General features: G+C 39.5%; 9 protein-coding genes across 13 annotated transcripts in view; 1 reads left to right on the top strand and 8 right to left on the bottom strand.

Annotated features, from left to right (window-relative positions):
- Nucleotides 1–6503, bottom strand: part of creb3l3l (cAMP responsive element binding protein 3-like 3 like) — a 7710-nt gene extending 1207 nt beyond the window's left edge. Inside the window, exons 1-10 of the mRNA XM_042488844.1 lie at nucleotides 6392–6503; nucleotides 4494–4634; nucleotides 3428–3821; nucleotides 3071–3180; nucleotides 2775–2867; nucleotides 2362–2468; nucleotides 1684–1752; nucleotides 1486–1570; nucleotides 1275–1368; nucleotides 1–404 (exon numbers count right to left, since the gene is read on the bottom strand). The exon at nucleotides 1–404 is cut by the window's left edge and continues 1207 nt beyond it. Of these exons, the coding sequence (XP_042344778.1) occupies nucleotides 10–404; nucleotides 1275–1368; nucleotides 1486–1570; nucleotides 1684–1752; nucleotides 2362–2468; nucleotides 2775–2867; nucleotides 3071–3180; nucleotides 3428–3821; nucleotides 4494–4634 (1488 nt within the window). The 5' untranslated portion in view covers nucleotides 6392–6503 and the 3' untranslated portion in view covers nucleotides 1–9. The remainder of the gene's footprint in view (nucleotides 405–1274; nucleotides 1369–1485; nucleotides 1571–1683; nucleotides 1753–2361; nucleotides 2469–2774; nucleotides 2868–3070; nucleotides 3181–3427; nucleotides 3822–4493; nucleotides 4635–6391) is intronic.
- A 1531-nt stretch (nucleotides 6504–8034) lies between these two features.
- nim1ka (NIM1 serine/threonine protein kinase a) lies at nucleotides 8035–13768 on the bottom strand. The gene is made up of 5 exons (XM_042488585.1): nucleotides 13434–13768; nucleotides 13140–13252; nucleotides 10592–10713; nucleotides 10295–10441; nucleotides 8035–9604 (listed from the first exon to the last, which is right to left on the bottom strand). Exons 1-5 carry the CDS (start codon nucleotides 13742–13744, stop codon nucleotides 8846–8848), a joined length of 1452 nt encoding a protein of 483 aa, XP_042344519.1. The 5' UTR covers nucleotides 13745–13768; the 3' UTR covers nucleotides 8035–8845.
- Nucleotides 13769–25939: 12171 nt separating this feature from the next.
- znf131 (zinc finger protein 131) lies at nucleotides 25940–32727 on the bottom strand. Of its 3 annotated transcripts, none has more exons than XM_042489039.1 (9): nucleotides 32636–32727; nucleotides 31242–31389; nucleotides 31049–31150; nucleotides 30709–30853; nucleotides 30421–30529; nucleotides 29536–29724; nucleotides 28744–29119; nucleotides 28474–28604; nucleotides 25940–26930 (listed from the first exon to the last, which is right to left on the bottom strand). In XM_042489039.1, exons 2-9 carry the CDS (start codon nucleotides 31369–31371, stop codon nucleotides 26406–26408), a joined length of 1707 nt encoding a protein of 568 aa, XP_042344973.1. In that variant the 5' UTR covers nucleotides 31372–31389; nucleotides 32636–32727; the 3' UTR covers nucleotides 25940–26405. The 3 variants fall into 3 exon arrangements, with proteins under 3 accessions (XP_042344973.1, XP_042344975.1, XP_042344974.1); XM_042489041.1 differs by lacking the exon at nucleotides 32636–32727 and adding an exon at nucleotides 32403–32592; XM_042489040.1 differs by lacking the exon at nucleotides 32636–32727 and adding an exon at nucleotides 31603–32378.
- A 3194-nt stretch (nucleotides 32728–35921) lies between these two features.
- Nucleotides 35922–40283, top strand: LOC121944592 (selenoprotein P). Of its 2 annotated transcripts, none has more exons than XM_042488432.1 (5): nucleotides 35922–36027; nucleotides 36636–36866; nucleotides 37728–37940; nucleotides 38035–38152; nucleotides 38300–40283. In XM_042488432.1, exons 2-5 carry the CDS (start codon nucleotides 36664–36666, stop codon nucleotides 38894–38896), a joined length of 1131 nt encoding a protein of 376 aa, XP_042344366.1. In that variant the 5' UTR covers nucleotides 35922–36027; nucleotides 36636–36663; the 3' UTR covers nucleotides 38897–40283. The 2 variants fall into 2 exon arrangements, with proteins under 2 accessions (XP_042344366.1, XP_042344367.1); XM_042488433.1 differs by having other exon boundaries at nucleotides 35973–36027; nucleotides 36633–36866.
- Nucleotides 40284–50072: 9789 nt separating this feature from the next.
- ghra (growth hormone receptor a) lies at nucleotides 50073–86725 on the bottom strand. Its single transcript, XM_042488406.1, has 10 exons — nucleotides 86421–86725; nucleotides 72122–72237; nucleotides 58505–58634; nucleotides 57195–57364; nucleotides 55911–56089; nucleotides 55011–55164; nucleotides 54773–54863; nucleotides 54372–54441; nucleotides 52479–52714; nucleotides 50073–51618 (listed from the first exon to the last, which is right to left on the bottom strand). The coding sequence occupies exons 2-10, from the start codon at nucleotides 72231–72233 to the stop codon at nucleotides 50856–50858; spliced, it is 1905 nt and encodes a 634-aa protein (XP_042344340.1). The 5' UTR covers nucleotides 72234–72237; nucleotides 86421–86725; the 3' UTR covers nucleotides 50073–50855.
- An 8369-nt stretch (nucleotides 86726–95094) lies between these two features.
- On the bottom strand, nucleotides 95095–102074 carry fbxo4 (F-box protein 4). Of its 2 annotated transcripts, XM_042488362.1 has the most exons (8): nucleotides 101774–102074; nucleotides 100273–100547; nucleotides 99969–100189; nucleotides 99342–99417; nucleotides 99068–99240; nucleotides 98393–98619; nucleotides 98197–98281; nucleotides 95095–95637 (listed from the first exon to the last, which is right to left on the bottom strand). In XM_042488362.1, the coding sequence occupies exons 1-8, from the start codon at nucleotides 101936–101938 to the stop codon at nucleotides 95531–95533; spliced, it is 1329 nt and encodes a 442-aa protein (XP_042344296.1). In that variant the 5' UTR covers nucleotides 101939–102074; the 3' UTR covers nucleotides 95095–95530. The 2 variants fall into 2 exon arrangements, with proteins under 2 accessions (XP_042344296.1, XP_042344297.1); XM_042488363.1 differs by lacking the exon at nucleotides 95095–95637 and having other exon boundaries at nucleotides 97481–98281.
- A 74-nt stretch (nucleotides 102075–102148) lies between these two features.
- Nucleotides 102149–105842, bottom strand: c6h5orf51 (chromosome 6 C5orf51 homolog). The gene is made up of 6 exons (XM_042488365.1): nucleotides 105724–105842; nucleotides 104969–105078; nucleotides 103972–104118; nucleotides 103646–103777; nucleotides 103362–103476; nucleotides 102149–103241 (listed from the first exon to the last, which is right to left on the bottom strand). Exons 1-6 carry the CDS (start codon nucleotides 105815–105817, stop codon nucleotides 103006–103008), a joined length of 834 nt encoding a protein of 277 aa, XP_042344299.1. The 5' UTR covers nucleotides 105818–105842; the 3' UTR covers nucleotides 102149–103005.
- A 500-nt stretch (nucleotides 105843–106342) lies between these two features.
- c7a (complement component 7a) lies at nucleotides 106343–110742 on the bottom strand. Its single transcript, XM_042487830.1, has 12 exons — nucleotides 110647–110742; nucleotides 110458–110519; nucleotides 110278–110356; nucleotides 110036–110195; nucleotides 109435–109579; nucleotides 109369–109390; nucleotides 109192–109327; nucleotides 109068–109072; nucleotides 108212–108461; nucleotides 107941–108110; nucleotides 107587–107815; nucleotides 106343–106973 (listed from the first exon to the last, which is right to left on the bottom strand). Exons 1-12 carry the CDS (start codon nucleotides 110650–110652, stop codon nucleotides 106780–106782), a joined length of 1458 nt encoding a protein of 485 aa, XP_042343764.1. The 5' UTR covers nucleotides 110653–110742; the 3' UTR covers nucleotides 106343–106779.
- Nucleotides 110743–117754: 7012 nt separating this feature from the next.
- plcxd3 (phosphatidylinositol-specific phospholipase C, X domain containing 3) lies at nucleotides 117755–141528 on the bottom strand. The gene is made up of 6 exons (XM_042488302.1): nucleotides 141339–141528; nucleotides 126608–126864; nucleotides 126185–126358; nucleotides 122696–122871; nucleotides 121288–121389; nucleotides 117755–120306 (listed from the first exon to the last, which is right to left on the bottom strand). Exons 1-6 carry the CDS (start codon nucleotides 141439–141441, stop codon nucleotides 120150–120152), a joined length of 969 nt encoding a protein of 322 aa, XP_042344236.1. The 5' UTR covers nucleotides 141442–141528; the 3' UTR covers nucleotides 117755–120149.
- Between the last annotated feature and the right edge of the window lie 2651 nt (nucleotides 141529–144179).

Here is a 144179-nt window from a genome sequence, read left to right as displayed (position 1 = left end):
AGCTCCCTACTACATCTCATCTGAGCGACGCTGCTGTAATATGACAGACGGCGGGTTCCGGTCTATCCAGTTATCCTTGGATCCTGCGACCTCATACGCTACTGCAGCTTCAATGGTTCCTTCCTGTAAAGCGCCTACTCCGCCCGCCGGCCCCGGCTTCATCTCTGCAGCCTGCGCGGGGCTGGGGAAGTCTGCCGAGGAGTTGCTGTTGACACCTGTCTCTGAGTCAGGCTGCTCCACTCTCTGGTAGTCGGGGGTGTGATTCTTCTGACCGCCGGCGAAGATGGCTTTGGTGTTCTCCACCTCTGCTTGGGGCACGAGGAGAAGCTCCTCCTCCTCAGGCTCAAGGTAGGCTATGGCATCTGTGCTTTCTAGTGGCAGGGAGCGCAAAGTCCGGGAGATGACTGCAAAAATGAACAATAAATGGTTACCAGAGATTCACTAACATAAAAGTAAAAAAAAAAGAAAATCAATAGAAATCTCAACAAAACTCAACAAAGTCTCTTCATCACGCCGGATTTGCAATTATACACTTTAGAACTGAGCGCACATGATGCCCCCGTGTGTGATTTATTTTCATTTATTTAACCTATATTTGAGAGCAAACTCTCCTTTACAAGGACGCCCTGATTACATCAAAACAAAATGCACTGATAAAACGTGACAAGTGAGGTAGACATTAAAGTGTGCATTAAAAGCAAAGATATACATTAGGCATGTGTTTTCTACATCAACACATACTCCAAAAACATCAGCACAGTTTGAGATAGCGTGCCGGCGTTCTGGCAGCCAAAGACGGGCGACAGGTATAGTTTTCTGTCCATTATATGGCAGTTTGTCTCCTCCTCTGCTCGGAGGGTACTGACCTCACTGACATTTTCAGCTGCTGACTGTTTTTCTTTGAGTTAGCTGCTAACTAGCTAGCTGCTTTTAAAATCTCCCAGCGGTGAGTCACACACATAACATGTCAAAACATCATGTTCATTTTGGGTAAGGTCTCATCCTGCTGGCTGTGCCTTTTTTACACAGACGTTGATACACCACTGTTACTATCTGTTGAGAACTTAAACGCGAGACAACTCTGTCCCCCAATCCCACAATCACACCTTTAATACAGGCTGGCGAGGTGGAATAACAGCACGACATTACCGCCTTCAACAGGCAGAGTAACAGGAGCTATTGTCTACCCGACCGTACTATCTTGATGATGAATCCAACAAAATCTGGGTACCAAAAACACGTCTACAGAGGTATTTTATTTGAGGGTAACTCACTGGAGGAGGGTGTGTAGATTTCCTTCTGTTCTCTGTTCCCACCAAACGGATTGACTGACGGGAAGATGATGAGACAGAAAGAGAGCAGGAACACCTGAAGGACAAACCCAAGACGAGAGTGAGCAAAGGACAATAACTGCCGCATGACAAGGAAAGACTCGCTTAATACAGGAAAAATAATCAGAGGAGAAAAAGAAGACAATTAATTTACCATAACACAAGTGCTGGTTGTGCTGGCCTTCATAGTCGACATCTTCACCATCGCCTGGAGCTTTCTCAGCTGCTCTATCAAGGAGCTGTAACAACCAAGAGGACACATTTTATGTAACAGCTGTCAGCAGATTCGAGAACACTTTCTAGATACTTTATTTTAATTACTAATGCAGAAGTAATATCTTAGTGTTCTTACACGTTCTGTTTCTGGAGCATCTGGACTTTCTTCTGTAGTTCCAGGTTGTGCGCAGTACAGATGGCAACCCTGTGATAATTCAGTAATAAGTATATTTATCCAAACAAACAATTCTGATAATTTTCAAAAATCAAAGACAAACAATAAATCACTGCCAAAATAACAAGTGACATGGAGCTGTGCAGGCAAAACGGTTTCTCAGTTCTTGAAGTCGTCCCTGCAATGTGTGTTCATGAGCTTAACAGAGCCGCTACAACTCCTTATTTATAAAAAAAAACTTTAAAACGATTAAATTCATCAATTAGTTGACTACAGAAAATGATCTGAAAACAACTTTGATAAGACCATCATTATTATATTTCGTGCTACAGCTAACTATGATGCCATGCTATCTGATCATGAATGTATTTGAATGCTGATCAAATGAATTACAGGTGGAACTTGAGGAACACTATGAATATAAGATATTCTTAAAAAACTGCCATTATATTGGTCAAGTGAATAAAAAATGTGCAAGGAATTGGTCCCTAGATTAAGTGCCAATACAGAGTAGCGTAGAGAAAGCTCTGTGGACAGATGGCTGCTATCCTAAAAACAGATGCAGAAGCATTTTTATCTGTGTTAAAGAATTTAATAAAGAGAATTCAATTTTCATTTATAGTCGCCTCATCATCTCACCTGTTTTCCAGTCCGTCAACATAAACCTTCTTCTTCTTGCGGCTCTCCTGAGCAGACTGCTTGTTGCGGATCTTCCTCCTGACCCTCTTCAAGGTCCTTTCCTCGGCCTAATACACAGAGAGGAGGCGTTCACCACAATGCTGACATGACAGATGACGATATTTATATAACAGCCTTGAGCAGCTGTGCCGCAGACAGACAGAAAATCCATGTTGAATTAAAAAAGCTATCATACCAAGATACAAAACAAAAACATCCATTTCTTGCCAATAAAAATAACAATGTTCAGTTTTTAATCTAAAAAAATTGCAACAAAATGAACATTTGATGTACCAGCAGCAGATGTTCTTATTCAGAGAAGTTTACAAGCTGCCGATCAGCTCAAGTAAATACATTTTTTTGGCATAAATTACCTTTGTGAGAGGCATGTGTGTGGGAATAGTTACTCCCTCTTTTCCCAAAAGCCGCTTCTCCTCCTCAGTAAGGACAATTTCTTTAAACTGGAACTAAAGAGAGATACAATTTTACTCACTTGTATTAGATAGTACCACATTTGCAGCGTGCAACATGCAAAGAACAGGTAAAGAAAAATCTTTCCAATCATGTTACAAACATAAATGAGTCATATCAAATGAAAACTTTCACACAAACTCTACAGTTTGACAAAAAAAAGAAAGAAAAAAAAATCAGGAAAACTGGGAAAACTGACCTGGTCTGTTTTGTTGGCTTGAGTTGAATCCTGTGTTGAGTCCTCTATGGCTAAAGTGCACGGCAGCTCGTCTGTGATGTCCTCCTCCATGGCTTCACTCACCAAGTCATCTGATACAAGACAAACAGATTTAAAATGAACTTAATCTGCCACACCGATCTGCTCGGCAAGTAAGTGCGTCATCGTTGATTATGTATGCAGCAGCTCTCACACAAAATGTTCTCTAAATCTGGTGTTTTTGTAGGGATTTAAGTGGATATCACACAGCTGAGTGGATAAGCTTTAAATATTCCAGTTTCTCAGTCTATAGAACTCACAAATGACATCTGAATCAGAGAGTTTTCGGATGTAACATACCCAGATCAATGAAGACGTCTGTATCTGGCTTCTCTGCCCTCACACTCTGCAGGGCATCCATGTCCCTGCCTCCGCTCTGCAGCAGAGAATAGCTATGATCCGCCTGGACTGTCAGGACATCCAGGCTCTCTGTGTGCAGCTCTCCTGGGGCCATGGCAGGGTCCGAGTGCACCGGGCTGGGCTCGGAGTAGCTGGGACTGGGCACAACGTCACTGTCGCTGCCCTGGGGACTCGGGCATCCTGGGAGGTTGTTATTTCCAACTCCAGTGCTGCTGTCGTCTGAAATGCCGCTGTCGCTGCCCAAGGGAGAATGAGAGGGACAGAAAGTCTCCATGTTGTCCTCTCCCTCTAACAGGCTGGACAGAAAGTCTTCAGTGTCCATCCCTGTCAGCATCTGGGAGAAAATAAAGCTGTGTTAGCTACACAGAGTTTGAAAATACACAGAAGAAGAATTTTGAGTAATCCAAAAATAAAAAGAAAAGATGAGGGTACATCCTGTCTTACATGGCAATTTATCCAACTTCATTAGTTTATTCATGTTCCCTACATGCTACGGACAAGTGGGATTTAAGACTTTTACAGATTCTTCTTTTTTTTAAAAAAGATTATTATTATAATTATTTAATCTATTATCATTTAATTAACCTTTTTTCAGTAGCCAATATTGAAGGAAAAAAACATGAACTGATATCAATTACTTAAGGTTGGGGAGAATTTTATTTTAAAAGTAAATAGCTGAAACATATAACATGACTTTTTGGTGATGTGAATGCAAGAGAAACTCAGTACTGCTATTATTATTATTTCTTTAAAGTTACCCATTATTGTGAGCTTTTGCAATGCAATGTCAGAAAAGACACACTTTAATAAGCAGTTTTACAGTTTAATAAACTGTAATCCTACTTCCCATGTCTGAGCATTTTTAAGACTTCTGAAAGATTGATTCAATACATTTCAATTCAAGTTAAGGCCTTATATTTAGATTAATGGATTAAATGCCTTTTAAGACTTTTTAAGCATCCGCAGGAAACCTGTTTATATTTCTTTTCTGTGAATGAAGTCTTACATCTTGCTCAGACAGCCAGGATTCAATGAGCCCGTTCTCATCAGGAAATAGTGGCTCAGTACATCCGTCCTGTCCACTGTGGAACAGCAGCCCCAACAGCTCTGTCCCATCCATGTCTGGGAGGTCGTCAGTGCTTGACATCTGTAAAAACAGCATGTGGATCACTGTCAGCTGTTTGCAAACACGGTCACCAGCAAAAGTGAAAGTAGAAGCCACCCCTGATTCACTTTCATGTGGTGTTTCACCTTGCTATATTTGTGTTTTTCAGCATCATTTCTCCTAAATGCATGCTACAGGGCTAACAATCGTACCTTTTAATAAAGCCTTACCTCACCTGAGTACTGTGGGTGTACACGCTCATACACGCTAGTGGGTCATAAGGTAACTGAGAAGGATAACTTCTGCATGAGTCTATACTTTGATTTTTAAAATCGTGCATAGTATACCTTTAACCAAGGCATTTATGTTTATATAATTTTAGTACAATAACACAAGTATTATACCAGACAAGACACTGTCTGGGATGTTGGGTCATTTATTTTTCTCATAGGCTGCATAACAGATTTGTAGGGCTGCAACTAATGATTTATTTCAGTGAACTATTGGGTTGATAAAAAAACAACAATTCCATTTCTATTTAAGAGGCTGGAATCTGAGAATTTTGACTTTTTTCACTTTTATTTTCTTTTTTCGCTATTATTTATTTTCTAAGACACTTACCTGGCAAAATGCCCTCTCATTGTAAATTTACAGAAATATCTTTGAACTAACATAACATAACATTTTAGTCAATCTGTAATAGAATCTGGACAGTATTACAGTTATACGTTTATTTATTCGTGTCAAAGGACAACAGAAAAATAGATTAAAAAAGAGTGATTGTCAGTCTAATTGAGAGAACTTGGACACCTTTCTAAATGAATCTGCCTTTTTTAATATAGATGGTTGGATTTTTTGTTGATGTTTCTTTCTTTCTTCCCTTTATTTTTCCTATTTTAATTATTGTCATCATCATCTTATCATCACTATTATTATTGCTATTATTATTATTATTTATTTGTATGCTTGTTTTAATCTGGGATGTATTTGAGTATGTGGAGAGCACTGTAATGTCATTTCTTTTTTTTAATAGAGTGATGGTCTACAAACAGTAAGTGACTGATTTTCTGGGCTCTGCTCTGCAGCTCGCCCCTCCATGTGCAGGCTTCAGGTGCATGTGGATGTTGTTTAGACTGTAAGGAGTGTAATGGCCTCTGCAGCCACAATATTTAGTATCTTAAGTATGACAGATTAAACTTCCACGTTACTGAGTCAATAACACGTATCCTTAAGTGCCATGTTGACAGTTGCATGTTGCATCATTGCTCCGCTCCCATCATGACCTCATCTCATATGGAGCCCCGCCCCCCACACACGCCTTTGTCACGAGATGTGAATACAATATCAAGTGTCAAAACAAATAAGACACATAGTTAAACCCAGGAAAAGACTAGTTCTGTGCAGGAGTGCATGTACAGGTAAAAGAGCAAAAAAACAAACCCAACAACAACAAAAAAACGAATGCAGTCCGGATGTAGGTGGCCTTTGTTGTCTGGCAAAATAAAAGCATGGTGTTGCAGCATTTCACACAAGTCACAACCAAGCTGACCTAGTTAACGTGGCACTGAGAACACGAGCCATATAGAAATCCCGAGCTCGTTGTTTTAAAGAGCAGAAAAAAACGACTGCATTATATACTCCAATGGCAGAAACAAGGAAATGCCTCCACATCGACGAGCCGGCTGGTGTTAGCTTAATAAACCAGTCATGATCTTTATCACTACGAGGGCGTGGTCCCTCGTGACATTAAACACACAGAGAAAAAACAGTAAATACAGTTAATGCCGACGTTTTCTTACCGTTAGATGACAGCAGATAAAATATCTTTCGAGTGAGTGTGTCCCGGTGTCTCTTGGTTTCTCCACTCAGCGTTTCTTCACCGCTACAGTCGACCGTCACAGCTCTTCCTCCCGAAACCACCTTCCAACGAGGCAAAAATTGCGTCATCACGTAAAGGCGGACATGAGTACGTGCAATGGTACGTAATCTTAAGAAAAATGGTCTTGGTGCTTCTGGGAATTGTAGTATGGTATCCAACCATGTACGGTACTCATGATTTTTCTGTTTTCCACATACACATAAGTGACTGCAGCAAAATACAGCAAATTAAAATACAAAATGCATATCCAAAATTATAATAATTATTAGAGGTAGTATAAGTTTTGTCCTTTTGTCTTTTAAACTGATTTTCATGTGTCTACTAGGTTGTTTATAGGCTATTGTTTGTGCTTTTACTGTGCTATTTGTATTTATTTATAATCTGTGCTGTAATGTAAAAGTACTAATACTTTGTTACAGTGCTTAAGTATTTTTTGGAAGTTTATGTACTTTATTTGGCTTTTTATTTTTCTGTCAAACTTCGCTTTTACTCTTACTCCAATATATTTCCTCTAAACATTTACTCACTACAAAAGAGGAAAGGAACGGAGGATGGGATGGACAGACAAATGATAAAATTAATATTATTATTATTTCATTACCAGTGTGGCCTTTCTTTATTATGCTTTTGTCTTTGTTTATTATTTATCATGTGTTTTCCTGTGTTATCTTTATAGTTTTTGTTTTTTTTTTTAAAAAATGTTTTTAATTGTACAGCACTTGAGTCAATTGTCATTTTTCAATGCGTTTTATGAATAAATGAATGACTCCTTCAAATTTATGTAGTTATATTCACCAGTTACATGCACCAGTACTTTTTTCTTCCTAATTCCAAACAAATGGGCTTGAAAACCAAACAAAGTGGTGACAAATGCTGTTCCTTTCCAATAACCACAAAAAATATGCCAAAGTAACCAAACAATAACAAAAATCTTTATGTGATGCTCCCAAAAATCTTCAAAATTCAAACAATTTATTTATGTAAATAATTTATTCAATGTATAAAACTAAGTCACTTAAATGAACAACAAAGTGTTGAAATCAGCAAATTGTGCTGTGGAGGAGTTGAAGATAAAAAAGCAAAAGGCAAAGATGTAGAGTGGATGTCGGTTGAAGGAAGGAGAGAGCAATTTAAACATCTTTCCCAGCTTTTAAACCCTGCACGGCCCAGGTGAGCATAATCAAGGCAACGACGCTCCCACATCAGCACACTGCCTGACAAGGTCAGCCAGGACATGGGTGTCACAGATTACTATAAAAATAACATACTGAAGAGTCTGCATGAACTGCATTATGTTGTGATATTTTTCTGTTAAATTAAACAAAATATTTGCAAAAAATATGGTAGCAAAGTACCAGAATACACCTCTAGAGCATACTTTTAAAATGATAAAATGTACACACAAGCAGCTTTCATAAATATTTCATTAAAAAAGACTGATGCATTCGGATTTTAAATGTATTTTAATGAAGACATGAGCATCAACATGGCATCAGATAATTTTAAAAAACTAATTACTGAAAGTCATACTGAAATTGTCAAACTGAAAATTGATTTTGCCACATGAACAACCAAAAACGTTGGTGTTTTAAATGGATGTATTTGTAGAGTAATGACATTTATTTTCATTTCAGGAAAAACAGAGTGAGGTCATTCATGTCAGTCAGTCAAACAGCAGGAACATCTCACAGAGATACATCACATAAGAAGGTTAGATCTCTATTCATGTCATCACAAACATTAAGGAGTATAATGAAACCAGTCTGGCTGATTCTGTAACATGATTAAAAAAAACTAAGGCGTGGAAGAAAAGTGCATTTAAACATTAAAGACACTGTTTTTCATGTACTGACTGCATGTTTATTGTTTCAGCATAATGCTGTAAATTTCTAACTCTTTTCTTTAGGCTTATGCTACATTGATTTCTCAAGGTGTTTATTGGTGTCCCAGCACAACAGAGCATAGAATGTGTATTGGCTATAAATATCCGGCTGCCTGCATGATGCAAATTAAAAAAAGTTTGCCATCTCATCATCATTATGTTTACTCAAATAATTTATATCATAACATTTCCAAATCTCATGAGTATTGCAGTATCAGAGCATTACAGGTCCATGTCCCAGTCAAAAAGGGAGACAATAATGTTTCACCGGCAACAACATTCTCACAGAGACTAATATCACTTACTAGAAGAAAGATACTAAAGTAAGAAATCCCAGATTTCAGAAGCGGAGTGGGGTCACATACCATGATTTCAATTTAAACTGCTGGACTGAAAAGCACTTTTTTGAAATTTTTATTCCTAATGAAATCCATGCAATCTCATCCCAGGCGATAAAGTCAATTAATTTCCAGAGCGAAGCGGAGCATTTTGTCACAGAATCACACAGAGTTTAGATGTGTGCCTTAAACTACGATACACTTTTAGCCTTTCCTTTTTACTGCTTGTAGCTGGTCCGGCTACCTTTGTGACCACAGGAATGCTCTCAACAGCCCGTTTCTTGTGAGCACGGTGCAGCAGGATCCTGTAGACCCCTGTGATGGAGCTCCTGCAGTCTTTCCCCTGGTTGTTGAGGATGTGTTCTAAGGTGATCCCAAGTGTCTCCAGCGCTGTTTTTACCTCCACCTCTTCCTCCAAAAGCTCAGACGGATCACTCTCTGCTAGGTAGGATGGGTCTAGTTTAAAGGGCTCCATGGCACGTGGGAAGTCCACAGGGAGCAGCCACTCGCAGCTCATCATCTGCTCCACTGTAAAGCGGTCAGTCGGTATGGGCTGGAGGATTCCCCTGATCAGCCTCTGGCATGCCTCTGGCACCCATGAGGGCATGACATAGGCCCCCTCCAGGATGCATCGCTTCAGTTTGGCCACAGTGTCAGCCCTGAACGGCATGGTGCATGTCACCATGAAGAACAGCATCACCCCCAGGGCCCAGATGTCCACGAAGACGCCAACATAGTGCTCATCCCGAAAGAGCTCGGGCGCAGCGTAAGGAGGAGAGCCGCAGAATGTGTTGAGTGTCTCGCTGCGTCTGCTCAGCGTGCTGAAGCCAAAGTCTCCCACCTTGACACAAGAGCTGCTGGTGTAGAAGACGTTTTCTGCCTTCAGGTCACGGTGGATGATGTTGTTTTCATGCTGTGGGAGAACAAGGAGAATTATGAAAGAGCCAAATACTTTCACCAGTGTGATGTGGAAATTTGAAGCCGCCAGTGCACAGACACTGAGAGTTGACTTTTTAGTGAAGGAACAGACATCTTGAGTCCAGCAGTCACACTTTTGAAATGAACACTATTTGCATTTTCGTACTATCTGGGTTTTCAATAAGGTTTAAGAATTTAAGAATTCTTAACCTGGTAATCAAGCTTTAGATCAGACACAAATAGTTAAGAATTAAAAGAATATTTTGTTTAATCGGTCACCAAGTTTTGATATTTCAGGATCCTCTCCTACTCACAGATGATTTTTTAATATGTTGGTGAGTTTGAAGTCCAAGTAATCTTTTCTTTTACTCATTGTTAGTTGGTCCTGTGATGCATCAAATCCAGCAGTGTTTAAGAAGTCTGTACTAACAGAAAATGTCATAGGAGATTAATTAAATAAGGAGAGTAGACAAAATTTTAATGACCTTCCCTCGCTAAATCAGGTCATTGTAGCAGCAAAGAATATAGATAAACATACATATCATTACCATTATGTAGCAGACAGCATAGGTTGTCATCGTAATGGTTCATATTGCAGTTATTTGACTAATCTCATATAAATTACATTCATATTGTTTTCTGTTACTTAAACATACCACATCAATACAAACATGTATGCACTGACCATGTGTTTAACAGCAGACAGGATCTGAGCAAAGACAATCTTGCTGTCAGTGTCAGAAAGTTTCCCCTCTGTTGTAATCTTGGTGTAGAGCTCCCCTCCCCCTGCGTACTCCATTACCAGGTGTAGACGTGACAACGTCTCCACCACCTTAAGAAGAGAAAGGATGAGCAGAAGGTCAGAGTGCATTAGCAAGACGTATATCCAATGTCAGGGGCCGAATATAGAGATCATTGTGGAGGCCCCATGGGATCACATGAAGTTCATTTAAATCAATGTGAGTGTGTGTATGAGCCGGACCTCATAGAGGCGTATGATGTTGGGATGGTGTAGCTTCTCCATGCTGGAGATCTCTCTGGACAGCAGTCTCTGGGTCTTCTGATCCAGCTTAGTTTTGTCAAGGATCTTTATGGCCACTTTGTCTAATGATGGAAAGGGAGGAAATTAACCCTTTAAAACCTGAATTAGCATTTCTCACCTCTAAAATGCGATTTCTTTCAAAAACATGGAGAAAAAAAAGGCAATCAGCAACTTGGTATGACGTTTGATGCAAATTGCAAAAAAATAAAAAGTAAAATGAAAAAAAAATAAATGGTGACCAGAAAATGACCACTACAAACTACTACTACCCTAACCCAAATGAATAAAGGAAAAATACAGACAAAACTATATTTGTAATGATATTAACAAAAATTTTTAAATTAGATTGCAAAAATATTACTATATAATATTAGTATTATTATTATTTTTCTTTATTATTTTTATTTTTTTGCCAGGTCATTTTCTGTGTTTATTCCATTACTTTTCTTTCTTTTTCTTTTTTTTCTTTTGCTAATTTTTGGTCATATTCCTACAGCATTTTACAAATAAAATTCAATTACAGTTTTTGTTAAGTTACTCATTACCTTCTTTCCATGTTTTTAAAAGAAATCAAGCCAATCTGCTCAGGTTTCAAAGGGTTAAGGTAAGAGATTATTGGAAAGAGTCAGTTGTAATTCATTTAAAAGCATGCAGAGAAATTCTTTAAAGGGGCATTTAATTTGAACAGAAATTTGCTCATGAAACCGAAATAAAAAACTCAACTTTGACTTTTTAAAATCAGAGTATAAGTGCTCCCATTGCATTCATCATCATTAAAAAGTCCCACTTTTATGAGAAATTATGCATGACATGTGTTACACAAATCATATGTAGCTAGGATAGAAAATGTGAGCCTGGTCACACCCAGCAAACGCAGAATTGCCCCTGAAGTCACCGAGCCTGATGCTCTCCTCTACATAATTTGATGGAGGATTAGCTGCCCTCAGAAAACCAATTTTCTTGATTATGTTCTCCCAGGGGGTCAATTCTCACTTTAAGCCTCATCTGTAAAGGCTAGTCGCTTTCGTAAATGAATAAAAATTGCTCCTTTTTTCCATAATACTGCAGTGACTGCAGGTCTGAGCAGATATGGAGGGTGGTGATTAAATATGACAGGAGCACAGAGTGCTGAGGCAGCTACATTATCCTGGTATCAAATTTAACCCTCTGAAACCTGAGCATATAGGTTTGAATTTGTTTAAAAACATGGGGAGAAGGCAATAAGCAACTTAACAAGCCATGGCCCAAAATAAAAAATAAATAAGAATAAGAAAATTACCTGAGACATATGTGCACCAAAAAGATAAAAATAAATAACACAAATATGTATTTATTTGATATCCTTTATTATTTCTTTCTGTAACATAATTTTAAATATAAAATTATTAGAATTATAAATAATGTTTTCATGACATTTTCCCAATATTTTGGATAGTTTTTTAACAATCTTCTCCTTAAAAAACAAAACAAAACAACATTTTTTTTTCTTGTCACCAATATCTTGCAATTTATGGGACATTTATGGGACATGCCAAGTTGGTCATTTGCTGAAGGTTCAAAGGGTTAACTTACCACCTTCAAAAGTGTGTTAAGAGGAGATTATAGTGCACATTTTAAGACTTACAGTCAATAAAGATTAAAATACTTTACATATATCAAATTCAAACAGCTGATATCTTTACTGTATTCTGTTAAATCTTTCATAAGGAGACGCTAAATAGACCTCAGGTAACTGAATACAGAAAAGTTCTTAAGAGGCAAAATGGTGTTGAGATATCTAATTGTGCGTCAGTATGCATTATTCAGGCTGGTATTAGGCTCCCTTTCAGCTGTGACATAGCTTTCAATAGGAGCATTCAAAATGCATCGCAGCTCATATTGTTTTTGAAGGGCTAAATGATACCACTTACACCCCCCCCCCCCCCCACACCCACCCCCCACACACACACACAGCATAGCACTCACATGCAGTAAAGAGAAGATAACACTAAAAACATAAAGCACTCACACACGCACACAAACGCAAATATACACACTCGATTTCATCCCTCTCTGTTGCCTTTGATGAGGCACGCAGCAATTTTAGCCGTCGCTAAGGAAACTGGAGATCTCTAATCAATCCATCTGTTCAAGGGCAGCAGACAGTCTGTCTCTGTGCGGCTGAATCAGCCCCCTGGCCAGGCACACATCGCCTTGTTAGTGAATTGCTACATAAGGACACACTTGTTGGTGCTGCAGCCCATTGATGGAAACAGCTCATCGGCCAAATTATCACTTAAATCCAATAAAAAAAACGGAGCAGAGAGCGAATAGGAGCTTACTTAAGATTCTTGACTTTACATGGATGTGTTTTGGCTTTTAGCAATGACTTTTATCACTATAATATGTTAATATTAACTCAGTATGATTGTCAGTCTTCAATGTTTTCCTGTACTTGAGTGCACATGTTTTAACGGTTATATTTCACTCATGTCCTGCACTTTCTTACCTTTGGTGAGCGCATGAATTCCTAGCTTGACATGGGAGAAATTTCCACAGCCAATCTCTCCGCGAATTTTGTAGAAGCCGATTCTTCTGCCCACTGTTAACTCACGGACCACCCTGAGAGCAGATTATATGAGAAAAGATGTCAAACTAGATATTCTTTATAGTGGAGCCACCACTGTAAAACTTAAACCACCTGGTGAGTAAAAAAAAATAAATACGAAAAAACCCTGATTTTAATATAACTTTCAGTGATCCTATTAAAAAGATGATTATTACTTCATCTTAGGATCCCTACCTTTCATCCTGGCACATATCCAGATTCAACCTTTCCAGTGGAGTGAGGCGGCGGATAGCGGCTCCCTCATCATCTGTGTTGATGTCCGAGCTGTCCTGACGGCTCCAGCGGGCGTACCTATGGCCACCAGTGACCACGGCTGTGCCTCCAACTGAACCGCAGACAGAGTCTCCATTAGACTCTCCGGTCTCGGTACCAGAAACTGAGATGCTCCCAGCAGTGCCAACTGCCCCCGGCACCCGGGAGACTGCTGTCCTGGCCCCGGCTTCAGCCCCTTCTGGGCTGCTCTCGGAGGGGCAGACAGCAGTCATCCTCCAAGGGACACCCAGGGTGGCGTGGGCTTAGCTCATGACTGGGGGTGGTGGAGGACTGGATGAGAAAAAATAAATTATTTTTTTGTGGCTTATTGCACAGGAACTGACATTATGCCAGTGCCTTTTAGACTCTCTCCCCTTCAAACTGAAACTGAACGGCATGATAAAAGAAATAAAACTGCTGTAAATATATGTTTGTTGCTGCTTTTATTTATCCCCTTGAAACCTGAATCAATATCAGTTTTCTTTTCTTCTACTGCCTGAAAAACAGGCAATGAGCAATTGCCTGGGGGGGGGGGTGACCAATCTTCAGGTAATTTGTTCTATTACCTGAAGATTGTTCTTGTTCTATATATTTATTTTAAGCCCACTCCTATATGTTCTATTTCCCTTCTCCAATCATATCATTTTATACATGGACAAGTTAAATATCCCGCAGCAGCTCAAAATACATTTTTTACACTATCATCATTTAATATCTTCTAATATAGAGCACATTCAAATGGGACAAAAACCTTAACTTACCTTCGGATGTGTGAGCCATTTAGACGGTGAATCATTTGAGTCCTTGTTCAAATCTCATAGCTATTCACACAACTGCGTCAATAAACAAAAGTTATCTTTTTTCCCCTGTGAATCAGCGAAATTGGACCGAACCTCCAGCATGTGGACCTGAGCACATCCTGCATCCAGAATTTCCCCAAACTGCTGCAGCTGCAAATGTCCTCTCCACAGTGCAATATCAGCTTCTCATCTGAAGCGGGAAGCAGTTGTAGTCTTGTTGAATTTTAAGAATTTCCTGTGGTTGCAGCTTTGATTCTCCTTATTTGTAGCTTTCAGAGATGATGAGGCTGAAGATCAGATTGGTCATGTGGACTCATGCTCACTGTTGTCTCTTGCTGGAGCGGTCTGCGGAGCTTTAAAGGGCTCTTTTGAGTCTCTAGGGTATTAATAGGCCACAGGTTGAGGAGGAGGGAAGAGGATCTGGATGGGGGGGTTGGAGGAGAGAGGTTGGACGGCTGATAGTGGGGGTCGCTTGGTGAGACACCTGAATGAAGCACAAGAGAGACACAAACAATGTGAATAATGGTGACTTTGGTGCTCATGGTAGCTCTCCCTTTCCTTTTTTCTTGTCTCATTACTATGTTTAAATCTGTTTTGTTTTATAGGTTCTTACCTACTAATGCCTTTGTGACAATATTTATAATTTTGCAATGTTGTAGATTTTCATCCCCTTCATGTGAAAGAGTTTGTGTGTGTAACAACACAAGTGTGCCTGTTCAGTATCTGCTTGAGTGTCCGTTATGGAGTATTGCAATCCTAACTCCATTCAGTGCTTGAGTCCTGCTTCAAGGGCGATGCAGGCTTAGGTTGCTATGAGAGCCGAAGTAAACAAATCAGAGATCCTCATCCCTTTATACCTCCAAGAAGATACCTACAACCTGACAGACTTATTCCATTTCTAATGGAGAGTATGAGTGATGACAGTCACTCCCTTGTGTGTGTGGTACAGTACGTACAGTACGTTTAATAGTTTGTAAATAGGCGATAATTGCATGCTGCTCAGAAAACAAAGCTCTAACAATGTCCCATGGGAGGAAAAAACAAGGTGAATCTGAGGTTAAGGTGATCCCTGATTTTGCAGACATATATATTTTCTATGATGAAAATTTAAAACAGCCAAATAAAATACGATGCATACGAAACACCTTTCATTGCTACAATATGTTGTCTAGCTGAACTTAACTTAAATTTAATGGTTTTGTCTCCAGTGCTGATTTATATCAGTGTAAGCCACGTGATCAGAGCACAACTGGACTGAACTTATTCGAGGTGAGCTGATTCTTAGTGTTTTACAGAATAATTGTTGGCATACTTTTTACTTTCAATCAGGCTACCAGGCTAATGTGGCAACAATCTGTCAATATTTATCACAATACAGGGGTTACAATTCAATATATTACAATATATTATATGTTGGAGTAAGTCTAGAAATCCTACTTTGGACTGCATTCTTTGATGAAAAAAAATGAAATTACTCTTTTTCTTTAAAAGCTGCAAATGGTAACCAAGATGGATATTAGTTATAGTTGCTGTGGGGAAAATCCCCTTCAGTATAACACAAAATTATGCAGCAAAATGCAAGTTTTACAGTTTCTGAATAAGGCGTTATTAAGACATAACACGGTGTGTGTCAGTCGGGAAGAGAAATGGTTAACTCAGTGTAACATAGTGCTTTGGAAGGTTTTCTCTCTCATCCGTCTCTGTATGAGGATGAATGAATCTATGTTAAAGCCTCGCTGGTAAATCAAAGCAGTTCTCTTTTGTGAGGCGTACAGTCTCCCAGCCTTCAAACACCTTCCTGCCATCGCGCCATGAATATCTAGGCATTGATCTCAGACAGCCTAAAAAGACTTGCTAAGAGAGGAGAGGCCTCCACTTTACAACACAAAGCAACAAGCCCTGAATACCAGCCTTTTATATATGCAAATAAAAAGACCAGGACAACCATACATGAGATAAAATGAGAGCAGAGCAATAACAGTTTGAGGACAAATTCACCATCAGACAAATGTATTTTTCAACTTTAGATGTATATCTATCGTGTACTTAATTTACTGAATAAGGATCAGTTAACCCTTTGAAACCTGACCGAATTGGCTTAATTTCTTTCAAACACGTTTTAAAAGTTACTAAAGAATTACGTGAAAATTGGCCGCAAAAAAAAGGAGAATGGTCAAATAAATAAATAAATAACAAAAAATCAAAACAACAACAACAAACAAATGACTTGGAAAACATGCAAAAAATGTCTTTCTACTTAATTGTGAATATGAAATAAAAATGAATTTTGTGTTTTATTTATTCCTAATAATTTTCTGCCCCTGTGTCATTTCTGTCTCATTTTTTCAGTTCATTTTCTTGTAAGCTTTTTTAAAATTTCTTTAAATTTGTTGGGCATTTCTTGACAATATGCGTGTTGCATTTTTTCCCATGTTATCAAAAGAAATCAAAACAATTTGCTCAGGTTTCGCAGATTTAAATGCCTGTGAAAACTGATGTTGATCCAGGTTTTCAAGGGTTAACATATCTTAGTGGAGTGCACAGCTTTTGTATGTTAGCTATTTCACACCCTACAATTATTGTCTTTTCTTAATTCAAAATACTTCCAACCTTTATAAATATAACTAACTGGACCTACAGATAATCACTTGGAGAGTATCTCCACAGAGGGTCTAGACGAGTTACCCAGATTGCTTTGTGCTTTGCTTCCACTGGATGACAGAACTACCTGGTTGCTTGGCGACACTGACCGAGCGTGTTTGTTTGTCTCTTTTCATGCTGAGGATTAAGCATTAACTGGCACTGAGTATCGAGAAAGAGAGCACACAGTTCCCTGTTTACAGATACAGAGTGCTGCGTTGAGCCTCAGAGTACCCATGTTAATTATGTGTGCGAGCAGACTAATGGATTTACAGGCACACAAAGTGAGAGCACGAGAGAGCACCAGTGGAAGAATTAGAAATCTTAACAAATATATACAGTATGTTGTGGGATCATGAATTAAAGCTAAAAATCGACTGCTGAAGCACTTTAGGTCATTTTAATCATACTGCATGTCAAGTAAAATACCTAATATCAACTGATTCAGCTTTACAAAATAGCTTTATTTGCTTTTTTCTGTTTGAAATAATTTTAAATGGATTTTTGGCTCCTGGTCAGACTAAGTAAGTGATCTTAATCTACAATTATCTTTTATGTTCATTGTATTTATTACAAACAACAAGAGCTAATGAAAAAAATCAACACAAATAAACTAGAAAAACAAAAAAGGTGGCTGCCTATATCCCCTATCAGAAGATCCATTACTGCAAGCAAGGGGGTGTTTATGGTGGGGTTGGGAAATTTTGAAAATGCATGTATGGTGGCATGGTGAAGCAGTGGTTAGCAGTGCAGTTGCCTCACAGCAAGAGGGCCCCAGGTTTCTGGGTTCAAAGACATGCAGGTTTGGTTGATTGGTGACCTCAAAGTGCCTTCAGGTGTGAATGTGACCTTGAATGTTTGTCTGTCTATGTGTCAGCCCTGAACAGGATAAGCATGTATCGATAATGCATATAAAGGATGAATCTACGGTCATTAGGTTTTGGGTATGGTGCCACGAAGAATAACATTAACAGGATACAAGTGGGCTAAATGAGTTTCCTCTATTGGGTGGTTGGGCTCACCCTCAGGCTTCCTTTGGAGGTTTCCTGGGCAAATCCAACTTGTAGGAGACCCTGGGGTATACCTTTAACATGTTGGAGAGATTGTATATGTCATCTGGCTTGGGAACGCCTCAGGATCCCTAAGGAAGAGCTGGAAAACGTTGCTGGGGAGAGGGAGCCTGCTGTTACGGGAGCTTGGCCCCGGTGGCAGAAAATGCATGGATGTATCCAGCCTTCCTAACTTGCTCTCTGAAGATTGAATCAGAAAAATGTACCATTCAAAAACTCCTTCAATTAACAGTACATTACAGTACACTCCTTACCGCAAACAGGTTTATGAGTGTGCACACAGTCAGCCCTTCATCAGCAAACACTATAGCTTTGCCAAGTATGGGTCCCTGTTCACCAGACAGTCAATCATTTGTCTGAGGATCCCTAAAGAGATGAGGAGGACTCGCCCAGTGCGCTTTGCTGCTGAGCACACTGCTAGCATCAGCAGCCTCTTCACACAATAAAACAACCGAAAACACGAGTCCACCCACAGAAGCTGTGGACCAAGAACAGATTTCCTGTCTGGGCCTACTGAGAACTGAGTACCTGTTACTCATCACAAGCTACCGAACATCTACATCATGAGATCTGAAAAGATGATTTTACTTGCCTTTAAAAATTTAACTAAATATATCTATTAGTCTAAATTTATGAAAACTTTATACCTAATTGTTAAGTTTACTTAAAATTGAATTATATCAAATTGATTTTGTTGCAGCTTAAAAATGACTTTGGTTAAATCAATCTTTCTGAGTTTTAACAACTTCAGTAAACCAAGTACACTATGCTACATATCTGTATTCTGCTCTTTGCAAACTAGTCAGTCATCTTTGTATTTTCTCAAATATGTCAACAAAACAGAACTCACAGATCTCCCAACTTTATCACTGGCAAAATCCTCTTTTTGATGATGAAGTTAGGTCAGACTCACTGGGTTTACTGAAATAGCTAACACTTAGAGAGAAGGAGGTAATTGCACTTGTCATTGTTACATTGCAACAACCTCACAAAATTAAGTAAATACAACTGAATTTTGAGCACGTTTAACAACTCAATAAAAAGTAAACATATATGAAGATGAATAGTTATATTTACTTTTCTTTTTCTTTGGCTTCCAAGATTATTTTAAAGTAAGATCAACTTGTCAGATTTTACAGTGCATCTGTAAAAAGGGGTTCCTTTGCCTCCCAGTCATTTTAACACACAGTCCCTCATCCGGACTGTGCTTGTATCACATTCTCTCGTTTTCACTGCCGTTATGCATTCAAGTACAAAGACAACTCATGCACAAACACACACACACATTCACACACCCTCTGCACAAGCGTGCTCATGTAAATGCATACACACAACTGCACGCACACTGACAGCAAGCTCCCTCCACACAAAGCTCCCCAGCGTGTTAATTGAGACGCACGGCTGACAGGAATAAAGAGCTAAACAGTGAAAGAGCTGCAACGATGAAGACTGCAGGCCCTGGGAATAGAGAGCCAGGCCTCTCTGGAATCTATGTGGCAAATATCTCACATTTCCCAAAAAACAAATTGACCTTTGTGGCCTCAATGGATGCACTAAAAGTAAATTTTACACCTGGCTTTACATGTGGGGGACACCATGCAACGGTTTTAACCACTGTTTTTATACCGTATACTTGCATCTTTTGGTGCAAAAAAAACCCAAAAACTTTAGTTCACATTGTAAATGCCTGACAACACAGAATAGTTCTCAGCACATCTCGTAGAGAGAGCAGGAGAGAGTTGGAGATGTCTCTGAGGCGTTAACAAAGTTACCATGCCACTGTATGCACTGAGCACAATAACATGGTGTAGTAGACACTGTAAATCCTGCATGTGGTGGTTCAAATCCAAATCTGTTTGGTCAGTTGCTTCTTCCTGCTTTAAAAGAGCCATCTGAGTTTGCATTTTGTTCACTGTAAGCGCTTCAAAGAGGTTTTCATCAAAGAAAGAAAAAACACATGAAGCACAATGTTTCATGTGCTCTGACTGATTGACCATCAAAAGAATAAAAATCGAGAACAAATTTCATTCAGGCGGAAGTAGACAGAATCTAAAAAGGGCTATTTTTGCCTCACAAATATAGAAATATATTCAGTTTCTAAACTAGGTCTACACTGAGAAGAATGAGCTTAAAAAGATAATGTTTATATTGCAACACATTGACGCTAAAGTTGGCCAAAAGACAAATAGATCACGTAGTTCAAAGACACATAGAGCTTTCTGATGGCTGACTTTGATAAGACATTTAATGTAATTGTAACATCCAAATCTGGCTGCTGAGTCATTCAAATCTACCGTCTCTCTTTGCGATTAGCAAACTCAAAAAGCATGCAAATAAATCAGCCATTGCGTAACCACTATAAACTGTTATGGTTTCAGACTGCATTCTTCCCTTTCCTTTCCATATAGCCACAGGCGAGAAGTCTAGTCTATTGGAATAATTCAACAAATACTGTTTTTATCTTGATGAGTCTGTGTTGATAAAACTACTGTACTACAAAAGCGTGCCGTCTCATGAATCAAACTACCCTTTAAGGCAACCTTCACCCACAAAATGATTATTTGCATATCAGTCAGTCATGCTGTGTTATCTTAATTTCAGAAAACTTAATTTTTCTTGCATGCCTCAACGGAAAACGCAGAACATATAGATTTAATGCTTGATCGGGTACCACCTTAACAACTGCAAAAATGTATCAGAACATCTGTTTACAGACCACAGTATAATGCAAGTCTCATTTATTCAGTCATATACTGAGTACGTCCCAAACACATGCATTTTTTACTAAAACTGAACTGAAAGTAAAAACGTATCTATACTCTCTTTAAAGCCAGACTGCAGTTCTACGGTTGTTTTTTTCAATGGTGTAATGTAACAAAGTAATAATAAGTATTTTTTGTGAGTATCTGTACTTTACTTAGGTTTCTATATTTCTTGCAACTTTCACCTTTACTAAATTACATTTCTAAAACAAATTCAATACTTTTACTAGTATTTAATTACTTACTATAAAATAGGGAAGGAGGGGAGGTAGGGAGGAGGGTATGGGTGGGTTAATGAGGTAATGGGAGGGGGAAAAAAAATAAATTTGGTTGTTTAAATCCTTTAAGTTGCAAAAAAGACCTTGTTTATCTTCAAGTTTAATATAGATCCATTTTTAAGTTATTGTATGTTATGAAGAAAAAAACATTATAATTCTGACAGCTTGCTCTTTTATTAACATCTTCTACTACTTGTATTTTCAGCATTTATAGGCTACATTTAATATCATAAAATTACTTTTGATGCTTAAGTAGACTACAGTAAATGTCAAATACTTTAAGACTTTAACTCAAATAAAATTATAATAGGTGACTTTAACCTTTACCAAAGTAATTTTCTGGGAAGATATCTGTAGCCTACTTTAACTCAAGTAGGCTATGGCTTTCAGACAAATGTTTTTAGCATACTTTTGCCTTATGGTGACCCCCAGTAAATCAATAAATCAATATGTTCTCTATTTTCCATGGAGGGAAGAAAAAAACACGTTTTCCTCTCAGTTTCAACTTTTGTTTTGTTTTTTGTACATGTTCGAAATAAAGTTCAATCAAATCAAGTTTCAAAGTAACACGACAAGTCGAACTGATATACAAATGTTCATTTTTGTTGCTAAAGTGTTCCTTTAATGGGACACAAGCTGAGTTATGATGGATGTTGCATGAAGATAAACCCATCACAAAGCAACAGGTGCTCGAGCGAAACTCCTCCATCCTTAACCTAATTCCTTGCACACTGTGTGTTCAAAACAGTTGGCCAAGTGCGCTTAATCGGTGAGTCACGGTGGTTCCCCGATCATTTCTTAAATTGCGCGTGTCACGTGCGTGCGTAACTGCCAGGTGGTGCATTGTCATCCCATCAGAAGTGATGCATTGAATACTATAACAACGATGACTAAAATATGACTACATTTTAATCCAAACAGACCACAAGATTATGAGAAATAAATAATTCTCATCCATATGATACGAGCGCTACCACCTTCACAGATTCATTTTCAAGGTGAGTCGCCCTGTGTTTTGTGTGATAGCCTACATTAAAATTTAAATACATATATTTTTTTGCGAGAACTTTCCAAACGCAAACCTGCTTTCGTGTGCAGAATTTTGCAGCGGTGCATTAATTAAGTGATTTGTCTCTCGGTGCTCAATGACAGTCAACAGTTAACACCTCCTCGCAGCAGCAGGCCAGTCTCTATGAGCCGGAGCGTTTCTCTCTATAACCCGACAGCACACAGACAGAGAGGACATTTGTGAATCACTCTTACTTGTGCGGATGTCTTCATGGGCCCGTAGCGACAAGCTTTATCGACCTCGCTGTAAAATCATCTTTCTCCGGTGGCCGGTGACACTGGTTCTGCAGCAGCTGCTGCCTGGCTCAGTCTGTTGTGAAGGAAATCCGGTTGTCTGGCAGCTGAAGCGACCAATCAGCGGCGGACTGAGGAGTCCAGTATGCATCTCTTAACCAATCAGAAGCGAGCATTACAGCTCGAGCTGCAGGATCATTTATGTTCAGTACCACAGGAGCTGTCCAGACTCTGGTAACCTAACCTGTGAGTGTCACGCACCATGGTCACCTGCCAGGCTATTAGCACAGCAGAGGTTCAAGGTGGGGTCAGGGGACCAGCAGGAGGCCTCAAACTCACTGATCTCCTGTATAAAACAAGTTGTTTTATTAGGGCTGTAGGCAGGGTTTTCAAAAATACTGAGGTCCAAAAGGGTTTTTTTTTTATTTCCCTGATTGAAATATTTGCAATTTTTAACATTTAGAGAACAAAAAATGCATAACAATAGCTTTAAAACCATGTCAGTGAGCATTAGCATAAATGATCTGTTTTTGTCTGTGTGTGTGATACTGACAAGTGGTGTAAAGTAATAATACTTCGTTACAGTATTTAAGTATTTTCTGGGAGCATCTGTACTGCACTAGATTATTTGAATTTCTGCAAACTTCCACTTTTCCCCCACTACATTTCCTAAATAAAATGTGTACTTTTACTCCATCTGAAGAAATTTGGGGGCCTGCAAGCAAGCAGGTTTACCACCCATGGAGTACCCAAAAAACCACTACGTCTACAAGCGATTGCATATTGACGACAAGAGCATAGCATTCACTTCATCACCCACCCTCGCACACACAATCAACGACTGCTGTCAGAGGAGCAAGTTGATCTCTTCACACTGAAATTTCTGCAATCGGCACACGAAAGTTAAGTTATTTTTAGGTATACACCTTAGAAAAAATACAGAGGTCCTGACCTCGGTGACCTCAGAGGTCAGTATGGCCTTGTTTTTATTATAATAATGGGGTTTCTTGTGCCAAAACCTCACCAAATTGGTCCACTTACTAGCTTTTTCCACATCTTTTATCTGTATCACTTTGTTGTCATGGATTGGCCATACGTAGCTCTTTAGTATTTGCTGCTTTATTTGTCACGCTACAATTTCCAAAGTCAAGAACAGCTGATTATGAGACAATGGGCCCCCAGGCTTAGATATGCAAAGAGCCCCACTGCCTCTCCTATAAAGGAGCCAAGACACAGGCTTTGAGGTTTTGTGTCTCTTTGAAGTTGCTATGCATCTTTTTATGGTTTTGTGTGTCACTGTGTCTTTTTGTGTCTCTTTGTGGTCATGTTATGTCTCTGTTGTAGTTTTGTGTGTCTTTGAGCGTCATGCAAGAAACAATTTACAAAAAAAAATCTCTTATTTTTAATCCATGATTTGTACTTATTTTGTTGGTGCACATTGATTTTTGAGATTCACCAATGTGTTAATTTTTTTTCTCCTCTCTTAGGTAAGAGAAAATTTTACGAGTGATCGAGAGCACTCAGTCATGTACTTTTAATACTTAAATACATTTCTCAGAAATCCTATTTACTTTGTTTAAGTGTAGACCTACGCCAAGTCCTTCTTCTTACAACCTTTCTTGGTGCCATGTCTCCAGAGCCAGAGACTTTTCACACTGCAAAACTTGCCCTTATATAGTGTTTAAAGGCATTCCCTTTGCTAACAGGTTAGTTATGTTCATCGTAGAGCACACCTGGGGGGTATTCCAGAAAGGAGGTTCAACAAAATCTGAGACTAACCTGAACTCTCAGATTTACTCTGAGACGAGAAACTCTAAGTATTCAGTTCCAGAACAGCTGACCTGAATTAGTTCAATCAACTCTGAGTATGTTCACCCTGAGATCAGCGTGTGCACGACCATAATAAAAAACCATCATCAGTGGAGCCTGGATACCTTGAGTCACCATTATACTTCTTAAATTTGGACCATCACAGACGCTTGATCACAAGCTTGAGCTTATATGCACATATGCTGTACATATTGCAGTTACACTATCTAGCCAGCTGGTGGGCCTTTTGTCCACTTGGGGGCAGTGGAAACACAAAATAGACATACACCAATCAGCCAGAGTATTAAAACCACTGACAGGTGAAGTGAATAACACTGATTGTCTTGTTGCAATGCGATGTCCTGAGGGGAAACCTTGAATCCTTGCATTCATGTGGATGCCAGTTGGTCATTGCAGCAAGTACACCTCATGGCAACAACACTCCCTGATGGCACTGCGTGACATGCCACACTGAAAATACTGTTCAGGAATGGCCCGAGGAATGTGACAAAGAGGTCGAGGTGTAAACCTGGCCTCCAAATTCCAAAGATCCGAATCCAATCTAACATCTGTGGGATGTGCTGGTACCCCAGAGGTCCTGTGTTCATGCTTTGACAGATCAGAGCCAAGTCCAGTACACAGTGGGACCTCTGAGCTGTAGAGGCATGGTGACAAAACCTTTTGTGTCCTGTGGTGTCTGGCACCAGGGTGTTGGAAGCGGTTAAGAGGTAGGGCACCAGTACGTCCCACAGATGCTCGGTCAGAATGGGATTGGGAATTTGGAGGTGGTGCATGATAAATGGCATCAATATGAATGCCAGGACCCAAGGTTTACTTGCAGAATACTGCATTTTAATGAGATGATCAATGTTATTTACTTCAACTGTCAGTGGTTTTAATGTTGTGGCTGATCGGTGTACAATCAGTCACCTCAGAAAGTGGGCCAAGCAGATAGGTTGTCTTGTTGAAAAAAAATCAGAATCTATAACAACCTCACCTGCATTTCTCTGGGTTTTTTTTTATACAATTTTCAATAAAACACACTTACCACATGTAAACAAACAACAAAGAGAGGAGCAGCAAACAAACAGAAAAACAAAAAATTAAATTAAATTAAAAATAAAAAATAAAAAAAATAGACAGACTGCCAGCACTAAGACAAACCAAGGAAAATAAAATGTACATGTACACATGTCAAATGTTGACGCAATAACCCAGAGCAACAATTCATAAAATTGGGAGTCAGAAATGAAGTCCAAGAGAACGGTACGAAAGGGGATAAAGGCAGGCCCCTTGCAAGCTAAGGTAGCAAAGTTCCATGATGAGAACACAAAAAAAAAAAAACAGTACAGCACAACTGAGCAGGACAGTCAATTCATAGACTTTGGCCTCTCCCTCCTGATATGTTCTATGAAAGGACCCCAAATCTTTATAAACTTGACGTGAGAGTCTGACAGAGTGTACCAAATCAGCTTGAGATGAAAATAAGAAATCACGTCAGTAAGCCACTTTTTGAAGCAGGGGAGAAATACTGACTTCCACTCTCTTAGAATAACCCGTTTTGCAACGACCGTGTCAAAAATCTCACCTCCGTTTCTAATAGAGTTGATTTGAAGATAATCAAGAATTCAGTAAATGAAGACTTGTAGTCAATTCTAGAAAACCAATTTTATCCCATATCAGAGTTTTTCCTACAAAAACACCAAAAGTCAATATGAAATATGAGCTTGAACAAAACTGTAGCAGTAACACTGAGAAACATCAGCACCCGACATAAACTGTTTAATGAGCTGCAACAAACACTTTTCATTCACTGTCAAATTTTCTTGGCAAGTGACCCAATCTAAAAGGCCATAATATAAATTCGAGGTAAAATAAGGACACAGAAATGATAAAAAAAAAAAAAAAAAAACAAAACATGAAAATTGATTGATGAAGCACTGAAGAGTCATTGCGAATAAGTGATATGATGGCAAATGGCCTTGAAATAAATACAGGATCATTAGCAGGAAATGAAATATCTGTGACTCTGTCCACAACGCAGAGTTCAAACAGCGGGAGATGGTGGAAACAATGTATTTCAATGTGATGGCGGACAGCAGGACATACTGAGGCGACATGCTGAATCCCACATGCAATGTTCTTGATGGAAAATAAGTCAGCTACACAATAATGCAGCCATTCAAGGCTGAAAGTGTCCTGCAAGTCCTTTGAGACAGTCTTTTCCACATTCTCATACAACTGCTTGCTCTGCCTCCTCAACGCTCACCATCTCACCCTCCATCTCTACTTCCACCTGAGAGTTCACCACCTGCTGCCCGTCCACTTCAGTTGTGGTCACGTGCACCACCTGGATCTGCACCCCGGCCTGCTTTAACCTCTCTACGTCCTCCTCACACATCTCCGCCACCCCTCCATCCTCCACCACAACTGTTGCAGTCTCCTCCATCTCCATCACGTCCACAGGCTCCACTGTGACATGTTCCACCTGGATTCCGTCATCCAGCAGCACCGTTTCGGATCCTTCTATGCTCTGTGTTGCAATGGTGAGGGCTGCAGTGGCGGCGGAGTCTGTGATGACCAGCTCTTCGGTTGGCTTGTCGTCCTCGATGGAATGGACTTGCTTGAGGTGGGCCTTTAGTTCTTTTGGGTGGGTGAACCACATGTCACACATTGTGCAGTGGTTGGGTTTGTCCCCTGTGTGGCTCACAAGATGGTCTTTGAACTGGTCCCAGCTGTTGAAAACGCTGCTGCAGACCTGATGGAGAAGAAAATGTCACGTCACATAAGAATCATGGGTCTATGAAACCACATAAAACAGCAGCAAATGCCAATCATAATATTCTCAAACCCAAGGTGAAGTCAACAACTGTCTGGTTCTATCGGACGAAAATATTCAATTCACTCATATAAGACCGAAGAAAAGAAACAAATCCTCACATTTGAGCAACTGAAGCCACATTAGTTTGTTAGTTATTTGACATTTTGTTTAAATTAATGTAATACTTCACCCACTTCATTTGTACTATACATCATTTACTCACCCGTGTTATGTTTAATTCATGAAGAAAGCTTTCTCTTGCACGCTTCCAGTATATTAAGAATCCAAAAATGGAGAAAAATCTTGATAAATTGGAATAAAGGGGGCCACATTTAACAACAACACTATCAAACTATCAAAACATGCATTACAAATTCTCACACAATTTCTGCATTATAACCTCTGAATCTCATTTATGCAGTCGTATGCTCAGTACTTCCTAAACACATGCATTTTTCATAAAACCTTATTATTTAACATTGCTTAGAACACATGGACAAATCTTGAGCTCAATTCAAATGCAGACTTCAAACGCATGCACTTAGCGTGATGCACGACTCATCCATGAAGTGTTTTCACTTGTAAGGTTTTAGTGAAAATGCGTGTGGAGAAGTACCGAGCATATGCCCGGATGAATGAGACTGGGATCACACTGCATGAGTGTGAGAGTTTGTTAACTGACGCTTTGATATATTTTTGCTGTTGTTAAAAGCAGCCCCCTTTTACCTGAATTCATGAAGAATTTTCTCCATTTTTGATTCTCTTGTCACCATGGAGACATGCAAGAAAAGCAGTTTTCTTCACAAATTCAACCTAACGCACAGTGAGTTATTGATTTACAAAATTATTATTTAGTGTGTGAAATATTCCTTCAATCAATTATTTAAGCAGTTTTCCATTAATTTAACATCTGAAACTATTTCTATTCCATTACTATGTTTACCTGTAAACATTATTGGAAAACTGTGATGCAAACTAGAGTGGTAGATGGGCTGCATTTGTACAGCACTTTTCTAGTTTTCTGACCACTCAAAACACTTTCACACTACATGTCACATTCACATTCACACACACACACACACTCCCACACCGATGGCGCACGATAAAGAGGATTCAGTATTTTACCCAAGGATACTTTGACATGTTTACTAAAACTTGAAGTAGATCAAGTTAACCAATACCCAGCATTATCAGATATTCAATATTAAATGATTAGGGGAGACACTTGACTGGGACACCATTAATTTATCAAGGTAAACCATCACAATCTGAACTGAATGCCAATACATCAGCACATATAGTACAATAATCAATGACTCAGTTTGCGCACTAAAGAGTCATATATTAGAATGTCTGGGCATCAAGTCTGAAAAAACATTTACATAATGTGAAGCAGAAAGCATTTGAAAATCATTTTTCTCCCGTAGACACAGCACTGGCAGAGAAGCTCTAGATGGCACTGATTCTGAACAAACTGTACCTGGCATTCATAGAGTTTCTTGCGTCCTTTCTTGGCTCCGGCCCCATTCTGACAGGCTGCCATATGGCACTTCAGTGTGCTGTTCCTTGCGAACCGCTCATGGCAATCTGGACACTCATAAGGTTTTTCACCTACAGATAACACATAAAACCAAGTATGTAGGTCAGTACTAGAAACAGCAAGTCAATGGAGCATAATTATGACTTCAGTCAACTGAGTAATTTCCACATTAACAAAATGAACACATCCAACTTTATTTTTCATTCTCACCAGTGTGCTTCCGCAAGTGCTCCTTAAAGTGGCCGAAGTGATCGAAGTGCTTTTTACAGTATTCACAAACGTGCACTTTCTTCTGGGGTTTCTGGTTTCGGGACAGCTCCTCTGCGTCAAAGTGAAACGTGCTGATGTGCTGCTTCAAGGCGCCCTCCCGCGTGTAGGCTTTCCCGCAGTGGCTGCACACATGGGGTTTTTCCAGCAATCCCAGGTGTGTTTTCAAGTGCTGTTTGAGGTGGTAGTACAACTTGAAGCTGCGATCGCACTTGTTGCAGCGGAACATGTTGTCCACTTGGGAAATCTGGACCTCTACGACCTCCACGTTCTCCAGCACCTTTGAGGCAGTCACCGTTTCCTCCTGATACACCACCTCCTGTGAAGCACAAACATAGGCAAGGCAAGGTTAATTCTTTCACATGTAGAACTTTTTCTGTCAATATGTAGTTAACCCATTAATAAACTACAAGAGGATGAAAGTCAGCTGAAAGGTGCAGCCTTTGATCCTAATCCAATAAACTTTTCTTTTAGCCCTGGCTCTGTTAATGGCAAATAAAAAAGTTCAGACTGAGCTGCAAGGAACAATGCTGACTACTCCTCCACATCCTCGCCCGCTAGAAATGGATCTAGACCACATAGTAATAAAACATAAATAATATTGAGGATATTTCCAGATCTTCTGCAAGAGGGGTGTATATGTTTGGGTGTTGAGGTCAAATATCAACAATCTTTTTCCAAAAACGGCAGACTCCCCCTATAAAAGACAGTCTGTACAAACACAAGTCAATATACCTCCTCTATTCCTTCCTTCTTAATGACCTGTAGCGTAGGTTCCCCTTGCTGATACTTGCTGGTTATATCAGCAAGAAGAGCCAAAGCAGAGTCATCGGATGCCGCCTGAGCATTCTTCGCAGCATCAACCACCTCTTCAAGTCCAGTCTCTACCTCAATGGCCCCGTCCCCTATCACCTCAATCTCCACCTGGAGAATATGAAAAACATTCAGACCTAATAATTAGATGTGTGGACAAAGTGAGGTTAATCTGTAGAACAAAGCTCTTGCACCATTTTCATGGTGAAATTTAATGCTTTTTAAGTGAGAACTTCTCAAACTGCTCTGCAATCTCATCACATGCACATACATACAGAATATTATGTTACTTCCAATTTTCCAATCAAAATAATAGCTTGTGGAAATCACCAAGGATTTATTTTCAGTAAATGCTGGTAAATTAAACTCACATTTCCAATTATATTTCAGTTATTATTAGGAACATATTGAGGCTACATACATTTATTGTGACTCATGCTAGACAATGTTTACAATGACAAAACACTTAGCAGAAATGCAAAATAAAAGGCTAGTTTAACCTGACATGTAAAATAAGACATTAACATTTGACATCTCATTGTCCAACTCAAACAAATAAATGCAATTGGAGGCTTTACAGGCATCATCAAATGAATCATCTGTAAATTTAACACCTACAGCAAATTTATGAATTTAAGACAGTTTGAGGACTCAATTTTCCTTGATTTGATTTTTATACCACGAAGATAAAGTGTTAAACACTTTATTTTAGTGGTATAAAAATGCACAGAAATTTCAGCCAATCTTATCATCCAGTACTCTGCAGGAAACTATATCTCCGAGTGTGAGCACTGTAAACATACTGACCTGTTCCCCTTCCACTGAAGGTAGGCTTTCTGTGATCACATTAGACGTCTCAGCAATCTTCCTCTTTTTGCCTTTGCTCTTTGCTGTCAGCGAGGGATTCTCATTTATCCTACAGAAGAAGACAAGCTCTTGTTGAGAGGTGACAAAGTCTATATGAAGGAATCCTTTCTAGCTCATAAAGCACAGCACCATTGAATGTACAAATGACATCATATAAATTCTGATAGTGAGACAGTGTTAGCTTCATCAGCAGTGACATGTGGCAGGTCAGCTGCATGTAAGACGCACTTATTGCTCAGCGCTTTGATGGCTTCCTGCATCTGGAGATATTCAGCAGCCTTCCAGACATCAAATGCGTCCTCTTCTCCAACTATGACCAGTGTTGCTGTGTAAGTGAACTCCATCAACTGGCGGAAGGCCGTGTTACTCACTCCTGTCAGAGTACGACAGTGATGAGTGAAAGCGGTTTTAAGTAACAACGTAACAAACACAGGCAAACAAAATAACGGTATTTACAACATTGTTTCAGGAATTATCTCTCAAATAGCTGCTGCCAATAGTTTGGTAATAACCTTAAAATTCACATTGTTTTCACTTTTTTTCCATTAACAATTTAAACACCTGCTACCTTCAATTTCCACTAGTGGCTCTTGGGTAAAATCCTGGAAGAACTTATGGAAAAACTGACTGCATGCCGCCAACACTGCTTTATGGGCTCTGAACTGGTGTCCTGTAAGAAACAAGAGACATGGACATAATGAGCACTGTTTAAGAATTTCTCAAAGACATCATAAAGATGTTTATAAAATATGTCTACTTACCATCCACGATTAAGGTGATATCCGTGAACTGGTCTAGCTGTCGTTGTTCATTGAGTTTGTCCATCATGACTTTGTAATGTGCTGGGTACTCACTGCCTCCCTCCAGCTCCACCTCTACCTCAGCCGCCATGATGGACCTTGTCCCTCTCTGCACAGAACAGAAGATGGAAATACAGTTCACAATATTGTTTGATAAAATGAAACACAGCTGTCAGCTGAGCTGACCACACATACACACACATGCATGCCTCATGTCGTCACTTTAATTGGCCTGGATTCCTGGATACAGTTTTCTCCTTTATTTAGATGCTTAGAGACAAAGACATAGTTTGCAGAATAGTATACACTCAAAACAACTTACTCAAAAGCAAAGGTACAACAAAGGTCTTCACAGAGACATGGTTAACACCTGACAACCCGGATCAAGCTGCTGCACTGGATGGGCAGACCTAATTGGGAGCCACAAGGACTTGGGACTGATGAAAGTTAAAAAAAAAAAAAAATGCACTGCAAGAATTGAACAATGCCATCAGCAGAAAATGTAGCAGGATCACTGATAAATGTTACGACCAATAAATCAACCTTCTACAAAAAGACATTTGAAAGATTGATTTAAGACAATTTAATGACAGTTAAGGCCTTACTTTACGATTGATGGATTCAATGCCTTTTAGGATTTTCCAAGGAACCCTGAGTATCATTACATGTGAAATGAAAACACTTGAAATTTTAATCGCTATATTACTGTATACTGTTATTATATTGTATTATGTTGATAGCTAAGGTTCAAAGGTTAAAAACCTTGAAGTGATAGCTAAGGTTCAAAAATGCTTTACAGGGAAACAACACTGTACAGAACGAGGAAGCCAAGGTGAAGGCCCACGAATCACATCACTGATGAAACCGGTTAAAGTTGTGCCTGCCGGACACTCTGAGATAAAAGTCTACAAAGAATAAGGAGCGGACTCTGGCGTGCCACACGAAGAGACGGGCATATAATTCAAACATACATGGTCGTTCATTAAGCTAACGTTTACAGCTTTGCTAGTCCAGCTAGATGTTAGCTTAACTAGCAAACATGAATTCCGGTCCCCGACTTAAGAAGAAATGGCCACATTTGACACTTACCGGAGACATTTGTGTAACCAAAGTCCAACTTACCAGGACTAGATAAACCTATGTAGTGGTTTCGGTACTGGAACATGCAGGAAATTGACATTTTACAACCGCAGAGTGTCGCAGGTAACGGGCCTCCTAGCACGCTCGCCATTTCGCGTTTGACAATCAACATTACGTCATCAAACCGCGCATTAAAATACACTTTTCCCAGACAAATTTCCTAATTATAACCGCCGTGGGTCAAAATACACGTTACAAACCATCCGTATACGTACCCCAAGTTTGGTTACGCTGCTTCAGAAAGTTGTTTTGCGATAGTATTTCCCTCGACGCATGTAGCGCTGTTCTACTCTCGTTGCTCCAAAAAGGGCGGTCGTTCAAGCCTCGGGCCTCGGATTCCCAGAAACCCTTGCGAAGTCAAGGACGCCGAGGAGCGTTGCTTAGTGACAGAGGAGAGTGACAACTGTTTTCATATTTTAGTAAACAACTACTATGATTAAATGTATGATATGATATGATGTGATATCAATATGAATTATTTTTGTTTTCTTCCTTTAGTTTGTGTCTGTGTGCATACTTTTAAAAATGATTTATGTATTGATATTATTATTATTTATTATTATTATTTATTATGATTCGTGTAGAACGTCAATTATTTGTGCTCTTGGGAATGTTTGTAATCTTGTTTGCCTGACATATTTTATACATATTTTTGTTAAATAAACCTGTAAAAAAACAAAAACAAACTACGATTGAACTAATATCAGATTCAGATTTCACGAACATCACATTATCATCTATTTATTTTATAGTGATGAGAATGGGAGTGATAGGGACAGCAATGCATCCTCCCTTCCTATAAAGATTACCTGAAGAGTTTAATAGGCCAGGCCCTGTGCAGAAAGTAACATTACAAGAATATACTGTTTATGCATACATGATAATATAAAACATAAAGCCATATAACAAGATAAATGCATTCCATAATAAAGGGAGATGTACAAAAGATGCAATCAATGAATAAAAATGCAGGACAGTAGTCACAATATTCTAGAGTATTAATTAAGAACTGTACAGTGAAATGCATCGAACAGGTAGATAATATTATATATATCATATATATCGTATGTATATATATTAAGAAGAAAAAGAGTTAACAGTAGCAGATTGAGTGTGAGACATACAGTGCAGTGCATGATTATAATTCTTATCAGTGCTGCTGCACCAAACTGAGAAGACAACACCCTGGTGTGAAGTATCTCTGAGAATGTTTTGCCTACAAAGGTTACTAAGATATTGTGCCACAGAGATGGGACCAAGTCATAGTTTTGCAAGTCACAAGTAAGTGTCAAGTCATTGCACTCCGACAAGCCCAAAGTCTTATCCCAAGTCAAGACTGACAAGTCCAAAGTCATAATCTTTGAGGCAAATGTAATGCTGTTTTAGCTATAATACATTACATTTTCAAAGATTATGAATGCTTTTTAAAATCTGTATTTGTGTTAAACATGTTAGAAGATGTTACATCTCCATCTTTAAATTTTAACCTCTGCAATTATTATGATGTTTTAAACACTGCAATTTGTTTTTTAGTGACCAATGTATAGTTTACATGTGACTGATATGATCTTTTTTTATATGTAGGTTAGTGTGCCCTGAAAAAGAGCATATGTCACAGTGCCAGACACTGTAAATGAGTAACACTGGGTCATAGAAAACTTGTCTTGGCAGGTCAGATGTCATGCTCTGCTGTATCAGCAGATACCACAGTCTCACTGTCTGCACTGATCAGGTGATGCTTACAGACACTGATACCTGCACATAGTCTGTACACTGCATGCTTTCTGCTGCGCCACAGCCTCATGTGTTTTTATTCTACTCTGTTTGTGTGTGTCCTTGCAGCTCTTCAATTTAACTTCTGCTGGACTATTTGCTGCGCACCCTTCATGTCGGTATGTATGTAATGCTGGTCATGTATTCTGTCAGCAGGCTAGTTGCTTTGCCAAATGTTGAACATACCAGCAAGTCAGCTAGTCAAAGTTGGACTCAGGTCCTGGCAGAAATCCTGTAATCAGCACAAGAGGCTGAAGATTATATGTTCAACTTGTTCACTTGAAATCACAACACAACACTACCAAATACATCTACAAAATCACTATGCAGAAAACCAAACACTTCTCTCACACAGGTGTCACAACAAGCTGCAAATATAGAACTTGGGTTGTCTGATATTGTACAGATGTTACTTTTATTGTGTCTATCAACTATACTGCTCACCACAGTCTCAGATAAAAGAATAAAATAATAATAATAAAAGAATTCTTTGTTAAACCACAGTATCACTGACTAGCTGGCCTAGTGTAAACTGGCTTTTGACCTCTGTAATCTTACAACAGTGCTCTTACCGCCCCAAACTGGAGGGCCCATATCTGCAGTCGGACAACCTCAACTGCCCGATTGGACTTTGAGGCTGTTTACAGCTTTTTGATACACTGTGGATGTCACATAGATGTCTGTCACAATAGTGTTAAACTATAATTGCTCCCTCAAAAGAAAAAATTAAAATGTATTTCCAGAATAATTTAGTAAAGCAACTGAAGCTGCGAACGAGCTTCAGCAACTCATAGATTTTTGAGAATTTTTTTCCCATGAAGGTGTGTGGTTCTTTGTCCCTCCTAAATCACTACAATATAAAGTTCATAGCTGTGCGCACATGTGCTTTTAAAAGTTGTATTTGAAGCATGCACTTTTGTGTCGCCCAATAAAAACATGAAAGTAACAGAGGACTTTATTTTGACAAAGTCAAAGACATTTACGCCATAGATAGATGTAGGCAGTACAAATTGGAGCATAAAATTTCAACATAATACAAGAATTTAAGTGTTGATGCTTTGAACATTTTCTGGCAGAGAAACCCTAAACCTCCCCCAGTGTTGAAGTACGTATAACCGAAAATTGCTCTTTTCGTCCTATGTGAACAATATATTGTTTGCTCACTCTGTTCTCCCATTTTCAGTACAATACAAAAACTTGTTAATCTTTTACTACTTTTACTGTCCGTGTGCATTAAACTGCAGGATGCTTTCTCAGGAATACTCAAATCATGTCACTTGTACATGTTGTTTTTTTGAGCGGACTCTGCAGAAACATATTGGAAACCGACCAGAGTCCCACCCACTGTCCTTTTTCACTTCCCCTCTCTTCGCTGAAAGTGAAAAACAGAGTTGCACAATGTTCTTGGAGATTCATAATACTCCTTTTTAATATACTTGACATAATTGTAAAGAATAAAGTTTGATTTACAAGGCAAATGCATGCACAATTTCCATGGCTGTCTTATTTCAACAGCCCGTTAAAAAGAAGCAACTCTTTTTCCTCATACAATTCCCCCAAAGGAATTTGTCAAACTGCCCATCTCTAGGAAGCATTCACCATTTAAAGTCTTTATATAATGTCAACAAGAGTATTGTGCGCACAGCGACTTTTTTAACTTGAGAAAAGTGTGGGCATCAGCAAACAGCTGGGGCTGAACTTTGTCCTACCTCCAGATAGAAAAACAACAGGCAGAGTATAAAAGGGGGGAGCAGAGGAGGAAGGGACTTGTTTTTGTTCAAGGAGTTGCAGGAACACAGGACTGAGCGGCGACAAAGAAACTTTTTAACCGAGGGTGAGTGTAAGAATTGACCACATTTAATCAAGTTACTTGAAATGCAGCAGATACCCAGAAAGCAAATGCATTTATTCATTGTACTGTTTTCTTCAGCTAACGCAAATAAATGGATAAATGCTAAGAGACAGGACCTATTGTAACATACCTCTCATAATGCAAATGGTTTTTTGTTGGCTTTTTTTTAAAGTCAATGTATCACCCTTTAACAAGCATTTTCAACATTATGTAACCCTTCTGGCTGTTAGGCATGTTGCAGAAATTTAAAACTATTCTTTCAACACTCCAGCATGCTTCCTGTTCAACTACGTGTTGTTTCTTGTTATTCACTGTGTAGCCACAAGTGTAAATTTGCATAGAAACAACGTGCATGTATTTGGAAATGTTAAATTAAAACACTTTGCTCATTTTACTGGCAGCATAGTTCTTCTGTAGTCAGTTTGGGATGACACCTAGGAATATTTGGAAAATGTAAATAACCCCTCTCTGACCTTATGTACAATCCTATGTTTACTGAGTTTGACCAACCCCCCCTTGTCTCCTCTTTCGCCTTTCCCCCCCAACTTCTCCCTCCCCCCAACACTGTCACTCCTCTCTGTGCTCAGCAGATCGGGGCAGTGAGGAGGCACCGCAGGGATGTGGGCGTGCCTCAGCCTGCTCATCACTCTCTGCCTGCTCCATGGGGGCGGTGCAGAGAGTGATGGGGGAGGGCCTCGCTGTCAGCTGCCTCCAGCCTGGAAGATAGGGGAGGTGGAGCCAATGACTGGGGCCATGGGTCATGTGACTGTGGTGGCTCTTCTGCAGGCCAGCTGATTGTTCTGCCTGGAGCAGGCTTCCAGGTACGGGCCTAATGTCCACCTTGACCTCCTGTTTTGCACTTATGTCTTTCATGAAGAAACATGACTTCACAATGCATCACCTGAGGAATCTTAAACAGTGGTGGAATGTAACAAAGTACATTTACTCAAGCACTGTGTTTAAGTATGAATTTGAGGTACTTTTACTTTACTTGAGTATTTTTCTTTTCATGCCACTTTATACCTTTACTTCACTATATTTCAGAGGGAAATATTGTGCTTTTTACTTTAGTACATTTATCTGACAGCTTTAGTTATTTAACAAATTAACATTTATGCATAAAATACTTCAGAAAACACATAAAATACAATGTTTTGTTAAATCACCAAGCAGATTACACAAGCACAGCTGCAATATTTAGTAATTTAATCAATCAGTTTCATAGGTGTTTTTTTAAGATTTACATTGGGTACTTTTTACTTTTAATACTTGAAGTACTTTTTCTTGATTATACTTTACTTAATTAACATTTTCAATGCAGGTCTTTTACTTCTAACAGAGTATTTTCACGGGGTGGTATTAGTACTTTTACTTAAGTAAACGATCTGAATACTTCTTCTATCGCTGATTCTAAATCTGTAGCAAAGCATGACACTGCTTGTTTAGTTGGGAAGGATTAAAGTAATGGTTAAATTTTATTACTCGCTCTGCAAGGCTCGCCAAGACGGCAGCATGGTATGGCAGGCTCAGACTGGTCCTTCTTGTGCAGCTATTACAAAGTTCAATGTCCAGAAGTGCATCCTGTTTATACTTGTTTGTTAAGCAACAATCTGGAAAGTCTTTGTTACAATTTCGTTACTTGGCAGCAGATTTTTGAACTCTGATTTCCCTCACCTGATCAGAATGGATGGCCTGCGCCAGAAGCTGGAGAATCAGGGTCTGAGGGACATTGTCTACATGGTTGTTAACCAGCAGGGGGAGCAAGCACAGCGCCTGCACACCTTGCTGGCACAGAAACTGTCAGAGAACATCACACTCTACAAACAGGACGAGCAACAGCCTGATGTCTGGCAGGCACTGAGCGGAGACAAAGATGACTTCCTCATTTACGACAGGTTTGCTTCCTGTAGTGGATGGTTCAATGACATTTTGAGAGGAAATTCACAAGCTACTCTACTTTACGCTGCTTTTCTGTGCCTTTGCCATCAGGTGCGGCCGTCTAACACACCAGATCTCTCTTCCGTACTCCATCATCGGACTAGGCCACATTGAGGGTGGAATCAAAGACACCTACTGCAAGCGCATTTGTGGGGACTGCACACATGAGGTATGACCACACATAACTGCAACAAGATATATTAATTTACACAAGCATAAGTCCTCTGATAATATGTTGGTAAAATTTAAGATAAACTCACACGCTGCAATCTTTTTTGGCCCTCTTTCAATTTCTCTTCACTAAATATTTCCACAGAGCACAGAGACCCCAGAGGAGTGCACAAGAACAGCAAATGCACAGCCTGATGCAGACGCCACCCCAGCTGTAGAGGATGGGCATGGTCACCACCATGGACATCACCACGGCCACGGTCACCATGGGGATAGTCATGGTTTTCACCCCCGCGGCCATGGTCACAACCATCGCCATCACCATGGCGATGGCCAGCAAGGTGTTAGACATCAGGGGCAAGAGCAAGTTGGTGTAGATCATTTAGATTTAGGCCAGATGCAGCAAACAGTGCACATGCACCAGATGCCACAGGATGCCCCTGGGGCCCCTGTGAGGCCTTGAGTGCCAGAGAAGGTTAGCTGAAAGTCAAAGCACAGCTGACAGTGGACAGCAGGCTCTGACAATGAAGCCTCTCCTAAGGCCAGCTGATGCTGACACTGACGCAGGCTGTTTGGCGAAGCAGGGAGTGAGCAGCCGGTCGCTCTGTGACACTGTGATGAGGCGCTTCCCGCCTCCTGACAGTGACACGGGCTGATGGGCGATGCAGTCATTAATATCAGGGAGAACTGACAGTGACGCTCACCTCCTGCTGACTGACAGCAGCCTCAGCCAACCCCATGAGCCTGACCCGCAGGTGTGAGCTGAGGATGAGAGCAGCTGTAAGCTGGCTCTGATATCAGCCTCATACTAATACCAGCTCGAAACATCAGGGTCACGCGCTCTTTTTACCAACAAGTATTACCCTGGGAGAGGGCAGGGCGATCACTGACAGCATGCATGTGGGACAGATGGTCATGAGTCAAAAATCAAAGTAATAAAGACAAAATACACACATCAAGAAAAGCATTCATTGGCAGCTTGTTACATCACTACATTTTGCAACAGAATAGCAAATAATTTGATCAGGCCTTTAAGAGCATATGCTGTGTTTCACCTGTCTCCGCATGTGTGTCAGTGGGTTGCTCTCATCCTTTCTCAGGAGTGTATGTGGTTGTCATGTTCATAAATGGCCTCCTCCATTTTGCTCTCTCCATCCTTAATGAATCCAGGCACAGAAACTATGCTCTAGTGGTGTCTGTATGAAGTCAGGCAGGAGAAAGAGGAGAAGGTAGTTCAGGAACATGAGAAACACTTTAAACATTTTAAAGTTCAGGATCAAAGGATCGTTGAGGGAACAGAAAAATACATTTCAAATAATGCCAAAAACATATGACATCAGATTCTGTGAATTAGGTTATCACCAGAAATCCTTGAAGAGGGCTGTAGTTAAGGCTACAGTTTTGCTAAAGGAAACGTGAAAGCACTGAGCCGTTACTGTGGAAAAAAAGTCCTAAAAAACATTCAAAAGGAAGCAAAAAAAAAAAGCTTATGCCAGTGATGCGTTTGTCTGTAATGCATGCCATTGATCATTGTTCTTGGGCACATACTGTATAATGGCAGTAACTCATGAATGTCCTTTTTGTTTTGTTCCTAAAAGTGCTGTATGTAACTTGGGAGAAAGTTCGTTGTTTAGTCTCATTCCCAGGTTGTCAGAAACCAACGCTTTGGGTTTGTGGTTCAATCTGACTACCAATCTAAAATGACAGTATTTGACAACATGAGAATGACACTTAACAAAAAACTACTTTTCTACAGTTAAAAACAGCACCTTTAAAGTCTTCAAGCTTAAACATATAATTGGAGTATCTTTTACCACAAACATGCACATTTGAAATGCTGAGTACTTCCCATTTATGTTCTTTTTCTGCATTTCTAGATTTTCTATGTAGGTTGCAGACTGCACACATTTACAAGGCTTGCTTAAAAAATAAAAATACAAGACTCTATTGTTTAGAAAAGGGCAGAGGGAAAATGAATTAAATAGATGAAGGAATACACTCTGTACTTAATGACGGCTTCTGCGGGAAGATCACAGTCACCCTGAAAACCTGATGCTTGCACAGAGACCTGTATTGTGTTAAGGCTGTAAAACATGGAAACTGAGAGTTGAATAAAGATGGTAGAGTTACTTTTTGAGTTTGTGTGTGTGTTTTTGTTAGTGAAAACATAGAAGTCGACTGTGGGAGTCTATATTTTAACATACTGGCTTTAAAATTTGCTGTGTAAGGTGGGTTGTTGGGCCGGGGGGGGTGGGGGGGTTGTGACTCTTGGTGGTATTTGGCAATGATCCCACACGTGCCTGAGAACTTGGAGGCATGTGACCTCAACAAAACAGAGGGATCACATTACCCATAATACTTGTACATTAATGATTAGAGTTTGCAGCATGCCATTTAATTCCAAAATTACACCAATATTAAGCACTTATGCCCCTCATGCTGTTAAGTGCAACTGTTTTCACTAAAAATGTTTTGGAGATTTATATTAAGAGTGCTAATTAACTGTTTTGCCCAACATTTGTCAGCAGGTGGCGATAACGGTCTACACAACAAACCCCCACCACATTCTGACTGACTGACTGGCCTCACATAGGCTCAACACTATGGATTGCCATTTTAGTCAATATAAGAAAAAATGTGTGTGTGTGTGTGTGTGTGTACAAATATATGTTTTTGTTCCATTTAGTATTTATAGTCGTATTTATTTATTTATTTATGTATTTAATATAGACTAAAATGGTATTCCATAAACCACATTCTTCATCTCCACCCAAATGAGCTTTAACAAAGTACCTCTTCACTTCAAATCATTAACTAAAGTGACTTTACTCTGAAAGTTTATTGTAGCGAAATCCTACGAGCTTTCTTTCTCTATTTTTCAGTGTACACATGTCCAAACACATACGATATAAATTCCAGTGGTTCAAACCATCCTATCTTTCACGCTCATGAGCAGCACATACATCATATGTCTGGTGCCAGAGTGAAATGTTTGCATGACTGTACTCTATAGGGCATGAAAGCTTCATTGTTTCAGAAAAGGCTTTCACTGAAGCAAAACTCATTTAAAATGTTTAATCCAAACCAAAAAAAAACATCCATTTTGGTCAGTTATGGTTTTACATATTTTGGTTTATCTCTCTTTTTTTTTTTTGTATATTAAATACAAATGACCGGGGTGTCCGGTGGCTTCGTAGATAAAGCCGACACCCCACATATCAGGGCAGTGTCCTTGCCACGGTGGACATGGGTTCAGTTCCAGCTCATGGCACTCTGCTGCATGTCATCCCCTCTCTCTACTCCTTTCACACTATCAATCTTCTGTCCTATCTAATAAAATGGCAAAAATGCCAAAAAAGTCTTAAAAATATAATAATAATAAAAATACGGATGACAGACTGTAGAACAATAGAAAACACAAGAAAATAGCTTTTATAATATTAAATGAAAAACAGTTAATTTAGTTTAATTGGTAGTTTGCGTGTTTATACCAAATGTATGGAGGATAAAGGTATAGTTCACCCAGAATCAAAAATACAAATTTTTCCTCTTACATCTAGTACTATTTATCAATCTAGATAATTTTGGTATGAGTTACCGAGTGTTGGAGATATCGGCCGTAGAGTGGAACTAGAATGGATATAAAATGGAACTACATGGCAGTTGGGTTGTGATGCTCAAAGCACCAAAAAGTACATTTGAAAAACTCAACATTAATTTATCTATCCAGGAATCATCACCTGGTTACTTCAGATAATCCACAGACCTTGTTGGGGGCAGTTTCATGTAGGAACATTATTCTTTCCACCGAGTTCGTGCTCATGTCAATGGGATGTAAACATTAATGGCGTCCTCCTCGGCTGAGCTTTAGCGCAGTGGTGTTTGGGGAGCTAGCAGGAGAGTCATGCTCCTTTGTGCGTTGTGCTTCTATTCAAGAGAAGGCAGATATTTCTACGGCCGATATCGCCAAAACTCAGCAACTGAAGTGAACTGTCCCTTCAACAAATGTGTTATCCACAGGAGAAGCATCTTAGGCTATTTTTTTTTTTTAATTCTAACACTTATATACAGACGCCAACATTGAGCTCAAAACCTGTGAGATTGTCTACAAGACCTAAGGTGCAACACCCTCTGCTCAATGTAATGTATCTGAATTGCCTGTCTGACTGTGTGTCTGAAAAGGTCAACAAGCAACCGGAGGTAATAAATGAGGCAGAAGTGGACTGCCTGTGTGGGCGTAATTGGGCCGAAGATCCAATACAGGGGAACAGTGACTTATGGGTAATTACCTGCAATGTCCTGAAACGAAGAGCTGTGAGTGGCTGTCTCTCTGATTCAATCAGCCCCACACAGAGCAGTGCAATACACAGCCTCTGTCTTAATTGTCCGATATGCTTTCTCCCCGATGCACAACTGTTTCTGCAGCCATTCCCTCCTCACTTACTCCTGCAGCCGGAGAGAGAGAGAGAGAGAGAGAATCATACACTTGTGAACTCATTCACACACAAAGTACCCTTGTGTTGCTCACAAACAAGTACGCATTCTCTCCCCTGCAACCACCACACATACATGCAGACAATTCCTGTTTTACACCCTCTCTCGGGGTCCCAAACACTCTGAGGGACGGTGCTTATTTATTTGAGGAGAGGGGTGGCTGGGGTGTGACTTTTTTTTTCCATCTTGCATCAAAAAATGTTATTTATGGTGGGGGGAGGGTGATTGAACAGGAATTTCATTTCAAAATGAAAATCCGTTGGCTGCCGAGTACATGGACATCTCAGATACACAAGCCTATATGCATCTGAACTCCCAGACAGCAGTGGGCTGTGGGTGTTCTTCATTAACATCCGTTTCTGTCAGTGTGCTGATCTGAGCTGACCTTTTCTGTGCAGTGGGATGCTGTGTACTTTTAATGACACAGTCGGCGGAGAGTTGAGGAGTTTTTTTGAACAGAGTTCGGCTAGTTAAAAAATTGAATCCTTGATAGAATGCTGTTCTAAATTATAATCAGCTACAGTACATGATCTTGATAACCCCAGTGAAATCGAATTTGTTTCATTTACTTTGGCATTTCCAACACTAACATCATTAGATTATTGGATCAATTAAATACTGGATCCAATTTAAGGAGAAGCACATTAGAAACACATGAAAATTATTTGGATAGCATAATTAAACCGATGAAACCTCGGACATTGCTTTTCTTGTGCTGAGCTCAGATGCCTTTCACAAGCATTTAAACCTTCGAACCCTAAAAAAGAAGAAAATAAAGCTAGGGGGAAAAATGTCTCATAATCATAATTACATATTTAAAATTATGTTACAGAATCACTATACATTTTGAAGCACTTTCTCCAGGTAATTTCCTTTTATATTCATTTGCTTATTCATTTTTTACTAGGTAATTTTCTTGTACTTTTTAAATGTATTGCTATTTTTGGGGTAATTTTGTCTTTCATTTCAAAGGGTTAAAATAAAAAGAAATGACCAAAAATAGCAATTAATTAGAAATGTTATAAAATTACCTGAAAGTAACCAAACAAACAAACCAAAAAAAAAAAGAAGCAAAAGAACAAAAACAGGAAATGACCTGGAAAAAGGTGCTAAAATAAAAAAAATACGACATTCAATTAAACAATCTCACACTGGAGGTCGTGCTGTTATACTGTATATCATAATGGCTGTTATTAAGCTGTAGATAATCACAGCCGTGATGATATACAGTACAACAGCACAACTTTGAGTGTGAAATTGCTTTTATACAAGAGCTAAACAAGTCTAATTTATTAGTTAACAGTAATAAGCGACAGAAACTATGATGATTTTTTTCTTCATCTAGTGATTTTTGTTCCGCAACTGCTGAAAGTGAAAGAAGTTGGGTGGCAACACAAAACTTTTCCTGCAAAATGGCTTGCTACTTTGTGTTAGTTAGGTCTACAATTGATGCGCAGGGCCGCTTTTTGGTATCGTGTACAATTATCTGTGTGTTTCCAGTGAAATATGAGTATGTTAACTGTAGCAGACTTTTGGATATTGACTTGCCGAGGCGAGTAGGAAGAATCATCACCGGCGCAAAACTGCAGCATCCGCCGCCTTCAGCTGCCTCATCCAGCTGAGGAAACTCCGGCTCCTGTCGCAGTGAAAGAAGAGGACAGGTCAGCCAAAGAGGACCTGCCGGGCCAGCGTCTGTCAAACATCTCCGCGCTGGGTTTAAAAGGGCCCTTATCTCTGCGTCACATGTTCCTGACATATTTGTGCACAGTCTTGAAGCACCATGCAGGAGTTAGCCAGCTAGCTATACTGAGGCAGCTAAGCTAAAAACAACAGCACGGCTAACGGCTCCACACCTGCGCAGAAAAGCCCTCACAGCGGAAGAGCACCTGCCACCAATGTAACCGAGCGCCCTGGGTATCTAACAAAACAATAAACTGGCCGAAAGACAGCATGACAGCTCCAACTGGGACGGCTGCCCTTTATTTTCCTTCACCAAAAACTCCAACAAATGCATGAGCCCCGAAAAGAGTGGAAGTTTCCCCCATTCCTTTATTCGCCTACTGTACGGAAACTCCAAAGGGACACACAATAGGCCTCCAGAGGAGTCTGTTAACACTCAGACTGTATGTTTACACTACGATCTACAGTAAAGTTAGATACCGATCATTAAGGCAGGGTTAGAACAGCTGCAGGCTACTGCGGAGTGATACATGAAGTGCTGTTGTACTGTATAAGCAATGGTGTGCATCTCGACCAATCAAGTTGCTTGGTCGGAATGAACAGTTAATAATTTCTAATAATTACGAATATAATTTGCTTGGTATTACTCCTTAATTATTTGTTAGTTTTTTATGACCACCACCACCCTCTCTTTTCTCTTTCTCTCTCATTTTTTAAACCAATTTGCTTGCAGTTTCAAAGGTTTAAATGCTTGTGAAACGCATCTGAGCACAGCACAAGAACACCCATGTCAATCCAGGTCTCAAAGGGTTAACTATTTCAAACTATTTCCCTGTGGTATCAGAAATGGTATTGAATATTAATATTTTTTAAGCTGTTGTATCAAAATCAGAAATGCCAGTATCTAGTATCTTACTTTTGAAATGAAATAGGTTAGAGGTTACTAGTTACCTGTTTAGAAATATAGTAAGCAATGTAACTATTTCTTTATCAAATCAATGTAAGTCATTAGCCTATATTTGATTACTTTTTGAGCAAATGTTTTAAACTGGGCAACAAAGCTGAAAAATCCCTAACAGCATCAATTTTAAACCTAACAACAGTTTTTTTAAAGTTTCTTAATGAGGGACGCACTGATGGTTCACCAGGTGGAGCATGTGTCATTGGGGCTCCATGACACAGCACCAAGGGTTCAGAGTGGGCCTGGGCCCTTGCATGTCATCTCCTCTCCCTCCCATTCTCTCTCTCTCTCTCTCTCTCTCTCTCTCTCTCTCTCACACACACACACACACACACACTTCAATATAATGAATAATGTCAATGATACATTCTACATATAAGTCTTTTTTATTTAAAATAATAAAAATAATATATTTGGTTGTAAACCCTTTATAATCACAAACATTTTGATTAGTAACTGTAATTTAATCATATATTTTAAATTATTTTTTAAAACAAACATTTACTTAAAAAAATACATTTAATAACATTTTTTAAAATTTTTAGTTTGTAATTTAATTGTTATACTATTAAATGTAACTCCTAAGTGACGACACTAAAACACCAGTTAAAATGTGCTCCCTTTCTTTTTTTTTTTTTAGGAAACTGATGACAGAAAGAAATATGAACAAGATGATGAAGATGCTGTATATACATTTATTGTGTAACTTGTCAAAAGCTTATTGATCACACATACAACACCAGAAAGGCTCAGCTGGTAAAAGAACAATAACAAATCACCAAAGATCAACACAGTTCTTGGCCTTGAATAAAACAGCAGCCAACAGACAAGGACAGCGGCTCCAAGGTCAACGGGGTCTGGAAACATGAAGCAAAGTCATATCGATTAATGATACGGATGCAAAGTGATAAATTATGGTGTTGAGTTTCCCACACTTGTGACCGCAATGCAGCTATTTCCAATTCTGACATGTAGAATATTTACAGTTTTATGAGCTTGGATGACACGTCAGACATTTACTCATGCTGCCCCATCCACTGTGGTCAGACGAGGTGGTGGGGTGATCTGAGGGCTCGAAGCAGACAAATAAATAACACATGGATAGAAAAATAGAGCGGAGCCACTGTCATAAAAAGCCAGCCACTGTACTCAATCCAAGAATAAAACAATTTCTCCGACAACCTGAAAAATGTCTGGCTGAACACTCTGATAAAAAGCTACAACCAGCGCATATTCCAGCACTCGAGATTACTTCCAGGCTTAACAGAGCGACAAAAGCCACCCTTGAACCGATGCAAAACCAAGAAGCTGGAGGCCAAAATACATCATTATAAAACACTGTAGCCCCTTTAAATGCACTTTTCAATAATAAAATGCTGAAATCACATGGTGAGAAAAACATTAAGAGTGTAACCATTTACTCTGCCTATATTTTGATATGACTTCACAAAAGTCCATCTGCTCTATGTATCCATAAATCCTATCGCAAACATTAAATACTCCATTACAGTACATCATTCTATCAATCTGGTAGTGTAAAATATGTAACATAAACATAAACTCTGTGGGATAAAACTGAAGCTTGTCGATATTGAAGGTTCCTCATTGTCTGATTATTGTGCTGAATAAAATTTAAAAAAATTCATAGACTTGAATTAGTCCAAAATACAAAATCTGAATACTATTTTAAACATTAGATATATGTGTACAAAGTGCTTGCTCTAAAGTGTCTGAGACATTTATAAGCTTGAAATAACTGATGCAAACTTTTACACTAAGGTTGAGCTCATTGTGTACTTGCGGAAAAAAAATAATAAAAATGCAGACACAATGTAGTAAACACCTGTACAGTAAGCTTGAACAAAAAAAAAAGCACCTCCTGATTTGTCTTTCTCACTGTAACCTTTTTAAAAAACACTTTCAGTGATTTCACTTTTTCTTTTTACAATTTTTTTCCTGAAAATTGCATTGCATATTCCAGTTTGCACACATTCACAATCACCATGGTACAACTGAAACCTCTGCAGTGCTTTTTTCTACATTATCTGATCTTCCTTCATGTAGACAGAGAGCCTTGTGGGGATCTTTGGATGAATGAACACTTAAAGTTGGATGAGCATCATTTCGGTGTCTGTATTACTTTTTGACTTTGAGGCAAAACTGCCCTATTGTTGATCCTGATAACTGAAGCAAATAACACCTTCCCATTTCTCTCAGGCCACAACCCATTTTCAGATATCAGTATCATCCAATCACTTTGCACCCTCTGATTGACCCCTTTTCACCACAGTAAGGCTGAATGCAGGAAAAAACACATGTACCGAGCAGCAATATATCATGATTAGTAACATTAATGACATAAAAAATATATATACTTGTAATTTTACAGCTTGTAGTAAATATATTAAGACATTTCTGCATTGACTTGCTGGTATCATCACCACTAGGCAGCAACAATAGAACACTGAGCTCTGAGAGACACACGGAGGGACAGAAAGAGAGAAATGGCACGTTTCTATCATATTCACAGTTTTTTTTTTTGGTTTTTTTTTTAAATGGTGATTTTATGGCTCTTGCTTTGTCTCTCTTCATTATGGGATTGTCTGATACAAAAGACCCATTATAATGGCTTGGCCTTTATCTCAAAGATGATTCCAACAACATAATTCAAAGGCAGGATGTGTTTCCTCTGTACACTGAAATGTTTTGTTTATGATGAGATGTGCTCATTTGGAGGCTGCCTTGATGTTAGACAATAGCAATGCTCCCAACTCATTCAGAGAGTTACTGTTATGAAAATTCATTGTGTTGCATCACAAAACCATGCACAACCTCTATTAGCCTAAGCTTAGATTGCTTATTGTTTATATTATGCTATGCTGCTGTGTTTATCATGCACATATTGTCAAAGACTTTATAATGAGAATTCATGGTTGAAAACATGTGAAGAGCTTAAAACCTGTACAAAAGGTGTCCTCTGCCGTCCTCTCACCCACACAGACCATTATAAAAAAAAAAGCTTACATTGTCAGTGAGTCGAAGGCAAGCTTGCAAAACAAGCTAGGAGACTAAATAATTCATAAATCAACCATTTTTACCTAAATTTGGTTATTCTAAGCAAAGTAAGGGGGCAAAGTTAAGAGGAATCTACACATTTACACAATATATCTGACTCAGGTTTTCTGGCAAAAATATTCACATCTATCTTTGTATTTTATCACTTTATCAAGTCAGAACTTGAAACTCTTTCAACACTGGCTCTGATCACCATTTTTGGTTCGGAAAATGTGGTCAGTTTTACGAGCATGACTGGAAATGTGCAAATTACGGTTGAGTGGCCTCAGAATAATTTTCACCCTTGCAGCTATTTTCCTCAACAATTTTCAGCTCATAATTTTTATAACCTTGGCAGGAGGGCTAAATTAAATATCAATTAAGGCAAATATTTTTGAGTGTGTGTATGCACGTTAGAGAGGCTTTACACTAATTCACCTATCGCATAGCAGTACATAGCAATGCATAAATGCACAAATCCTAAATTGAATGAGCACATCTTGGCACAGAAAACCAATAACACTATCATAGGCACAGGTTTTTAACACATGTACTTGGCATATAATAAGTATAAAATGTTAGCTTAATTACAGCTATTACATACTTTCACAGTCGTTCAACTTGTTCCAGTTGCTGTATGAGAAGAATACAACTCCCAAGCAGAAAGCTCTCTCATAACATTTCGGTTTATGTGATTATGAGTGAGTGCTGGTTGTAAAGGCTCGGCTGCTGTCACAGGATGACATGTAATAACAGGTGTATCTGTGTCTATGTGTGTGTGTGTGTCCCTTCCCTTCAGCTAAATGACTATAACAATGTGCCTTTGAGCAAGGCACTTGGTGGTACTCTGTGTACTAAAGCACAGTTTGTACTGAGCAGCGCCCAGCTGTGAGTCTGAATAAATCCTTTCTCTTGCTACAAGAATGGCTGTTCAGCACTGACATGTAAGTAGTGCACACGTCAGAATAAAATTGAACAAATTAGTCCATGCTGGGACATGTAATCAAACTGTATTTATCAATGCATTTCAATGTTCCCTTTTATTTGTCACCTCGACTTCAGTTGGTGATTTCCTTCATTTCCCAGATACCTTTTAATATCCCCCCCGGAAAGAAAGAGATTGAACAGTTTTGTCCCAATGACTTGTGTCTGCATGTGTGTGCATTTGTACTGCAAAGAGGTTGAAAGTCATTCTTTCAGCTGTAGATTCTGACAAGTTAATCGTACTCAAAAAAATCTTGGAAACCTATAGCCTTGAAAAAGTAAAGAAAATATAACTATTAATCATCAAACATGTTTACTTTACATCTAGTTATTAAATTTTGCTGTATTTACTTAATTTTGTGACGTTGTTGCAACTTAAAATGACAAGTGAATTTACCTTGCTCTTTCTAAATGTTTGCCAGTGATAAAGTTAGATCTGCCAGTTCTATTTGTTAACATATAGTATTAATGAAAATATAAATATGACTGACTAGTTTGCAACGAGCAGAACACAGATATATAGCGCAGTAAACTTGGTTTACTGAAGTTGCTAACTTTTACAAAGATTGATTTAATGAACCATGTCATTTTTAAGTTGCAGGAACTTCACAAAACCAAGTTAATATAACTACATTTTAAGTAAAGTCAACAATTAGATACAAAGTAAACATAAATTCAGACTAATTGTTAGAATTATTTACATTTTTCAAGGCAACAGGTTTCCTAGATTTCTTGAAGTAAAATTAACTTCAGATTAACATCAAATTTACAGTGCATGAAACTACTGTGGCTTTAGAAAAATAGAGTAAAATATCTTGACATCTTGTAATCCACGTTTGGCCACGTATTCATGAAAATATGAACATTAAGCAAAAATAAAGCCAGGAATGCCAGGCAAAAATGCATAGAAGTGTTTTCAACTGTATTTTAGGGTGGATTTTTTCCTTTAAATGCTGATAAGATAGTATCATGAGACATGAAATGCAAGATTAGAAAAATAAGCCACTATTGAGCAGCAAAACATCTCTGCCAGTAAGAGGTATCACCAACAGCTTTTTCTTGGTGTTGTGTGAAAAACATAACTCTGCTCGTCTTCTCCCGACCAATCATACACCAATATCTCTCTATAAGATTAAGACTTCAACAATGCCATTGCTCTGAACACAATTAGCCAGAGATGTAATGTGATCCAAGCAGTGAATTAATGCTTTTTGACTCATTACAATCTAATAGCTGCACATCTTGTGCACTGATGTCAAAAAATAGAGTGAAACTGTGCATTTTGGTTTGTGGTGTTTGGCTGCATTTGCATCAAATTAATCGCTGTAGCAGAAGAGTCAAGAATACAGCTTTCACGTCTCCCTTTCAGCTTCCCTGTGAAAACAAACACCTGTACACTCTCATCCACACTGTGTGCTGCGAGTTATTTGGTTTCCAGCATGAGTCAGGTAGAAACAGGCTTTTGTGACTGCATGGGACTTCCTGGTCTATCAACCTTACTCTTAAAAGGCCTGATGGCATTGTCATTTCATGGTGAGAGGTTCCCCAGCAGGTCCGGGGTGATGTACCCCACGGGCATGGCAGGTAGGGCCTTGAGTGGGTGCTGTGGCAGGCAGGGAGGGGGAGACTGGCGGGAAGGCGGGTTGAGGAGCAGACTGTGTTGACTGTCCACCTCCTGTACCACTGTGTAGTCTGCAACGGGCGCAAAGAGCTGGGATTGGGGAGAGTCAGGAAGAATGTAAGGGGACTGATTATCCTCTGCTGTGGCTGCAGGTTTGGTCTCCACTGACGGAGGGTGTATGGTCTGATAACCTTCGCCAGGCATCAAGGAGCTGGAGGGAGTGCTGATCTGCCGGGTGTTGCTCTCTGTAGTGTAGCCACTTCCTTCAGGATCCACAACCAGCAGCTGAAACTGCAGCTCCTTCTGCTTGTTTTCATCAGCGTCCTCGCAGCCTTTGTGCTCTTTTCCCTTCTTTTGTGTTTCCTCCTCTGTGGCTGAGGTGCCCTCCTGTATTCTAAGCTGCTGGCCAGGAGAGAGTACGACGCCCCCGGAGGGCATCACGTTGCTGACTTGGGCATAGAAGTCTGTGTTGACCCAAGTCTGGGGCCCTCCAGTTTGAGTTTGGACAAATGGCCTCTCACCCCTCTCTGGGGCTCTTTCTACAACATCAAAGGAGGCTTCTCCATCCTCGGGTTGGCCTGGCAGCAGGGTGGCCATCAGCATTAGGGTGTCTTGGTCGGGGAGATCTGGGTCATAACAACTGGCCCGGCCTGAGTCATCATCAGGGAAGCTGGGGGACAGGGAAACAGAGATGAAATTCATATTAAAAGAGACATCTGGCAGCATGAAAACACTGCTTTTATCGCCCTGACACACCAAGCTGACAATCAGCTATCGGTCAATGTCAACCCGTGGTGAGCGCCCCTTTTTTGCAGTGTGTACCACACTATTGGTTCTTGTCAGCCCCTTGATTCACTTGCTGCCCTGATTTGGTCTGTAAGTGAAATCACTCTGATTGGCAGTTCAGCTCAGTGCATGAGAAGAGGAATGTGCACAAGATCAAAACAAGTATGTTATATGAGGTCCGATTATTTAATTTTTTTTAGGATTATTTTTTAAAGGCTTTTGCCTTAATTGAGACAGGACAGGTATAGCATGAAAGGGGGAGAGAGAATAGGAATGACATGCAGCAAAGGCCAGAGGCCGGAATTGAACTCGCAGCTGCTGCGGCGAGGACACAGCCTCTGTACATGGGACGCCTGCCCTACCAACGGAGCCACTGGGCACCCCAGGTCTGATAATTTTTTTAGCCACTGAGCTCTTTAACAGAAACTTTTTAAAATTGTTTGTGTTATTCACACTGTAAATATTCTTTGTTCTTTCAACATCAGGTTGTATTATTAACGTAATAACTGGCTAACATCTTCAATCCATCTGGTTGGTCTTCCAGTGTCCCTTTTTTAATGAATAAACATACAGACTATGGCCACCTGCTAGTATGAAGAGTTATTTCCTGTATGCGTGAGTTGGCCGATGGTTTGGCTGAAAAACAGATGACATGAGGCAACGCAACAATCGGCCTTCATCGCCTTAACTTCTTTGATCACAGTTTGATGTGTCTTGGCCTTTAAATGAGGATCTTTGCAGTACCTGACAGCATTGGAGCACCCTATGTTCATGTGGCGGCTGACAGGTTGCGACAGACTGAGTAGCCTTTGGGTGTCTGAGCTCTGGTTGCCCTCCTTCTCTCTAGTATCGGTATCCTCAGCATCCACCTCAATAAACTCTACCCACGGCTCGTCCTGGTAGAAATCTGGTGCGTAAGTGGGCAGGCCACCCATACCTCCACCAGTCAGGATGAAATTCAGCTCATCCAGCTTCCCCTTCTGAAAGTGCACAGATATGAATGTAAGTGTGGCAATCAGGATGAGGAAAGTCATGTAATGACAAAAGTACTATCTTATCCTATTCTCTACATGTTTTGTGGCATGTGTTAGCGTCTGTTTTTTTTAGAGTATCAGCTACAAACCCAACGTGCTTTTTTGTTTTCCCTTTGTCTGAGAACGAAATAGCAGCATTATTATTGTATTTTTTCCAATCAGAATGTGTTTTCCTGAGGTCCAAGGCTGTTTTGTAAAGAGCAAACAGGCTGCTTGTTAAATGCATCCCACATCATCTGGCAATAATACACCCACAGCACAATGCTGAACCAAGACCCTCTTCACATTATATTATCCATCAGTGGTGCTCCTGACCTTGTTTACATACACAAAACAACAGTGCCTGTTTGTGTTCAGCTTATTTAGGGACATTTTTGCTTTTATTTAATAGTTGACAAACATTATAGGCTGGGAGCCAACTGAGCCAAATGGATGCCAGGCTGTATCTGTCTTTGATAGAAATTAAAATGGAAATGTAATTAAAAACAGTGGTTACACTTCACATTACACAGTCACTTTACTGAATAAACAATGTGCAGTTCCACATGTTGACTGCTGTGTATTATTGATGTTTACAATTTTTTGTACTGCTGCATTTGCAGAGTATTTAGCTCTTTGTACCACCTATTATTAGTGTGTAAATCAATTGGCCTCTTATCTGGTTGTTGCAAGAGCATAATAAGGTATATTTTTTATGATGTCTTAAAGTTACTATTTTTCTGATAATTTTTTATTTTGATTCTATTATTGTGATTATCCGTATCAGCTGCTTGATGATCACAGGCAGGTCTCTAGCTGCTGCTTAAACGGGGTCACACCTTCAAATGTTTTCATTAATGCTAAAACTAAGACCGAAACACATCCGTTGTCTTGTTCTGCCATGTATCATTAAAAGTACACTCACTTTGTATACTCACTTTATTTGCTTCATTTCTTATTTAGTGATTTTTCGGTCGCACACATTATACTAAGTTTGACAATTCAGTTTAGAATGGCAATTCTTTTGAATGAATTCTTTGTGCATATACTATAGAAAACAGTATGTACCTATTAAAGTCTGATCACTTTTGGAATTTAAACATGTTTTATCATAATCCAATAAAAGTGACTTATTAAAGAATATCCATATATAAAAGATATGTACGAGAGGGTGGATCTGACCAACTGTGGTGAGGCTTTGCTAACATTCTTTCACTCAAAGCGGCCAGCCCTTAAATAAACTCCAAGCCTTAACAAAATGTAAACAGGTGAATTATATAAAAAAATCCACCTGCCGTACAGTTGTCATGAATGTCAAAATTAGCTATAGACACCAAAAGCATTTCTTTTGTACCAGGCTGCTGTAAGGTTGGGCATTTTAAAATGTGGGTCTTTGGGTATTAACTCACTTTTGGAGCCAGTCTCAAGTGGCCATTAGAAGAACTGCAGTTTTTTGCACTTCCACATTGACTTCATTTCTCAGCCCCAAAGTTTGCTGCTTGATAACAACACATATGTGACATGCTAAAACTAGTCATCCTGATGTATAGGTTGGGATCTAGTATGTATGTCCAATGAGACAAATCACAGATGAGACAGAATAACAACACAGACAGAAATGTACCTTTAACAGCTCTGGATCGATGCCTTTAATTTTGGGTGCAGGAACTGGTGGCAACAAAATCATCATCATTCTGCAACAGCAGGGAGAGGACAACCACATGATGAAGGTAATCTGTTGCCAGTTGACAGTATTTGTGTGTGTGTGCATGGCATATGAAGCCACGCTGAGAGCTGCACTGCACAGTCTGCTGCTGGTTTTACACCTTCATCTCCTCACAGCTCATACTCAGCCTTTTATTTATTACTCTTACTTTCTTTTACTTTTCTTACTTGATTACTGATTTTAGATTTAATATGTTGTTGTTGTTTCTTTGTTGATATGTACTTATGTATCTATATGTTTATAATATAATATAATATAATGTCATACAGCTATTTGAATTGAAATTAGTGTGTTCCTACCTGTGCTGCTGAGAGACGACAATCAGCATGATGAGTATGAGGATGCCCAAAATCCCGAAAACAAGAACCAGTGTGATCGGGAAAATAGACTCTGAAAGACAACATGAAACCAAATCTGTCATCATCAATGCTCCTGGTGGTTCAGGGATGTGCACCCTATATGTCTTACCTAAAAGAAACTGTGGGACATATTTACATTTATTGTTCCTAACCAAATGACCGATTGCTGATTTGTTACCTTTGTTGGGAATCTCAGTCACTTGAATGAAGATGGAGTCACTGAACTCTCCAAACTTAGTGAAGGCCACCATCCTGCAGCGGATATGCACTTCGTACTCTTTTCCTATGTGCAGACCGTAGATTGTCTGCTGCGTTTGTGGCTGCATCTCGAGCTGCAATAGAGAAACACGTAGGAAGAGAGAGAGAGAGAGAGAATAAAAACACAAAGAAGGAAAGAAAAGAGATTTTTCTGTTTTAAATGATCAGAAAATGATGCCAGTTTTGTTCTTTCTGATAGAAACAACTACATCTGACTGAAGCTAAATGAGGTGAGAAGATGTCTATGTTTAGTTTTGGTAAGTATAACAGTGACCTTTCCAAAGGTGTAATTGTTGAGGTACTTCAGACACATTAGCCGAAGGACATACTGTTATAATAGAGGGCTTTAAAACAGTTCCCAAGGCTGCAGTTGTCAGACTGGCTGGCCCTGTGGTAATGAATATGAGCCTGTACAAGGTCCCATGGCCTCTGACCTACAGATCCCTCCCTTCACTTCCTTCAGAGAGGCCGTGTTTTCCCAGAGGGCCTTGCTCTGGCTTCCACTGCCTTGCCAACAAAGCTACATTGCATTTTAGCCACAAGAGTTCGAGAGGGAGGGGGAAGGAAACACGACACTTTGCTTGCACGACCTACCTACAATTTACTTTAAAGAGGGTGCATGAGTGTTTGCATTTGTGTCAGCTTGTGCATGTGCACAGAGGGCTTTTGTAAAGTTTTAAGGTGTGTGTTTACATATCTCAGCGCATGCAACTCTGTGTGTGTGTGTGTGTGTGTGTGTGTGTATGTGTGTATGTGTGTGTGGGTGGGTGGGTGCTTAAATGTAAAGACAAAGTAAAAGTAAAGTAAAGACAAGACTTACTGCTTCCCAGTTTGTGGTATTTCTCTCTCTGTATTGGATCTCGTATTCAATGCGCATCCAGCCCGCCGCGACGTCCGCAGAGGGTGGGGGCTCCCAGTTGACCATGACATCATAGCTGAGCCCGGAGGGACTTATATTCAACAGAGTCCAGTTTAGAGACACTGGTGGGTCAGGACGTACTGCCAGGAAAAGGGCAAAAGTTCAGTTAGAGCAGAATGAAAACATTCTGTTATTTATATTGTGTTTATAAACACTATAAATAAATGGACGGCTGTGGATGCACTTGATCATGTGTAGATGAGCAAATAAAGAAGGAATCAAAACAACCACTGCATACATTTTGTATGCCATTCAATTTTACAAATCTAAAGTTTATAGTCAGTTTATAGTTTATTGCTGGTTTTAAAGGCTGCATTAAGGTAAAGCAATGCAATTTTCTGAACTTAGCAGACTGTTCTATCTGTTAGATCCACATTACTGCCGATTATTTATCAAAAATCTCACTGTGTAAATATTTTGTGGAATGCACCAAAAGTCAACCCTGCAATATTATCCCAATATCAATGACGAGGTATTCTCAGAAATGAAAAGATGCCAATTTCAAATTGTTATTTCTTGGGTACAAGCAGAGCTTTTGGCCCGATTTTGTCAAGATTAATCATCTGGGCACTATGAATATCAACAGCCAATAACCTGCAAATCCAACCAAAGCTGTTGATATATTTTGCTGTGGACACACAGTACTGCATAATGTAAATGGACAGACCAACAATCAAAAGCAACTTCACTCTACGCCCTACTGTGGGTTCAGTGGAAGACAACAATGACATGTTATCTATAAAAACATGCTGATAATCAATTTGCACACGAGGAGAGCGAATAAACAAAGGTTTCTCCACGGAAGAGGTATCAGCAAACATATGACGTTAGCGTGTGATAATACAGTATTTATCAGCATCTTGTACGGTCCTTGTGAGATAAAGACCATCGGACATCAAAACATTTACTGTGTGACACACTGTGTATGTGACACTTGCTGGTTTGGTTATATGCAGCAGCACGAAAACCGTCTGTACAGGTGATCCATCATACAGGCAATGACATTTTCTGCAGTCCCACAGTATATGATTCCCTTGTGAAAATGTATTTATTATTATCAGTGCTGCTACTTCTGTAGAAGAGAGAAATTGTAGTAGAAAATGATTTAAATGCAATGTAGAATTCCCCCGATTCATTAGACATATTGCAAAAGTCTTGATATATGCACATATTGTTTTTACTAACCAATATTCTCCACAGTGAAACAGTCATCCTCATTGAAATAGGTAATGTTGTTTTGGCTGCGGAGCTGCATGCAGTAGGGGATCCAAACAGATGTGTGATTTACATCGAAGAAGCATTCCCTATTTGAATGAACGTACTCTGGACACTCTTTCCATTCGCTGGTGGGAGAGCTGAAGAAAAGAAATAATGAGAGAAGAAAGAGAAAAAGAAGCAAAGGAAAAAATGACTGTCACTTGAGTTTTCTAAAAAAGCAAATCACATGATGTGCACACAAAGATACAGAAATGGAGCGTTTCCACCATCAGTTCGGTTCAATTCAGTTCAGTTCAGTAAGCTTTTTTATTTTTTTTGGGCGTTTACATTGTGAAAAGTTGTGGATGGTACCTTAAGTACTGTTCCCATTTTTCAGCACCCCTCTGCATGGGGTACTTTGCACACAGTTGCTGTACTAAAACATGGATCTCGAAACCCTGTAGTCTGTTCATTGTTCAATAACAAATCAACACACTGGTCAGGGCTGAGCTGTGGCTGGTTTAAACACTGTTCATGCTGTTTTCCATACATTAGATAGCTGTAACTAAAAACTGAAATAATGTTTTGCAGATTCTAGCAGCAGCTGTAGACTGAGAAAAAATCTGGGTCAACAGCAGACAACTTTTAAGGTGGAACGTTTACTTGTAATGTTACTCAATGCATGAGTTAAGGACGTGAATCCATCAACACACCTTAAATTTCAACATGACAACCTTTTTTTTGTTTTTACTGTCTCTCTTGGATGACATAAACTTTAGAGATGAGTGGGTCTTCAAGCATTTAAAAAAATATGTATCAAATGTGACCAAATTATGATATCTGCATATATTCTTATTCTCACTTGTAGAAAAAAAACCCATGGGAGTGTCGTTCCTGTGCTCTAGGGCAGCACTAAACCACCACTCTTGCCTGACAAGAAGTCAATGCAAAAACCTGCTATTCTGAAATAACCCATTGAGAGAGCCTTACTCCAGTCTGCTCTTTCATGTGAAAATGCTGCTGTGCAGCCGCCTTCTGTGGATTTGACTCAAATCACCAGTGAACAAGGAAATACAGCGAGTGCTGCTGGACGTAGCAGCAGGTGACAACAACTCTGCCTATATGTAAGAGTACTGTCTGCAGTGGAAACAGATCTAGGGCCTAGGTACCTGTTCGTAGGCATTACTTTTGGTTCCAAAGGTACAAAACCGAATACTTTTGATAGAAACGCAGCTCAAATGCTCTATGTGAGAAACAATTACTTAAACTTTTCATGGTACTGTGGCTATCACACTCACTTTTTCTTAAGGTAAAAGACTCTGAGCGCTCCAGGGGAGGACAGGTTGTGGAAGTTGCCTGGACTCCACCAGCATCTGAATGTCTCCTGGTCCCTCGATATGCACTCTGTGATGTGTGGTTCCACTGGTGCTGAAAGACAGCGAGACACAAACACAGAAAGGTCAGGATCAGAGGGGAAACAATCAGAACTCAGATTGCATTAGGCAGATCAATTGCCTTTATTGACGTCTTTCAACCCTGTGGAGTTTTTCGATTAATCAATGCAACAATAACTAAGCACCCTTTATCTCCATTCCTCCTCCTCCTCCTCCTTAAAGGGATGCTTTGCCAATTTTTAACCAGCTTTGTATCAAAAGGATGTTGTTAGTGCATGTGATGGACTGTGGTAAAGTGTTTCTGGCTCTTGGGGCTGTTGACTGAACTACAGGCTGTACCTCTGCATTTTCGTATTGCCGACTCTTGTGGATTTAATTTCACGATATGCAGCCTGTAACATTATGGCAGCTTTTCTGCACTGTTACTGAGTTGCCTTTTTCTCCCCTAAAATGTTTTTCAGAAACATGTTTTAGTTTACTGTTTAACTGAAATACGAGATCCAGCCGGACCCAGACCCCCCCGGCAGATTTGGTCACCCCAAATGTTGAGTCCATGGCTACAGCCTCGCTGTGATACACATGTGAGCAGGAAAACTTACTGAAACACAAGGATTAACCCTAACCCAAGGATCGGAATTGTGCGCGATGACAAGGATGAAATTGCTTAAAATTTTAGTCACCTTTATAACCTCTAGATCCCTCCACACACATTTCATACCATTTCTCCTCCGCTCCACCCTGAGGGCCTGACTCAGCCTTTTCCACCTCTTCCTCGGCACACTGTCATTCCTCATCACCAATCCCTCGCCACCTCCCTCTCCAGTTGGAGGCCAGTTTCTCATCCAGCTGAGAGTGCCAGGGTTTGGTGCAACCATAAATAAGCAGCTGAAGGTATCATTGATTTCTGCCCTACCCGTTCTCCTCCAGGGCTGGCTGCAGTATAAATCACACACCAGACCCAGAACATAAACATGCTTCACAACACAAGGCAAGGCATTAAAGACAGACTGGAGGAAACCTGCAGCTGGGCACTGTTGCAGAATAGTTGCTTGAGTTCATAACCATTTAACAATAAGTATCTCCACATACACTGCTGGAATGCTGCTAGATCCTAAATCAAAAGATGAAATATTAGGCCTATGTTACCAACATGTGCAAACATATAACACTTGCACACAGACATGCAACCAGCCAGTCGGCATCTGTAGTTAACAATAACCACAAACATCAAATGCCCTGACAAACAAGCTCAACCCAAGGCAGGCCAGGCTGCAAATACTCATCAATTATTCACACAGAATATGCACCATTACTTTGATTACTTTGCTTACTTTCTATTTGATGCCAGTGTAACCTCATAATTCATTGCATTCCTACGCCGTTGTGCCTCCAGCTCTCAACGCTCCCTCCCCCTTCTCCACCTTCCCTCCCTTCATCTTCTGCACACTGTCGTAGTTCCCAGAGCTTTGCTATTTCAACTCAGCCTCCCTCCCCCATCAAACAAATTCCAGCTGCCACCATCAAAGAGCTTTCTGCCGACACTGGATGCAAAGGAGAGCTTAGAACCACAGCAGGGCAGATTACACAAAAAGTAAAATGACACCTTGAAAATGATATTGATGCTTTCATTTTCTACTTTAAACTGTTGCGCATATTTGTATTTGTAATTATGTATTTGCATAATATAAATGTCATCTCAGAGCTGCTGTACTCGGGGTGGAGCAAACTCAGAGGACATTGTTTTGAAAGTTAACCTCTCCATAAAGAATTAGGCTCTGCTGGCAAAGGTCAGAAGGTGCAGTCATTTTTTAAAAAGTTCTTTGCATTTTTGAACACAGCTGTGGATGGCAGTTGAATCTAAATTGTGTTAGAGGTGAAAGGTTGTGCAGTAACACCTGGAAAGACTCAAATTTTCACCTCAAACTTAAAGACCCCATTACAGTGAACATTTTTACCTGGTTAACATGTCCATATAACGTTTTTATATGCTACAAGGCATGTCATAAGCGAAATAAGCAGTCAACACCATGGCTGATTATTTGCACCTTGGAACTGCAGTGTCAGGCTGCTCTCACAAACAGTTTGTACATTTTCCTACAAAACATGGATGCACCCAAAGGTATGCATATTCCACATATTTTGAAAGGGTGCAATCACGTAACCAATGCACTGATGAGGGTACATAAGAAAGCAGTCCTGAGCAGTGATGAGGCACGCTGCTGTGGTGGATCAGTCACAAAACACCGGACTTCCCCCAGGACTTTACCATGGTTACGTGTGTTCAGAACTCTGTGAACTTTGCGTAAACATTATGTACTTCTTCACCATGTTTCTCTGTGTAAACCTAACCACAGTGACTGTACTTGCCTGAACCTGATGACACCGAACCATGTTTCTTTTCCGAACCATAAACATAGTGACCTTTATTTAACCTCTGTAACTGTACATAATTGTATGTTAGGGATATAAAGTCATTTGTGGGGTGCTAATTTGTATGATAACATCTGAACTGCTGTGCATGCATTTTTTTTAAGGATACCATACGAACCAGTCTATGAGAATATGTTGGCAGTGTACCAACAATAGTCTCCAAAATGGTGATTCAAACATCCCAAGGTTGTTATATCATACACCTCAGGAAACAATCCTGTCAACTTGCAGAGTGGGGCTTTCCATACTGCTGCGGCATTACAAGTAGAAGCCAAGAGTAGCTACATATCGTATTTTGCAAGCTAAGTTTCACTTTTACTACAACTTGTCAGAGCTGGCAATCTGGAAAAAAAGTTTCTACCATAAGCAAAACATTAATAACAGTTTGAAAACGCAGTAAAGCCAAAGGACCATGTTATCTACTACTGTCTACAGGCAGAGGTTGTGGGGTTTGATGTGCAGAATATAAATGAGCAGCTGCGCTCAAACTGAAGGTGGGCAGCTGATGTGTTGGGCTAATTTGTCTATATTAATTATTCAAAGATCCGAGCATATGAGGCAAAGGTGCCGATTTTGCCATTTTAAGGCATTCAGACATGTTTTTCATGAGAAAAATCTCAATATGTAATCCAGAGAGATTAGTTTTGGGGGGTTTAACCATGTTACACCTGGATTGACATCAGTTTCCTGTTCAGTGTTTGGACGCCTTTCACATGCATAAAAACCCCTGAAACTTGAAAAAAATTGGTTGATTTCATTTGAAAATATAAATAATATATATTGAAAATATAAAACATAATGAGTAACCCAGAAAGAATTCTGCAAATTGCAAAAGGTGTAAAAGGTGATAATTAAATTATCTGAAAATTATTTGGCGGGATGATCACATAACATCAAAAAACTACAGAAAAGGGCCAAGAAAACGACATTTATAATTTCTATAATTATATATTAAAATGATGTTATCGAGAAAAACTTTGTAGTTTGATTTTTTGTTTTAGACTTTCCTTTTTTTTGGCTTACTTTCACGTAATCTTATTTTAACTTTTTTTTTCTTACTAATTTCTTGCTAATCATGGGCAATTTCTTGTTAAGCTTCTTGAAGCCTTCTCCCCAGTCTGCTCTGGTTTCAAAGTGTTCACTGACTGTAGAGGAACTTTAACTCTCAGTTTCTCTCTTTCTCACTCATTTGCTCACCTGTAATACTTCTTCTCTTGCTCTTCTTATCTTATATAATGAGGCTTAAACCTATACATTGCTGTACAAAAAAAAAAGAGAGAGCCTGAAACTATTCAAGTTATAACTGGCTCGTATGCCACGGGGCAACGTTGCCTTGACAGCTACATGTTGATTACGTGCTACGCTTAGGCTGGCAATTTTGTTGCGGGGCCTTAATCCCTGTATTCTACTACTACTAATATATAACCAGTTTCAATGATGGGAAGCTAAATCTTGCCTGTACCTGCCAGCTGCCATTAAATGATCAGCCGTTGAAAGCCTTGGGCTGGAAGAAGAAACCTAATTTTGTGTGTGCATGTGAGTGTGCTCATTCTGGCTTTCCATATGTATCTGTTGATCCTTCTGGGCTGTGTGTGCAGCTGAGACTGATAAACAGCTCTCAGCTTCATGTCCTGTCTTCATCAGTCCATACAGAGGAGCTTGGAAACCACTTATCTACCTCAGTGTCAGCTTTAGCCATTAAGGTTTAAAATCCACGAAACAGACTAAATAAAGCACTGTTCTCTAGGCTCTCATGCCAGCTGGCAAACAGTACTAAAAAGGAGGAGAGAAAGGTGCAACCAGACTTTATCAGTTACTGCATTGTTAAATGCTAAACTGTCATGATGAGCAGGGCAGAAATGAGGTTATGACGCTATGAATTATCACCTTTTCCAGCTCATTTGCAGATTTAAGTTAGTGTTCAGGTTAATAACGCTTCAAGAGGCCGCTAAAAGGAGATGTGGGGGAAGGAGGAGGAAGAGAGCGAGACAGATAGATGGCAACTGTCAGAGACAGCCAATGTGTGGATAATGTTGTGACACCAGGAAAACTGTGGCTCAATGTGAGATTTTTGGCTGCAAAATAGCAATTCCATTGAAAATAAAATTAATGTCATTACATAAACACATGTATTGGATGATGTATCTCCCTTGATAAAAATAAAAGTTACAACATCAAATTCATTTGAAACAGTTTTAGCCATAGGACATGCACATCTAGTTCTTTTATTGAAGGGAACATGTTGTTTAAAACCTGTTCTGCTAGAAACATTTCACGGTCTGCGGAGATGATTAACTATCTGTCCCAGCTATCACTCAATGTGGTGTCCCTCAGGGCTCAATTATGGGTCCGTTACTGTTCTTTTCATATATGCTCTGGTACATGAGCAGCTTAACTTTATACTTCACTTACATTTGGCAACCAAGCTGAGCTAAGCACATTGACAGAAATACTTCATGACGTGAAATATTGAATGTCACATTTTCAGTTTCCATAGCCACAACAGCTCTATGTCAGACCACACATTAGGAATCTGAATATGATTATTTTATGGTGCATTACGTTTTAGCAGACATGAATTTAGTTGTTTTTTTTTTTTTTAATAACTGCATCTAGAATTAAGCACCACCAACCCATGTCTGGCATGGAGAAAGTTCTTTGAGCATTTATATCCTCCCAGACTTGGCTACTGCAACTCATAGCATGTCGTCATTTCCCACACTGGCATTTCCGGTCTGCAATTAGTGCAGAATGCTGCCACTCAAGTGCTGTCTAAACAGGGTTGGTCTTCCTAAGCATAAAGCACTATGGCACAAATTTGGTTTATTTTTAAAGCATTACCTATAAATGCTATAATAAAAATTGCTATAACCTAATCATCCATTACTGTGGGGCAGCATGTAGAGATTGCGTGCAGATTTTAGGGAGTATTTTTATCCATGTCTTACTTATGCTAAACACACAGTCAAAAATAACACAAAACCACACACTCTGGACTGTGAGTGTCTCTTCTTTGTGGTATTAGTGGATAATTGGCTTGAATTGCCCTATGTTTGAAGAGCACAGATGCATGGCTGCTGAACAGTAGAACCTGTTGTCCCCAGTCACTTCGCTCACAACTTGCACTCAGCTCTTCACTGACAGCGTAAACACAATTACAAGACATTTAAAGCTGAATTGGTGTTGCAAGTCTCTATCGAACCCTAACAGGAAGGGTAAAATGTAACCATCTCTTAGGGTAAAGCACATAAAGTGTTAACTTTATATTATTTATGCATAAACATTGTGTATTTCGAATGCTATTTTTTTTTTTTACCAGAATATGCAGGAAATGTTTTTGAACAGTTAAGAAAACTGATTTGGTACTACTGATCATCAGCAACTTCTGACTGCCATTGCAGCACCCATGGCAGACGATCCACATCGCTTCCTGTCACACCATCAGACTGTCTGTGTGTGTTACTGTTAACCAGATGGAAAAATTGGCAGCGCACACTGACACTGTGCTTAGAGTAAAAGTGCCTGTCAGTCTGCACATGCCGAGCCCTACTTTATATCCCTGCACCCCAACCAATACTCGTACACGCATGTACTTTTCAGCAACACACACCGGTGGATGTGTTAATTTGTGTGAAACCGATAGCATCGTTTGTCTTCCACAGGGAACAAGTCCTGGATGATGAGAGAAAGAAAGAATGAGCACAGGAGAAGAAACGACTGGATGAAAAATGAGATCAAATCTGGAATTTCCTTCATTTCAGAAATGTACTCATGCTCACTCCAAACTTAAGCATTTATATATTATTTTCTGGGAGAAAAGAAAAGAAAAACCTTAAAATTTGAGCTTAAGAATGGAGGTTAAATGTCAAGTCAGAGGGCCATGTGGCATTAGAGAGAGCCAGAGAGTGCAAGAAGTGGGCCAGAAGAGAGGGGGAGAAAGGTGAGAGGCTGCAACAAGATACAAACAAGGGAATGAAAACAGGTGATATAAATAACTGGCAACATGCACACCCAGTTTTACACGTGAGTGCACAGACGCACACAAACACTGAACTTACACCTTCAAAACAAAAACCGACAGAGAATATCAAAGTGCCATTGTCCGATTCCTTGAATGTGTTCTGCCTTTCCTCCCAGTTTCACAACAGGACCTATGGGCTTTTCTTCGGGACCACGGAGGGACAACGAGTGCTCGCTCCTCATGATTCCCATCACCGTTCACAGCTTTGAAGTCTAACAGAAACAATCTGGTGTGTTTGACCATGCGATGACCCAGTCAGCTTTGTCTTGTCTTGGCGATTTATTAGCCTGAACTAATGATGTTAATCTCCTCTAATGCCATTACAGCCCACAGTATTGGCTTAGTTATGTCATATTACATCCAAGTGAGAGTAAATATAGATGGGGGGCGGGATTCTGGCTTGCAGCATAGACACCTGCATATACTGAGCACACACATTTTCTTTCCTTTCCCTACCTCTCTCTCTCTCTCTCTCTCTCTCTCTCTCTCTCTGGCTTATGTTTTGATGGCTTATTCCCCTCTGCTGGCCTCTGCGCTTCAGCAGGGTGTCAGACATTTTCACACGAGACAAAGCAACATGTTAAGTTCAGCTGGTGACTGTGCAGCTTCACACTGAAGTGGGAAATCCCTGTTTCAGAAATGAGTCAAAATGGCTCCACAGCCATTATAAGTGGGAGCTGAAACATTATGTCTAAGCAAACTGCTGCTCCATTCAATTCTATCACTCACTGCAATCACCCCTTAAGGGTTTATGTCACTTATTTCATCTACCTGAAGAAATTCAGTTTGTTTCAGGGTTTCATATTCATATTCAAAGAAAGTGTGACAGAACTTTATATTAGAATTTAATTTTAGTTTAATATAATTGTAACAGTTTCGCCAATTTTTTGCTAATGTTTGAAGAAATCATTAAAGCTAGAGTGCGGGACTTTTTCATATAAATGAATGTCTGTTACACTTAAGCCCTTCTTTGTCGAACAAGTTCACACAATGCTGATTCAGTTTGTCGTCTAGATTTCAAAGTATACCAGAGTTGTGGTGTCTGGTGTCTGCGGTGACTGGAAGTGATGCATCTTACGTCAACCATCTAGAGCTACATTGGGCATGAAGGGGGGAGAGACGACGAGAAGCAGCTAGGAGTATTGGGGAAGATATAGCGACAAAAATCCTTAGAGCAGCTCAAGAAACGTTTCTGGAGTGGATAATCTGTCTAAAAATAAGTATATTTCTTTAGTTTAAAGGTAAGTTTTCTTGTGTAGTATGTTTTCTTTAGTTTATAATCACTTAAAATTAAAAATCATTGTGTTTTGTGACATGAGAAGTAGCCGTTTATATAAACATTTGGGTTTTTGCGTTGGCCACTGTAGTTTACAGCCCCTTCGCAACGCGCAGTGTCAGTTTAAATCACCAAGTTGATTTGTTTTGTTAAGTAAGAAACCTCGACAGATAATTCTTCACCTGGCAAAAACCTCCAAAATGTCCAGATGAGAGGAGAAAGGTGAGCACACATTAGCAGGTGCCAGGTTAGCAGCCCTTCTGCGATGAGACGAACAGCATGGTAGAAACACTGATTTGTAAGGTGAAGCTGATTTATTCAATGTTTTTACCGGTTTTAATCTCGTTTGTTTAAGACAGAAAGAGACCTCTGGATAATAAGGCTTATGGTAAAAACGTCCTGAGAAATAAATGCTGAAAAAATCCAAACCGGAAGTTCACACATAGAAGAAGTTTTAAATGACCGCAATCGGCAATCCTCTCTGCTAGATGCCACTAAATCCTGCACACTGTTCCTTTAAATCTTTTATGAAATATAACATTGGTATTATTAAGCTGCAGTTAAGGCTACAGCAGACCAGCTGGGCACATTTTGCCAAAAATTAACCCATAGAAAAAGATATTAAAAATATCTCACACATTTCATGTTTCACGTCGGCTCTCTAACTTTTTCTATAGCAGTCCTCAGTCTGCCATGCTGCTTACAAATGTTTGCCTTTAAATTCACTTTTTTAAAATGAAGGACATAGAGATGCTATCCTCCCATTACAGAGTATTTCGCACACCACATATTCTCTTTGTGTTTTACTTCAGACACCATATCCCAAACGAGGCCCCGACTTCACTGCTCAGAGCAAACACACCCACTGCTTGTCTTTGAAGCAGATGTAACTGTAGATTGTGTGTACAAGCCAGGAGGGCCAAACCCCTGCACTTTTACCGCCAAGAACACAGCCTCCCTCAACAGGATCAATCTATGGGCCTGAGGAGCGAGTCCTCCTGAGACACACAGGCTGGGGAAAAGAAAAAGAAATTGTGCGTGTGAAGACAGATCGAGACAAACGACTACCACTGGCTGTAATCACTTTGGTAAGCCTTTAAATACAGAGGGAGCATCTCCAAACGTCTACTCTTGGCTTGTATGTGGCTGGCTCTACAACAGACATAAAAACGCTGCAGAGACCTCAGAATTTCAAGAAGGATTTATTAGGTCCCAAAGTGGGAGATCAAAATGGTTTTAAACAATGCTGAAAACACAATATTTCACCTTGTAAACAGGATTTAATGATATCTGCCTACTGGTCTGGTGAGTAATAGGTCAAATATAGACCACTGTAAGTGTAAAAAGCAGGTGTCAGGGTTGGAGTTTATACAGTGGTGAGCTTGAGAAAAGCACAGGCTGCATGTGTTTGCTCATGCTATCAGTGGCTGTTTTGTGTTTACTGATGTTTTAACGGTTGTTGAGGAAGACGTGCTGGAGACCATTTTCATGATTAAAGGAGGCGAACCAGTCAAAACCTCACCTGGCTATCAGGGGTTTGTCTGAGAGCTTATCAGAAAGGTAATGTAAACTCCACAGAGATAAAAACATTTGCCATGGTTTGCGAACAAACACAAAGTCAGAAGGCCCCAAGGGCAGAGCTGTGGAGCTCAAAAATGCGTGATATCACTAATTATTTTACAGTACAGTGCTGACAGACCTATCTGTTTCACATTAGTTCCTTTACTGCAACAACTTAAGATGCAACCAGGAGTGGCTATGTTAAAATCAAAGGTTACAATATCGTAACCATTGTTCTATCAGTACAGGCGGAGCCCTCTGCAGGACTCTATTACCCCTTTCCAAACAAAATGAGCTCATGATTGCAGGTTTTTTGAAAGTCGGGTAAACCCACAACAATAGACTGCTTTCCTATTGCCCGGAGAGCAGAGCAATGTACACTCTGCAGCAGATGAATATGTGTGTGTGGGGATTGTTTTGGTGCGTCTGTTCAACGTCACAGAGAGGCCTGAGAACAGGTAAACTGCAGATTGCAGCATGGACAGAGGTCTTTGAAAACTTACATATATATATATATATATATATATATATATATCTTACTTATTCAGCCTCCCTTTCAAACTCGGTGCAGACTAATGTGGATTGTTTCTTTATCGCTTAGCATCAATTATCGTTTAGGATGACACAGATGGTAATTACGGGTGGCAAGTCATTGCATCTTGATGATTAAGGAGCTGAAATTAGCGTGTTTATCCAGCTGCTGTGTCCCCAACAATGCTGATTGGGGCCACAGGTGATGAATACCTGTGACTACTGCAGGGCCATTTGACCTGGGTGTGACACTTTCCCATTGCATGTTGATGGATGTTAGCGGGTTTTTTGTGCAATGGGAATGAGGCTTATGGGTAATACTTGCCTCTAATCACGATTAGATTTAGCATCTACCCGTAGGTAGAGGCAAAGATACTCTTTACAGAAGATGCCTCATTTCAAGCTGCAACTATGATACAAAATGTTATTCACTTCTGGTCCTCTAAGTGGGCATAGTCCTCTCTCCCCGCATACCCCTAACTCATTTGGAAGTGTAGTAATGCAATATGGATAGATAAAATATGATTCCAAAAAACAAACACTATATTAAGTACAACACTGTTTTTCCTATATACTGCCACTTGTTTTAATCATCTAGCATTATTTCTGATAACAGATTGTGGGATCATGTTACCAGATATTGCGAGAGTATTTTGCAAAAGCAGAATTAACTTTGTATGAGACATGTCTCAAACAAAGTTCATTTTCTCCTTATTTATGTGTCTTTAAAAATGCCATTTCAGTGTCAGAATGTGTAGGGGCTTGTGATAAATGAGTCCACTATTTACTGCAGTGACTATGGTACTAAGTGAACAGTCTTAATCTGTCCTCTCATTTACTTTTCCAGTTGGAATGAATAGACTCAGGACCGCCGCTAGTCTCCAAAGGGGCAGGACAGTGTCGAAACCTACCCAGCATTTCCCATAGAGTCCACTAGAGGACCGAGGCTGCATAAGGTTTTTGCCTTTTTTGTTTGTGAATTTTATCAAACTATCCCTATAAAATAGAACTGGCAGCCCCCATTTTATTCACGTTGTGCATAAAATATTGGAGCTGCTCTAGTTTTCATGTCATCACTTGTCTGTCGGAGTATCTCATCAGGATACTCCGATTCTGAGGTGTTATTCTCACTCAGCTGCACTGAACTAAATACCCAGACTGCCTCCTCTCCCCAAAGCAAGCTGTTTTTTCCAAGCCAGTGCCCAAAAGGTAAAGTAATAACCAAGAATTTATGATCCACTTTCAAAAAAACAATTATAGTCATTAATTTCTAGTCTAAATGCCAAAATGGCTTTTAACCACGAAGTTAATCCAAAAAGGGAATGCTTGCAGTATGTTCAGGCAGAAATACTACGGTCTTTGGTTTAACAGGCTCTTCAATAAAAAACAAGAGAAGCTGATTTACAACTTAAATCTGTGAACCAAAAAAGTTTGGCTGCATTGGTACCAGGCCTGGCACCGCAAATATTTTTGCATGGAAAAGCCCTAAAAACAGGAGAACAGAAAGAATAATATGTTCACATATCATCATAATTGATCCAATGTTCTCAAACTCCTGCCATATTGGTCCGCTGAGTCATATATTTTTCCCAACACTCAACTTAAGCTGCTTATAGCTGGTGAAGCTTTGACTTCATTCTTCACTGATCACCGCATTTTAGAAAGCCGTGAATTGCACAATGGACCACACAGAAAAAGATAATCTGAATCTGAGCGTGAAGCTACAGCATTCATCAAACACATAGCTTTAACAATGGCAGTTTCTCCCAAAGAAAACCCAATAAAAATAGCGAAGAAGAAGGGTGTGGACATGGTCTTAACTTGGCAGAAGAAGACAAGATGATTTGGTGTTCTCCAGTGGATGCCAGCGGTGATATTTCCAGCTGGTTTTAACTAAACCAGCATAAAAAAAAGAAGACAGCGAGTGAAGTGCCAAACAATAACGGTTTATTATCCTGTTCAAGGAGGCCATAAATATGGCAAAATTACAAATATAAAATGAACACCTGCTTCTCTCAACAGCCTACTCTCATGAGTAAAGACGCCATAACACACCCAGGTAGCATGTGCGTTTTCTATTCAAGCGACAGGTGCTGTAGCCAATAGACAGGCCAAGATGGTTTTGACATTTCTGAGGTCTCTGCGCCTAATGCTGTCTGGCTCACTTCATAATGGCAATGAGCAGATGCACCTAAGAATATACTTGAAAGACAGCGACCTGCTAAAACGTATATTTAAGGACGACTTTTATTGCGCTGCCAAATCTTTTTGGTACCATGGATTGCTTGCAAATGTAACGTTCCTTTAACTGGAACCAAACGAAGCTTAGCCAAATGTCAAGACAATCAACAACAAAGAAAGAAAAGAATAGAAAATACTTTTTTTAAAAAGTTGATTTTGTTGTAAGCAGGGTAATTTAACATTTCTACTTGATAAATGACTCACTATAGTCTAACTTTCTAGATGAATTGTCCGTCCTGGAAAAGGGATCTCTTGTCAGTTGTTCTCCCTGCGGTTTTTACCACTTTCCCCCCTTTACGAGGGTTTTTTTTTGGAGGGAGTATTTCCTCATCTGCAGTGAGAGTCCAAGGACAGAGGGCTGTTGTACTGTAAAGCCCTCTGAGGCAAATTGTGATTTATTATATTGCACTTCATAAATAAAGTTGAATTGAACTGAATTTCAGAACCATTTTTGTTTGATGTTATCCAATCAACATCCCAACAGCATGTGAATAAACTTCTTATGCACAAAAATCCTGACCAATAAAAATCAAGTGTCAGCTCAAAAGCACAAAGAATAAAAAAAATCCCCAAACTCACAGAATACAAAATAAAACAAGGAATGCAGACACACCAGAACCACACAGATAGACAGCAACATATTATCCTTAAAAGCTGTAGAGACACATTTTGACAGTCAGCAAACAGAATTGATCCATTCTTGGTAGTTGCTTTATCTTGGCTGTGAGGATTTCTCTACATCATGAACTGTGTTAGCATCGGTAGACTTTAAATAAACAGCTGGTAACATCTTGGCTAGGTTGTGGCTGAGGTTGTAGGGCTGCTAACTTTTGAATAAATCTAGCTGTATAGTAGCTTCGACCATAAGAGAAACATGCCAAATCCTCACAAGGCTATTACTCTGTCAGTTTTACGATTGGTGCTCATCAGCTGTGGAATTATGCAGTAACAGACTGCATTATCAAATTCTGTCTTGGCCACCTATGGCTTTATAGAGTGTAAATCATATCAAAATTTAAGTTTGGCCCCTTTTCTCCGCCAAAGCATTCTTCCACCTAATTATTTCTAATGGTTCAGTGACAGCAGGATTAGCTGGCTGAACATCCTGCATCGTCCTGTCCCTGGACTTTGACAGAGGAGCTCTGACCATGTATTTACCCTGACTCTATTGATCAGAAGCCTGTTTGACAAGCCAAACCAGGAAAGCGCGGCGTTTGCTCAACAGTGAACCTTTCCACATGTGTCTGTGCAAACACAGCATTCTGCAACTGATGTCTGACATAAGACGTGATAACAAGTTTCAACAACGTGCTGCGCGAAAAACCCTAAATCGCACTTGTTAATGTTTAATGAGCTGTGCTTAGAAAGCTTAATTAGCTAAAAGACTGATTTGTCTCACATCAACATCAACATCTATTTCTTCTGCTTATTTATCCTCACGCAAAGTGATAAAAGCACCTACCTGATGACGTCACGTGGTCCCGACCCATGAGTAATGCAAATCCTGGAGTGGACAGCCAATCCAGGGAGGAAATCAGAAGAAGGAGCAGGAGACTAGAAGACGAGGCAGACATGACGCTGGAGAGAGAGACAGAGGGGAGAATGAGAGAGGGACAGAGACCACAGTGATTATAATTATCGGTTGAACTCCATGATGACATGCCCATGTGAAAAATCCTCCTGACCCTCTCTACTCTCACTCTTTTTTCTCCCTTCCTTTCTCTCTGCCTTATGAGCACAAATTGTGGCTGCCATTTATTTTCAGCTGGTGTATGTGAAACCTGAAACACGGGATAGGGTGTAATTAATTATCATGCCAGGTTGCTGCTGCAGCATTTGTCAGGTAAAAGCTCAAAGCATGTTTTATGCGTATGAAACATTTACACTCTTTCTTTGACAAAGGGGACTCATACACAATCAGACATTTTTTAATAAAACATTTTCTAAATCAAACCCATTTAAAATTATGTTGTCATTAGCCATGATTTCGTACAGACATACTGTGTATCTGCTGTAGTTTTCGAAATGACAACAAGTAGAATATTTGGAAACAGAGGACAAGTGACTCTGTAACCTCTCACAATGCCGACTAATAGTGAATGAAATATCTATAATATATACCTTTATCACTTAGCTGCTTCTCTCGGAAGCCAGTCGGTAATGCAAGGCCCGATCTTTTAAAACATTTGTCTAGAACATATTCCACAACTTCGGTTTACAAACACTGATTAATAACACTGCATAAGAGTAACTTCACATGGTAAAATTAAACATGCATTGAACATAAACATGCAGATTTTTTGTTCTCCATAGAAAGTTTTTAAGATCGAACGGGCTCAGTGCGACGTTCAGCTTGACAGTGTCATTCATGTAATATAGTAAACAAGCTAACTGCACAAAGGGTGGATCAGCAGTGTGCAAAAAAAGAGACTGTGTTGTATGTAGTTGCTGTGAGCTGTAAATTCACCACTTCTGAGCAGACGAAGAAGATAACGTTATCACAGAACCTTACAATACATTCACTCTTTTCCTTTGTGCCGCTGCCTGCATGTCTGCAACTCCCCAACCAAAGACTAGCCTAAAAGTTAAGAGCACTCACTGTGCAGCAAAATCTGGAGACCAAAACATACCCAGAGGTATGCTGCACAGCACACTGGCAAGCAAAAAAAACAATGGCTCGGCTTGAAGCAATCTCAGTCGACTGATTGGAATCTCCAACTTTGAAGGGGCAGCCCAAAACACAACACTAACACATATACCTTCACCAGACTGACATCAAAAAAGTAGTAGTGACAAAGGCCGACTGTTGCGTCGCCTCATGTCAACTGTGTCTTTGCCAAAGTGTTGCAGCTAAACACACTGCGAAGACCACTGCCAACTAGCATGTACAACACGCCTGTGTTTGTGCTCCCGTCTCTGTCGCAGATTCAACATGCTGAATCAGCCAGAAAAAACCAACAAGGGCCAACTAGTGCCAAAAGTGCAGGACACGCTGCCAAAACTAGGGCAACAGACACTCACCAACGGCCAAACAATTACGAATGGTCAACTGTTGGTATGTCAGGGTTTTTAAGTTGATATGGGGAAATTTTAAGTTTCTTACTCATCTAGGAGATAGAGAGCAGCAATATCATTTATATGAAGTGGTGTACCTGAACACCTGACACGTTCACTTTCCTTTAAGCTCTGTTTTGGTCTTCACCACTTTCTCAGGGAAATATCTGCTTCTAGCTGTTAAAAGTGCCACAGTGTTCATCAGCAGGTAGTGAACACAGAGCAAAAAGCTGGCAAAACAGCTGCCTGCTGCATCCAGAGACAAGTGGATGGGAGCTGTGAGAGTGAATCATTGAACATTGAAAGAAAGATGAAGATTGAACGATGTTAAAATGCTCTGAGAGAAACCCCAGAGTTATTTGATAACCATCCATTTGTTCTTTGTTTGTTCTAGTTATTTAATGAATGGCTCACACAAAACTATTGATTACAGCAGCTTTAAGCTTCTCAAATCCCAAGCCAAGTCAATTCTATGTTTGCAGACAGTGACTTTTGGTGACCATCACATGCTGTGGCAAAGAAAAATTTGTCAGCAAAATTGGTACCACACCAACACAGTATCACTCCCCTGAGTTTGACTCCTCCACTTAAACTAGACTTGAATTTCCCAACAACACCTTTAACATAGAAATGTTGTGTCTGCCTCTGCCATCCTTGCCATCTATCTACTGCTAAAATGAGACTTTTTTTAACTATATGTGGCCTGTGATGTAGAAAAACAGTGACCAACTCGTCTTGGTCAATGAGATGGTGTTGGTGGACAAGTTCTACAAGTCAAGACCAACCTCTAAATATAGGCCAAACTTTCTGTCCGCACCCTTGGCTATTTACAGCTATGTCTCCACAACTTCTCCAGGCAGCCAGCAACCCCAAAACGTACAGGCTGTGTTTCTGAGGGCAACACTGCCAGTATTTTCCCCAGTTCTGGCATGGTCTGATGACAGAGAGTCTTAAAGCCAAATAACTACAGTGAGCTTGATGTTATTCTAAATTATTCTCCATGTTTTTACAGGAAAATCAGTTTGGCCTCCATAACATTTTTATTTTCATATATAGAGTGACACCTCCTGAGCAACAATATGACATCCTCAGGCACATTTCAGGACTGTCAAGCATGCACAGAGCATTGCAGGACCTAGTGGCTAGAAAATGCCTGGGAATGCATTCATGTGAATGTTTATACAACAGCACATTTCAAACTCTGGCACCCATTTACATTATGAATTAATGTAAAATGCCCAGATTAGATTTACTGCAGATTAATAGACGTTGCAGTGCAACTAGAGCAAAAACTGCACCAACGACAAAAACAAGAAACTAAACATCTCTGCAAAATTCAAGTTTGATACTTAAAGTCTGTCAAACTGGACGACTTCAAATGTAACACTGTTAATTTGTCACAATGCTATAAAGTTCCCTGACAAAATTATGTCCACGCCAATATACATGGTCAGTCACAACTGTGTGTGTCTGTGTGTGTGGTGGATGAATTCCAAACTCAGAGGCCGTACGAGGCCAAGTTATACAATACAAGAATTCATGGCAGAGAGCTGTCAAACAGCAGGCTCATCTGGCCCGACTTAAATGCTCCATTTACAAACAATTAGTGCTCATTTTCTGCATCTGACATCTTCAAGTTGGTCTTTGGATCCTCTCAAACTACTCTCCCTGCAGTTTTAAAAACCTGTCATTCATCATATTAAAAATATGTCGTTTTCCCCCCTAATGAAAAGCTAGTGCTCCAATTTCACAGTCTTAACAACCTTATGATGAGCACTTTAAAACCTGCCTTTTTAATGAATTTATGACGATTAAGCTTCTTTTTTTCCATGTTGTCTTTTCTTTCATGTCAAACATTCTTTAATCTGTCGAGTGACAAAAGTAGAATAAAAGAGGGCCAAAGCGTCCCTCCACTCCAACATGTTGCCTTATGTTAATCCTAACATTCGTCTCCCCCCTCGCTCATCTGAAAGAGTCTGTGAAAGCCCTGGCAAGCCCGGTGCTTCATCTCCATCTCGTGCACGTTTCTCCCCCGTTCCTCTCCTTCTCTCAGCCAATTGCAGCCTCTCAGACTCACGGGAAGGCCACCTTAGCCAATCGGAAAAGAGGGAGGCTCAGCACAGGCCTCCTGGGGTCCCTTGGTAAACATTTAAGGCCTCTGTGGTCAACCTTCGTCTCACTACCTCTGCCCTAAAACGCTCTCACAGACACACACACGCATGCGTGCGCACACACACACACGCAACATGAGCACACCACACATATTAGCACACACACAGATCTCGACTTGGCACCCCACTGCCAGCACCATGCCTCTCCCATGTTTCCTCAAATCTCTATTGATCATCTGTGTTTGTTCAAAAAGGAGCTGTCAGGAGAGGGAGGAGGAGGCTAGGAGTGGATGGGGTGATGGTGTGAGGGTGAAGCCAAAGAAAATGAAGGGTTAGGGGGTGAGAGGTCACATCATCTCTATGTTAGTTTCTCCTTCAGCTGCAGAGGAAAAGCACATGCACACACAGTGCAATGTTGAAAGCCTAAGTTTGAGGCTCCTTCAAAAAGAAACCAGAAAGACTATGGTGATATTCGGTCTTCATGAAACATTCACCATCTCTCTGCATATAGTAGACATTACTCATCGTCAAAATTTGCTTATTTGCTTTTTTCCCGGGGTGGGGGTGAGTCCAGTGCCATAAGAAGGGGCCATGGCAATTTAGAAACTAAAACTGTCTTAATCATATTTGCTATACCAGTGGTTTTCTGGGGCACATGACTTGAGAGTTGGTAAACAACAATAATCAAAAAAATGTGCTTTGATGCTTGTATAGTAATAATTATTTGTATCTGTTATGGTTAGAAATAATTTATAGTTTATCTTGCATTTTAATTTGTTGTCAGTCTGAGAATCACTGTGTGAGGAGACCAACTCTAAATGCATGGACAACAAAAAAATGCATTTGACACATTTCTCAAGTGAAGTTTCAGTAGTGAAGTATACAATACTCTTTGTTCAGTGCTACTGTTGGAGCTCATAGTGAAACATAATGGAAGCATTAGGAATTAGGTGGAGGATTACAGCTTTTGACACTGTTTTTGGAGACCTTGCAGATTTTCATGGTTCCAGAAATCAAAAGTGTTTTCTCAGTAAAATTATACAACATAGAGTCAGTCATTGTTTTCTGTGTCTTGGATCCCTTAAATGAAAATAATCCAGTGCCTGGATACATTTATTGAGCAAAGACACAGTATTGTAAAAGTCAAGCATTTCAGAAATCATTATGATTATCTATGACGGCACTAAATTATTGCTTTAAAAATGCAAATCTAATTAGTAACAGCTTTCGTAATGAGTGACAAAATGGTTTCTGAATTTTTCTTAGAATCCTTAAAAGATGAATTTAAGTGGGTTCCCATTTTGTTTTTATTGTACATGAGCATTCACATACGCAGGAGACGCAATCAACGACTGTAAAGATGAATGACATGTCTTCACGTCCTCCTGTGAAAAAATGAAGCCAAAATTGGAGCCAGAGTAAGCGCACTAGTGTTCTCCCTGGTATCAAGTTCTTGCCATCTGACCAACCAAGAGCAGTGTAGTTGAGCATCAAATAATTAATCAAAAACAAACATCAGAGCGATAAGAACAACCTAAAACGACAGGAACCATTTTTGGAAAAATCTGCAATGTCTCCCAGCATGATGTCAAAAGCTATGATCCTCAGCCATACTGCTAAATGTGTATTTTGAGTTTTTAGTTTGGCCCATGTCCTATCCGCTAACATGGAGGAGGTGGGTTTATGACCTGTACTGCAGCCAGCCACCAGGGGGCGGTCAAGATGATTTGGCTTCACTTTTGGGGGGCTGTCATGCTGTCCATATTTATTATACAGTGTATGGATGCAATATACTGTCCTGCCATGTTCCAGGAAGCATAGCAATGTGCCAACAATGGCACGAAAGAAGAAGACTGCAAGCAGATAAACATAATAAAATGCTCTGCTAAATGCTTTATGAAAAAGACAAATTTAACATATTTGCTAGACCTCAAGAATAAAAGCATTTTGGAAGGCCAGAGTGGATGTAAACAAAACTCTGTTTGTTCACATGAAACAACTTAAAAAGTTTTTTACCCTTTGCACATCGGTGTTGTGTTTTTTTTCTCTCTTTTTTTTCCTATTGAGCAGCAAGCAAGTTCAATATTTGAGATTAACATGTATAGTAATTTACAAATATACCATCACGGATATTGACTTAACATCCAGAAAATCTTGAAAAGCAAAACAGAAATGGAAAGGAGGAAAGTATACATGCAATGCATACATCCATGAGCAAACATCAATGCACACGGAAAAATGAGGTCGCCCTTAAATGGGATTATGACCCCATGGTGTGGAGGACCTCTCGTCTCTCACAACCCTTGATGAGTTGTCAACCTCAATCTGTGAGGGACACTCGTCTTCAACTGGTGCACACACACTCTAATTAAGAAAGAATAAAGCGAAAAGCCACAATGGTGATTTAAAGTGGTTTTAGAAGAGCTAAGGGGTGTTGTGATGCACGCCCCAGATATATAATAGCTACCATATAGACTATACCTGGCAATCTTTCAAAAAACAAAACACACAGCAAAAAATGTTTTAGATTAAATTACTGATAACAAATAATCTTTCATATGATATTTATTAGATGACAGTAATCATAGAACTAAGAAAAGTTATGTCCATTGGAATGGACCACGGATCTGAATGGGTTATGTTACATTGTTTAGTTACCACAGATTGTTGGTGTAGTTTTTCTGCTTTGGATGGAGATAAAATGTTGGTGCATTGGGCGGCAGCAATGACAGGTATTTCTCCAATATGGCGACACAACACAGTGTGTTCCAAGACGACTGCCTGAACATAAATCCCCGTGGGCTCTCTTTGTTTCTTTGGCTGCCATCTTTTTTGTGCATTCATTGAATGACAGCACTTCTTGTTCTGGAAAATGATGAATGATTCGAGCTTCAGCTGGCAGTTGCCTTTTTTAGCTCTGCCTCCTGTGAGACAATAGGTGAGTAATTTGTGCAGTAATACTGTTGTAATGCGGTCACATCTATGTGTCTATAGAGTACTTTTAACCACTTCAAACCCCACTCAGCCTATCATAAACATTAAAAAGCGACCAGACCTGTCCGTTTATAAGTCTTTTTGGGGGGCTATACGGTAAGGATAATTAACATCAGCCTTCAGTCTCTCTTTTTGTCTTTCTTTGTCTCTGTCAACATTCCAGTAATATCAGATGGTCATGGTGGCCGACTGAGTGGAGTCAAGTGCTTCAGTCCAGAGGAAATGAAGTGTAAGGCAGAGAGGTGGTTGAGGTGAGTAGTAAGGTGCCACAGTAGGTAAAAACAACAACAGCATAGATCCTCAGAGCGGGTCTGACACTCAGAAACGATTCTAAAAAAGACATTGCCCTTGTCCTCGAAAAAATGCTACTGTACACTCAGCGATTTAAGGCTGTGCAGGACAAAAGTACACAATAGTAAGATAAACGTTTTTAAATGAAGGGTGATTAATTCAAAACTATTGTCCTATGTCTATGTTGCACTGAGATTTATCAAGCAACCACCAACTTATTCAAAGCAACCAAAGACAAACTGTCAAAAATTCAGGATACACATTCTCACATTGTTACTACTGCTACAACCCATGAGCAAACAAAAAGTGACCAAATGGACCACCCAGTCATTATGTTATTATGTAGCGGACATGTTGAAACTTCATGACAATGCTGTGGTTAGGTTTAGGCACAAAAACGAATTGGTTATGGTTAGGAAAACATCTTGTTTGGGCTTTAAAAAAGCACTTGCCATAACACATTCCAGACTGGAAATGCAAATGTCAAAAAACAACAGCTTTTCATGGCACTACGCTGGCATGAAACACAGCGACGTCACAGTAAAAATATCCTTTATTTTTGGCACTATTTGACATGGAAAAACAGTGACATTTCACTCAAAACATTTGGTCAAAAAGCCACTGAAAACACAGCAATGTCTCGCTAAAAAACAACCACATTTGTTGTTTCATGGTCTCGAACAGTAGTGGTCTGCAGTTTATCAGCCATCTCGACTTGATGTTGCATCATCAATCAACCATCCCCTCCAATCCCCAATCACAAAGTAAACTTTTATAACTTCTATCTCTCAAAGATACAGATGTAATATATTTATGGTTTGAGGTGACTGGGGTGAAATGAAATACAACATCAGACGAATGTCTGTCTATATATATATATATATATATATATATATATATATATATATATATATATATATATATATATATATATATATATATATATATATATATATATATATATATATAAATCTCAGTGCCACAGAGACATAGGACAAGTATTAAATATATTAGGGTTATAAATCACTACTTTCATCACGATACAAAATTATATAGATTTTTTGGACAACAATACCATATTTGTCTATATCAAAAAGTCTGCCACAATACAATTTTGATTCGATTACGGAGCCTGCGATTGATATGATATGATGCTATATATATGCTTTATATGCTTATTTAACACAGTTGGTTAACAGTAGAAGCTGCCACCCCTTTATTTCGGTTTTGACCAAAAAGGATAAAAATGACATCTAAATAATTGTAAATAATTAAAACTGGTTAATTCGGTCAGAAAACCCTTTCTGGAATTTTTTTTTTTTTTTTTTTTTTTCATTTTAACCCAGACCTGAATCTTTTCCCTAAACTTCTGGGATATCTGACTTAACGCCCTGAAGGCTAACTTCACCAAGCAGCCATCAAAAGTGGATTAACAACATCAAAAATAACTGTTGAGTTCAGAGACAAAACAACAGTCTTTTGCAAGTCACTTTCCCCCCAATTAATACAACATGCTAACTTTATTAGCATACGCCTATACATTACAAAAATTAGCTTAGCAGCTAGCAGGCCTTTTCTCTAATCATAACCTAATGACTTTACGTGTATTTTTCATGCTTTCTCTTACTAACCGCTGGTTTAGGTCACCGCATCTCCCAACAGCACAGATGAATTTCAGTGTGCATGCATATCTTTACAGCCAAACATTTTTAAATAGAGTAGCTAATGTTGCTTTTAGAAGTTAGCAAAGTGAGATGCCGGCAGGGACATGATGTTTACGGACTACACATGTTTACATATGACATGTGCTCTGTCTGTTGACTCATCGTTCCTCCAGAAACAAAAAATTTTCACAGTAATGATTATTCCCGGGTAAATAACATTCTCCTCATCATCTTTCTCTTGCCAGCTTGCCATCATCTGCCTGACACTGTGAGAGTGACACAGAATTACAAAATAAAGGCGCATCTGAAAGAGGATGATATGGATCGATGTTAACACTTTGCGTGATCATTGCTCAATGAGCAATACCTGATCATTGCTCTAAATCAAAGGATTTGATTAATATGTGTGTGTGTGTGTGTGTGTGTGTGTGTGTGTGTGTGCGATAGATTTATCTGACAATATGAGGTACCGAAAAATGTATTTCATTCGCTGTGACCCTTCAGTCACGATTTCTTATACATACAAGCAATGAACTTGCAAGGTCACTGTGTTGCACAGTATACCTCAAGGGCCTTACAACAAAGGACCCCTACATGAGCTAAAAGTATTAAATATAAATATAAAATGTAGCCGCAATAAAAAGTAGGAGTTAAAGCCATGTTATTGAACTGGTAGGTCATCTATGAGTTATTTTTTAAAGTAATTTCTGTGGATCTAAAATAGTTTTAGGCAACATTATGTTTGGAGAGAAAAGGTCATCTGCACTTACATGAGGCTTTAATAGAATATTTTGAACCAACTTTTCACCTTTCCCTATGTCTGCACACACTGAAAAGCCCTTTTTATACAACTTATATATATATATTTCCAGCTATTTTTTTCAGTTAGTTGGGTCCTCTGGAGTCAGGCTGGAGCTTTACATGCAGCACCTGATCTATGCTTTTAGTCCAACAGGGTTTCAGAAATATCATATAGCATAAAGATGTACAAGATTAATTCTGCCTTTAGGTGACTTCAGATGTTTTACAGACTTTTCAAGTCTTTGAATGGATTGGTGCAAATGTAAAGCCTTCCATTAGTGCTTTCCTGATCTTCCACCATTTGCTATCAACTCTTCATTGTGTATGTCTTCATTATTCCTGTCTTTAGCCCCTCTCTCATTCATTACCTTTCTCTATAAATGCCTTGATACTCTGGGCTCACCAGGCTAATAGAGGGCTAAAGAAGGAGTAAAGAATGATGTGAATCAATTTACTAAGACCTTGTTAATAACTTCGGAACGAGCCACTGGATTACTTGGAAAGCTGATAATACAAGACCTTTTCAGTGTCTGATTTCTCAAGGAAATCCAGACAACAATTCAGCCAAAGGCAATCAACTACAATCATGGTGTAAAGACCATATGAATAACACATGAGGTGATAATAGCAGGAAACCTACAGAGAGTAATATAAGCTAGGCAATGGTGTAGCTAGCATTGCACTACCACCAGAAAACGTGCAAATATGAAAGATTTACATCTCTTTAAGAAGACTTGATGTTCAGTCATTGTGCTTTCTTACATCACTCAACTTCAAACTGCTCCTTCCTCTGCTCTCACAAATGTTTGTGCCAAATTTGAAGAAATTCTTTCAAGGTGTTCTTGAAATATCATGTTCACAAGAATGAGATTGATGACATCACAGTGACGTTCACTTTTGACTTTTGACCACCAAACTCTAATCAGATCAGCCTTGATTCTGAGTGATTGTTTGTGCCAAATTGGGAAAAAAATCCCTAAATGTTTTCTTGAGATATTGCATTCACAAAATGAGATAGACGAGGTCACAGGGACACTGACCTGTGATCACCAGTTATGTAGGCTATCTATTAACTTTTTCACAGCAACGACACAACAGGTAATTTGTACATCCACAAACTTCCAAGCACCTGGCCCCTAAATTAATCTCACGGAGCATTTTTAATAACGCCATCTCAACAAGCTTGTTCTTCAGGGCTGTTTGACAACCAGTACACATTATGTCACTATTATTGTGGCAGAAATAATTATTTTTCAGCATCATTATCATCATTTCAAGATAATCATGTTTGTGAGTATGAGTACACAAAGTTGTCCAAGGTCCACTGTTGGGTCTCTCAATAATTACACAAGAATCATGCAAATAGATATTCTGCCCTCGACTTTCCCCTCCACCACGAACTTCTTTCTTTAAAATAAACAAAATGAAAGTAAACACACCGCAGACTTCAACATGAGTGTGCATGTTAGACCAGACACTGGTGAGGAAGAGTCCACACAGATGAGAGGCAGGGCCCCGAAACTGCAGCTCATCCAGCTGCTCCTAATAGGTCTTCAACTGTTGGATGTATTTACCTAAATGCATTAGCTTGTGGTGAGAGTGTGTGTTTACTGTGTTTGTGGGGAGGATATACACAGGAATATACACAGGATGCATTTTTAACCTATGTGCATGTGTGTCTTGTGTGCGCTCTCAGGCATTCAGATCTGGCTACTGGATGGCTCTAATGTCTCTGACTCTTATTTCATAAGAGAGAGTGGAAAACTCAGAGTCAGCACACTGGCATGAAGAGAGCCTGTGCTGGAAGCAGATCAGGACACACATCTGCAAACCCTGCTACACTCTGTGCAAGTGTGTGCGTGTGGGAGAGGGGTGAAAAATAGAGCGAGTGCTTGTATGCATGCACATGCATGTATGTATATATAAAATTAAGTGTGTGTATCGGAGCAAGGACAAGAAAGGGTAAAGGGTGCAGGCAAGAGACAAAGTCCAGCAGAAACAGACAGAGTCTGTGCTGCGCAGATCTGAAAATTGATCTTTGTGAAAAATGTCTGCTTTGCAGCATTCCACACTGTGTGTGTGCACGCTTGGGCGTGCAATGGTTTGTCTAAGATATTAAAAGTAATAGCTGTCAAGTTAAATTTTGGCCCAGAATCTAACTTTTTATTTGTTGCAGTTGCCTCACGTCAGTAAAATAACTGAGTTGCCACATTCGGTCATTTCAGAGACAATTAATCCAAACTAATCAGGATCACGGGTGAACTAATCTGGATTTTGGTATTAATGAATGGTACAAATTCAGTTCAATCCTATGTGGAAGCAAGTCTCTCCACCTGTTTTTTTGGATGACTAAGTATAGATGCACAGCATGTTCCTCTATAATTTGCACTAAATCCTGCTGTTTCTCCCTCTTTGTCAGACACGCACAAACACACACACACTTCCTGACAATCATGCACATTACTGGAGAAAAAGTACACATGGTTGCATGTAAAATCTAATGGTTTCCAGAGCGCTGTTGAGCTGTCAAAGGGTATAGAACATAACAGCTGCACTTAATGTTGTATGTGGGAGTGTAGCGAACACTGAGACAGAACCTGATGGAACTAACATCTCTTAAAACTCCTCGCCTCATCTATTAAAACATCTCCTACCTCAGCTACCAGGTGGACGCTATAATGGCTGCCATTATGCATGACACTCATTGTGCTTTTTCTCTGCATTAGTACTTACTAAGCTCTTGCAACAATAAATCCCATTAAGTATGGCTCAGCTACATTCAGACTAATGCCATCACACTAGAAAAAGGGTTGGTGATATACATAATTATATCAGTCAGTGTCAGAGGTTGCTTATCATTTTTAAATTGGCCTCTAAACTAACGGCGTCCAGTGGGTGTAATAAACATGCAGTCCTAGATAAGCAGAAATAAAAAGAATGATCTGGAGCCAAAATATGAGACTTAACAGTGCAATAAGACCTTTTTCTTGAGGAATCAACTACCTTACTACAGGGCTAAACTAAGTCTATGCAAAAGCACAAGTTGCTCAAAATGCATATCGCCAGGAAATATGGCTGTTGAAGATGAAAAACCATTAAAAAAATCTTCTGAGAATGTGTAGGTCTTTGGCAAAGTTGCTCATAGCGTGTCATTAAATTGTGGTGTACTTTGTAATTAAAACAGCAGACGGGCAAAGGTGTGCTCCTGTGGTCAGTGCAGCACGCTGCCAATCACTAATGAAGAGTAAACAGACTGAGGAGAATCTGTCATCAAAACTGATAAATGCTGATGCAGTGAGAAGAAATTCAACACAGATATAGAAAAGTTGTTATAGACAATTCATTTAAGTAGTGGAAACAGTTAGTTTTAAGTAGTTCATTTAAGTCATCTGACCAATAAGAGTCCAAACAGTTTAAGTTCCTTTTCTCTATTTCATATTGTTCTCAACAGTTATCGGAGATACGTCTGATTCTGCCGTAAATGCTGGATCAGGTATCAGCAAGTGCTCAAGTCTAGTAAGCACTGATCTGACATAATGTCATTAATGAATAAACATTAACCCTTTAAAACCTGGATCCACACCAGTTTTCTTGTGCTGCATTAAGACACCTTTCACAAGGTATTTAACCCTTTCAAACCTGAGCAGATTGGCTTGGTTTATTTCCAAAACAAGAGTAAAAAAGGGCAATGACCAACTTGGCAAAAAATGTCCTACAAATGCCAATAATTAAGTAAAAGGTGACAAATAAATTATGTAAAAGTTAGTTTTTAAAAAAGAGGAGTGATTACTAGAAAATTCTCTGAAAAAATGAAAAAGTTGTGCTGTGCAGCCAAATTGAGTAACATTAACCCTTAGCAAAATATCACCAATATAGCAATAAACCTAATTTAAATTTTCTGTATGTATTTGTTCATGTTAAACAAAGCGTTTAACCTGAGCAACGCCTTACAAAATTGAGGGCAATCATTTCACATCCATACAAGACAGCTGTTTTTTAAGGTGATGATATCGGCTGATACACAAGTTCAGGTATCGGGATTGTTATCGAGAAGGAAAAAATTGTATCATCTCTAATTTCATATTACTGTTAACTGACTTCCTCTGGTTTTTGGACAGTAGATGAGACAATACCAGCAATTTAAAAGCAACATGAACTCTAGCAACTTCTCATATAGCATATTATTATTTATGGATTAGCCTAATAGATCAAAAAAGAAAATGTATAATCTTAATAGGAAATCATCATAGAACTCCTTGTGTCATGCATGTACAGTCATATGCACAGGCATATCATGGTGTCTGAAGCGATCATGGGCCAAACTGATCTCCATCTGTGCAAAGATCAATACATCAGGCTGTGTCAACAATGAAGCAACACTAACAGCATAGCCTGTTTCAGGGTTCAGCGTTAAACTTAATCATTTCAAGGCTTGATTTTTAACTGAGCTAATGTTTTTATGTCATTTCAATAAGATGTTTCTATTTTTCCCTCAGTATTTCATATGTATTATCAGTCTGCTGTTCAGGCTACATCCGTCAAGACCCACCATGGCTGTCACTTCACGAGCAGTTGGGTGTTGCAGTGGGATTTGAGACAACCTAAAGTTTCTGTCAGTAGTTTAGGCTGCATTTGCACATCGCATCATATTGCAGGCTAAACAAAGCCTAAAATGAGTTTCCAATTCGTGAAAAAGATGTTGAAATGAGCCTGACGTGTAAAGAAAAAGTTGTGCATTTCAGGAAAGTTTCCCGACTCATGCGTAAGCCGCCCAACACATGGAGTTTTGGAGACATGGTAGGAAAAGACGCCCTGCAAGCTTTAAAACAAACATAAACGCACTTACTTATTTCGAAGTGTCGAGGTGGAAAAACTGCAAAGACAGCGCAGATCGACTTTTCACAACTTGGTCATCTGATGGCCAGCGTGAACACCAACAGGCACGAAAAGTCCTGCTTCTTCACTTCAGCCTGCTCGGCCCAGTCAGATCTCTCCGATCGGGATTGCTCATATCACCACAGTCACTGAATCAGGTCTGTGTCGCTTTCGTAGAGAGGATTTTGTTGTCTTATCTGTTGCTCAGTTCATCATCTACTCCACTTTGAGGGCTACACACACGCTACGTAGCTCAGACAGAGCCAGTGTGTGTGTGTGTGAGTGTGTGTGTGTGTGTTTCAAATGGCGGTGAAGCGCCCTCATCCGCCAACAATCCAATCTGCTCCATTATTACCACAGAGAGGACTGCCAGAGAGAGAGAGACCGCCACCGGGACAAACTTCCAAAATAAAGCCCTCTAGTGAGGAACTGCCTGCTGCCAAGCTTGCTGCTTAGAGCCAGAGCTGTAATGAAGTAGCAAATCAACATTTTATCTGATTAATGGTTAGCAGAGAGAGCCATAGCCCCACATTGTAAATCAATCTCGACAAAACCCATTTCAGTTTGATACTTCAGAAGACTTGATGTCTTACTTATACTCTTAGTAAGTTTGATACTGAAGTTCTGGGCATGTAGGCATGCAGGGGGTATTTTATTTTATTGTATTATTTTATTTTATTTTTTTTCTATATTTTTTTTTAAATATTACATTACATTTTTTTGTTTTTTAATTCAATTTCGTTTAATTTAATTGTATTCTATTTTTAATTAATTTCATATTATTTATTTATTTTTTAAGAACACTAACGTGGGGAGAAAAAAAACATCAAAAGTTGTCTCTGTCTGGACATGACTGGGCTACATGCCCTCAGGACTATCTTTATAATTAACACCTACTAACTTGGGAGTGTTTATAGACACAAGAAAATAAAATAGTGGTTTTGAAGTAATTATTTACGACTATACCTTTTCGTAGGCTAGATGTAATCGTTTACTGCATTAGAGATACGTGCGTACGTGAGACAGCGTGTGAGCACGTGCATATAAATGTTTATAAAACACATTTTTGCGTGGAAACAAAACAACACCAGGATAAGCTGTATGATCCATGGGATCTGTAAAAACCTGCAACAAGCTCTGCTGCAGCTGACTCGGTCAAAACTTGTTTTTTGTGGTGTTTTATTCAACATGTTATGATGTGACTTAAACCTGAAAAATTTCTATCACATATTTCTCACATCACAGCCAATCGTCCACCTTCATATTGGAATTAAAACTGCGGAGCTCCAGGTGGGAGGCTTTCTGGTCAGACGTTAAAAAGAGGTCAGTCGTTGCCCTGGTTACTCGGTGCTTTGGATGGACACACCGGAGAAGATGGTCCTGATGGAGGTAGGTATTGAGTGATCCACTACTTTTTATGAACTGTGGCAACTTTCAGTCTCCAACACCCATTTTGATTTAGGATAAACTTTGTGAGATAATAAACCAACCAGTTTTATCTGCACATGAGCTCTGGTGTTTCTGTGGTTATTTTGCACCATGTCTGGTCGTTTGATGCGTATAATTCAATTTTACCGCATCTGCCGTGCGTAATTGTGTCTTCGCAGTGCGCAAACTCAATCCAATGAGCTAATGGATTACATACTTGTTGCCCTCAGATGATTGTAAAGAGTCAGAGTCATCTGAGTTATTCTGTTTGACAAGTGTATTAATCAGAACAAAACTTTTGTGCGCATGTCCGTTGGTTTAAGATCGTGAAATAAAAACACGAATAAACAGGTCTACATAATTTCTGATAGACTTCTATGGGCGTAACTTCACCAAAGTGACCAAATATTAGGCTACTTCCCGCGCTAAATGCTGAGAAGCTGCTTGAATTGCTGCGTCTGTAAACTATAGCCTCACGTGGAGGGTCCACTGGAGAAATGACGCCGCGAGAGGCTCGCCCAGAATTTCAGCTGTCAATGGGTATACACCCCCCGACCCAAGAGCCATCAATTAGCATGTAGGGCCCGCCCCGCCACGTGAGAGAAAAACACACCCAGCTGTTGCTGCTGCTGCTCAAATGTATGTATGTATTTGCCTGCGTGGACCTCGTGATAGTTTGTCTTCTCCGTATTTGTCCTCCAATCGATGATCATCCCAAGGCAAGCATCCATCAGTGTAAACAACATCAATTGCAGTAATAAAGCCAAGCATCGGGGTTTAACCCTTTGAAACTCCGCTTTATAGCAGACATGCTATTTTTGTTGTGCTGCTTTCAGATGCCTTTCACAGGTATTTAAGCCTTTGAACTTGATTTCAAAAACATTGGGAAAATGCAATTGGCAACTTGATAAAAAAAAAAAAAATAAAGTATAGTTCCACAAATTGCAATTATTAATAATTAGTAGATTTAGATTAAAAAATCTATAGTTAAAAAATAAATAAATAAATAAATGCCAGGGGAAATGATTATAACTACAACTATATTTAGAAGTATCACAATAACCTATTAAATATAATGTTGCAGAAATGTTTCAGAATTTAAGCAATTTTTTGTAACTTTGCCAATTAATTAATTAATTAATTTCGCAATTTTTTCAGGTAATTTTCTTATACTTTTTCAAACTAATTTCTTGTTCGCTTTTTCGCATGACCACTTACCCCACTTTATATTTGACACTTGCACATTATGAAGTTATATTATGTGTCACTTGAGCCTGTATCCTCCGGTACTCAGATAGTACTAGGAAAAACAGGACAGAATGGCACCTTAAACATGGTCAGCTGTAAATAGAAACAAAGACAGACTGACAAACATACTGACAGAGTGACAGATGAGGCCCAGAGGGGCTCTTTTTTCCTTTTCACCAATGCACCGATGCACTGTTGACATAATTTGTGATGCCAGGGGAAAGAAATGGAATTGGCCTGTCTGTGTTGAGCGGAGCCATCCTTGTATTTTTATATCCCCTGTCTCATTCTCATCTACAAGGTCCACAAGTTATGGCTCAGCTTTTCCAAGTCCTACAGCTGCAGCACATAAAAACACTCAATGAGATCAACCAAGGCTGCTCTCATGCAACACACAAACTGAAAACAAGAGCTTGTGGCACAATGAAAATAACTGACGTTTGCAAGTTTTGTGTAGAATGTTTACTTGCTATATTTAACTCTTTAAAACTTAAGCAAATTGGCTTGATTTCCTTTGAAAAAAAACATGGGAAGAAGTTACAAGTTACGCATTAAAAGAAATTGATTAACATCCCTCTCTCATTTAAAAAAAAATGTCCAGGTCACTATCTTGTCACCTTTTCCTAACTTCTTGCAAAGTGCAAGAAGTTAGGAAAAGGTGACAAGCTGCTTGATGCCTTTGCAGCCATTTTTTTTTTTCAAAAGAAGTCACATCAATTCGTTCAGGTTTCAAAGGTTTAAATGCATTTTAAAGGCGATGAGAGCAGCAAAAGAAAACTGATATTGTTCCTGGTTTCAAAGAATAAACAAAGGGTCAAATTCAAGCATTACTGACTGTAATTTTCTGACCTTTGTGACATTAATTACCAGACAGAAAAAAACTTTGGCAAACAATTTGTATGTACTAAATGACCTTTGAACATGTCCATGTATTGGTCAGCTGTGGGACAGAGAGCCTTGATTGGAGGAGACTGGGGGCGTCCTTTGAATTAGTTCCTTTGTTATGGAGTACTCATTCCTGTGATTGTGTGCTCTGAGTGATCATGTGGACTTATGCTGTATTGAATGTGACAACAGAACAATGCATCTGGCCCACAGGCTGATGCCACTGGGCCTGCACTGGAGGCCTGAAACTGGGTCCCCCCACCTCAAGCCACCCTCCTCAGCTACGCCCTCTGTGGGATGTTTGGTGAACACTGTTACAGCAGCTGTCAAAGTGCTTTTTACCCTGCCGGTCATATGTCTGCATGTGTATGTCTGTCTGCAGCTAATCTCGCGAACTATTAGATCAATTAGATTAATATATTTTGTGTACACATTTATGACTGTATGCTCAGTGATCTCTTGTGGTTGCAGTGATTTAAGATGTTTTTTAAAGCCTGTTTATTGACTTTTTTATACTATTGTTGACTGCTGACTCCTCACTCCTCCTAACTGGTCAGTGGGAGCTGCAAGTTTTCCACAAATTTCCTCATCTTAAAATAACAATCCTTATCTGTTGTATGCCTTATTTTGGCATTTATCATGGTTCAGGAAACTGACATTCATAGATGAATAAAATTAGGCATGACTTGACATGAATAAAGCGCCATTTTCTGTTTTCCTTTGCCACCATCTTGGCAGTAATGGTGTCTTTTTTGTCTGTCTTAACTTGTTGTTATTTCCTACTTTGTTTGGGTACAAACAAAGTTATCCCTTTGAAACTTGAGCAAATTAGGTTGATTTCTTTCAAAAACATGAATAGAAGACAATAAGAAATTACCCAGAAATGTGTAATAAATTAGAAAAAAGCACAAGAAATGAACGAAAAATTGTGTAAAAATAACAAGGACAAAAACAACAATAAATCAATCAGAAAAGAACGTTTAAAAAGTGATTAAAAATTCTAAGAATTCTGTAACAATTTTAAATATGATCATTATAAATATAACATTTCCCTTACTTTTCTTTTTCCCCAAGACATTTAACCCAAATAATTTTCTAATTTACTAATGTCTCTTTCTTGTGTTTTAGTTATCAAATTACATTCATTCTCATTATTACATCAAAGAGCTTGAGACCACTAACTATTTAAATAATCAAATTATAATCTAATCCTTACAAAGAGTCCTCAGGAAGTGACCTGCACTACATTTCTGCTGTAGTCCATGTTCATCCATTTCCAGTAATCTGTGTTAAAAAACTGGTGATATCCTATACATGTATATTTTAATATCATATTCATATTCATTGTTTTTTTTTTGCAAATTTGTTGATAATAAAAAATCATTAAAATAACATTCCTTATGGTTGTTTCACAAGATTGTTTAGTTTTCCGTTCCTTAGCCGCCTAACTGAGCATCAGTGCTTCAGGCATAAATCAAAGCCACATTCCTATAATTGGTTTTCTGCAATAGCATGCTTTTCAATAGCTGTGTAGATCTTTTCCGTGCTTGGCTGTCTGTTTTTTTTCTTCCACGTAATGAAAGAGTGGCCTTTGTGTCATCCCCTTCAAGTCACCTGTAATGCATTTAGCGCAGTTCCACATCACAAGTGTGGCCGCTCACAACTGTGTCAGCACCCTGCTGCCCATTAGATTAGGATAAAAGAGAGGAGATGGCCACAGGGGGAACACACACACACGCACACACAAACACACACATAAGAAAAACAACAACAACAAGCAAATTTAAGGACGGATCACTGTGCTCCTGGTTCCATATCCTCTTTATTACAGAGCTGCTGATGGACTTAGAAGGATTCACAAATAATTCACTATTAACACTTCTGAACCCCAATTCAGTGTTACGAGTCCCTAACCTGCCATATATATGGCAGCAGGAGGTAGGTGGGATGGACGCAGTGAAGTGGGGAAGGAAATTGAAGTGAATTGGTAAGATTGCATGGGATGAGTAAGATCCACAGAGTATCAGCATGAGAGCCCCACCATGTGCAAAACAACACAATTAAGAGGGACGCTTAGCTTAATCACTGAATGCATCATGCAAATGATGTTTTTTTTTTCAATGGCTACTTTAATCTTGGCTGTTATCGAAGAATACAAATCAGAGACTTAACTCTAATGAAAGGAGGAGAGAGTGAAAAAGAGTGGGATGCAACAAAGGTGAAGAAGAGGGACAGTGGAAGATGGAGAAGATAATGTAAAAAGCAGAAATCTGAGACAAACAGGGAGAGCTGGTTTAATTATTGACAATTATTGACAGAGCAATAAAACTATAGATTGTAGCTGTTACTTTGCACTTAACCTTGTGTCTGTAGGTTTACTCATATTGTTGTATTGACTCTTCTTCTGTAATATCTTTACATTCAAAGGATTAATAATGCTTGATCGATACGAAATTCTACCACCACAAACCAGCTTCAGAAAGCAAAAATATATTTTCAGCTTCTTTTTCTTAGAGACTGTTCATCATTTATGAGGAAGAGGGGTTGGTGCAAAAAGGGGGAGGGATGTCAAACAATTTTTTAGACATTGTTTTTTATTTTGGCTTAGGAGAGGGACATACAACTTTAAATGATTTCATTTTGTTGTATTTTAAATAACCTCTGAAGTCCCAAACCCAAGGTTAAATCACAACATTTATCATAGCCACAGACTGTTAAAACTGAAATTATCACTGGATTTTCATATTTATAATGTTCCTCGGACACATTATGCATGCTGACCCCTTTCATTAGGTAGTAGAACCAAATACAAGCTTAAAATAAAATGATATTACTTTGTCAGCAATCTCTTTATTATGTCGCTGTTTAAAACTTAACCAAAAATAAATTGACTCTCCTAAATTGACGAGATCCTGTAATAACATAAAATTCTGTGCTCCTGCATGCAGCACAAAGGTGAAAAAAACAAGTTTTTTTTTCATCTACAGGATTTTGTTTTCAACTTTTCACTTCTAACTTTCAAGATTAAAAAAAAAACAGTCACATCTCAGCAACCCCATAAGTGAAGGCAATAGTTGTACTGTGTCCATCTCGCCTATTATTTATGTCTATGTGCGGAAATAATGTTTGCAATATGTATACTCAATAGAGAGCATCAAATTAAATTTCTGTGCAAGTTTATTCAAAAAGAACTACTTGTTTTTGCAATAATTCTACCTGATAAATGAGGTTTTTCAAACTTCTTATATGACCTGTTTTACAAATGCTGAAAACTGTATGCGAACCAACTGAAATGAGGCCATTGATGGCATAAAATAAGATACTATACATATCCAACAGCATGAAAACTTAAGCCTCATTGAGCAGGGAAAACCGCTGGGAATATATAGGAAATACCTCAGCCAAAACATTCTTCATATTACATAAGTAAACAGACTGTGTCCAATTCTGCTGATGATTTTTTTCTGCTGCTTCAGGCTGTTTAAAGATCACTACAAACTGAACTGCATTAAACTCTGTTTCACACAAACAGGCACACCTCTCAAACACTTGGCATTATGACAAGCTTAAGCTGTTGTAAGAAGAGGCTTTTCATCTGTCCCTGACTTCTTTTCTCTTTTGTATACACGGTATTTACAATACACTGGTGTCTCCACATGTTGCATGCATGGTGTGCTTTTAGTGTCTACATACTGTTGCAGACTTCTGTAAACTGTCTTGGGTCACTAAACATGGGTTTCTTCCTCATGACAACACATCCCAGGGGCCCCTTTGATTGTGGATGACACGAGGCAGCTGGAGGTCTGGTGCTCATTCCAAAACACGGCCAGGGGTACCCCCCCCAAACCCTTGCCACCATTATGTAGGGATGTGCGATAATGGTCCACAGTCTGCGCTCTAAACAAACCCACCTTGAAAATAAAGCAAGTTCCAGCAGTTGATCCAACACATCCTGGCTGCAACACACAATAACTTCAGTGTGTTTACTTTAGTCAGCATTCGCATATAAGTAGTTCTTCACTCATATAATTCTTTACATACTGTCTTTACTGCAATAACTGGTGCAATAATTCAACTACAGCAATACTGTGTGCTATTTCTAAAATGTGCAATATTCTTTCAACTCTTGAATGTAGGCCATATTTATCATGTTCACACTTACATATATATTGTTTTGTAGATTGTTGCATCAGACACGTGTTCTAACTTTACATATTACTATGCATTGTGTGGTAGAATAAGGCACATAGTTTGTTTTTTTTCCACACTTTACACACTCAGCACATTATATATATATACTAAACATGGGTTTCTTCCTCATGACAACACATCCCAGGGGCCCTTTGATTGTGGATGACACGAGGCAGCTGGAGGTCTGGTGCTCATTCCAAAACACGGCCAGGGGTACCCCCCCCCAAACCCTTGCCACCATTATGTAGGGATGTGCGATAATGGTCCACAGTCTGCGCTCTAAACAAACCCACCTTGAAAATAAAGCAAGTTCCAGCAGTTGATCCAACACATCCTGGCTGCAACACACAATAACTTCAGTGTGTTTACTTTAGTCAGCATTCGCATATAAGTAGTTCTTCACTCATATAATTCTTTACATACTGTCTTTACTGCAATAACTGGTGCAATAATTCAACTACAGCAATACTGTGTGCTATTTCTAAAATGTGCAATATTCTTTCAACTCTTGAATGTAGGCCATATTTATCATGTTACACATATTGTATATATTCTTATTATTCTTCACACTTACATATATATTGTTTTGTAGATTGTTGCATCAGACACGTGTTCTAACTTTACATATTACTATGCATTGTGTGGTAGAATAAGGCACATAGTTTGTTTTTTTTCCACACTTTACACACTCAGCACAACATTATATATATATATATATATATATATATATATATATATATATATATATATTTTAAATTCTTACATACTAGTGCAAATTGATTTTAATATGTATTCTGATTTCTTCATTCACTCAAACTGTTATCATCTTACATATTCATCCACACTGAGAGTTGCAGCAGTCCTTGTTCAGCAAGTGTTTACCTCCAACGGCTCTATCAGGATCACAGAGTAATAACAGAGGATTAGGCAGTCATTCCCTGCCTACTGGCCCTAAAAAGAAGTTCCCAGGGTTTATATGCTATTTTTTTAATGCGGTCGACCTTCACTGTCGTGCATATATACACATATATAGGCACACAAATATAAAATGTGGGTAAATAACTGTGGAGTGATGACCGAAGAGATAGACGTCCTGTTTACAGAGAACAGAAATTAGCTGAGTTGTAAAGTCAGATTCTCTCTCTGTCTCTGTCTCTCTCTCTCTGAGATACACACAAATCACGCACAGACGCACACACATGCAGCAGCCAGCTCCTCCATCATTTCCCTTTAAATTTCACCGAGGGAAAAAAAAAAAGAATCAATCTCCGCTTCACCACTATTCAGCTCAGCTTAATGCACCTAAATTGCACCAATCATGGTCCTATTCTAAATCTGTATGTCTATGAAAATGATTGCTGAGACAAAAGAGCCTTTTGATGGAAAGGCTGGTGGTTGGGCGGGGGGGCATACTTTTACCAAAGACTTGTGGTTACCTAGGGGAGTAGAACAAAAGGGCATCAGCGAAGCGAATTATCTTGTCAGGCCGTACATCCAGCCATTAGAGCATGTGAACACTGCCGCCAGGGACACTGAATATGAAACAGGTGGCAATTTTCAGTAGACAAACACAACTTAAACGTATTATGTGAGATATGTCATCATTTAAGGGCTATAATTGCACTGCAATTCAGATTTAGAAAATCAAAACATGCAAAAGCAGATACGTAGAAAAGATACTATAGCCAAGAATGTGTACATGTGGGTTTGTACCTCCATTTTTATGCAGCTAATGAGTTCTTGAGAGACTGAATTACAGACCCTGAATTATCTACAGTAAATAAACTTGGCAAGGATGTCTGTTCTGCTACTTGGATGATTTCAAAACTGTGTCTAAAGGTTATTTTCAACAACTGCAAAGAAAATTCTATGGTAAACTGGAAAGATGCAAATCTACCGACTCTAACCCCGGAGACGCAGAGATTTTAAAAGGTTTACACAATGGAACAAGTGACGGAGAGCCTGCAACTGAAAATGGAAATTTTGACACAAAAGTGTACACAAGTCACACCATATCTAGGATTTTAATCCCATGGAATGGGTTTTTGTAATAGATTTTATTACGATGAAATATCATTCAAACTATCATCGTTTTCCACTGTAGCCAAACCTGCTCTGCTGTTAATGCCTCCCCTCTCTGTAAATCTCAGTTTCAGATTTATTTGATTTAACGTATTGAACTATATACTTAAGTACAGTGTTTACTTTTTTGTTTAGTTGTTTTTTTTTAATTTTTTAATTCTTTAATGATTATTTATTTGTTTTTATTTTTTAAATGTAGAATTTTTTTTTTGAAAGGTCGTATGTCAGGGAATGTTCTGTTACTTGAATAAAGAAAAGAAAAAAGAAAACACTTTAAAAAAAAAGATTATTTCCAACATATCATCTCTGTGATCATTGAGGCACTTTCTAGTCAAACAGTCATTTAAAATGTACCTGGTGTCCTGAGGAGGCAAGTGGTGTGCTGTCATACAGAATGACATTGTGTGACTGGGCTTTGGTTGGATGTTTCTGTTGTCAAACAATTAGATTAAATATATTTGTAGTCTGAAAGGATTTTTTTCTACTTGGCATCTTTAAAATGTCAAAGTGATAATGTCTAGCTGCAGTTGCTTCACTTAATTAAGAAACACATAATTAAACATTGCTGCCTTGTCAATGCACTGTGTTAAGTGATGTATTTTTCATCACATCTGTTGTTGCTGTTATGATTTGTTGTCTTATTATGTGTTGGATGCTGCTTTTTGACCTTGCCTAAGATAGGTCCCACTCGTAAGGTTTTCATCTCGTTTTGACTTTGAGTTAAATGAAGTTTATATATACAATAAAATAAATTATCAAAGGCAGAGCTCTCTGTAACCAGGCACTGAATCACACAGCCACTAGTAGCGCTGCCTGGTGGCCAAAACAGGATTCCCTCTTTGCTTGCTGACATACAGATGTGGATTCAGCGCCTCATGCCAGGGCTGACCTCAGACGAAAGGAAGGGAAGGTAAAAGAAGAATACCATCCAGTGCTCGCAAGATTTCAAACTTGTGAGTATGTGCATTAGAGGAAAAGAAGAAGAGAGACGGAAAAGGACAGATCAGAAAACGTGACTCAAAGATACAGAATTGTTTTGTCGTGATTACCTAACAGTGATTTGTTGGTTATTTAACAGACACTAAGTAGTGTTTTCAGTCTTGTAAGAGCCTGAAAGTGTGACTCATCCACTACAAGAAAAACCTGTAATTCATTTGAAGAACAAAATAATTGTGCAACCAATAAAAGACGTCAACATTTAAAATCAGAGGAGTAGCTTTTATCAAAGGCATAATTTCTTAATAGCATGAACATAAAATACATAAGTATGCACATTCAAGTGCTTGTGTTATGGTTTGCTAGTTTAGTCCAATCTTTGCAGTAAACTAACGTACAGCATAGATCAGAAGTCAAAGGATTTTGTCTGGAAGTTATGTAAGCTGACTTTTTGTAGGTGAGTTGTTGGCACAAACTCTCAACTGTAAAAAAAACCCAAAACAAACAAAACAAAAAAAAAACCTAAGTGTCTCTATCACATTTTAAATTGAGTAGTGGGCCACCTGATGAGCTAGCAGCTCACTTATTGTAAACCAATGTCATGATATGATGAATAATTAAAATAGCATATACTTATCACATATTTAAATGACATATAAGATGAGTAAGGCGGCAAAAAGTGATTTTTCACTGTGACTTTTTAGCACTGTTTTTTTAATTTTGGTTTTCTGCTTCTGCACCCGAGTCTGTTTATCTGTGTGTTCCTTCATCCAAAATAACTGATTGAACCCATCAGTTTTGCTGCTGATCCAAGTCATTAAATCCCACAAGCAATGCTCCAGCCCCTGAGACACTGCACACATGTGGTATACATTACTCAGGAAATGCTGTAGTGTATCTTGGTGTCAGGATGACGCAGCAATGAGGTCTGCGGTTTTCATTCATCTGGCAGCAGCAGAAAATAGATAACTACTTGCCGTAGAGTTTGACTCCTGAACATCTCAGTAACCAGGAAATGCCGTCCAGAAGACCTGACAGGGACTCTGCTACTGTATCCTGCACCTGAAAGAAAGCAAGAGAAACACAAACACAGGTTAAAAGTCTCCTCAAGCTGACACTGAATGCACTAAATGCTGTAGAAGCCTTTTAGTTGGTCAAATATGGGAAAATTACCATCCAGGGGTTCGCCAGTTGAGGCAGGCCGAGTCTCTTTGCCATGTAGACACAGGGGGTCCGACTCCCGGCCCTGTTTCTGCTGCTAATAGTTTGCAGATTGGTTGTGCTAACGGTTTCTGCTTCTTCTCTGGAGACACAGGAAAGCACCAGCAGAGGCCTGGATGCTACACCCTCGGCAGAGTTCAGCACAGCTCGAATCTGAGCCACTTCAGACTCTCCCTCACCTACCAGAGAAAAGTTTTTTTATGCATGTTTTCTGTTCTGAATATTTATATTAATCCTTTGAAACCTGGGCAAATAAGCTTGATTTCCTTTATAAACATGCAAAGAAAGTAATGAGCATCTTAAATGTCTTCTGTAACATACTTTTAAATATATTATTGATATAGTAAAATAATAATCTATAATGAATAAAATAATTATGATTGTATTTACAATCATAATTATTTTCCAGACATATAGCTTTTTAAAGATAACTTTTTAAACTGACTATTTTTTATACATTTACAGGGCATTTCTTTGCAAGTTCATCATTGTCTTTTTCCCAAAGTTTTCAAATAAATTCAAACCAGTTTGCTCAGGGCTCAAAATTCAGGGTTTAAATACTTGTGAACGGCATCTGAACACAGCAACAGAGGTGCAGAAACACACCAGAATGTCCTCTTAGCTCACCTCTCCCAGGCTCGGCATTGGCTACATAGATGAAACCATCCACCACCTGGCACACTTGCTGGACCTGAGGAGCAGGGGTGTAGATTAGACAGCCTGAGTCATCTGTTCCTTCGATTGTAAAAAGTTTATTACTGGTGCTCTGCTGCTGCGCTCTGGCTCTTTCCCTCTCTGCCCTGCACACAAACACACAAAGTTTATGGTGATTTTAGCAATAACATGCAGACAAAGATGATAATTGCAACTCAAAATGTAAATTTAAATACAAAGTGCTTACCTGTTGGTTGAGTACAGAGTTAGGATGTTAAATTTGTGTTGGTTGTTGAACGTGTAACTGATCCCTGAGCCAATACCTACAAATGATAAAAAAAAAGGTGTAGTTACATTTTTGGAGTATCTTTCCTGATAGTTACCACTGAGAGAACAATGTGGGCCAATATTGCCACCTAGTGGACAACAAACAAACCCACAACAAGTAAGATATTGATGCATTTAAAAAAATAAAATAATAAAATCTCCTGATTGAGTCTATATTAGGGCCATAAATACAGACAGTGAAGGTATTGTGGTTGCAAAGGAGCCCATAAGGTGAAAGGGTCCATAGAGTCCTCTCGACTGATTAAGGCTGCCACCTCAGAAATACGATCATCTAAATATCATGTAAAGAGATGATACAATATACGGTGAGCTGGTGTGGACGCGAAATTTGGCAACATAGGGCCCGTCATAATAGTGCACTGGTGCCTGTTGTGGCTAACGTATGCCACTGGTCTCTATGTGACTGAAATTATTTGCATTACATCTGCATTATAGTTTGGCAATACAGCAATATGAAGTGAAAAATCTTGTATTTAAAAATGAGAAGAGACTGGGAGAAATGTATTCAGCATCAATGTCATCTCACCATTTATCTGTCTGTTAGGAGTGCCCGACACAGGAAGTACATCTGGGGAATGCATGAGTCTTGTGACTAATGAGACGTCCAGCTGCTCCATGCCAGGGCCAAACATGGCATAACGTGGTTCAGAAGAGAGCACCAGAGACTGAAGGAACGAGGTCACGACCTCATATGCCGGCCGTGAGGGAAGCCAGTGTTGTCTGCAGGATGGGCAGCCTTTCAGGTATCTGTTGAGACAAAAATGGTTGCCAAAACAATTCTGCCTATCAAATTGTTACCTTGATACAGGACGATAGAAACAGATACTCACTCTGACATGTAGTCAAATCTCAATTCCTTCCCTCTGTCATCGCCTTCTTCTCTATCATCCAAGCTCTCGTCTTCATTGATCAGCGGTGCATCCAGACACTCCAGTTGGGGCATGCTCGTGTGATCAATGGAGGGCCAGTGTGGCATGTCCCTGAGCAGGAAGTATCTCCACAGCAATGGATCTCTAACCATGGCCCTCCAGTAGCGACTGGTGGCTCCCAGGCAGCAGATATCAGCAGGAGAGAGAAAGGTCATGATCAGGAACTGTATGTCCACCTTCAGGAGGAAAGGAGTTAATGAGTATTTCAACAAAACAGAACAGGAGAGTGTCAAGAGCTATGTGAGAGATGCAAACAGTGAGGAAATACTAGACAGTCACCAAGAATCCCTGAAAAGCTTTAACCTTGGTGCCACATAAAAATGTAGTGTTAAACAAATGGTTAATTAACCTGTCTCACAGTATAAGTCCAGTACACGTTACCTAATAGTAGGTGAACAATCCAACACTTTGAATTTTACTTCACAATGACAGGAGGAGCCGACATCGACGGATCAAAAAGCAACATCGCTATGAATGCTTGGCTGTTGTAAAGTAGGTTATTATTATTGTTTTTAAATAAGCATGCTTTGAGATATATGCAATAACAACTAAGTGGCATATCCTGCACATGTGCAATATTATCATGACTATGCAATATGTCTATCATACTTTCTGCTTTAATACCCTATTTTTTTTAAACTTAAAAAAACAAATATATATATATATTTTTTGTTCTTATAGCCTACATGTGTCTTTAATTTATCTGCTTGTGTATGAAGCTCTAAATTGTATGCACCACTCACCTGTCAGTTATGATGTGCTTATTTATATCATAGGGATAGGCAATATATTGATATAATATCGATATCATGATATGATACTAGATATTGTCTTAGATTTTCTTAATGTTGTGTCTTTGCAAGATTTTAAAGGCTGCGTTACAGTAAAGCAATGTGGTTTCCTGAACTTAGCATACTGCTATAGCTTTTCTGTTATTTTCCTTTACCCACTTAGTCATTATATCCACATTACTGATGACTGTTCATTTATTAAACATGTTATTGTGTAACACACACACACAGTTATAGCAGGTGTAAACAGCACTTTAATGTTGTAGCTGGGGTACTTTAATCCGTCTTATTTTAGAAATATCGTATGTGACGTAATATCAAAATGTACAAGTGTTAAATATTAGGCAAATGCAGAGTGAAAAAAGTGGCGTAGAAAAAGGAAGAAACTTGCAGTTCACCTTTCTTTTGTCCCTCTAATTGTTGCCGATTGTACGGCAACGTGTCAGAATCAAACTCGTACGTTACATTTACTAATGCTTAATTTGAATCTGGCATTGCCCTGCCTCTGTTTATGATATGATTAAAAACAGACGTTTTAAAAGGACTTTGACCACAATATACTTTTAGACAGCGGACAACTGTCGAGCATTGACATAGAAGAGTTGACTCACCGGTAACGTATCCAGAAACCCCGGCTGTCTCTGTCCTCCGGTGTCTTCAACAAGCGTCAAGTCGTCTTTGACAACTTTCCCACCGTTTGGAAAGTATCTGTCTCTGAAGCGCCGGAGGCTGCGGATCACCGCGGACTCACTGAGCTGCTGGGCCGGTCCTGACATGACTTCAGGTGTCAGTGCTCTTTGGTGAAAACCTAGTTAAAATCACCAACACGGACCCGGGAAGAGATGTCGACATATTTGACGTTCACCTATTTTTCACATGATCACACTTCCTTGTTGCTAGCGTCAGTGCGGCATTGTGGGTATTGTAGTTCTACAAGAACAAAGCTAAGTCTGGATGGGCGAGAGTTGCAATGCAAAGTAAACGGATTTTTCTTAAAACAACGCGCGTGTTTATTGTCAACGAGGACATAAAAAACAGAAAATGACTTTTGTCCAAACAACACAGATTCTCTATTTATAGTTATACTATCAACATTATTCAAGTGGCAGAAAAATGGAACTTGCAATAGATGGGAGTACAAGTGGCGCATTACAAAGCTGGTATGAACAAATCTGAACATACTTCAAATAGTCATGAATACATCATTGTCAAACAGTTCTTTAACACCTCTCTTTGCCTTTAGTGTGTATATTTTTATACACACATACATATATAATGTATAAGCAATATATTAAAAGCATAACAAAATGGCAACGAAAACAATAAATAAAATGTTACTGTGCAATGTCTCATTTCCAGCTGGATTATCTTCAAACTCGTAACAATCTTTTTTAAAAAAATGAAAGGAAAAAAAGGTCAATTTTATTAATAACCTTTTTATATTCATATTAATGTTATTATAACACATTCTCAGAGCAAAATAAATGCCCCAGTCAACAGTCTGGAATCAACATGATAACTGCTGTTTCAGCAGGACAGGGCAAAAAATTATTCAACAGGCTCCTTTGCAGACCCTGCCAATTTTACACCACCTATATTATACTTTCTAACTTCTCTTTCACCTGCTTTGGCCCGGCCTGTTTGGCATGGGATGAGGTTGCCTGTAGACACTGATCCAAAGACTCTTTTCTCCACATACACTTTCTCCCCGTGCCTCCTCTTAACCTTCCACAACATTACACCCCAAGCTGATGGGTTTCATTTTTATTTGGGGTTGACACACATTTGAATACTGAACTTAGATCTGTGCCTGGGGGCAACTTCAACACAGGAGCAGCTTGGTTCACTGTAAAATACTAAGGATTTCCTTGGCATTCTCTGTGTTCCAGCCCTGGCCCTGCAGAGGGCCCTCGCAGGCGAGCACGTATTTGTTGAGGATCTGTGTGCCAATGTCCCGAAACTGGAGGCGATCTTCTTTGCGCTCCATAGTGTCAGCGCTGCAGTCCTCGTACTTGACTGCCCAGAAACACATTTCCCCGATGTACATCATTGTCAACAGGTGTGTGTCTGAGAAAATGCCTGGCCAAAAACACAAAGTAGTGAGAATGATTAAAAGGTCTACTTGAAGAATTTTTTTCAAGTTCTCCTCAAGCAGCACAACCGTTTTTGTAATGCAAAGATAACTGATAACATATTTACCTTCAGACAGGAAGCTTGCAGTAGCAGTGTCATGGAGCACCACCCCATCATTGAGCTTCACAGAGTTTCTTACCTGCAGCATCCGCATTAGGTAGCGCACCCCTTCCTGAATACACTGTTTTAAAATATCAGAGTAATATGAGCATTAGGTCCAATGTCAGCATGCACCACCTAAAAACTTTGGATACTAAAAACAAAAGTACAAAGTAAAATCAGACAAGCTTGTGTTTTTGTTCGAAAATACAATTTACTGTATCGACTGAGATTTTATCACACTGTTGCACCTTTAAGAATGTGTCCTTGTTTTTCTTAATCCACTGTTTTCGTTGGTGAAGGGTGTGGCAGTACATGTACAGCAGAGCTCCACGTCTCCAATAGAGGCATTCTAACAGCTCCAGGCCCAACACAGACTGCACCTATTAGAGATCAAAAGGCATGAAAAGTACTGTTAGACAATGACATGGAACTAAATGTGTGCTTTTGGCAAAAATATAAAAACAAAGACAACAAATACAGCTCTTACTGGGAATACCTGATAATCTACCAGAAAAAAAACTTAGACCATGCAACAACAACAAAAAAAAAATCATATTGAGACACATATACACACTTCTTGTGCTGGTGCTAGCCTCCCCACCAAAACTTCAGGCTCGGTCAGGTCTTGCAGCAGCTGCTGGATTTTAAATGGTGAACATTGCTCAGGGAACTCCTGGTCCACCAGTTTATTCTCTTCATAAAATGTGATGTCTAGGATCACCTATACAATGAAAAACAAATATATATACACACACACACACCTGATAGTGAATACATTGAGCAAGAAAAAAAGCATCATTTTCAAAATCACAAAAATCTCGTAAAGTCAGCAGATACAGTTACCTTCCTCTTCTCACTAAATGACTTTACTGAAGTTTTTCAATAACAAGGTTGATCAAATCAGGTATGAATCCAACATAAAATACCTTGAAGTGGCAGATACAGCCCTTTTCAAAACTCTATAAAGCTCCCTCTCAAAAGCAAACGTCAGATCCAAGTGTTATTACTAACATCTAATTAATTTCTCTGAAATTTTTGAAAGTTCAGTGGTAAACACTTCCTTAATAACTGGCAACTTGATACTAAAAACCTTTATTTAGCCTTTTCAGTGTTGATTTTTAGACCAAATCACATCACCAAGACAAATCCCACCAACAATCTACAACTTATCACTGACTCCAGATTTCATTAGTTTTAATTTTCCCTCATCCGAGCATCTTTTAAAGCGTGATCCTCTGCAGGTTTGACATTCATAGGAGTAAAATATCCATCAGTTTTAGTTGATTTATCTGTTATGTGACTTATCAAGCAGCACTTGCTTGTTACATCTTATTAAATTTGAGGATGTCCTTCCCTGTTTTCTATAATTAGGCATTACCAAAATACCTTTGTGTTTTGGACTTTTGAACAGATACAACAAGCATTTTGAATATTACCTCATTTATTCACTATGTTCTGATGTTTTATAGACTAAATGATTAGTCGCAAACAGAATCAGCTATTAGACATAAAAGCAAATAATCATTAACAGCAGTTCTACAAATTCAATGAAGTTTAATGTTATAGAGTACCTGTGTGTAGTCCTGAAGCACCTTGGAAAGGTTGCTACTCTCCCCTCCTTGCCTGTAATAGCTTTTCAACTTGTCTAGTATGGCAGACGCATTCTGTAAATAGTCATCATCTATGGAAGAACGATATGTTAACATGTTACCATTTGTAGATCTGAAATCAAGAAAAAAAATCTCCAACTTAACACATTTCAAAATACCTCTGTTGATGACTGATGCTTTGTATTGACACATTTTTTGCAAAAACAATTCGACTGACGCAAACATAGTATACTGACATGGCATGAAATGTGCATTTCCAAACGTTTGTCGATGATTAAAAGACGATGGAAAAAGAAATAATTCAATATATAATAATGGCAACTTTACTTCGGCAACTGTAGTTCATTTACTATTACGCAGCACCGTGTTTCACGGTCAGTTGAACGTTTGTCAACATTAAGCTAACGTTAGCGAACTTACGCTAGCCGTTAACTCGAACACACAGACAATCACAAACAAGCATCGGTTAATGAGCACACGTTTCTAAAATATTACTAAGCTTAACAATTTGCCGCCTGTCAGCAAACTGCAGGACAAGTATTATTTGTCAGCATGCAACATTTCATCAGAAAACAGCTGTTGTTGTAGTTGCAAGAGAAATACCGTTAGCTAGCTTGCTAGTTGGCTAATAAACCGAACAAGGATGTCAGCTTCGCAAACGAGGTGCCGAGCGTGACCACGAGACAGAAAAATAATGAACAACGACTCATCGATACCTTGCTTCTCAGCTCTGAGACTGGAACACTTGATGTCTAACTCAAATATCCTTCTCTCCAACTCGAAACCTTGTCGCCTGTAGTCGTCGGCCATGACTAAAAAGTATGCGTCACGTGAGCCAGGGATTACTCACGTGCTCATAGGATGTCACGTCAGTTTCCAAGACATCAGTGTTGTATGTGTGCGCGTGCCTGGAGAGGCTATAAAAAACACCATGCACCTTGCAACCACTATCAAAACTTACTGTATAACTTATTTCACCCCTGAGTTTGAAATAACGTTATGCATTTTAAAAGTACATAGAGTACTACAACGCTGAAGTAAGTTTAAAATTCGTAGGTTCCTAGGGAAATGTAATTTGCGTTGCTTAGCGACCAACCATCAGCTTTATACAACTAAGACTGTTGTGAAAGCATGTTAGACATTTAAGGTAAAGCCCCGACACTGTCTATAACCAACTTTAACATCTGTGAAACCTTTATTTTATTATTGAAAATGCATATACATATATATAAGAATATTTCAAAAATATTTCAAAGCTCCTTTTTTTAGACCACATTGAACCAGGTCCAGAACACAAACCAGTAGGCTACACTTAAATGGGCCAAATCTGAACTATATTATGACAGGGAATCTATATCTATACATATATACACACACACACACACACACACACACATATATATATGCTTTTTTTATTTTTCAGTCTGCTTATTAGGATGCAAACAAAAATACAGAGAATGTGTAGGCTACAATGCAGAGAATAATCAAGTTCAGATTTGACCTGTCTAAGTATAATGGTTTTTGATCTGGACTTGGCCCAATGTGGTCTAGATTTTATAAAAGCAGTGAAATCTTCCTGTGTTCACATTTCTGACCGGTTGGGAGAGTTTGGTCAAAACATTGAGGCGCCATTGTTCTGCAGAAAAATAGCTACAGTTAGAACACTGTATGACTACGCATTGATGTGACTCAGCATGAAACTTCCTCTTATTGGAAATTCAATGCAGGCCGGTGCCTCTTACAAAAATTGTATCGAAATTCATATAGCAAAATCAAACTTCAACTTGCTCTAACTTTAGGTATTGCAGGTCTTGGTCTTCACATTCAGATATCTCGGTGGATTCTCCAATACAATGTTGTCCATCGTTTTGAGGAGTGGGATTAGAGCAAGAGCGACTTCGTGATCTTTTGACTCCAGAGCACGATGACCAGTCAGACCAACAAGCCCAACTACCATGGATCACTCCTTAATGGGCAGAAGCAGAAAGAAAGAAAGAAAAAAAGAAAGAAAGAAAGAAAGAGTGAGAATGAGGATTACATTAATGTCTACTGTATGTCTGAAAACAATAAAGATGGACTCACTCACTTACAAACTATATTTACCTGGTAAAAGCAAAAAATGACCATCATTAGAGCTTACATTTAAAGGGGACCTATTATGCTATTTTCTTTTAGGTTTATACTTATTATATACGTATTTTGGGTTTTTACTAAAGCATGTATACTTTAATATTTTTTTAAAAAATTCCTCATACATCCATTACAGCCATACATCCATACATCAAACATCCATGTCCACAACCAGTTCAATTAAACTGAAGAAATAGTTTTTCATTTTCATTTTAGAAACGACTAACTTGATGCGATGGAGTTACATGATGACTGTGCAACAGCCATCAACACATCTTTAGACTAAAAACTGTGGAAAACAGCTAGGCTGGGTCCGTCCAAAGGTAAAAAAAAAAAGTATAATCTTGTTTGTTTAATCTGTACAAAAACTTAGATGCAGAATTGTGGTTTTATGGCTTTATGAAGACAAGACGTTGTGTTTGCAGTACAACAGAACCTGTGACACCCACCCTGCTGACCCTCCACTTCAGTTCCTTGCTCACAGGCCACTCCAGATGAGCCGTGCTTACAGATGCATTTGCATTCATCTCCATCCCTGACAACCAAGCCATTGTTGCTGCAAGGCCGGCAGTGGCAGGTGTCACTCTCAGCAAGGTACTGCTCTATGGCCCTGCGAAGGTACAGCCTCTTCACCCCAGCACACTGAACCTCTTTCACCAGCTCTGACAGCAGCCGCAGCTGCTGTCAGAGCAGCTCTTTTCAAATAAAACAATCCTTTGTATTATTTGAAAAGAAGACATACAAAAATAACTATGAAGTAAATCCAACACTACTTTAAAAGTGCTTGTTTTACTTTCCCTTACTGTTTGTTTTGTGACCTGTGGAATTGATCTGACAGAATCCGCCCAGTTTGAGTATATTTCCCAGTTCCTGTCCGGATCAGAGAGCTGTATGGCCTTCAGTGCAGCGATTTGTGAAGTGCCTCCACCCTCCAACTCCACTTTTTGTGGAAGATTATTTTTCCTGGTATTACCTGTTTAAAAAAATGCAGAGATAATGGATGACAGAAAGATCTAGAAATGTAAATTGCTTTTATAGGCTGATACGTTTGCAGTATCAACATCAGAATTATACCAGTGGATGATGACCATCCTCCTTGACTATTTGTGCAGTGTACGCGGTCAGAGATGCGGAAAAAAAGAATCCAGCGTTGAGTCCTTACACATTCATGAGACTGGTGGCTTTGGCTGGCTAGAAAGCAACAAGAAGTTAAAGGAAAACAAAACACAGAAGTCAGTCTCAGAAAGTACTGGGTAAATAGAGGCCACACTCTACAGATACAGTGGCGTTTTTTATTAACCTGATGTTTAGATTTACAAAAATACTAATACTTTTAAAACGAACAAAGTTGCATTCAAGCACAATTTCTAAAGTTTATTATAGCCACTGGAAATTTAAATTCCAGCATTTATCTGAAAATTCAGTATAACAGTGTGTTGAACTTTTATTTCTACAGGCATCAGGAAACATTGATATTATGCATATAAATTTAAGGTTGTGGCAAAAGTTGAGAACATTTTTCAATTAATTTTAAATTAATGCAATTAAAGAGCAGGTTATATATGGAAGTCCAAAAGGCAAGTGAGAAAATAAATTCTGTGTACTCTGTATGTATCTGTATTCACACTGGCTGAATTTGAGTTTCTACAGCCCCTGACTAAAGGTCTTTCTTCCAGAACTGCTGTCCACTCTCCTCCTGGCGAGGTAATCTAGCTGCAGCGAGGAGGAAGGACCATTTCGTGCACTAAATAACAGACTCTTGTCTCATTTGTGATCTGATCAACAGAGAGAGAACACAGGGCAGGGAGGGGTGAAAAGCAAATGCACTACACACAGCTCTACAATTAAATAAGATAAAAATGAATCAATGTACACTGGGTTACTGTATGAAGTGCAAAGCATTTCTTATCTTTTCCAGAAAACTGTACACCCCAGCTTTAAGGATGTAGAGAAATGCAGAATATAAACAGAGCTGTGTTCCTCAAAGATCAAAACTCCACTGGGTACTTTAACAGGAATAACTGACCGAAAGGAATATCACTATTAATTGCAACTGTAGGTGTTTACTGTTTCCAGAGTGACCAACCAAAAAGCTGTACTGGAGAGTAGGGGCAGCCTGTAGAGAGCATTGTGGACGCCGCTGTAGATGACACCACACTGGCTCTTTGTGTTGATGACACTGGCCCTCCGCTTCTGTCACCACATCAAACCTACAGAAGCAATTAAAGTACCCCACCTGTAAGCACATGGTACCTACTTGTGTGTTTGTGTAAGTGCAACAACAATTTCTCACTTACCCAATTCCTAGGAGTTCAATGTTGGGTGGGAGAACTGAATGTAAACTCACAATGTGTTTTCCCACGTCGCAGCCCTGCTCATCCTGTCCATCTTCCTCACAGTCCTGATCTCCGTTACACACCAGAGACTGGCTGATACACTTTCCTGTATGGCAGACAACACACAGAACTGTGTGATTTTTATTTTTAATTTTGTATGACTCTGGGAGTGAAAAGAGTTAGATTGAGACATCCGGTCGCGAGGAGAGAGAACAGCAGCGTGAGCGTGCATCTCCAACCAAACATCGAGCTAAAAAGTCTTTAATACCCAGAGACTACTCAGAGAGTTGAGGGGGGAATTAAAGGACTTCAGAGGTGAAACAAAACACAAAACAGGAGATGGCCGAACTAAAAAAGGAAATCGGACAACAGAAGTATGAACTGCAGCGCATGGCTGACAGGGCCGAGAGGATCGAGGAGAGGGTGGACAACAGCGAGGAGAGAGCAGTGATTGTTGAATATTCCCAAAGAAAAACTTAACATCGCAGCAGCGCACCGCTGCGCATCGCAAAAAAACACACGCACTGAATAAACTCCGCAGTGTTTTAGTGCGGTTTTTCACCTGGGACACGAGGCAGCAAGTTTTGGGAGCCGCATAGGGAAAGAGGGAACTGACAGATCATGGAGACCACACCTACTCTGACCAAGAACCAAGATGCAGGAGAATCCGAAGCCACCTGAAGGAGAGGGGGATCAGATCCTACATCAAATATCCAGCAAAGCTTTGGGTGATGGATGGGAGAAATTTTAGTTAACAATTAACCACCCCTTAACATGACACTCTAGACCTTTAATCCTCCTAACCTGTGTTTTGGTGCAGCCATCACACTCTGACCGGTCACCATATGGCCCCCACTGGCAATGAACTCTCTGGTCACAAAACCTTGGGAATATGACACCATATATCAAACAATTCAAAATAATCATTCCATGTTTACGTTGTGTTTTTAAACATTTGAAACGGTAAAACAAAAACAGATTTACCCTTTGGGGGCGAACAGGAATAACAGCCACAGCAAGGCTGCAAAAAAGAGTTGTGTAACGCGCTGAAGAACAGAGGACAGAGGAGAAGAACAAAAGACATAAAAGAAAGTAAAATACTCTAAGATCTCAGTTTATAATGTATATGAAATGTTTTGCAGAAATCTAAAAAATGTGTAATTTTCTACTTGCCTTCATGGTGGTGAAGAGCAGCAAACAGACGTCTTGAAGAGACTTTGATGCTGGTTGTTCTTGGAAGAACACCCATTATTCCTTGGAACATATTGGGTTTCATGAGGGTGTGTGTGTGTATGTGTGTGTGCATGTGCAAATGTCTTCACTTTGGACAAGAGAGAGGAACATATTTTTGTGCCAGCTCATTGTGAAACCAAAAGCAAATTTCCTCTCAGAGTGAGAGTCTCTGCCTGCTGTAGGCCACTTCTTCTTCAGTCACATTTATCACAGAGCTGACAGACCTTTCTCACAGCCGACCTGTCACAGCAGGGAAAGCATAGGTGTAAACAGTCAAATTAATGATGGCTGAATTCCATTTAGCTGCTTCAGTTTCAGCGACCTGAAAATGTTGTGTGCTGGCTCTCATTGAACAAACCATTTGTTTTGTTGAAATGACTTTAGCCATTTTAGTCTTGCTCAGAGGGAGATTTGCTGCAGGTAAAAACATGCATGAACAAAAGCTTTGGCAGAGACACAAAATGAAACCAGACGTGCATAAATAGGAGTGTTAAGATGTGATATAGTCTGGCAAACACTGGAGGGCAATAGAGAACCGTTTCCGTTTCCTCTTCATGGTTAAATTTGTGGATATAGAATAAGTAAAGGGGGTTTTTGAGAATAACTGCATATAAGGATCAATTTCTAAAAATAAGCCTAGATTTAGTATTGATCAATTAAAATCTTACTAATTTGTCCATATGTTGAGAGAGGGAGAGACAGACAGGATGATGACATCCACGACAATTAGCGGTGTATCTGCAGGGAGACATCTCTCGAAGCCAAACTCTAAATTCTCAGCTATTTAATGAGGAATTGTTCCCATATTTGTACATGGAATCCTGTCTAATTATGGGCATATATCTGCTGTCACAACCAGACAGGAGGCCATACTGTGCATATCCATCACACACTGGCAGCTCAAGAGGGAATACCACCAAATTTGAGTGTTTGGATGATTTTTTTTCCAGCTGCAAGGCAGGCAAGGTTGTTTTAGAAAGCATTGATTCCTGCTGCCTATCATTTTAGAAATAAGCAAATAACAATGTTATCCTGCCCGCAAATTTAGGACGTCAAATTAATGTACAGTTCAATTTAAAATGAGGTGAAGACAGAAAAGAGTTACTTTTATTACAGTAGCAATGACATGTTGGAAATGAGAATATGTTCTCTGGATCCGAACAAATAGCAGAAGCATAAGAAAACACAAAGCCCAAACAAACACTTTGTGCCCACAATCCCAGCTCAACATTCGAGGACAAAAGAAGCTCCTTCAAGGTGAGCATCTCTTTCAAGAGCAGTTATCCAGGTAACACAAGTTTAGAGCAATGCAGAAATTGCATAGCATTTTCTACCCAACTGATATTTATGAAGAGCAAGTGGAAAAGTGAGCCTTCTATCCAAAAGCAGTATAATTTGTGATTTGATGCAACATCTGTCAATACAAGGTGTCAAGACGTATTGCATACGTAATCCATAATGGACTAAGGTAATGACTACAGAAGTGATTTCCTGTATTTTTTTACAATGACCACCTGATGCTAAATGACTCAGCTACTGTACAGCAGCGATCCAAGTCCCAGCACCACAGGCTAGAATAACAGTTGGCTCAGACAATAGGCCACCAGACCGTGCCCTCCATTAGTGCCGCTTCTGTGGGTCTCATGATGTTCAGGGGGCATCTTTGACCGCCATCTGCCCTGGAAGTTTGGTCTGCCAGAGAACGACAGGCTGTGAGGCTCTGACAGAGAGACTTAGTCAATGAATACGAAGCTTATGTGCTTCCGCTCCCTGAGAATAAATCGTGTACCAGATTTTTATTTTTTTGTAATGTTTGTAAATTGATATTTGTGTCCAGACAGCCCTGTGTGGTTTAAATTTATACTGTATGTTACTGCAACCTCCCTGCTTTGATTTGCCCAGTGACCTTTGTTGCATTTCATCCCCATGAATCTTGTCTGTTTCTGCCATCTGTCAATCAAGAAAAGGGATTATATAAAAATAAATATTTGTAAAAATTTTGAAGCTCCTGGACAGGAACTGCCAAAACTGTGGAGTCACACAGCAACTAACAAAATCTATAACAACGTCGTCTGTTCATGGTTGTTAGACAACACACTGTAAGCCAGTGACTCTCAACATAGGAGTCATTATTCTTTATTCTTTTTTGGATCTCCATTTGCTTCTACCACGGCAGTGGTGGTGATCTGCACAGTATCCACATAAAATAACAAGTGTCTGTTCAAGTTAGTTTTATGGTTTTGTGTCTGACACTTTTTAATCTTTGTCTTTTATTCTGAAAACAAGACAATTCTTCCTCCTCAGGCATCTAAAAATTATTCAAATGAAACTATTTCAGAAGGACACATCACTTCTCACAGCTTAGTGAAAAGTGAGGGATCAATTGTTCCTTTACAAATGGGAAAACATATCCTACTGTATGTTTCTGGCAAATATAACACGAAAAATCCAACAAATTATCTCAGGGCCCTGACACACCAAGCTGACAGTCAATTTCAGCCCTTCACCATGTTGAATTTGCATCAAGCGTAGCCTGTAGGTGGATTAAATCACTCTGATTGGCAGTTCAACTGCCAACTGAGGATAGTAAACAAATAACTTGTGTATATTACTTAAGATTATGTTTTAGCCATTAAACTCTGTAGCAAAGACAATGCATAATTGTTTGTATTATTGTTTGTTAGCGCAGTTAATGTCCTTTAGTCTTTCAGCATCAGGTAGTGTTGTTAATGTGCTGACTGGCTAGCTTCCATCTTGAATATGCCCTGTCAGTCCTTAGGTCTCCCTTTGTGCATGAACAAAACAAAACATTTGCCAGTTTGCCACTGGTTGTCTTTGTGATGTGTTCAGGTGCAACTTTGTGGCCAAGAAACAAGCGATGTGAGGCAATGCAACAGTTGACCTTCTTCATCATCACAAGGTCTTTAATACCATGTGGGTGTGTATGGGCCTTAAAAATGAATTGTCACAAAGCTTCAAATTAGGCTTTTTTTTTCTTATTTCATTAAAAAGGTAACATGAAACATGGTTTTCAATGGATGGCGGGAATATAAAGCCTTTAAAAAGAAATTGCTTAATAAAGGAACACAAGCCAAAACAGTTTCAAATCACTGACATAAAGGTCAAAAGTAATTATTGCTTAGCAAATCATTATAATGCATTTTGTTTATAGAGAGAAAAGAAAAATAACGCAGACTCTAGGACTTTATAGGTTACAAAAAGGGGCGATGATGTGTAAACAACAAGGGTCGTAAACCACCAGTTGTGGGCCAGTTCTGACTGATGGCCCTCTCAGACAGAGTGGCACGATTACAACATATACTCTGCTCCCTCTCTGTCCCCTTGCTGTGAGGGTTGCCTGCTGCCTCCCTTTGTCCATTTTCTGTTTTCATGTCTGACTGACTAAAACAATCATTACAATTCCCAGTTTCCCCTCTCCCCATTAATGACTCCATCTTTGTTGACTTCTAGTAATTAACTGTGTATCTCAGCCTTTTATGATGCTTTCATGCATCTCACTGTAATATTGTAGAATGCTGTGTAGCTTCTACTGACAGACAAATTGCCACCCTGTGTCGTGTACCCCCATAACCAGACACAGGAGCGGCTGGTGAAATTACTCTTCCTCCTCCTCACACTCCAAACTTTTCTGAAACTGTGCATCTCGTTACTGCCCCTCTTAAAACCGTCTGAATGCCATCATCCATCTCTACCTCCCACACCTCTACCTCCTCCTCATCTGTGTGCTTGCCTGAGTGTGTGTGTTTGTGAGTGACTGACAGACACAAACATGCACACACGCATATGCACACAATAACATTGTGCATTTGGTGCATTTGCATTTTCGCATTCCTCTAGCAAATGACTGTTTCAGTAAAATCCAAGGACATATATTTGGGCCTTTTCTTTTACATTACCTTTTAAAGCAATAATAATGACCTGCAGTGCATTAGGAAATTTGATAAAGCACATTAATATGCCACTAAATACAACCCACAGGACCACAGGAAGAATCTTCAAAATATGTGCAAATGAATCTCAGCTACCGTAATGTGCAATAAAAGTAATTAATGAACTAAATGACACGCAGTCGGTTAGCCTGTGTATACTGTACTACCATAACGCCACCACTGACCTTGGCGGGTACCAGAAAAGTATGTATGGATGTGTGTCACGTAATGTAAATTAAAGGATCAATTTAGTGCAGTTTAGTGGCATCTAGTGGTGAAGACTGCAGATTGCAACCATGATTGAAATCTCTCCCACAAAGATACCTTAGTGTTTATTGTTCCGAGGTTTTCCATTGGGAGCTGAATTATCAGCAGAAGTCTCTTCCTCTCCAAAGCATAAAGAAAACATACAGACTTGCATGGATTTCCTACTGCAACATGGCATACGCTTAAATCTAGAAAATGTTGTAAGCACAAAAAATCCAGATGTATGACACCGTGCGCATGCATGAATCCAAGCACATTTCCTTTGTACAACCCAATCAACATGGAATAGGAGTACCGGACCCCTCCCTCTCCACGCCCCCATTTAAACATGCAAATTAATTTAAATAGGCCCTGCATGTGGGATTACCCTGTCTGCAGCATCAGACGACACAAACATAAACCATGAGTAAAACTGGGAAGAAGAGGAGTTTTTCAGAATGTGAGTTGGAGACGCTCCTCAAAGTACATTTTATATGCAAAATGGATTTACAGTTTCGATTTGTTAATTTTACACACCACTTACATGGATCACACACTATGATCTGGCTGATCAAGTCATTTCAAACTTTAAGCACATGTTTATTGACATAATTACTTTACACACAGAGACAAACAGGGGCTTGCTGTAAAGCTCGTAATCTGTAGTTTAACCAGCAAAGCACAGCAAGTCAATAACATGAACCACTGACAAGTAATTATGCTGTGGAGACAGTTTGATATTGAGGGGTGCACATGCCCAATGCACGTCAGGGAGATTACAATTAGGACAATTAAACAAATAATTTATTTACTCACCAAGAAGCCACCCATTGTGCACCATGCCAGTTTGTAGCCTGTTCCCAACCATGCTTAAAATGAATGAGTCATGTGTTGATCCAGGCCACCTTGCCACAATGTTTGTTACTTGCATTTGCGCATCACATATGGTCTGCACATTGATCGCATGAAAATTCTTCCTGTTAACATAAATATTCACCCTGAGATGGTGCTTTTATAGCAATGTGTGCAGTCAATAGCTCTGATTACATTAGGAAAACCAGCTCTCGCTGCAAATTGCGCTTTAATGTTGGCCTGTTCAACTGCATTGTTTGGGAATTTGAAATACTTGGCTGAAATGCGAATAATTCCATCCTACACAGCTGGCACGGTCGACTGGCACAGTCCCCATTGGTCGGCCAGCTTCCTCTGGAATGCCCCTGTCGCTAGGAAGCCCAGTGTGGTCAACACCTGTATGGGCACAGGCAGCACGTGGCTCCTCGCCATATCGCGCTCCAATACCGTCTGCAGCTCCGCGCAAAGTTCCAGGAGGACTGTCCTCAGAAACCTCAAGCGGCTGATGAGCCAGTCATCATCGTGTGCCCATGAAATCCTCTCGGTCTCTATGCATTCTCTTTGCACTGCGCCATTTGCAATATCTTCTAATAATGCTAAAGCTGCCATTGTTGTTAACATTATTTCCGCACCATTTTGCGCATGCTTTTATATCCACTCATCTAATTGCTGACAGGTGGATGTGTTAAAAGTTCATCAGTGTGTCTGTGATGTGCACATCACTCAGAGGAGAAATTGTTTTGACATTAAAAGTTTCTCCGCATCACCTCTAAGCGTCGCCAATGGATCAAAAGCATTAGAAATTTAGAAATGTTATATAATGTAATGAACATATAATGTTTAGAAACATTAGAAAAGCATTAGTACCCCAGCCATAAAGCTGGCGTGGACCTCGCACATTTCCACTGTCATTTCACTGTTGATACATCTGAACGTGAGCGTGGAAAAGGGCGTATGCCACGTTTATGTGCGTACGCACCCTTTGTACATTAGGATTTAAACTGGTAAAAACACTGAATAAAGCAGTTTCACGTTACAAATGCAAAAGGTTTCCTCTCCAAATCAAATACACCTAGTGATTTAAACCAGCAAAAACACTAAATAAAGCTCTTTCACCCTGACAAAGCTGTTTTTTCCAACACTCTCTTCACTGAGGAGCTGCTAATTATGGTGGCTGATGCAAAAACACAAAAACAAAAACACTGTCAAGAGTTTGGTTTGTCCACTCTGGGCTACTGCAGAAACATGGCAGTGCAGCATGACTATCGCCATGGACAAGGACCTGCTCCCTATGTGGATATGAACAGCTCATTCTAAGGTAACAAAAATGTAACAATTCTCATTTTCAGGTGATTATAAGGCAACAAAGGCATTATTATTATATTACATTCCATTTTTGCTAATATATCCCCCAAACCCACACTGGACCTTTAACCCTGCATTAAGTTTAAAACAGCATTAATATGAGAACCTGAACATTCGATTCAGTGATTTGTTGCAGCTTCATGCTTACTCTATGCGTTACAAAACAGGCGGTCAGAATAACTCAGCAAAATACAGATTTCTTTACAAGTCAAGACCTCAAATCTGCAGTACGATGCACACACACACACACACTGCATCTGAGTTATCTCTGTACCCCTCTTCGTGAGCAACACCTGGCTGCAGAATGGCAGATGCTGAATTACAAAACACAGTCTCAGCAAGGTCACCCTGGGTGCCGCTGCCCACCCACCTCCATCCTCATCACCCTGGAAACTGGATGATTTTAGGACGCTCCTCTGCACAGACAGGGAGTGAAACACTGGAATGTTAGCTTAAAAGCTGCAAATCTACTTTAGATTTAGAGCACTGCCATTTGCTGATTGAATTAAATTACAGTTTTATTATAATGGCGTTAATGATGTGTTTCAATCGAGCGACTGACCAACCAATCATCACTCAACAAGCCAGAAACTGGTAATGAAAAAAAAAGCTTCACTTAGTCACTCATTAGGCATAGAAGCTTTATTTGATTTGATTTGCCGTTTCCACTTAGAACAGAGTCACTTTTGAACGAAAGTTTTGGAGTTTTACAACAGCAGGACTCTTTTCACACCAGAACATAAAGGCAATGACAACAGTTTGGACCAGGGAAGACACAAATGTCCTTACAACACAATTTGCAACCCTCTTCAAGTTTGCTCATTTGTGTGGCTTCATTTATCATCTGTATGGGGCAGTAGCAGTGCAACATTTAAAAAATAAATTTGGAGATGTGTCTTAAAGGGTAAAAACTTCTGGAGCTGAGATGCACCCATGCTCTTGAGAACAATTTTAAGAAATAACTGACGAGATGCACAAACCTAATGTGGGTAAACATCAAAATGTAGAACTGGCAGTTTCATGCACAGAACTGAAAATATGAAAAGAAGAAGCGTTATGGAACCTCACTTAAGAAATTATTATCAATGAGTTTGCAATAGTTTAAATAATTTACAATTCATCGGCAGTATGCTATTTGCAATTACAGTATGTACAACCTTTCCACGATATAAAACATTTGAACATGGAACCACACTGAAGTGAAAGAAGCACTGTTTGAACTCTAAAACTCAGTTCCACATTGAAGCATACAATACAAAAATGACTTTCTAACCGATACTCAGTCACTCAATCACATGAGACTTTTTTTGTTTTGTTTTGTTTCGTTTAGAAATGGCACAGTTACTCACAAGACACATACATTCACAAATCCAAAGAGTTGTGTTTCCTGTTTGATTGTACATTACCAAACTAGACAACAATGTCCTTACAGAATACATTCTCAGCAGGAAGTGCCAGACTGATCAGAAGGTGTGTGGATGTTTGACTTGTATGCGATTGTTTTCATGCATAATGTGTAAAACCTTGCAATAAAAATAATCCCATTATCTGTCCAGTGGCATTTCATAGTACTTTCCCATCTTAAATGAAATACTGCAGGGTTTAGAATGATCAAACATAAATAAAAGTGCACTAAATAATACAGCAGAAATCCGGGGATTCAGTAACATTCAGGAACATGTAACACCTAGTAAGGTAGACACCAAAGAGTTACAGCTAGATATTAAACTAAACACTTATAATATTTTCCAAGTGTCAAAGCTGTTACATTAAGACCTCCTGACTCCTTAATTATGATGTTTAGCCTTTTCTGACTTGATTTAAAACTGCTCTCTGAGTAAGTGTTAAGCAACTTCATCACCTGTTATTATGAAAGACACACCACTGTGATACATCTCGTGATGACTCATATATACTGCACTACAGCAGTAAGTAGAGGCACACACACAGACAGCGGATAAACTCTCATACCCAGATGTACTGTATGTTTATACTTGGCTATCACGACTCAGCACCCACCACAAAATCCAATAAAATTGTCACGTTGGACTCTAACCATTTAAAAATGTCTGGTAGACATTGATTGCATTTCTAGCTTTCTTAAAGAATTTATTACTTTTTGTACCTTGCAGCGATTGCTGATGTTTCTCTGGAAATTTTAAACAATCTGACTTTGTTGAAATTTTCTCGTTTAGATGCACCAAAGATAAACAGCAAGATTGGTGCATTTGTTCTGCAGCACTCTTGCATGAATTAATGGCTTACCAATGTACAAAGGTGTCTGATCAATGTCTAGGCTACAAGCTGACTTCAGAAGAAGCTATTACTGGGAAAAAGTTGTTTGAGAGATTGCAGCTGAGGAAACATATGAAGAACGGTTCATTTTTATTGAGTAAACACATTGTAATAACATTTATTAAACACATTCTACCCGAGGTGCTTTGCAGAAACACCCGCAGAGATCTGACTGGAGGTGCATATTGTATTAAAAACTCTTGGACAGATTTGGACGAACAACGGCAAGCTACTTACACCAGCCTACAATTTGAGTGGTTTAAGTTACACAGACTTATTTTAACTAAAAGAACCTCTGAAAAAAACTTTCACTAGAAAACCAAAAATGATGTACCAAAAGCAGAAAGTTGATATGCTGTGAGGAATGTACCCCCCACGAAGCCTGAAAACGATGTGTTTGATCAGTGGAAAAAGCAGTTACTTTTTACAGCACAGGAAGTAAGTAAAACAAACACTTCAAAAAAATTATTTTGATCCCCATAAAAGGAAACAAAACAAAACCTAATTTTCTTTGTGCTCCTACCAAACACCAGTGTTGTTTCTCCCAACTTCTCTCACCTCAACACCCTTTTTGCCATTTGAGCTCTCAATTCACTATAGCCCTAAATAAAGTGAAAGGAGCAGTGCAGCTCCCCTCCTGAAATAAATGCCAAAGAGAAAAGAGTGAGAACACAGACCAAGCCCCTAGCGGTGGTGGTGGCGGTGACTGTGCTCCCTGATGCCCCCTGCGGCCTCTCAGGTGGCGTCATCCTCATCGTCATCCAGGTGATAGTTGAGGGTGATGACGGCACTGATGAATTCTCCGAGCTCCACAAAGTCAGCTGTGATAATGTTGATGCCGCTCTCCCCGGGTCTCTGCGATCTGATCCACTGCATCATGCCCGGTAAGGCCCTGGGAAAACACAAAAAAACATACGTGTCAGACGAAAGAGGGCGAGGAGGGAATAAAGTCACAAAAGATCAAGAGAAGGAAAGAGAGGGGGTGATTCATGGTTGGCTGGTTTAACACAGAAAGGGACACGCTGTGATAAAAGATGTCTGTGACGCAGCATGGGATGGCTGCAAGCCAGCTGTGCAGATGACTCTCTGAACGCTCACTGGACATGTTCATGTGAGCCGTGCACCACGGCAAAATTCTACAAGCCGTCTCCTCCTCACGCTCTGCTTTCGTGTTTTGTCGAGTCCTACACTGGCAGAACGAACAGGCAGATTTTTGAATGATGTCTACATCAAAGTAACCAAATGCCTGGCGAGAGTGGCTGATAGTGGAGTTATCAAATGAATAATTCATGCCAGGAAAATTGATGGTTTTGCTGCTGCGGCTTTTAACAAACTGGTGACATTAAGAGGGAATTATATACAGACAAACCTGGGGGTAAATAAGGACTAAAAAAAATCCTGAACCAGAACTGGGAAGGGGAGATATAGAAAGAGGGGGAGAGAGATGAGAAGCATCGCCTCAGGTTTATGGCAGCTGTTCAAAAAAAAAAACTTGAATGAGGTCAGTGTCAAATGCCTGGGGATACCTGTCGAAAGCAACATGCCTCTGGATTTAGTTATAAAATGATTTGATGACTCACATATGACTGTCTATGTGTGTTTGTGCGTGGACATGCACATGAAGTATTTTGTGAGTTGTTGTGGGTAAATCGTGTCATTTCTGTGGCCTCTGGTGCCTGAGGTGTTGCTATAAGTTTGGCTCCACAGTGTGTATACGCTGAATCATACTGTGAGCCACCTGTGGTTCTAACCCAGCTTCTCATCCAATCTGACCGTTATACTGAACATAAAACATTTATAGTTTTTGTTTCTGTCTCTCTGTAAAAGACAAACGCGCGTTAACACAAACACAAAGCACAACAGTTGTACAAACCTTTCTGTGATTGTCTCTCTCAGTCCACTAGCCACGCCCTTCATCACCGTGCTGGCTTTGGGTGTCAGAACCACCTGGGACACAAAGAAGGTCCCCTTCCTCCTGCAGGACACACACCAGGCATTTACAGTTTAGTTTTTCTTTTGTTATATATGTGTGTGTTTATGTGTGTGTGTGCTTATGTAAAGCACATCGGCTGCAGCAAGGTGTTACACATATGAATGAACTTTGCTTTACTTTTAAATATATTACTTTAAAGGATACTCATGTATTCATGTCTGGTTAGGTACTCCTCCATAATCACTGATGTTGCACTCATAGTGATATACTTATACTCCCCAAATCATCCTTTTTATATTTATCCTTAGGTATTGGACTTATTATTTTTTATTATAGGCATTGTGAGCCCTCTGCAGCCTTAAGTCTGTGTCTGAAAGCTGGGTGATTTCTGCAGGAAATGTAAGAAGGGGGTGTGAAGGGGATCTTTGCAACAGTTGTACTAATTTTCAAATACACAAGTAGGCTAGTCCCTCTCTCAGTGAATAAAAGACAAGCAGAAATGAAGCTGCAAGCATGTTGGGGTCTTTCCACCTTGCTTCTTGCTGTGTTTTGACTAATTTTTGAGTGTTGGCCACATTTTTCAATCTCCTGATTTTTAACTTTTTACTCCTTTCATTTTTAATCTTTTCATTTTTACTCTTTGATTTCTATTCGACTCTGTATCACACAGAAAAGTCGTGCTGACTTTTGCTTGGATAAAGAGAGTGAGACTTTACTGAAAAAGAGGACTATATGAACAATATATATATGAACTTCCCTCCATCTAGCGAGTGCTTAGATATCTCCCCTATCACTGGCCCCTGGTAGGGTGCCGAGTGGCCCCCATACCTGTCTTTTATTCACAATAATAATAAAGTGATTCACACTGGCGATTGGTTTTGTTCTTTTAGTACACACAAGGTGCCAAAGTGAATAAAACAGCATAAAACAGAGCTTGTTTATCTCTTTTTTTAAATAAATAAGTGCAACCAGTCACCATTCACATCCTGCCACAAGGCACCAGCAGTCCTCAAATACAGCCACTGGAGGCTTTCACAGCCACAATTCAGCACATACTAAGTCCAACCATATTGTCGAAATTGACCTGGTCTTGTTTTCAAGTTAGCTGTTGGTGAGAGTGTCACATATCTTAGATATTGTAAAAACCTGTGCATTTGACCCCAGTTCCAATTCTCTTAGCTGGATATTTTAAACTATCCACAACAAATGAAATTATTAGTCATTATGTGCAGAAAACAAAGTATGAGCATTATATTACAATACATCAAAATGACTCATCATTGTTGGAAAAGTACAGACATTTTGTCTCATTTAACTTGCCCATAGTGGAATAAAGGTAGGGGCTCACCTGCGATCAGTGACAGACGCCTGAAGAAATTGCACCAGCTTCTCTGGATCGGTGGTGTTGGCCCATGGAGAGGGCATCATCTGGCCTGGCCACAGGAAGGGCACCTCTAGGGCCATGGGATGGTGGTAGAAGACGAGCACCTGGTACTCCTTCTCCCACAGATACTGCAGAGTCACCTGGGGATGGAAACATAAGGAAAGAGATGCTGAGAGGTGACAGAAGAAAAAAATGTGAGGGGTGTTGATTAGTAAACAAAACAGAGCCCCTTCTGTGCTGCAGAGTGACAGAAAACATTTCAAGCGAGTAGTTGAGCTGTATCTGGCAGTTTATTTAGTATGGTTTTTGTTTATTTGAATGGAAGCAAATAGAAATAAGTGGATATAATTGTGTGATGTGATGCATCACTCTGATTATTAAGCAGCTTTGTTCCACACTCCGTTCTGACTGACCATAGAAATTGTCGGGTACGTTATTTCTCAAGACAACCGACGTTTTACGTCTCATCATAGTTTATTGCTTATTGGGAAAATAACTAAAGAGAATTGGAACACTATTACAGGCTATTCAAGAGGCAAAACACACATTGAAAACATTATACAGAATTACAAAGAATGAAGACTACCTGCCAGAAATCACGTGCTTAGTAAAGCACTTTTGTTCAGTTCAATTTGTTTCAACTCATTTAAAAAGGAAAACAGTCAACTTTTTTACTAAAGGGTAAAACAATGCCCTGAGTTCTTCTACGGTGAAGAGCAGCGGTTCCCAACTGGTCCAGCCATGGGCTCAAGATTTCTCCTTAGCAATAAGATCACGGTCCACACATAATAGAAATGACAACAACTGCCATTTTATTTCACAAAATGAACACATGGGCTAAAATAAAACATATTGCATTAATAATGTGCATTTACTTAAAATTTAGTTAATATATGGCACCACAACAAAAAAGTGCAAATTATTACTAAAAGACCAGTGAAATAAAAACACTGGAAAGGTGCAGCATGTTAATAGGCCAAGTAATAGCACGAACAGGGCAATAAAAGTACTTGTACTGAAAAAAAAGTCTGTAGGTCTGTACTTCAAAATAAAGTGTGTTGTTACAAACTTGACATGTTCGTGAGTCACGTGCAGTCCATTCAGAATGACGCACTTTTGGACCACAACCCACCAGTTGGGAACCACTAGCATATAGTAAACACATGAGCAATTTACATTTGTATTCTCTGCTGAATGTTTAGTAGAAGACTGTAGCTGAATCAAGTTAGCTGGTAACATCAATGGTAATATCAATACCCCGTCAGCTGAATAAAGAAAGGAATGGAGTACAGGGAGGTGGTTATAGCTGAAAAATAAGCATTTGCATTGCAGTCTCATACTGAATATTGTATGTCTATTGTTTTTGATTCTCCCTCATGAGGTGATTTATTTTGTTATAATGAGCTCCACTTGTACATAATCCTTGAAAAAAAGAACAAACGCTGAAAAGAAGTGGAGCAGTCATTTCAGTGGGTATAAGAGAGCTATTGTGAGGTAAAGAGGTGACAAGGGAAGAGTAGATGTACTGATGGAGGAAAGGGGAGCAAGGAGTGAAGACAATACATGTGGAGGACAGAACACCAGTCATTTGTCTACTCCAAACACCACCCTAGAGGCCCCAGGAGACGTTCATTATTTTTCCAGAATCCACTGGTCACTATTGGCCTTTTCCTCTTCTCTACACTTCATCCTCACTCAGCAGTAGCACCTGACAGGAAACTATGATCTCAGGTATTGATTGGTATTCCTTCTTCCAGGGTTCTTCACATACATCCTCACCACAGGGTGGGGGGACAGAGAGAGGGGTGGGTGTGGACCAAGTAGTGGAAAGTGAACGCAAAAAATTGAGACAGAAAAGGCAGCAAAGAGAGAAATCTGAGCACAGGAGGAATTTCCTACTTAAATTCTATATGCAAAAAAAAAAAAAAAAATAGCATTGGTTTGGCAGGTGATAACCGTCATTCTGCACCTGGAGAAATCAAAACACAGACATACCTGTTGTGCAGGGCTGAGAATAAAATCATTTTCAAAATCCTTTTGAACACACACACACACACACACACACACACACACACACACACACACACACACACACACACACACACACACACACACACACACACTGTGCAATAGAAAAACTGGTGCTACACAACCAGAGAAAACAGTGGGCTGATGCATTTACTTTGCAAGAGGTAGGGAAACTTCAGCTACCAGAATGTACTGTGCTGCACTGGACCAATAAACAAGAAAAGGGGGAGGATATTTTTTTGGAAACTTCAGTTTTTGCAACTAGAATAACATGACAGTTAGCCACTTTGTTAGCATTCAGGTCACACATTAGCCATAATAGCTGGAAAAAAAGCTGTTACAATGTCCAGGTGAACTGCCAAGCTCATTGTAGATTTGTGACATACAAGTTTCGTTTGGCATATTTAGGAATTCAATTTTTTGGGGTCATTTTTGTACATTTTTAAACTATCTTTAAGCCTGTCATGGGTGGTCAAACTGTCAGTCACAAAACTAGGCCAATCACTACATTTAAATGTCCTTGTCTGAGAATAACTCAGGGTTAATAATTGGGGGTAATAGTAGGCTATAGTAAATGAGGCATTCAAATACTGATTTGGACATTGATTACCATGGTAACAATTAAAGCTCTGAAGATTCAAAGCATTTGGGTCAGCCCTACAGAATCTTGGTTTATATTTGATCAGCACGGCCTAGTTTTACAGTTTGACTCAAGTTTGGTCTGCATTTAAAAGCGAGAGAGAGAAAGAGGTGTCTCTCCGTCTCTCCCTCTCTCTCTCTCACATACACACACAGACACACACACAACTGCTTTTATTCTCTTTGTGTGCTAATATGAAAGTCCAAACTGTATTTCAAGCAACAGCCCTAGAGCCAGTGAAAATACTCAGATTTAAACTGGGAGATCTGAGTGCTGGCGAGATGGAGGGAAGTTTACCGTAGTGCATTTACAGACACTACTCGCATTGTGATGACACAAAGCTGCTTGAGCTCACCTGGCAGAGCAGGCGTCCATACACAAAGGCTTCAACCTTTTACTGCATGTCATTCCCACTGATTACCTGCTTTTGTTCTGTCATTACCAATAATTGTTTTATATCTAAATAACAAGCTTGGACCAACTATTAGTGAGACCACTGCACATTTTTTCAGACAACTTTACTTCCTCACTGTTGCCTTCTCCATCCTTTCTTTCCAACCTGTACAATATGACACATCCATTTATGTGGTCCCTGTTTAGACTTTTGGAGGTAAAAAAAAAAGGCTAATTCTTTAGCTCCAGCTGGGAACCAACTTTTTGCATACCAAAGCAACTCTTTTTTCTTAAAATTGAAAATTGAGTGTGTGAACTGGAATAGAACACATTACATACTGATGAAAAAGTGGTAACTGTGAGTTGTTGAGTGTATCTGAATTTGACAGTACCTCCTGAGCAAAGACGACTGGGCAGAGTTTGTCTCCAAACACCTCTTTTAACATGGCCACCAGCTTTTCATGGTGCAGGTTCTGCACACCGTAGAAGTGGTTGAAATCCAGGAACACGACCTCTCTGGCATGAGCTGACAGGAAACTGCTGATCTGCTCTAGACCTTCTCTGACCTAAAAGCACAAATATGAACACACATATTTATAATATATTTAATGATCTAGTGATATGAAATATTGGCACAGAAATAATTCTAATGTTCTTAAAACCTCCGAGGGTCCTTGCATGATTGAACTCTCAAACTGCACTCTAACCTAAATATGCTACCACAAACAGAGATATGTACAAACATCACTTAGCAACCACACGCACTGCAAAATTTAACATTTCACATGAAAAAATCACCAAAACTCCATGCTGACCGTGGCACTGAAGAGCCCGTGGGCGAAGAACAGCTCGTTGTCGGGGTCACGGGGTTTAGTGGAGATGCGCAGATCAAAGAAGCGGATCCCAGCCTCCAGTTGGCTGGTGAAGTTCATAGTCTGTGTAGCTAACCACTTCCTCATTAACTTTTTGGCCACTGTGCCAAAAACAGAAACAAAGTTCTGCACCGTCTCCGGCTGCTCAGGGCCCACTGGAGACGCCTCGTCAATGTAGAAACTGAAGGAATCATGGGAACCTGGAGGAGACACAAAACATGAGTCTGCATGTAGGTATTGACTGCTGTAGGTTTTCTCTCTGCAGTGGGACACAGCTGTGAGAGTAGGGTCAGTGCCTGAAAACAGCTCAGTGCCATGGCAACAACACTAACTGCGAGTTCATAACTTACAACCACGAATGCTTTCATACCGGCAACCTGAAAAGTTGTGCTCAAATATAATATTTTTCATCCATTGTCCATCTCAGGCAGAACAGAGCTCCCAGAAAACAACAACACTTTTCTTATTATTTGATGTTTTTCTTATATAGCTTTCAGTATTATATATATTTTATGATGAATCCTAAATTGCTATTGTCTATTGGTGGTTTCTGCCTATTTGTACATGATACACCTCCAGTTACTTGTTCCCTGGAATTTTTGGTATAATCGACCCGACAACATGTTGGCTCAATATCTTAAATAAGTAATTTCAGTTTGAGCTAAAACATTCATTCTTGACCTTTAAAAAAGTAGTTTTAAGAACACAAGATCCAACTACATTGTGGTTACCAAAGCTTTCAATCTCATCTCCTGGTCTCCATTAGCAGATCGATCTATTTAGCTGCTTGACTGTCCATCAATATAGGTGTGTGCCTCTCTTTGTGTGCAGAAAAAGTGAGCAAACAGTTTGACCTCAGAAAAATGTTGTTTTTGAAAGGCTCAATGGCTCAATCCAACAAATATGGATTTAAGCAGAATATTTCTTTGGGAATTTTGGAAATGATTACATTTATATTTTATTGAATACATGTGGAGTTTTGGACTTTAACATATTCTGGAGTCATTTGAAATGGAAAAAAATCTTATGCAGTCCCCACTAGAATCTATAATTATACTATTTTACATAATATAATACTAATAATATGAGTGCTGCCTAATCTTTATTTGCAACTGTAAAGAAATACCATGTTTGAACAGAATGAACCGACAAAGAAGAGGGGAAAAAAAGCTGTGCAGCATTCAAATGTTGATGTAGAATTCTAACGTCAATGTTATGAATGAAGCTTCAAATTATTAGGTGCAGCCCTAAGTGGAGACTTTAATTTTTGGTTAAACGTGCTGCGGGTATGTAAGTAGTCCTTCAAAATCTGCCAAGTCCTCAGTGGCTCAATTTGCAATATTCAGGCCCTGGTTGATTTTCTGAACACTTAAAAAAGGCACTTTTTCTACCTTTCACAGGTCGTCAACACTTGTAAATGTGTATTGCATTTTCTTGTAGATAACAGGATCCTTCATTCTGTTTCATCTTATTCATAACACAACTTTTATATTCAACCATACTCATGTTTCATGAATCTTAACAGAGCATGAGTGATTCGACTCTTGGTGGTGATCTTCTAATAACATTTTGCGGTTTCTTTTGGATCATCTTTGTCCCCAGGCGAAAGTAAGACCCTCTCATCATCAGTGCAATCAGAAAGTTTTTAAGGTGCTTTCAGTATATCAGATAATATCGTGCAGAGCCAAAGAAAGAAAATAAAACTTCTGGCTTTGACTCATCATATTTCAGCTATTCCACCCTCGTCTGAATATACGAAGGACAAAGTCACTTTTAAGCAGAATGGAATAGACACCTACCAGACAAGGTCACTAAACTGCTGCTTGCTTTGAGATATATGTGCTATTGACGAGCTGACCTACCATCAAATATCTGCCTCTAACTATGGTACTTATCATCTCACTGAAATATCAAAATATTCATAAATGTCTTCTCTTCAGCAGGAGGTAGTGCTGATGAAAGCTGCTCTTTGGATTATACTGTGAAACTGAAAAGACAGATGCTGTTAAATTTTTCAAATGTCATTTTTCAGTGCCTTGAGCCTCGCAAACACATTTCCTTTCACTGCCATTGTTCTGGAGGGGGAGCAGAAAAGTCAGGGATAAAATACCTCCAAACCTCAGCAGATAAAAAAGAAACAATCGGAATCGATTAAAAGTGAGAAAGTGTTATTTTTTCATATCATTTGGTTGAACTAACCCTTTAAACAAAAGCTCACTCCAGTTTTATAATGTGGGTAATTTAACTGTTATTCTAGGAGCTAGATCAGGAGTAAAACACAAAATCCCATCCCATTAGTGCGAGTAAAAATAACATTGGAAAGACTGCCAAAGTCTGTCCGTGTATTGATGCTTTGCAAGGTGTCACTTATGCATTTCCTTGCAAACAATCCATGGGGAATTCTGCTAGTTAGGGCTGAAGGTCGTGTGTCCTTCCATGCCTGATTGAGAGAAAAGCTTTCTGTCTGTTTACATACATGTTATGCCAATTAGGACAACAATAATTCTGGGACCTTCCTCCTGCCCTCATCACTGCAATCAATTTCTCATCTGCTTTTTGTCTCTTCATCATGTACACTCACTCAAACAAACACACACCCTCCAATCCTCCACTGACACACACACGCACATACGCAGTATGGACAGACACAAAGTCTGAAGTGACCTTCAGCTAGACTCCAGCGCCAGGTCTTCGCAGCTGGCCCAGAGAATGACCATAAGCAGGGTAGACAGCTGAATTCTGGGGCTCGGCGTCAAACAATATCTCTACAGGCTGCATTGTAGCACCAGGGTTACAGTGTAACAGCGTATGACCTTAACCAGTTGCAACAGCTGGCTCTGCTGCTTGATGCAGAGAAAGATTTCTCTGTGACTCTGAAGGTTGTGCAACATTATCCCCTTATCTATCAATTATTTTACCTGTTCATTCATCACAGACGTCCAAAAGTTGTGAAAAATACCCATTCACAATTTCTTAAAGGTCCAGTGTGAAGGAGTTAGAGGGATATATTGGCAGAATGGAATATATTATAATTTATATATTTTCTTTTGTGTATAAACACCTGAAAATAAGAACCCTTTATTTTTGTTACCTTAGAAAAAGCCATTTATGTCTACAAACAGAACAGGTCCTTTTTAATGGCGTCAGGCATGCTGCACCATTATGTTTTTACAGTAACCCAGAACAGACAAACCAAACATTGGCTCTATATAAGGGCATTCACGTCGGCCTCTGTAGTAAGAAGCCCATCTGCAATGAGCAGTATCAGAAAAACACTGATATGTTACATGAAACTGCTTTATTCAGTGTTTTAACAGGTTTTGGAGACCTCCCCGGACAACTTAGCTCATTGTCTCAACCTCCTAAATGTCTCCATCAGAAATAATGTGAGCACACATTAAGTTATCTGAGAAAATGGGTGAGTAAACAGTGGCATGTTGTAAGCAAGCGGCGCATCTCTAATGTACCAGACAACGTCAGAGAAACGCTGATTTTAAACTCTTTATTCAGTGTTTTTCATGGTTGCCCTTGCAAGTAATTTGGTTCCCAATAAAAACCTCCTGAACGAAGTAAGCTGAAGGAATTCTAACTAGGGGCAGTTTTAGTTGGTTGCAAAGCGCAATCCTCACCACTAGATGTCATTAAATCCGCCTAGATCTTACACACTGAAACTTTAAAGCCAACAATAATGTGTTCAATTTGCTTTTCTAATCCAATCAGCAGCTCAAAATCCACAGATATTAAATTCAATACCACATAAAACAATGAAAAGCATTTTTCACACTTGAGGAGATGAAACTAGAAATGCTTAAACAATTATGTGCTTATCAAAATATTAGCTTAAATAGCTAAGGACCTACTTGCGCAATTCATTAGGACGTCCCTGAGATGTTTATCATCATGATATGTAAGGGAAAGAAGTGCAGCTCATTTAAATTAAATCCATCACTCTCCTAGGATCATTCAACCAACTTCTTAACAGGTCTTTATGAAAGCTGAACACCCAGGGCAAAATATTAAAGCTTATTTATGCATTACTAACTAGTATCACATGGAATATGTATGGCAAAGAGTATGTGCATTAAGCCTGCCAAACTGCACAGAGGAACAACAGAGACTGAAGGACCAGACATTTTGCCAGGTGTGTAGAAAATATGTAAGAAACTGCAGAGAAAGCTGTGCAGAGAGGTGGAAACTGCATTCCAACACAATCACACACTGCTATCTGAGCTCTGAACATGATTAATTATTGTTGATGTTAGGAAATGATTTGCTCTAATGCTGTGCAATGTCTCAAGAGCAACACATTCATTTGAAAATGTGAGGAAACATTTTTGAAATGCTGTACAGACAACAGGTTTTCATCCTCAAGAAAAACATCAGAAATAAACTCAACATTGAGCTTTAGACTAAAGTCATTTCCCTTTTATTCTTATCTACAGACGTTAACACCATACGTGTTAGACGGTATATGACGTCAACCAACTTTTTTATCCTCTTTCTATGTTTAACTGCCAGAAATTAGATAGAGCAGTAATCACTGCTTCCCCAGAGCTTACTAAAGTAAATCCAAATTTCTCTCGTGGCCTCAACCACAGTGAACAAACCTTTCCCTCTCTATCAAAAAACAACTTATTTGATGGTAAAGACCTGCAGTGATTTTAAGGAACAGTGCGTGGGATTTTGTGGCATCTAGTGGTGAAAACTGCAGATTGCAACCAGGTGAAATTTCTCCCACGTGCTGAGCATGAAGTCCCGATTCCTTCAGTGTTTAATGTGCAAGTGATTTTTACCACAAGTTGAATTATCTGAAGACGTCTTTTTCTAACCAAAACAAACTAACCAGCTGATTTACACCGCTAAAAACACTAAATAAGCAGTTTCACATTATCCTGTTCACTTGTCTTGAAGGGGCAGCTAACTAAGGTTACAAAATGCATGAATGGCAAATGCAAATGACCCTATCTAGACCCAGTGTTTGTTTGTCTGTAATAGGTTACTGTAGAAACATAGTGGTACAACATGGCAATGTCAGTGGACAAGGACCCACTCCCTATGTAGATATATATGGCTCATTCCAAGGTAAAAAAACAAAACTATTCTCAATTTTAGGTTATTATACACTGAAGAAAATATTATATTATCTTATATTCCATTTCTGCTAATAAACCCTACACACTAGACCTGTGAAGGGCCATACCCATTATTTGGAATGATTTTATAAACAATACCTAAACTGTCTACCCTCGTGCCATCCAATAGCTTTAGCTTTGGTAGACGCGAAGATGTGTGCATGGACAAACACAAAAATGCACTGAAAAATATCAAACTCCTTGAATTACAAACAGGATGTCAGCTTTGAAATAATACTCTTCCCTTGTGCAGGCGACAAAATCACATCACTGGGGCAAAGAAGTTGTGAGGAAAGGGGAAAGAGAGACAGACAAGACCCAGAGATAAGAGAAACAGATAAAGGCTGAAACAAGCTGAGATAATGATAACACAATAGTTACACAATAACACTTTGATGATGATGATGACGAGAATGATGGCGGCAGTGGGTGATGACTGTTACGTCAATGAATTGATCTGTGTTAACTGAGTCATTCTGACTGAATGAGACCAGTCCATTCAGAAGGGACCACTGGTGGTTTATGCCCTTCTTCATGAGGAACCATAGACTCTATTTTAGGATGAAGAGCCGAGAAAAAGACAAGGAAATGCAAAATAACAGGGAGGAGATGAGCGAAATGATACTAAAAGATTGATCTCCTGACTCCCAATCCTATCTCCTCTGACCCTCCCTGCATGGATCTATCTATATGATTTCATAGTAATTCAAGTGTTGCTTCTTCCTCCTTTTCAATTTGCTTCGTTCTCACTTTGTCTGCTGCCTTGCTACTCTCTCCCATCCTGCTCCGAGCAGCAGTGCACACAAAGCACATACATTTCCGATGAGGCTGAATTATTTGACTTTTCAAATCAAGATAAATGTCCTCATGCTGGAAAACTCAATTAACAGCCAGTGGTGAGGCAAAGCAGCCTGTGGAGAATCCATACCTAATCATTTTTGTCTGTTTAGATCTTTTGACAAAATATTTACTCAAGCATCTTGCAAAATTGAAAAGTTGAGATGATTTTTTATCAGACTTTGCTGTCAGTGGCTACTCGTCAAACATGATGACTTCGGTCAAACTAAGGTTGGGTTGTGACTCATGGGGGCATATCCATTACAGTAAATAGCTGTACCAAGCCCCTCTCTTTGCTTCATTTCCTGGGGACAAATATTCTCTCACTCTCCCTTTGTCTTTCTCTCCACAGAAACAAAACTATTTTCTTCTCATTTGTTTGTTTTCAATTTTACATCATCTGTTTTTCAGTGGCTTTTAAGCTGGCTGATTTCCTGCCCTTCATGCATCTCGTGGCACTACCAGTGTTTATCCTGGCATCTGATACCATTTATCCTCCTTGTTCAGGGGCTTAAGTGGCAGCAGAATGGTCTAGTCAGGGGACTGATGGACAGATTTACAGCTAAAAGTCCAGGGCCGGCCTTTTCGCTGCCCCGAGGGAGCCAGCAAGACTGAAGATGCCTCTTCGGCGATGGATTTGTTTTTATTGCCTGCAAGGCCATCTCAACTTAATACAATCGCCTTCACCCTTTCCCCTGGCCAAAGGTATGCTATTCATTTCTTACCTCTGGTAAAGCCTTAAGCTGCTGCCGTCAGCCTTGGAGAGGTTAAGCATAGCTCCCTTGAGCCCTGCAAATCTGACATATTGGTTCTATGTGGTCATTTTAGTATCTGTGAGGTAGTTGTATATCCCATCCAGTATTTTGCCTGCTTTGAATGAAGTCGGCCAAAATGGAATTTTCCGTCATATAAAACTAACGTATTTTACATAGATATCTCCAATCCGTCTTATTTTTAATTCTTTACTGTTTCTTGCTGATACATTAAAAGTAATTTGTTAAAAAAAAAAGTCACAAAGAAAGTTCTGCTTATATGTTGGTAATATCCTCAAAAAATGTTGCCACGACAATTTTTTTCATCAAAATACACAACTAAAATAAGACTAAAATTAAATTTGTCCCCTTTTCAAACTAATTTTATTATCAACCATTGTGCAGACACAGGTGAGTGATATAAACACTGGAAAATATTTTCCTCCCGTTCACCTTCATCAAACGCGAACAGAGGGGTGAATAAAACAGTTGCTTCTGGTGACAAAGCAAATTCACATCTTCATATTGTTCATCTTTGGTGAACTCTGATGCAACCAATAGCAAAGAGGTACAGTATGTGTGGAGGAGACAGTGATTATTGCTGCATTTAATCAGCCAATAATTTATAATATTAGCCATGAAAAAATGCCAAAACAGGGCCACCTCTAGCTAACCAGGTAGTGTGTGTGCCCCATATGGCTGAGGCCTCTGCATCGGCCTGGGTTTAAGCCCGGCCTGTGGCCTTTTTCTGAGTGTCATTCCTCCTTTTCTCTTTCACCTTTCCTGTCTATCTAAAACTGTCCTGTCAGTAAAGGAAAAATGCCCCCGTAAAATAATATTCAAATAAAAACATTTAAAAAATGCCCAAACATGAAAGATGCTGCCTCGCTGGCAGTGAATCTGGAGACAGGCATGAAACATACAAAAAGCAAAAACTATCCATAACAGTAAATTACATTGTATTTATAAGCAAGCTAGCTTTCTGTATCTGTCATATCCAGCACTCCTTTCATTAAGCATGAGTATTGCCTCAGGGTGATAGTCACTACCCTGCATTGGCACACGTGCGACTGTGCCCTTATATACTCCTGCGTTGTAGTTTATCTCCCCCCTTATGGTCAAAAATAGATAAAGACAGCTGTAAAAAAGCTGGAGAGAAAACATTATTGGATCCCACTTATTCAGAAACTAAATGTAAAATTTTGATCTGTTAAAGAATAGCCAGAGCTTAGTTATTATTATTATAAATAATGCGAGAAAACTCCTGCTGAGAGTGAATATAAACAAGTCCGCAGGCCCAGGCAACATTCCTGGACACGTACCAAAAACTTGTGCTGGTCAGCTAGTTAATGTTGTAATTGACATTTTTAACATCTAACTCTCACAAGAGACTGTTCCCTCCTGCTTCAAGACAGCCATCATCGTTCCTGTATCTAAAAAGTCTGCTGTGTCTAGTCTTAATAACTACCGCCCTGTGGCTCTTACCCCCATCCTGATGAAGTGCTTTGAGAAACTGGTTCTCCAGCACATCAAAGACAACATCCCTGCCAGCCTGGACCCTCACCAGTATGCTTTCAGAACCAGCAGATCCACAGAGGATGCCATATCTACTGCTCTTCACTCAGTCCTCACTCACCTGGAGAATAAGAACAGCTACATCAGGATGCTGTTTGTTGACTTCAGCTCAGCATTCAACACAATCTCTCCCATGAAGCTGATTGGAAAACTTAATACTCTGGGCTTCAGTACAACGCTCTACAACTGGATACTGGCCTTCCTCACATGCAGACCCCAGAGAGTTTGGATTGGCAGTCACACCTCCTCTACATTAGTGCACAACACTGGAGCCCCTCAGGGCTGTGTGCTCAGCCCCTTCCTGTTCTCATTGTACACCCACGACTGCACTTCCAGACATCAAGAGAACTCCATTGTTAAGTATGCAGATGGTTCACGCACGGCCCAGGACAGGAAGGCTCTACAGCGGGTGATTAAAACTGCTCAGAACATCACTGGTTCCCATATACAGAACATCAGTGACCTTAGTGAAGTGAGGTATCTGCACAGAGCCCAAAGGATACCGAAAGACAGCAGCCACCCCAGCCACAGTCTGTTCACCCTGCTGCCATATGGAAAAAAGATACCGAAGTATCCGCTGCCGAAGCACCGGACTACAGAGCAGCTTCCTTCCCCAGGCTCTGAGACTTCTCCACTCCTCCTTTGATGCCAAAAAGATGTAGCAGGATTTAGGGTCAACTTTAATTTAATTTTTTCTTAAGCCATGTTTAAGAAAAATGACAAGTAAATCTACCAAATAAATCTACCTTGTACCTTGTAATACACAACTTTAGCCATCTAAATTTATATTTAGTTATAGTGAATACCTATAGGACACATACACATGCTCATGCCAGTCATTGCATACTGCGATTCATACATCTATACCCATACCAAAAATACTGAAAATCCAGTTTAATTATTATGGCAGCAAAACTCTGATAGCCATTTCCTCCCCTCCAGTAAAGCTTGTTTTATTGTGAGAGAACCACCAGGAAACAGATTCACAGTATCTCTGGCAGCACACCTTAGCTGACCACCTCAGTCAGACAAACGTGCAGCTTGGCAGACTGCAGCACTCACCCAGCAGATCTAACAATAGCCACAGAAAAACAGCCCATCATGTCCCCCACTGATCAGTTTGGGGAAAGGAAAATGATGACTACTCCCTGCCTCTCTTCCGCCTTCTCTACCTTTAATGACCCCTGTCTTTAATCTGCTACCCTTTTCCCAATTAGCCATTGGATAGAACTGGCGCCAGTCACCTGACTTGTAGACTCAACAGGTTGGCACAGTCTGAGGCCAAAATGGCATGTGGGACCAAACACAGAGATCTAAGCATTGTCTTATAGCAACCATGTTCTTACTGTATCTCACAAACACCATGGTTCTGATCTGCAGAGGACCGTTGGGATTATTCTCATCGAAATATTATTTATTCTTAGATAATAAGTGATACAACCACATTTTGACAGTTGTGCTATGTCACAAGTCACAGAATAATAAACAACTCCCTAACTCTCATAACTTTAAATACACAGCTCACTGGTCAATAGTTATGTTCAATGCTGCCATCTGATCCCCCAAAAAAAAAGCCAACAACAAAAATCTGACTGTACTGAATCATCTTTTGTTTAAAAATGTTCCTTTTATCTTTGGTTCTGCTGGAAGTTAGCCTGGCATCGGCAGACTTAGTCACAAATACAAATCAATCTGGAACCTCTCAGTTCATTTATCAGCAGCCGTAGATCAGAGTACATCTGAATGCAACTGATTGGAGCGATGAAACGTGACATAGTGCTGAGCATCAGTCGTAACAGACTACTACAGCATGCAATAGCAAGCTGTGATGGTGCAGCATCAATGCGTCTATGAACGGATGTTGCTGTTTTTGCAATCAGAATTTAAAAATAGTACTTCAACATAAAGTTCATCAGCTGCAGCCTTCTTGGCTGCTTTCTATAAGCCTCAATGGTGCTTCTCTTTACTAAGATCGTTGTGTCCCCAGCACAAAGGTGTGCGAGCCAAAAACATCATCATTAAGTATTTTGCGTTAAAAGCAAAGGCTCCACAAGTTGTCAGTCATTGTATGAAACCCGCCCCATAACAGATAATGGGTTGTGATAAGACTGAAGCGTGCCGGGTCAGTTGGAAATCTATTTGAATGGGATGGGGACTAGACAAATCTGCCAGAGCAAATTAAACATGAGCTTGCAGATTAGTCTTGTTCCCATGCTAGGTAAAAGCTGTCTTTTTACAGCTCTTCTCCTTTCTCTGGAAAAAATACAGTCAAGTTTCACAACAATTACAATACTGCTATTTTAATTCAGTCAGAGCTCTCTGAGACAATCCAAGAGAAAAGAATGGCTGATTTTGTCAAGTCGATTAAAATTACAGAAGGTACAGGGGGCATTTTACTGCATAGCAACTTCATTTACTTTTGATAATTTAACTAGGTGGGGTTTTGAATGCAAATATTGTTTAACCCTTTCAAACTTAATTTTTTCAGCAAGTTTTCTTGTACTTTTTACCAATTCCTTTCTAATTTAGGGATCATTTCTTCTTTTGCCGCTCATTGCCTTCTTCCCATGTTTTTGAAAGAAACCAAGTCAATTAGCTCAGATTTTTAAATGGCTAACCGTGTTGTTGTCACTCACACTCTTACCTATAAGATTAATGAGTTATGGATAGGATTGATTAATTTATAACATTTTACTCTGCACCTGTCTCACTGTGGTGTACCACAAGGTCCTATTTTAGGGCACATTTTATTCTCATAAAATGAGCTTCCAGTGGGATCTATTTGTAGAAATTGTAAAATTATTTTCCTGGTTTGACTGATGTGTAGCTCCTAGAAACCTGCTGACCCTCTTGTTCAGTCTCCAGCTGTGTCATAGGTGGTAAATTTTCCACCTCAAAGTCAGAAATATTGAGAAATTAAAACAGCTTCTCTCATTTAGAGACCTGCAGATATTTATCTTTTCACCTATTGATTACTGTAACTCTTTCTGTGGGAGTCAGTCAGTCGGCCTTGTCTCGTCTGCAGCTTGTTCAACATACAACAGCAAGGCTCCTCAAGAAAAGAGACAATCCCTTCCCTGTGCTGACCCTTCCGTATTGGCTTCCCATTAAACAAATAATTGATTTTAAGATTATGTTTTTACAGCACTGCAACCAGTGTATACCTCTACTTCTAGAACCCTTAGATCCTTTTTTTAAATCAATGTGATCTAAACTCACAATAAATATCCAAGAGTGAGTAAGCATTTCTACATTGGTGAGTGAGTAACAGTTTACCCCTCACAATGAAGCCTATTGTGCTCATGCTTTGAAGTGTGAACATATCTGTGTACTAGGCTTGGGCGGTATCATGTTATTACGGTAAACCAGGAATTCATACATTCAGAACATATGTTTTGCAACAGTCATAAACAGAGGTGCTCCTCTTTATATTAAACTCATTGTATGTAGTGCACAGCATGCACCACCAGAGCTCAGTCTCTGGCCTCTGCTAGTGAAACAGGCAGCTGAACTAAAAGACACCACAACACCTGGTGGTGGAAGGAGAAGTTACAGGCTGCTAACAACAGCAGAGAAGGACTGTGGGAAATACTGGTATGCTTTTACATCTGACTTGGTGAATCAAGGATTTATTTCGACTAAACTGGAACTGACGATGTTGGAACAGTGGACGTATGGACTTGATTACCAGCAAGAGTAACCAAGATGGTTTGGGTGAGTTTTATTTTGTTTTTGTTTTTTTAATGTCATGTTATTTTATTTTGTTTGAATTAGGTGTGTTTTATGATGAGTTAACAAAGCAATGAAGCCTAATCATTCTTACATGACCACGAGAAAGTTGAATTCAAAAGGTATACAGTTGTATTTCTCTGTTAAATAAGAAAAATAAGTGTGAGAATATTACTTTTCTTAACATTTTATGGGTTCCATTCTGTATTTGTTATTCTGGGAAGCTGAAATCAAGCAGTGTACTTGTGGTCGGGGTGGGGACGTGGTGTGTAAAGGTATGAAATTTTACTGTGCACTATGCTTTGATATTTTTTTCCATTTATTTTCATTTAGAATATCTACTATGTAACTTCTCAGTAAAACACTTCGGCCATATTTTCTTATTCTATGTTCAGTACATAAAATATCTTCACTTGACTTAATATTTAATTGCATGTAGAGGAACTTATCTTTATCTTTTACACACATATTGTATAGAGGAAGGCACCTATACTTAAATTATCTGGCACTTCACCTTCATTGCCACCACCTCAGTCCAAATGATGGACTGAGGCAATATCCTTGGGACTATTAACCTCTATACCTTTGTGAGTGAAAATGCATTTGTTTTAATTGCCTTTCTTGATTACACAAACAATAAACCTAACAATTAAACTGACTAACCAGTTAATCGGCCAAGCAAAGGCAGTTAATAGCACAAGTGTTTGTCAATGATCAGTATACATTATCATTAAGTAGCTTTTAATCTGTTCTCCCACAGAGATCAGCCAGGTAGGTCTAAGTCAAAGGTAACAGCAAGAGTACATATGGTAAGTAGATATTATCTGTCACATAGCAGCTGTTGTCTTTGTCAAAACACATATGCTACCTTGAGAATCTATAATGTGCTATGGAGATATACAGTATTTCCTATCCTTCACAGATGATTTGGCTGCATTAGCTCACATCCAATTACTTGAAACATGACAAATACAGTAGGTGCCATTAAAACATCATAAAACTCAGATACTAATTAAGTCTTCTCTGTCACCACACAACCTTAAAATAAATGAATTGCCAATCATACAGAAGATTATGTATACTAATGAGTACAGCTGTGAAACGCTGGCAGTACAGACACAGCTGGGACTGTTTAGCTTTTTGGCAACAGCAGAGCACCATGCCTTCACATCACCCCCAATGTGGAGTGCTTTACTCCACATTGCCAAAACACTTTGGCCTGGATCATTGGTGCTACTGACTGGTGAACTTTCTTTTTATTTTCCTGGAAAATAAATAGCATCACTGAATAACAGGCAACAGTATGTCATAATAAAACAGTGGTCTCATTTGTTTCTTGTCTGTCCTAGTTTATTCCTGCTTGAACAAAGGCTTGTAATGCTGAGTTCTAAGATGAGTAGAAGGGATGTGATATAAAAAAAACAGACTTTTAAAAGAAATCAGACATATACTCAAGTATGAACAAATCACTGTTGCTAAATAAACTCTCCTGATGTTTTTCTTGACAAACCATTTGCCAAATGTGTTAACACAAATACAAGAAAGAGCAAGGGATCTGAGGATGTTTACACAATCTGTACCCAAATGGAGGATAGACAGAGAGCAGCTGAGCTGTTGGCCGCAGGGCCAATAAGAAGTAATGATACCTAATTAAATGGGACAGAGCATGCTCCCATGCTGCCTTGGCATGGATGAAGTGTGGTGTATCACAGCACCTCACATGATTCAGCAATATTACAAGCATGAGGTAATGCTGCTTCTGTCTTCCAATCGATATTTGATTAAATATGATGGTTTGCATGTGTCCTGGCATCCTTAAGGGCAGTGGTCAGTCCTGATAGTATGCCACGCCTCATTGGATGCTTAGTTCAAATGAGCCTCTGAAAAACCACACTGCACATGCCAGCCCTACCTATAATTCAACCTAAAGAAAGAGAGGGAAAAGAGAGGGAAAAGAGAGGAGGAAGCATTAAGGATTTCAGCTGCAAGAAAATGAAGAATGAAAACGCTTTGTGTGGAGTTGTGATAATCACTAGACAGCAGATATGGAATTAACCCGCTGCTAATAAGCCATGCCATCAGTCAGATCAGAGGTAGGCTTTACAACTAGCATTCCCAATTTGAATGGAGTTTGAGGAGACCTGCGCACTGACTGGCTACAGGTCCAACTGCTGATTTTCTAGGGGAAGCGCTGCGATCATCTGAGTGCACAGACAGAACCCATCCTACTCTCTGTCTCTTCTCCTCTGTGGCCACCACCCCAGCACAAACGCCAGAAGTCCAACACTAAACATAGCAGCATGGTTCATCTGTCTATTCTGAATCTTTAGTGGCTTTTCTTCTTTTCTTCCGGGTTTCTTTATATCTGCCATGTGCCATGTATTTTGAACACTTCAGCTTCTCACGTTGCGCAACAGGTCTTACTCTTTTTTCTAACGAGGTTAGTTACAATTAAACTAAAGCCATATTTTTGGTTGCAGGAGTTACACAGGGCACAGAGTAAAACATCAAAGTTTGCAAAGCTGGAAATTATTCTAAATGCTTAAACTCGTAGGCTATTTATTTCTCACCTATACTGCTGCATACAATGCGCGCACGGACAGAAAGAGATGGACATACCGCACATTTGAACATCAAAGAAACACCTACCGGGAATAGCCAGGTTGGTGAGCGGAATAGTGTGCATGCTCTGCGGTAAACTTGCCATCCAGTCTGCAAACCGCATGTCGCTTCTCCCGTGAGACGAAGCCATGCTGCCGCCGTGCACAATGCTCCGTTCTCCCGGACCAGTGCCTGCGCCAACCTGGAGTGCGCGCTCTCCCTTTTTTCTGTCTCTCCACACACCCAAACACACTCACACACAATACTCTCTCTCTCTTTCTCTCTCTCTCTCTCTCACACACACACAAACACCAGCGCGACAGAGAGCCAGTCCACACCCCCTGAGCTATGGGCTACACATCGGCGCATGGTATAATTATGAAAATGCGGTTTGCTGGATCGATCCAAATATGGCAACAGCTTTCCAATAATAGGAGCCACACTGTAACAAGCACATGTTGCTGTTTTACAGTGACCTAATCTGACAAAAAGTAGCATTATGGATTCTATCTTCCAGTATTATTTCTCAAAGCAAGGCAAAAAAAAAAGAAAAAAATACACGCATTTTCTTATTAAGGTTAATAGAATGGCTGGCATTCATCAGTAGCTGCAAGTCAAACATATTTTGAGGCAATGTGGTTGAATGGGAATATCCATAGTAATTAAATCGTTTGAAATTGTGTTCTTTTTAGAGCATTTCAAACACACGCACAAATACACACAATTAAAAACCCTTCAGATATGATCCTGCTAGCGTACTTGATAAGTCGTGGTCATGTAAGCCAAATGCAAAAATGGCAGAGGTTTCGCAGTATTAAAGTACATTTACACTTCCTCTTAAAGGTGGGAATTTTACACCATTATAATTCCTTGCTGCGCTGTAAGGTACAATCCTGAAATGTGGGGACAGCGCTATCTCCATTTTAGGCAAGTATAGGAGGTAGAAACAGTGCTAAAACATTGTCTATATTAACAGGACAGCCGACAGGACAGGATCATGGGTGGCACAGTTGTGACATTTTGACATGTTATGTAAGCGGCCCATTGTGGGAAATTTTAGGAGAAACTAAACCCCCACTTTTGGCTTGAGTGCCTCCTCCCTGGAATGTGAAAAAAAGCTCAAACATGGGCAAGGCTGGAAGTGGGGCGAAAACACATCCAGTCACCAAATCGTGCCACCTCTCAATCCACAGCACCTTCCTGCCTCCACACATGCACAAAGTAGTCAGTTGGGGAGAGGGCAGCTTGGTTGGTGTTGAAAGTAGGCTCCTGCTACTAGGATCAGCGAACAGCAAAATTCAATTGCAATAGCCAGGTTTCAACCTTCGGGGGCAGTCACTATGCATATTTATACACAATATGTAGGATTTGATTACTTTGACTCAGGTCCAACTCTTGACATTTGAGTGCAGTCAACAACACTGTTAAATACCCATATGCTTTTCAACTGACATCAGTGGTTTCGGGGTTTAGTTACCCTTGAAAACATAGGTTTAAGAAGCCAACTCAAAGAACAGCAGCTGAAAATGTCCGCAAATTAGGAAAACAATGATGTAAGGAAGCTCCTAACCCGTCTTAAACCCCGAGTAGAGGACAAGATCAGCCGCCGTATAATATTGTTTATAAAGCACTGCCGACACTTATGATATATGTTACGCTAGAGGCAAACACGGTTGTGTTACATATCAAGTCTCTCAGATACTGTAATGAAATCATGCTGTCTAATAACCCAAACTTTAGTGGAAGGATGCTGCCGCCATATAGTTTAGTGTAAAACTGCAAAGGCAGCATGAAGAAGGGACTTTGGAGCAGCCCTATAGCGAGGTCTCTGTGTAAAAAGGGCATACGAGTGCATCATCTAATTTCTCTACAAATACAGCAAGTACTGGCTGAAAAAAAAATGTTAGCTATAAATACTGGGGTTGAATTCTAAATCCCAATTGACCTAGAAGCATGTCTGAGGCCATGTACTTGGATGACAGTGTGCCATGTGGCAGTAATTCATTAGCACTGCAATTGATATGACAGTGACAATGAATAACTGACATATTCACTGTGGCTGGGCACCTTCAAATGAGCCATTCAACAAACTAGGTCACAATGTACAAGATGGAGAACATACCAAAAATGGTATATTTATTAAGTATGCATCACAATACCTCCTTTCCTCATGGCAGCCTTTTCAAACCTGGGTGACTGTCTTCGGCTTTGCCAAGCTTTGTTTTTTGGTCCATTTCCAACTTGGTTGTGTTTCTGCATTTCTGTTTGAGGAGAAGTGACATGGGGGGAACCACTGTGGACACACAAAAACAATACTGGCACATAACCAACATGCATAATCAGAGGACACATGCATGTACAGACTGACTGTCAAATAATATGCTTTGCCAAGATATAGAATAACTATCACTATTGCGCATCATCTTATGATTACTTTTGTTCCTAACAGGTATAGACCAAGGAGTCCAAAGTGTCAGGTGGCCCCCTGCCCTTCAATTCTGAAATGTCAAAACAACCCCATAAAAGACAAGAGTAACATAAACAGGCAAAAAATTGCCACCAGGAGATACAAGATTAACCGGAGACACAAAATGACCACAAACAGGCACAAAACAACAAAAGGGTGCATAACGACTGCAAAGAGATGCAAAACCACCTCAAAGTCTGTGTCTTGCTGCCATGTAGGAGAGGAGGTGGGGCCTTTTGTATATCTGTGCCCAAGGGCCCATTGTCCCATAATCTGCCCATAGTTTGGAGGTCACATCCATAAAGGATCAGCATTTTGAAAACAACTGAAAAAACAATAACCATGCTCCGGAGAAACAGACCTATTCGGGCGGATAAAATGGAAAGGCCAAAAGAGAGTTCCCAAACATTTTCCACTGAAAA

Source organism: Plectropomus leopardus, chromosome 6, assembly GCF_008729295.1.
Source record: "Plectropomus leopardus isolate mb chromosome 6, YSFRI_Pleo_2.0, whole genome shotgun sequence".
NCBI lineage: Eukaryota > Metazoa > Chordata > Actinopteri > Perciformes > Serranidae > Plectropomus > Plectropomus leopardus.
Note: the sequence above shows the minus strand (reverse complement) of the source record. Positions and strands in the feature narration are given on the sequence as shown.

Coding starts and splice junctions, on each gene's coding strand:
- nim1ka (XM_042488585.1), bottom strand. CDS start 13,744: ATGACTGCTGTCTGCCCCTCCGAGAGCAGCCCAGAAGGGGCTGAAGCC. Junction 13,253..13,433: donor GATATGTGCCAGGATGAAAG/GTAGGGATCCTA, acceptor ATCTGCTCTCAG/GGTGGTCCGTGAGTTAACAG. Junction 10,442..10,591: donor ACATCATACGCCTCTATGAG/GTCCGGCTCATA, acceptor TCTCTTCTTAAG/GTGGTGGAGACGTTGTCACG.
- znf131 (XM_042489039.1), bottom strand. CDS start 31,371: ATGGCGGCTGAGGTAGAGGTGGAGCTGGAGGGAGGCAGTGAGTACCCA. Junction 30,854..31,048: donor GCCACTAGTGGAAATTGAAG/GTAGCAGGTGTT, acceptor GTACTCTGACAG/GAGTGAGTAACACGGCCTTC. Junction 29,725..30,420: donor CTTCAGTGGAAGGGGAACAG/GTCAGTATGTTT, acceptor CATATTCTCCAG/GTGGAGATTGAGGTGATAGG.
- ghra (XM_042488406.1), bottom strand. CDS start 72,233: ATGTCTGCCTCGTCTTCTAGTCTCCTGCTCCTTCTTCTGATTTCCTCC. Junction 54,864..55,010: donor GACTGAGATTCCCAACAAAG/GTAACAAATCAG, acceptor GTTGTCTTTCAG/AGTCTATTTTCCCGATCACA. Junction 54,442..54,772: donor GTCGTCTCTCAGCAGCACAG/GTAGGAACACAC, acceptor CTGCTGTTGCAG/AATGATGATGATTTTGTTGC.
- fbxo4 (XM_042488362.1), bottom strand. CDS start 101,938: ATGTCAGGACCGGCCCAGCAGCTCAGTGAGTCCGCGGTGATCCGCAGC. Junction 100,190..100,272: donor AGATTTGACTACATGTCAGA/GTGAGTATCTGT, acceptor TTGTCTCAACAG/ATACCTGAAAGGCTGCCCAT. Junction 99,241..99,341: donor ACTCTGTACTCAACCAACAG/GTAAGCACTTTG, acceptor GTTTGTGTGCAG/GGCAGAGAGGGAAAGAGCCA.
- c6h5orf51 (XM_042488365.1), bottom strand. CDS start 105,817: ATGGCCGACGACTACAGGCGACAAGGTTTCGAGTTGGAGAGAAGGATA. Junction 103,778..103,971: donor GGCTAGCACCAGCACAAGAA/GTGTGTATATGT, acceptor GATCTCTAATAG/GTGCAGTCTGTGTTGGGCCT. Junction 103,242..103,361: donor TGCAAGCTTCCTGTCTGAAG/GTAAATATGTTA, acceptor GTTTTTGGCCAG/GCATTTTCTCAGACACACAC.
- c7a (XM_042487830.1), bottom strand. Junction 109,580..110,035: donor CTTGCTGCCTCGTGTCCCAG/GTGAAAAACCGC, acceptor TCTGCCATACAG/GAAAGTGTATCAGCCAGTCT. Junction 106,974..107,586: donor TGAAGTGGAGGGTCAGCAGG/GTGGGTGTCACA, acceptor CTGCCCATTAAG/GAGTGATCCATGGTAGTTGG.
- plcxd3 (XM_042488302.1), bottom strand. CDS start 141,441: ATGGCTTCGTCTCACGGGAGAAGCGACATGCGGTTTGCAGACTGGATG. Junction 126,865..141,338: donor CACCAACCTGGCTATTCCCG/GTAGGTGTTTCT, acceptor TGTCTCCTCCAG/GTTCCCATGATTCCTTCAGT. Junction 122,872..126,184: donor CAGTCGTCTTTGCTCAGGAG/GTACTGTCAAAT, acceptor TTCCATCCCCAG/GTGACTCTGCAGTATCTGTG.